Here is a 141,209-nt window from a genome sequence, read left to right as displayed (position 1 = left end):
CTCATCCAGGGAAAAAAAAAAAAAAAAAATCTGCTAGCTAATCTCTAAGGGATAGATCTTGCTCATGGAGAGGCTCCCACACAATTACACGTGGGTTGGAGGACTAATAGAGAGAAGAGCCAAGCTGCAAATGGAGGAAGCTGCTTTGCCTTGAGCAAACATGTGGGGGCTTTGGAATGCCCTAGCCCTCTCACACATTATCCTCCGATTTGGGGAAATTAATTGCCTTATAGAATCACTTCTCTAAATAAATTTCTTTCCACTACAGTTAGATTTTTTGCTTGCAATTATTAATCATGTAATTTCCTTTACTTGAAGAAAGCTTCAAATTACCATACTGAAAAACAAGCAAATTAAAAAAAAAAAAATCTTCAATATTTTTATTTTTTTAATATTTTTCTATTATTTATAGCACTATAATAAATATAGGCTTTAACAATACTTTTTTAATATTATTTTATGTTAAAGTAATAAATAATATCAAATAATATATTTTGACTTCAAGATAACATATAATATAATAAATAATATATACAACATCATATATAATAGTGCTATAAATTAACATAAAAATGTTATTAAAAACTTTAATTTACGGGATTTATGGATGTCATTATATGCTTGCTAATAATTCTTATTAACAATATATTTTAAATTTTTAACAACATATATAACATGCTATTAAAACTTAAATTTATTGTAGTCTAATATGCTTGTGTCTCTACCGGCCATTTTATATACTTATATTGAGTTGCTGTGTAAAATTTCAGAACTAAAATTGAATTCCCACTATTTTTATATGAAATAATAAAGAGAAAATCCGTAAATTTTTAATTGCAACAGAAAAAAAAAAGAGAAAAGCCAGAACATGCTTTAATTACTAAACCTTAAAAAACATAAATAAATAAAATGCTATATATGTTTATTGAGCAAAAGAGTCATCATGAATCAGTTGCTAGTAATTAAGGAAAGAAAGCAAGAAAATTGATATAAAATTTTGGATACTTTTTCCTTTTTTCACTCTTATTTTTTTTATATAACGTTTAAAAACTTTGCAACAACTCCATTATGCAATTCTAAAGAAAATTGGGTTCTGCGTTTGAAACAAAATAGCACCTTTAATTACTAACACTGGTTTATGAAAATTGAAATCTCCTCAACACCCAATAAAATCATGTATTGAAATTAATCTTAAAGGAAAATTCAATACCCAGCAGTTGGTCTTTAGAGTAAAGTGAGAAACAATCTTTAATTATAAAACAAATTAAGGTTGATGAATAGGAAGAACTCAAAACTTTTACAAGATTTGTCTCTGCACCTACTACTATGATCTCCCAAATCTAATCCATCATATCAACATATAAAACTATAACTAAAGATTGAACATCAGTGTAAATATATAAAAAAGAATCAAGAGTAAAATAAACAATTAATAATCCAGTCTAAATGGGGGAAACACTAGATGAAGAAATTAATAATAATTAAACTGGAAGTTGGGACAAATTAAGAAAGCAGAAATCATACTTTTATTGCAAACAGATGAGAGAAAAGAGAAAAGGTAAAATCAAGTTTTAATATACATTCACAACCATGATTTCTCTTCTTCAGAACTCTATCTTCTACTATTTTTCTTTCTAATAATTTTTTATCTCTACCTTTGAGTACAACACAATAGAAGGAGCCTGAAAATCTCTTATTCTCTCTATCTCCTCTATTTAACAAGGCGGCCTCGCATGAGCCCAAGCATAGGCATCGTGCCCTAACTGACCTCCATTGGGAATTAGATTCGGCGGTAGATTATAAAACGGCATCGCAGAGGGATCTGGCAGCCCAGCTTGTCCTCCACTGCTTCCAATAGGTGGAGGTGAATTACTAGACCCACCCTGGATCTGTCCCTGCGCACCATTAACAGCTTCCTCATCATCCTCTAATGGCAATCTTTCATAAGTGGCATTAGCAAATGTTGCTGCAATGACCATCACAGGCCCCGCCGCTATCAGTGAACCCACCACGCTTCCTCCGACGACTTGCCCTTGTCCGCCAGCCAGGTACACTGTCAGCCCGGTGGAACCAGGTGGGGCAGGTCCAGGCAAAAAGGCCCCTGTTAAGGACAAGATCTCAAACCTTCCATGAAGTGCCACTACGGCACCTGGTGCTGCAGGCTGTCTTAGGGTTACGTTGGCCACTGAGCCACTGCCGCTGAGCACACAAACGCCGCGTTGACGCCTCCGGGCAAACTGTGCTACGCTCTCAGCTACATCAGCTCCACCAACAACTTCCATGACATGGCTGCGGAGGGCATTAGGGCTGTCCCGGGTGACAAAAATGGGTGGTTTTGGTTTGTTTTTGGATCCGGGAGGGCGGCCACGGGGTCTACGAGTACCAACTTCAACAGCACCCTCTTTAGGTTCATCGCCAGTGTCTCTATCTTCGTCATCATCGCCTCTGCTGCCACTCCTGTTGCTGGTTTCATTGATGGAGAGTTCTCGATTAGCCTTGTTGAGGGAAGGTAAATTGGATGAAGGGTCGAGGCCTGCCAGGCCAATTTGACCGGTCCACCAAGGATTAGCCAGGGTTGCAAATTGAGAGAAAACAATTGAAGAAGAAGAGGAGGTGAGGCTTAATTGAGGTTATTGCAATTTTTGAATTTTGTATTGTTGTTTTGTTCCTTCTGGGAAGGTTTCAGATTACAGAGTCCAATCAAGGAATAGCAAAAATCCAAGAATAGTTTTCCGCTCAATAGGGTTCTTGCGTAGGCTACTAACTACTATGCTCTGAGTCTTTAACATATTTTGATGAGGAAGAGAAAGATCAGAGGTTGTGACGAGAGAGAATTAGATGCAATTTCTAATATGGAATCAAGTAAAGAGAACAAAAGAGAAGAGGCCTTTCACAGACTAAGATTAGTCCGAAAGATCAACGACTCAGAAGAGATCTCAATAAAAGAACAAAGAACAGATGCAAATCCCATAATAGAATCAATTGAGCACACACACACACAGAGAGAGAGAGAGAGAGAGAGAGAGAGAGAGAGAGAGAGAGAGAGAGAGAGAGAGAGAATAATAAACAAAAGCACAGAGAGAAATGAAAAGTTGATGAAAGCATAAAAAGAAAAAAATAAAAAAAAACCCTCTCTCACTCTCAAAACAACAATTGATCAAATGTCTAATTTTCTAAGTAACTTTCGTTGAATATTGGCTCTTGTTTTGTTGCGTATGTGTTGTGTTCTGATATAAGGATTTTTCTTTTTTTTTTAATTTTTACCTACTAGGCACTACTTAGCCATAACAACATAAGCTCTTCTTTTAGAGGTCATTGAAATTAGGGTTTCGTGGGGTCAGGTGCGCATGGGCAGTGGGGAGCACGTCGTTTTCTCGCGTCCCAACTCAACATTTCAACTGAGAAGAGCGGGCTAATTATTAGATACATTTAGAGTATTAAAAGATAGTATCCTCTCTTTTACATAAAAGTTGATCATTTTTATAATATAGAGAGTGTTCTCTTACACAGAAAAGTAGGTCATTTCTACAATATAGAGAGTGTGTACCACATGATTATGAGAGATGGTGCATATGCACCGGATGTACTTAATAATTTCTTGAGAAAGAGACCTATTCGGTGGATGGACCCTTAGGCCCTTCAGCATTGCCATTGTAGCTTCTTCTAACCTTTCCATGCCTCTTCCTTTCTCTTTATTTGTCTTACTAATTTTCATTTTTTTAAGCACTTTTACTTCATAATCTTCTCGACCTTTATCTTTAATTCAAAGCCTTTAATTTACTTAGTTTTTTTTTTTATTAATCTAAGTTCGTAAGATATTTATTGATGATGTTTCAAACCCTAGCTAACTATAAATCAAAACAAAAGGGGTCATTTTTTACTTGTCCTAAAAGAAAATTAATGCAGCAATTTCTTTTCCATAATGTGATGAATTAAGGGAATATAATTTCTTTATGAAATCATTTTTATTATAAAAAAATAATTTTACATAATAGAATTAGTTTAATTCAATTGATAAAGAGAAGAATTACAGTATTTACCAATTAGAATTTGATTTTGCTAGAATATTTTCAACTATTGAAGTGAATGAGTTTACCATTAAAAAATAATTAAAAAAAACACTTAATTTTAATACGTATCAAGAAAAATACTTAATTTCAATATGTATAAGTCAATTAAAAAATATCATAAAATTAAATAAAAAAAAAATTTTGTAACCTATCTAATTTAGGGGTAGAGCTGTGAACGGTTCTTGGTGTCCAGAACAGAATCGAATCAAAGAATTATATTGAACCGATATTATTTTTATACTTTGATTCAATTCTGATTTTTATTAAGAACTAAATTAAAATCGTACCAAAACTGAATCAGAATTACGCCAAATCGAAATTAAACCGAGAACCGAATTTTTACATATGTTTTTCATACTTTTAATATAATTATATATATATATATATATAATTTTAAACTAAATATAACCTATTATTATATTTTATTTCTCAATATTTTCTTAATAATTTTAATTATAAATTTATTAAATTATCTTCTAATTTTTAGTTATATATATATATGTGTTAATTTATAATTATATTTGCATCTTATAATTAAATATTACATAATTAATAAATAATTAAAATGTATATTATATAATGTACTTATATTACTATATTATATAATATACTTAATCCTAAATTATATGTACACTTTATAGTAAAAAATTATATAATTCAGAAGTAGATAAATAATATATTATATGATATATTATTTATTAATAATCTAATTTAAAAATTAAATGATAATTCAAATATAATTTTTTAAGAAAATAATTACATAAAATTATTTTTAAATGGAGAACTGAACTGAAATGAATTGAAATTGGAGAATCGAAAATCATATTGAACCAAAATCGAAACAATAGAGAACTGAACCAAAATTTTACTGAAATTTCAATTCAATTCTAATTTTTAAGCAGACCTCAAACTGAATTGAAACCACAAATCGCTATTTAGAGATATGCAAGTGCTCTTACATTTTTCACCATATATAGTTTTCGGCTGACCAGGCAAATCAAGAGTAAATCCACAATCTAATCCATTTAACTTTAATTTAGCCAAAATTAAAAAGAAAAAAAAAAGTGGAAATTAGTCAGATTGGATCAACGAATAAAATCAAAATTATGAAAATTACATTATTTTGATTTAAAAGGTTATAAAAAAAATATGAGACTCAATTTAAATGATTTCTTATTTATACTATTTCATTTTAATTTTTAATATTTTAAAATAAATTTTATTTTTTAATTTGAAAATAAAATGAAAATTACAATACTATGATTCAATTTGTCATCGAATCTGGTTAAAATTATTTTTAAAGGTATAATATTTTAAGTTAAAATCTTAATTAGAGCCAACTAAATCAAGTAATTGAATCTCTTTTCCCTGTTCCATTTTCTTGTCCGACACTAGATAGAAATCTCAATTACAAACTTTAATTAAAGGCTGAAAAAATTTACTTATAAATCACAAATTAAAATGTATTGAAATCAAGAGAAACACGAATTAGAGGGGTGTAATTGTTTTGTTTGAACTTTCATATATATTCTCTATTTTAAAGTGAAATAACTAATTACACTAAATATAATTATTTAAAATTTATTTTTCTACTATAATTAAGTGATATATAACATATCTTATTTTTTTAAAAAAATATATTAAAAGAATATAATATTATTAAAAAAAAAAAAAAATCTCTGTCCAATTGTTACCTTATCAGCAGTTTCCTATGGGGATATGAGGTTATGGCTTAGTCGCTAAATGCATACGTCGCTGTCTTAGCTTTGCACCAAAAATTAATTTGCAGTTTAGATTTTTATTTCAATTAATTTGACACTTAAAAATTTATATCAATTGAAAATAAATTTGCTCAATTAGCACAATAGTGTGTGATATCTTTAGGAGACAAAATGATGTTTTGTTTAAATTGAAGTTGCAAATTAATTAGTTCAAACTGAAATTGAGGAAACAAAATGACATTTTATGCAAAATTCAGAGATCAACGAATGCATATAGCTTACAACTTTATAAAATCTTATGACGATTTTATTGGAGTTTAATCCCTACAGCTTTTAAATAAGTGACTATATATATATAACTTATATCAAATTTTCATACGTTTCTTTTTCTATTTTCTTTTTGTTATAAATTAAGATATGTAAATTTATAAATATATCCTCGTTGTTTATGAAAAATAATATATTTTATATATTGATATACAATTTACATTTGAATTTAATTAAATTTTAGATTTTATACTCTACGCTATTTTCATATGTAACTTGTTGATTATGCAACACTTTCAGCCTCAAATTTAACCTTTTTCAACATTAGATATGTTTATATAATTGATAAGCTAATTGAACAAATAAAAATCAATAAATTTTGCAAACGTATCAAGAATTCTTCAACTTCTTTTATTCGCCAGACCAGAGGATTAGTTAAGTGTCTTTGTAAATTGCTGGCTTTGAGCTTACATATAACTCAATTTCCCCTTTTCTTTTTATATTATTTTGAGCGTAATTATAAAATTACATTATCAATCAGAATAAAAAATAAAAAATAAAAATAAAAAACTGCACGGCTACCACCTTTTCTCAGTTTTATGCCTGCCCTCATGCATGATCACTTAATATGTAAAATCCAGACAGTCCATAATATTTTATTTCATATTTTTGTCCTGGATCCAACTATGTATGGAAAACTTCCGTTAGTTCTTGTTGTGTGTTATGTTGATCTTAGAACAATAAGGAGTAAACTATGCATCTCATTTATCATTTTTTTGGCAAGCGTTCACCCAACCCAATTTTCTTTATCAGCCCTGCAATACCTGCCAGCTACAACAAAATAAAGAAAGCACATACTGACCATCTTTTGTTTGCTAGGCTCATACTTGTGGTCCACAAGCAATAGCTAATAGCACGCAGTATCATGATATGAGTGAAAAATATGAAATTCCATTGTCAATTTTCTATCAATGAATATTAATATAAAGACTTGCTAACCTATAAATTAATGCAGCATAAACATACTAGCACACACTGGCATTCTGTCTATCTTTTCTATACACAGTTCCTGTTTGTGCAGTTTGTAGAAGCAATTCAGGCTCTTCCCAGAACAAGTTAACCAAAACAAAACCCAACTCCATAATTAACCAATTATGAGAAAATAGGATAAACTGACTGGGGATTGGCGAATGAAAGGTAAGGTTATTCAATATGTGAAGCAGAAGCAGTAACGGTTTATGAACAAATAAAGATATCCATGCCTTTGCGGACCCAACATTGCATCAAAAGGTTCAAGGACCTTGAAAGGCACTTTCCAAGATTTTGTAGGCTAGCTCCTCCTAAAGCTCAGTAAGAAAGGGGAATCTAATGGAAATCAGACAACGATGTTACAGGGGGCGTAATATCACGCAATAATGGGAGATTGCTGAGAGGCTTCATCGAGATGGTATGTGCTCCTCTGTTAGAGGGCTACATGGCCGGAGCTATCGAGCCCTAAAAGCTGTAAAGCTTTTGAAGATGGAGCTGGTTTTTTCCTTCTTTCATCATCCTCCACCTCGTTTGGATGGACCATAAGAGAAGTACAGGGATTTGCTATCTCCTTTCCTGGCTGATAGCCCGTTTTGTAAACTCAAAAAGAAAAGAACACTGATTCGCACTGGTACAAGTTTACAATCTGCCTATGCAAGTTTGAGAATTTCCCAATATGGATTAGTTCCTATCTGCCCATTACGCATCCGTGACCTTGATGAACACTTCGAAGGACAGAAATTCCGTTTCTAAACGTAGGTTATTTCAAGAATTGGGAACTTGTGTTAAATGTACGGATCTGAGGTGGCTATAACTACGCATGAGGTGGAACTAAATCCAGAATACTGCCACAGAATGAATTTTAATCCATGATTTGATTACATACTAAAAATACCCCATTTTTAATTCTTTTTTTTTTTCAGCATCTCCATGCACAAGAATACCAAAAAAATGCATTGGCCAACGGGCGCCTTCACATGGTATTTTTCAAAAAGTCTACAATTGATTACATCATGTCATCATCCAACCGTGTTAACTCGTTAAAGATTCGCCAATGTAAGGGTCCAGCCCACCTTCATTCACAGGTCATCCCGCAGCATATATGCAATGAAGCACTCTCCTATTATCAACACCACGATCAAGACATCTTTAGCACCCTTGATTACTTGACTGCAAACTGTGTATGGGAAGACTTTAAGGGGCGAGGTTCCCACAAGTCTACTTTAAGAATGCGCGTATCTAAGGATCCTGCAGAATAAGATCAAAATCAGAGAATTAAGCCAACCATCAGCTGAGCAAGTAATTTCCTCTTTTCCTATACTGGTTTGGTTTCCTACACAAAGTGTATGCCACAATGTAGTGAACTTACAAGCGACTTGAAACAAACCACTATATTGAAACTCCATACAATTTCAGGTAAAGTATAAATCTCATCGGAGACCAGCAACTTAGCATCAATCGCTTGCTTTTCAATTATTTGTAGTATATAAACATTCTTACTATTATCATGTTAAACAATAGAATTCCGTAAGAAATGAAGCAAAATCACTTGTATCCACAACCATAAGGGGATCAAATACCTAATAAGGTAATATATAATAACAAATGAAACAACAAAAACCCCAGCAAGTATGCATGTTCTCCGACCTGATTTCTTCTCAAATACCTACATAACAAATAATTGATATTACACAGCCTTTTCCAAGCAGCTTGCAAATAAATCAAGATAAACACAAAGGTGAAAAAAAAATGGATCTAGTTCATATACCATCTTGAATCTATCCATGGTTCCTGACATTATGCCCCTTGATATGTCCATTTTGTTGCCCTGATCTTACAATACTGTCTAATCAAAACAAAGAACCAAAAGATTGTTTTCGAGACTGTTAGATAAAGAAAATACATGCAGCATACCATTCGATCAAGCAAACGATTATGACTCTCCACTTCCTCGTGTATGTCCCCTGTTAACTGGACATAAGAATAAACGTCACGAGTTACTTCAAAATGATAATAGGCATTTATGAACCAGATTACCAGAAAATAAAGGCCAAACTTTCCTACACTTTTTTTAAATATTTTTTATTTCCACTCAGCAAAACATTTATAATGCCTCAAACATAAACCAATTTAGTTTCTGATAGATTTAGCAATATCACTTCTAGTTTCATGAAAATGCATGTAATAATCAATCAGAAAGCATGTCTCATATGCAGGAATAATCACAAAATGAGATTTTGAGACAACTTAAGAGAATTGGAGTATGTATGTATGGAATCTAGATGGAGAAGCAACTAGAGAGAGAAGGCATGTGCATGAAACAATTAAAAGTTGTCTTAGGGTCACTTATAACTGTTGAATGCACCAGTTCATGAAAGAATTTAATCTGTACTATTTGGTACCTGAGAATTCTGAAAATTCACTACATGCTTGAGAGCATGAACATACTAACCACAGTTTTCAAAAACTCTAATAGACATGAACTTTTCTAAACATAGAGCAGTGCTTATTGCAGAAAGCAACCTCAAACAGAGGTTTAAGGATTTCAAAAAAAAAAAAAAAAGTTTGATGCTTAGAATTGGGACTTCCCAATTGAGGTCCCAGCTTTCAATACCAATCAGATGACAATGAGGGTATTTGGAGATGGATAGTGCTACCCCCCATTGTGACTGGCCACGGGCCCTCAATGGCATCATATGTGCAAATTAAATAACCATGCATATCAGTTATCACCACTATGAATTTTAGTCATACCCATCACTGCCAAACATGTGAAGATGCATCTGCTATTGCTCTAAATATGATGATCACATTGTACTACATACTACACATCCTCAGTTTACAATACTCAATATACAATGGCAACAAAATTTTAAAAATACGTCCACAAAAGTATTGCACATATCATCTCAGCTGAAAGCATATTGTCCCTTGTGACCGCAAACTAGATAAATGCTAATTAAAATTTAAATTTAAAGCAAAGGACGTTCAAGTTTCAAACTTACTCTCTTCAAGAAAATAACTCTGTCTTGCAAACTGTTAATAGCTTTGTCATTGTCGTGCTCATTAATATTATGGGGATATGAAGAAGAGGCCCTAAGGCCGCCTTCTTCAAGGGCATCATCAAATACAGCTGACCTTGAATTGCGGTTATCCCTGCCACGATTTTGAAAGATGGATTAACAAACTATAAAAATGCCCATTAATTATTTATCAGGCTTGACACTCCACAAAACTTAACCAGAAAGGGGAAAAAAATCTGTTTCAGCTTTTGAAATAGATTCGAGAGAGAAAAAAAAATTGAAGGGTCAGACCTTTCTAAGCATCAAAAACTACTCAATATACTATTCGCTGAAAAAAAAATCATAATAACTTAAAATCAAAATCAGCTACTTTCCCATGTAAATAAATAAATAAAAATCAGCACCATGAGATCAACCAAAAAATGAGAATGAGGCTGATGAAAGATCTAAATAACGCATTTTAACACAAATCATATAATAACCCTAGAAAACGAGTAAACTACGACAGAGAGGGATATAAATAATTTGAACTAATAAAACAGAATTTGATATAAATGATATGATTGCCAAAGAGGGAAACTTCTACGATGCAGAATTGAAAACAGAATGCGGCTTTTAGAAATGTGCTTTAACTAACCTTCTGTAACTCATTGTTTGCGAGAATCACCAAAGTTGGTTCCTGGTTCTGCAAGAGAAGTTTTGATGTGGCTGTTTGTTTAGCGAGAAAGCGTAGGAAAAGCGAGTGCGACAGCGGTTTTCTGAATGGGACCTGGGAGACATAGCGCTGGGCTTAGGAAGATGTAGTGGGCCATTCTTAAGTCAAAGCCGAGTAAGGCCCAATACATTTCTACAGAAGCTTATAAAGAGTTTGAAAATTAATTAAAAAATAAAATCAATTCGGAAGATTATAAAACATTTCTGGTGCATATAAAGTTAGTATTCTCTCTCATAGAAAAATGAACATTTTTTATAATATAAAAAATAAGTCTCACATAATTATAAAAAATTATATCTGTACAACAGATACCACCTAATAATCCCTCACACTTTTTCTTGTTTGGTTTTCAGTATTCATTATTAAATAAAGTTTTCAAGAAGTTCCTTCAACCATTCGCTGAGTCTAAAAGACAGCTGAAAGCTTGCCAATTCCACGCAAGTGCTTTTAATTGATCGGACCAAGCCATTTATTGGGGAGATAGTTGCCTCTTTTCTGAAGGGCTTTATTGAACAACAAAGCAAAAAATTAATGGAAGAACTCTGAAGTTGAGCTTGATCATGTGATCCTATTTATGATTGGAGTGAATTGAAAGAGGGGATTCTTTAATACCATTACAATGCAGCAACTCATGAGGGGTTTAATATACATATATATAATGTGCATGTGTAATTTATATGTATCCAACCACACAGGGGGTCCAAGAAGCTCTTTTATGATCACACTCAATGCTCTCTTCTACCAACTGTAACCTGTTTAATGCCACTTGATGGCACCCACGCACAATATCCACAGTTATAAAATTTTAAACTGGTATAATGTTAATCAAACTGAATTCAACTAAAATTTTTAATAATTTTTAATTAAATTGAGCTGAAATTAAAAATGTTCATCAATTAATAATATATCATTTATATTATTAATTAATAAAAATATATTTATAATCATTTAAAACTGTTTCAGGAAGCAACAAAGAATTAAGACAGACCAGACAACTGCTTCTATCGGAACACAACAATGTACGGATCATTTGCCATGTACAGGTAGAGACGCATTTTATCCAATATATCCATCCACAAGTAGGCCCTAGAGATATTTACCATCATGATGCCTTAAGTAACATAATGTCAAGAGCATAGATTATGCAGATATTGAACCATAAATTGAAAACAGGAATCAATTATGTTTTAATTACACCATGGATTTCAAAATACAACTGGTAGAAGACAGATTATGTGAACATGTAAAGAATGGTCTCCTGGGTTTATATTTCTATTCACGGGTTTGTGATTGATTGCAATGTATTTGGATGTTAGTTCTTCAAAATGAAATGACAACATAAGCTGTTCCTTCTAAATCAGGCAACAAAAAGTAAAGCATTACAATGATATTTCAGATCAGAGACTTTAGTGACATAATCAAACTGTATTGCACATGAAATGCCTATTATGCAATGGCTGCTTGTAGAAAGAGGCCAACTGAAGAAGAAAACATGATATCATGCATTTTCTTACATTGATTCATCTGTTTTCATGTAGTCTCCCACTTCTAGTCCCATTTTCTCTTCATGCTGCACAACAAGCTCTAGAATGTTTTGTTATTAGGGCAATGTAATGGGGAAAGAGAGAGAGAGAGAGAGAGAGCAGTCCGGTTAATATTAGATCTACGTATAGAAGTCGGCCTAATCGAGAAAATGGCGGTTCTAATGTGGTACAGTGAGAGAACTACAAGACGGTTCAGTTCAGATAGAAATTCAGAATTCTAAATAGACATCCATGATAAAATACAACAAAATGCACAAGCAACAGGTGTGTACTTGCCAGTGCAATTGCAGCACTGACGACGTGTCAGATTCCCTATAGCTGGTGTCCAAAAACATTTTTTATCAGACATCCACTCAACGATTCAGACATGAATTTACTGTGCCTTTAGTCAAACCAACTATTAGGAATGGATTTATCAGCAAAGGAATATTGATGAAGAATGAAATTCAGGAGTGCTCAAACCCAATGATGGCAGTCCAATGCATGCTTTCTACAGAGAAAAAAGGAAATAATTACAAATCTTCACATGCTTATGTGACAGCATGCTTATGAAATGCTGCTTCCTAAAATACACTGCTTAGGATTTGACAGGAAGTTTTCCCAAGTCATTTAGCACACATTGCACTAAACGTATAAATTAATGAGCACAAATTCCTCTCATTCTAGGTATTAAGTACATGAAGGAGTTTTTAAACCAACAAAAATTTTAAGCAGGACCAGATCATAATAACGCTTCAAAATCAGGAAATGCAAAATGCTAATTGTTAAAAAAAGGAACTTTTACAGGCAAGAACTGAAAATTGTACACAAAAATATGCACAAAATGGTAGCTTCCTTTCCATAAAAAAATTGAATTTATGTACTTCAAACGTCAAAACTTTCCAATACCTGGCGGAAAAGTACATTAATCAACCTGTGTCTTCAGCAATACAAGTCATCAGCGTGCAAAGCTAAGATAGTCATCCAGTTGAACTGTCATTTCTATCTTCATACAAGTATCAGGAGTCAACAACTACGCTTTACAAACTTCTTCAAGTATCTAAATTCAGATATTAAGTTATTCGACAAAAGCAGCTCGGCACTGCATTTGCCAATGCATGCAGTCTTCAAAATCAAAGCTACTTGCACAGTCCAATAGAGCATTTTGCTGATGTTCATAACGACATATGTAATTCAACCCAACAAGAAGCTCACAAATGGCTGCTTCTGCCTTTCCCCTCTCAGCAAAATACAATGTCTGAAGCAGCAGAACATTTGTCCGCTTGACAATTTGATGCTGCTCAAAGTTACGCTCACTTTGCCACCTGATCATGTTATGTGCCAGTGGAGCAAGCCACCTTAAAATCCCATCAAGAGTTTCTTTCCAAACATGAGCGAGCGGAGCATCATATATAGCCAGGTTCTTGACATAAGACTTGAGATTAGTCCTCAGGGACATTCTTAAGCTCGTTGGTAACATCTGATACAAATCGTCCCTGGCTTCCTCACCAACTAAATGGGGATAGCGAAGCAGCTTCTCTATAACTATGACAACATTTGCATAACGCAAGGCAAGAGCAGATCCTCCCACAGTGGAAGGTGAAGCATGCACTGTTAACCTACTTTTGGGGCCAAACCGGGCATCCATCACACCACACCTAGCTTGTCTATTATGATCTCCACTGAAAGAGACACCACTTGGGATCCGATTAGAACTGCCTGAAATGTTTGGATGCTCTCTCTTTGTGCCACCATTAACAACGCTACAGCAACCAGAAATTTGGCTGCCTTTGTCTTCATTCTCAATAACATCATCCTCATCGTTATCCAATTTAGAAGCTGAACTACTCAAACTTAGGCAATCCATGAATAGCCTTCCAGGACTGGTCCCACATGGAAAAATGATTTCTTCAGCTCGAAACAATCCTTCTTCACCTCTCCGTGAATCAATCCTGGACTTAACACTTGTCTCCTTTTTCACCACCACTGGTTTCTCAATCGGTCCAGATTGGAAACCATTACTGCTTCTCCTGCTAATAGCCCGTTTCAGATATCCTGAAATCATTATCTGACCTGAAAGCTCCCCGCATTCATCCTTCATAGGAGGCGAAGAACCAATCTCTCCATTAGGCCCAAAGCTCTCCCTCCTAAACACAGATTCCCCAAACACCACACAAATCCTAGCATAAATAGTACAAACTTTCCTAGCTAACAACTCTACAACCTTATCATAAGTCTGGTTCCAAAGTGAAATCTCCTTAAGATGCCTAACATCCTGCTTCTGCCAAATAAGTTTCTGCTCAAAAGCTCTGCGACTCTCCTCGTGCTGGTTCTGCTGGAACTTCTTGGTAGCCTGCTCCAGTTCATTCAATACCTCCATTTCAGCATATAAATTAGAGGTTGCGTTGACATACCTCTCCATTTTCCTAACCATCCTCTCCGTATCCTTAACTAAAAATCCCAACTGCTTCACATCAATGACCCCACTCACTATATCCCCATAAACATGCTCAAAACCCTGCAAAGCAGGCTCAGTACACTTCTTGCCGAGCCTAGAAACAACACTAGCTATCCGACTAAGGTCATCGAGTTTCTCAGCCAAAGCAAGCTGGAGAAGGTAATTTTCATCGGTGGAAACCAAGTTGTGAACTCCCTCAGATTTCAAGATCTCGGCTTTAAGCTTGTAGACCTCAGAATCGGTGAGAGATTTATGGAGATGCACAGTTTTAGACATGACATTAGCAACCTCAAAAGAAAGGATGCCAATAGTTTCTCTTTCTTTGGTGTCTGATCTTTTTGGGTTCTTCTTCTTGTAAAGTTCGAGAAGGAGTGCGTGCTTAAGATTGCTACTTACCTGGTTACCCATCTTCAGTATCCAAGCTTCAGCCACCATTTCCGCTCTGATTTGCCCAATGAATGCCTCAAGATCTGAAATGCCTACGGTTTTCAAATTCTACCGCCCAATTCAAAGAAAAGGACAAATAGAAATACAAAGCAGAAACTAGTGGCATTCATTAACAAGAGATGCAAGAAATGGTTTTCCCAAGTAGAGAAGAACAAGAGAGTGATGAAATTGGAAGGCAGAGAGAGGAAGACAGGTGAAGGATGCGCAAGGGGAACAAAGTAGAAGGGGCGTGGCTGTGCAGTTGATTATGGAACAGAGAAACAGAGAGAGATGAGAGAGTGAGAGAAATTGTTTTTCGAAACGAAAGAGAGCAGTGGGGGTTTTTTCTGTCAAAAGAGAAGCTTGGATCGGTGTGGTGAGATCTGCCATGAATTTCAATATTTGTAACCTGACTAAGTTTTTTCCTTTTTTTATTACTGGTCCCCCTCCATCTCCATCTCTATATATATTTTTTTATAAATTACTTTTAATTTATTGGTTATTTAAAATTTCTATCTCCTCCCATGATGGCGAGGTTAGTTTTGAGTCAAAATAGGAGAAACTACCCAAAAAAGAACGAGCACTTTGACTTGGAATTTCATATATCAGGCTCTGAAATATTTCAACTCCGGAAATAGTAACAGCCTTATTAGGAAATGATTTTCATCATCTAGGCTTTCTCGATTGTTATTTAAGATAAGATATATAATAAGGTTTATTTATTAATTATATATTTTTATATATTTATTTTTTTAATTTAAGATAAAAATTTTCTATAGAAAAATAGTTCAATTTTTAATTTGATAATTTGTTAATCATTTTGTCATATCTTATTATTCAAAGATTGTAGCATCATTAAAAATTTAAATTATTAATAAAATTATAATTCCAAGTTTTTATAATTTTGAAATTCAAGTGCTATATACTAAAAGGATCTAAATAAAATAAAGAATCAATAAACTATCTCCAGTGGTTTATAAGTGCAAAGTTTTCTTGCAAGTATCGTATTTAACTTCAATTATTTGAGTATTCTGCCCTTTAGATGTCACCTGCTCCTATACTTATTCATCTAAAACTCTCAATCACATGCACACTCCGTGAATACGATATTCCACTAACTAAACAATTATCTATAAATTATCTAATGTCTCTTTCATTTGAAATGTAATTGTTCGATTGATTTTACTATACCCTGAACTAAGAACTAGTTTTATAACTGAATTTTGATTAAAGAAAGGTAGAGTTTGTCAAAAGTTAAACAATACTTGGAGTTGGTGAATTCTTTTTATTAAGACATCTTATTTTAAAAAAAAAAATGAAAGCATTAAGATATAGCTTAATCAAGAGTGTAGAGTAGGCACATGGACAATTTTGGCTACATAAGAAATTCAGAAACAGCCACATGATGACAAGAAGGAAGAAATAACCAACCCATCTCATAAGAGTAGTGAGATTGCTTGGGGTGTTGCTTATTCTAAACATTTTATGAAATATGAGCAAGAATTAATGTATATTATTGAATTAAGACAATTATAGAATCTAAATATTGAGAATCGGGGCAAAAGTGCACAAAGGAAGGATCACTTTCACTTTGCCTATCAATTATCATTTAATTTTGGTCCATCCTCTTTTTCTTTTTCCACTTGCACAACAACAGCCACGATCATACTATTGAGAACCCTTTAATTAGTTTCTAACTTTTTTTGGATAATATATAGATCATGAAGAAGAAAGAAATGCAACCTGGTGATATATTAACTCGATTGCCGCATCGTAATGAAATAAATTTTTAGTTGGTTACGTTGAATGAAAGATGCTCCATAAGCAGTTTTGGTTCAACTAAAACACCCATTGCATTTAGGAGTTTGAGGATGATGAAGATGACCAATTGGCATCTAGTGTATGTGGTAATCAGTTAATCACGTTGGGGCACTTCATCAAGCCACCCACTTCAAAGAATACTATACGTAATTCTAATGTGGGGTGGGGGCCTAACTCCTAAAGAAAGAAATTAAAAGAAAAGAAAAGAAAAAGAGAAAAAGGAAGAAAAGGATCGGTTGATGCTAACAAATTCCCGCCACATTGCACGTAGGTTTGCGTTTGGACTCGCTTTTGAGTGGAGAATATAAATATAAATATTAAGACAAGTCCTTTTCAAAGAGGGGAAGGGGTTGGATCATTGGGTTTCCAGGATTTACACAGTTTATGGGCTCATGAGTTGATCAATAATGATTGATTATGAACAAGGCTATCAATTATTTATTTGTTAATAAATCAACATTTCTTTTTGCAGTTGTTGTTTCTTCTAAGTTACAAGCTTCAGGCGTAGAGTTTTGCATACACGAGATCGGACGCGCACTTTCTTGAATTGATGAATGGTTTTTCTATTATAATTTGTTCTAAACTTCACTAAAGTTGGTGGAAATGGGGAATTTCAAGCGGCCCATGTAGCCCAATTTATGCCATTAATTGGGCCTTCAGTGGAGTATTGACGTTTAGAAATAATTTGAAACTTCTACACTTGAGAAATCCGTGTGAATAATTTGACTCGAAGAGGTTGATTTCATTATTGATAAAACTTGGTAATGATTTATTTAAACCGGGTGATTCTAGACGCGCCAGTCAGAAAAATCAGAAATTCGTTCCATATGTAGGCTGCAGCTGCTTTTCATACTGGGTGCTAACCTTTATTTTCAGCGTGCGAATGATCAAACCACTAGAAACATCTGTTTCTAGAATTCAATCCTGGAGATGAAATAAACAAACTGTGAGTGATCCAACTGGGAAAAAGCGACAAGAGAAAATGGGAAAACGCAGTATACTAGTAAAAGAGAAAATCCAACTGTGAGAGATCTGGAAACGATGGAAACAGTATCACTCCTCAGAATCATAATCCTTTCCTTTGAATATCTATCTGATCTCTCTCATCTTTCGTTTACACCATAAACTGCTCTTCCTCTTCTCTTATGTTTTATTTTATTTCTCACTGGACTCAGCCTCAGCGACTGAGGACCACTCATTTCTTTCTTGTTAGATAAATAAAATATAAAAAGGGAGAAAAGGTATATATATATATATATATATATATATATATATATATATATGTATATATATATATATATGGGGTTTATATTTTGTGTGAAAACAATTATTTATTATTTTGGATTCATGCTTTTGGGTGTATGACCAGTCAAATAAGATGAGATGGAAGCCATTGATAGAAGTTGCCGGTGTATTCAAGCATTTGATTTCGTAACAGACCAATTATATTTTATTATTATTATTAATTGTAATCAGGTAATCTGTTATTATGGCTTTTGGTCAAATATATCAATTATTACAATCAGTATTTCTGTTGACTACCAATTGCAAATTGATCGGCAATGTTTAGGTGGTCTGCCCATTTACGCAAAAACAATTATAGTATTAGTTTAATGAGTTCTCTTTACAATAATCATTAGGATGATGATTTCGATTTCACACCAAATAATTCTTTAAATCATTTCCTTTTTCATTTAGGGTGTGTTTAGATAAGAGTAAAGTAGAGTAAATAAAAATAAAAAGAAATAAATAAATTATATATTTATTTATAAAAATTAAATTAATAATAATTAAATAATATAAGCTTTACTCTATTTTACCTTTCAAATCTCGTTTCTTTTATTTAAATCTCTTCTAATTTCTCTATTTAAGCTGATGAATACCAGGTAGTTTTCCCATTCAAACTTTTTATAATTAAAAAAAATGCAGAAACTTGAATTTTTCAATGCACAAAGGAAAAAAAAAAAATTCTAAACACAGATAAAATTTATTTTATTTTTAGTTTCAGAGTTTCAAGTCATTCTAATTTCATTGAAATTGATGTTAAACAAAAACTCAAACAAAATTAGTAGGAAAATAAGAGGATTAAGGAAAAAAAAAATGATTAGCATTAATCGTATGAACACAAAATCCAAGCTTTGTATACAATTACTAGATGAAGATCTATAAAACCCCTAAATTTTAAACGCTCCTTTCCTTCCCATATCTATACAGGCACAAAAAACTTAGGGGCAAAAGAGGGCGGCTCGCAACAGAAAGGAGCTGCCAGGTGCTGCCACTTCTTGAACACTGCAACCTTCTCCGGCTCCGATCTCTGATTTCGACGCTGAGACGGCTGCTGGTGATCCTCTCGCGATTTCATTTCTGCCATCCGATCAATCGCGACAGGTGAAGTAGCAAGAGGAGACAGAAGAGGGATGGCTGCGTTCCAGCAGGAGGAAGAGGGGGGATTGATCTGCAAGGACGCCGGTCGCCGGCTCTGAAGACGGCTGGGCTGCGATGTAGAAGGGACAGAGGCGGAGGTTCTGTTCCTGGAGACGTCCGCCATATAAGGAAGATGAATAGAGCAGCAGAGATTAAAAGAACAGATAGGAGAGTTAAAAATGATGGTTTGTGAAGAGAAAGGGCGATGGTTAGACAGTGAGGAAGGCGAGAGATATATAAACGAGGGAGGGCAGAAAATAAACAGTAAAAAATTAATAAAAAAAATTCACACGGCTCGGCTCGGCTCGGCTAATGCGATATTTTTTTAGTATATTTGTATCAACATCTGTGATTAATTTTTTTTTTTTAATAAAAAGATTCAACTGCTTTCTCATTCAGAAAAATGTGTCATTAAATTTTTTTTATAAAAAAGTATAATTGTCTTTTTATTTATAAAAATATATTTATTATTTTTAAAAAAATTAAACAATTAAATTTATAATAAATTAATTTAAAAATATATATATATATAAGAGTAATTTAAAAAAAAATCAATTACCTGTAAATGCATCCGTCACGGATGACAATGCATGCATTTTGAATAAATAAAATTATTTTTATTTTTCATGAGGCTAATATTTAGTTTAATTTTTGTATTGCTAAAAATAATTTATTGCCTAATCTTAATACTAAAGAAAATTATAATCACATATATATAAATAAATTTGACGTAGAAATTTTTAATTTTATAATAAAATATTTTAAAAAAATTATTGATGAAAAGTTTTGTATATATAAGATTAAAGAAAAGAAAAAGGGAGCATAAAAAATATATTAGAAAAGGTAAATATTTAATTAGTTAAATGGAAAGGTTAAATATTTAATCCAAAGACGAAATCACGGTGGAATATTGTGCAAAAGTTGTCTGTTTTTTACGTTGAAGCCAAGCTGGATTGGAAGGCATGGGGTGTCAGAGTCTGAGTTGGCTTTCTGACTCTTCAAACTCATTACAGCTGCTTTCACTTCCCCTTTAACCGACCAAACTAACTTGAAAAAGCCCAACTCCCGGCTCTACTCCTCCGGTTTTTGACTACAATTTTGCTTCATTTAAACGTTTAATCTGACAATGAAATCATCTGCTCTCAACCAATCATCCTATCACAAATCCAATGGCTTGCATCATGTCTTCGTGGTTTATTCCAAGCCTTTATTTACTTGGCTCACATTTCTTGCCTTCCCTGTTGGGCTTGCTCTCCTTTGAATTTTTTCTTTTTTAAGCTTAATGTAAAATAATTTGGCATCATCTTGTGGCGTTTTTTCAATTCTAGTACTCATTTTGAATAAGGGAAATACTTGTCAGTTGCATTATAATACGAGTCGAGGCCACGAGGGAGAGAGGATAATTACTATTACCCCCCTTTAGTAGAAAATATGCCTTTGATTTACAAAATTGGGCTTTGCAAGGCCATATATATATATAGCAAAAAACTTCCATTTTGGTCTAAAATAAACCTTCAAGTCAAAATCATGTAATGGGTACTAATTTATCTGAAGAGCATTTTGAGTTCTTCAATCCTAGCTGACCGAACTTCCTCATCGGTAAGGGCACCAGCAATCATCCGCTGCTTTTTCGCCTGAACTTGTTGCAACCGTTCCTCCACCGTGTCCTGTCACATTATTATTAAATGTTATGGACCTATTTGTTAAACGAACTAATGGCCACGTCAAACCAAATGAAGGGAAGCAACTCCTTCAAATTAAAAAAAAAATATATATATATATATATATACACGCGCGCGCGCAGGGAATAAGTTGCTTTTGAGCCTGTCAATTTGGCTTAGTCTAACCCTGTTATTCAACTAAGTCAGGCTTAATGTGTCTAATTTTCAATTAGGGTCCCAGTAGTAAAGCTGTTTCTGGTTGGTGATTATCGGCCTAGGCCGTTTTCCTGATGTTTGAAAAACTAAACATGGACAAAGGAATCTCAATCGATTCTTCCAACACATCAAAAGAAAAAGGAATCTCAATCGGGCATATATGAAATCAATTTAGAGAACCCGAGTCGCAAAGTATTTGGTCAAAAAATTTGACATATTCAGCGTATAAGTCTTAGATATATTTAAATTATTTCTGTAAGTTGAAAACAAAAAGGCATAATCTCACCTTCACAATGAATCTTCTAACAGTAACTGTTCGCTTTTGTCCTATGCGATGAATTCGCATTATTGCTTGCTCCTCCACTGCAGGATTCCACCATGGATCCTGCAATACTTAACATTAGGGGAAGGAAATATTTTATACTTTGAATAGAGGAAAAGCATGGGATGTAAAAATGTTACCATTAAGAAGACATTGGAGGCAGCTGTTAGATTCAGGCCAACACCACCAGCTTTCAAGGACATCAACAATACCTGATTATATATCAAAAGCAGGTTGTTAAAATAGCTATTTAACCAGGGAGCAGAGAGAAAAATACTTATGCACTAGTAATATGCGTCACCGTTTTTTCTTCGGTTTCATTGAACTCCTTCAAGACCCTCTCCCTTTGCTTCTGCACTAGTTTTCCATCAAACCTTAAGAACCCAATTCTTCTCCTTCTCAATGGAATCTCTAGGAGGTCCAAAAAAGAAGTCCACTGGCTGAACACAATGCTCTTCTCACCAGAACTTGATCTGCGAATCCGTTCCAAGCATTCCAAGAGCTTTGAAACCTTTGAAGACTCCTTCCAGTTCTTCTCCACATCAACTCGGAATTTGTCCTCTGTTGGGCATGTTATGAGTTCGGTTTTCTTCAGCAAAGTTCTGCAAATTGGGCATAGCCCAGTTGTAGGGGCTCGCCAGCTTGACAGGATACACTCCCTGCACATCCTATGTGCGCATGGTGTGAGCACAGGATCATCTGCATACTCCATGCATATGGGACACTCAGTATTTTCACCCTGCCGGATGCCCTTAACAACCTCTTCAATGTATGCTCGGGTGGGGCCTGTCTGTCCTGGAGGAGCAGAATTGGCATTTGTTTCCAGGAACCTTCTTGTAAGCTTGCTCAAGTCCGCGTACTGTTGCGAATCAGCTCGACTGCATATTTTTTAAAAAATCAGGAACAAAGAAATGGAAATAGCAGGATTGCTTTTGGTTAATGATATCTGCAACTGCACTCCCACCTCATAACAAGAAATGGGTGGTTGCAACACTGCCTCAATCGAAGTAATAGCTCAAGAATAGATGCATAGTTGTGGAGAACCTTCCCTTGCGCCACAAACTGGTCAAACTGGACCTGTTTATTTTGCACAAACAATCATATTCTGTGTATAGAATTGAATATATATCAAAGCAATTACAAGTAACGAAATTTTTTGCCCCAGATGGTAATAACCAGCGAACTTATATTCTAAAACATTAGGCACCTTTGATCTTCTGAAAAGGGCATCATAGAAATCATGTTCGGCTTCAGAGTGTTCACATTCAATGATTTGAATATCAGTTGGTGGGAGAACAAGTATGGGCCTGAAATTACGTGACCAAAAATCAAAATGCTGACAAAGGATTTTGCTTTAAAAACAAGAGAAAGAAGTTAAAAGAAGGTTCAAAGAACCTAGAATTATCACCTTCCTGCTTTATCCTTCGTATCCTTGGTTCTTCTCAACATTAGTGGCCTCAAAATAGCCTTGATCAACTTCAGCCCTCTTGGATCACCGTTCTCATAAGGCCTCTGAATCAACTTGTTCCACCTAAAGGAAATTATGCTTATGTTATGTAGCACTATTCCAACGATTGTATAGCAGCTTAGTTGAACTTTGAACTGCTACTTTTTTTTTTTCGACATCATAACAATAATGAACATGTATATCATACCACGCCCAGTTGCACCAAGGTTCAACATGCAAGAAGCACAGAAGGCTATACAGATCTTCCAAGTTATTCTGCAGCAATTGATAACAGTTCCATAATTAATTAAAATTTCAGACTGAAACAACCACAAGTTGTTGAGAAAGAAATAGCGGTGCCAGTGAAATAGCTACTTCAAAATGATAATATTAAGCAACAGGGATGACTTCACATTATTCATGTATCTTGTATACTCAAGCAGTTACATAAGGGCAAGCAAGCACACCTGAAGAGGTGTCCCTGTGAGACACCACCGGCAGTGCGAGGATAATGCAAAAGCAGCTTGAGCAGCTATTGTTTTCCAGGATTTAATGGTATGAGCTTCATCTAGCACCACCCTATACCACTCTACCCTATGGAAAATGCTGTTCTCCAAATCCTATATCAGATATCATGAAATTCAAATTTACAAAAAGAAAAAAGGCTGAAACTGAAAGTAAAAAATGTGTTAACAAGATAAAAGAAACTGAAAAAAGAGAGGTAAAGACATTAATTCAAATCAATTAACATGCAAAAGAAATTAGCGCCAATGAAAGTTCTCATGTCCTTACAGATTTATATGATGCCGTCAGGACACCATAAGTTGTCAAGACTACATCATATCCAGAGATAACCCTGGAATCCTTCGTTCTGTCACCACCATAGTGAACAAAAATGGAAATACTTTCTGTTTCTGCATGGGTTTCAAGCTCATCCTGAGATTTTAAGTGTTCATAATAAGATACCAGACAAAGTAATAGCAGTATTTTACAGTCCATTGTCCAAAGCACCAGTTTATTAATTGAACCATCATGAGCATTTTTCTATGGCACCATAATTTAGTATATCTTAATTTGCAAATGGAGTAAGAAGAGGCAAAACTAAGTATTCTGTATTCTTCAACAGAAGAGAAAAATTCACCTTCCATTGACCTAGCAAAGCCATGGGACACACAACAAGAGTGCCACCCTTTGCCTTAGGCCAGGTTTTTTCTTTCTTATTACTTGTGCTTTCTTGGCTCTCAGTACTTCCCTTGCCAGTTCTTGCAAGTATTAGAGCAATTGTCATCACAGTCTTTCCAAGACCCATTGCATCCGCAAGAATCTGAAAGGGAACTTATCAAGTCAAATGAGATAAAACATCCCCACACCCCATCCCCAAGGGCAAAACACACAAACAAACTAGAAAACTGTAATCTCAATGCAATAAATCTATATTAAATTGGGAATGAAATGGGCAATACAAAAACTCACTCCTCCTCTGGCCATTTGTGTTGCAGTTGGAAATTGTGTGGTTGCCTCTCCAGAGAAGATGTTCAAATAGATTGAGGAAGCCCTCCTGCTTCAAAGCATGCTTGGTTAAGTATCATGTTATTAAATTTACTGTGATAAAATCCAAGTTGCAACATAGCAAAATTGGTGCATGCTTGTCTCTGTTTTCCTAGAAGTTACGTACTCATCGCATATACGATATGCTGCCCAGCATGGATGAAGAGTTTTTGCTGCTTTCTCAGCATCAAGTCCCCTCTCTGCTTCCGACATCCAGTAGAGTGCTTGTTTCTGGTAAGGCTTTAACTTGCAAATTAGTGAGCTTGGGGGTTCCATCTCCTGCAAAATTAAGGAAACATAAGAGCTTCTCCTCCCAGAAGATATCTTTAGAGAGGAGTTAGACTTGATTTATTTTATTAATATGGTATCAAAACCAACTCTAATCTCAATATTGGACAACCTCAGATGTTAGAGTGTGTTAAGTCCATATAATTAAAAGATCTCATTTGCACCCACTGCCCGGCATGCTTAATCTGGTGGTAGGTGCACTTCTCAATTGGATAAGGTTACAAGTTCTGATTCCCCCTCCCCCTCCTTTGTAACTACTACTACTACTACTACTAATAATAATAATAATAATAATAGATTTCATGTAAAGTGTTGTACCTCCAAGTTATATATATCCGCAGCACCAACAAGCTTATTCAGAGATGACTCTGAAATAGCTTGTTCATCTTTGTTTTGCTCTGGATACTGCTGGCAAACCTTTCGCCTCTTTGTCAAAGATAACATTGCTGCGGCTTCTTCCTCACCCTGTTTTGACCAAGAGGCTTAAATTTTCATTGTAACATTCATGTGCTCTTATAAATTATCCGTATGCTTGAAATTGCTCACATGCCAACGACAGTATAAAAAAAAAAAATCCTTGTATTCGTTGCATTATGCTACATTATGGGCCACAAAACATTGTAAATGTTCATTGAAAAACGCTAAAACAAGTTCATTCAAAACATTTTCGATTCTTTTCACACCACTGAATCAATCAAGTAATTTGTATCAAGTAATTTGTGGCTCTAATGGGATTCATATCTCTATGTATTCAAGCAATTGGGATATCCAAATCAATGACAAAAAAGTAGAGGAGAGCACAACTCAACATACTTCAAGATTCAGTGAGCGCTTTCGAGAATTAAGCTCCCCGGGTGTGAATTCCGCCTGATTGAAATGAAAAATACAATTGAGAAACATACCAAAATAATTCAGTTTAGTCATGATCGTTGAGACTACATAGACATTATTGTCAACAGGGAAGAAAGAAAAAGTACCTTCTGATATGGTTTTATTTTCAACAATTTGAACAGTGTAAGAAGAGGATAAACTGTAGAATCTATATTTGAAGTAGTTTCTAGCCTCCATGTTGACTTATCCAGCTCCGTGAAAATTGAGTTGTGTATATAAAAGCTGCCAAATAGACAAATAGTAAGAATTAGCTAAATAAGTAATTATCACCACACACTGTGTATAATTTCCCAAAACAGCTATAAGAACTTTACCCACATGCAACATTAAAGAATTTAGCTAGCAAAATATAAGAATTTTACCTCACATACAGCATTATCTCTTGCATGATGTGAAGGCTTGGTGGCGCAGCTATACACCGTCCAAGAACTTTGACCTTGGTAGAATTAACGAGTGGAACAACACATTTTCCCCACTCCATTGGAAGCCGACCAATCTAAATGTTACGAGTCACAATTAGGGAAGAATTTATTAAGTATTAATGTGATAAAATGTCAGCGTTTGACACAAAATGGTAAGTAAATTGTGTTTAGAAAAATATACAAGTATGATTATATTTAAAAACAAATGCAATGTAGTTATAAATTTGCATGACACACCCATGTAGCCATATATACAGGTTATACGTACATGGCTACATGTAATAACCAATTTATTATGTAATTTCTCCAATTAGACGGTATGGAACAGACACCCACAACAAACAGTCAACATATGTCAAATGTAAATTTAAATAAAGAACAGAATGAAACCATAATTTGGAGCTAACCTCTCCATATCGTTTGGTAGAGAAACGAACAATCCACTGCGAGTTAAATCTCAAATTTGTATTGGGAAAGACAAAATGGACTATTTCATTGTCCACCAATTTCCTGCCTTTGCTGGTCGAGAGGCCAGTAACCATAGTCCTTCCTACCAAGTACCAATCTGCCTCTTCTGGGAAATCCCCATCCTCCACATTAATACCATTAATCCTTGTGTCTTCAACCATTTCTCTCGTCACATTCATAGGCTTTTGCCGCCTGCTATAACTAGCAAATAGCTCAGTCGGCTTCTCCATAACTACTATATCAGGTTCTTCTTTTACTCTAACATTTTGTGTACACCCATTAGATTTCCTTTCGGTGATTTCGCAGTACTCTTTAAATGTCATGCCCCTAATATTCTTTTGAAATACACGTGGTTGATTACTCTCTGATTTAACTTCTCCTTCGCAGACATCAGACTCCTCTTTAAATGTGATCCTTAAATCTTTGGGTTGCTCCTTCACTTCTTTCACTACTCCATTTACCTTGAACCCATCAGATTTGCCTTCATTGAATTCACAGTGCTCTGGAAATAAAGGTAACTTACTTTCTGACTTCCCTTCTTGCTTATAGGTATCAGGCTCCTCTACCGTGATCTCTTTTCCAGCCTCCTCCTTCACTCTAATCTCCAATTCCTTAGGCTTCTCCGCTCCGATGATCTGGGTATTGAGACATTCCTTCACCCGAACGACCCTAGTATTAGTTGCCTGCAAAAACTCATAAAAGGACATTCTAGAATTTACCTCCTTACCCTCCGCAACATCCAAACTCATATCGTCTTTCAAGCTCTCCTTACCCTCAAATCCTAAATCCGGTTCCTCTTTCACCCGTGTCTCCGGTTTCAAGGCAGATGCTTCCGGTTCCTGAGACCCTTCCTGCTTCATTTCGATGGAAACCCGTACGCCGGTGGTGGTAACCGCACGTTTGACAGCGGTAGCGCTATTGAGGATGTCAGAATCGAGAGAGGTTATCGTACTGACTTTCCCTTCTTTTTCTGTGAGTGGAATCTCCAACTCCATGTTTTGAATTAGAAACAGATAATTGATTAACAAAAGGAGAAATGGAAGTTCAAGAACGAAAGATTTCTCTGTTTCGAAAACAGCAAGAGACAGAGAGAGAGAGAGAGAGAGAGAGAGAGGAATAGCGAAGATGCTTTGGGTGATTGGTTTTGCAGTGAGACTAATAATTTTGGCGCGAAATTTTTTTCCCCTTCCCGTTGTGAAGATTGGCGGTAATTTCTGTACGGATCAGATTTTGAGGTTTTGGCTCGAAAAGAGGCGGGTGAAAACTGAGAAGGGCAATTGTTAAAGCATTTCATTTTTCGCCGCTTCGCAAGGCAAGGCAATCTCTATCAAGCGAAACGGGTTGCCGTTTATGGATGTCGCTAAAATTAAAATGACCTTTTTACCCTTTTTCTGTTTTTACCTTGTTAGGCATCCTCGCATTACGGTGTGTTTGCCGGAAGCTGACATTTACGCAACTAGTAAAATTTGTATGTGCATGGCACGTGATTTTCATTTTTATTTTTGTATATGCTATTCATAATAATTTATGAAGTATAAATTAAAAAAAAATACTTTTAGTAATTATTATTTTTAATATTTTTTAATTAATATATTTAAAAATATATTTTTCTCAATAATAATATCAAATAAATTCATAAAACTCTTAAAAAAATAAATAATAATATCAAGCACTTGTATATATATATTCACATAGTAATTTAATATAAAATAATAAATATAATTGTTGGACATATAAAATATAAATATATTTATAATTATCATTGTATATAAAAATAAAAATTTACAGCATATATGGAAATTAATTTAAAACAGTAATTTAATAATAAAAAATTAATAATAAATGTAAAAAAATAATATTTATAATTTATAATATATATAAATGTACGAATAAGGAAGTGAATTTATTAACCGATTAAAATACCCTTATTTATTAAATAATTAATTTAGATAATTATTAATTTTAATTGAGATATAGAGTCCTATTAATTATTATTTTATTTTGAGATATGAAATCTTTTTAAAGAGTTTTAAGTAAATAGATAGGGTTTTCTTTTAATTAATAATCCATTTATTACGTGAAAACTTAAGCAAAAGTAAGTTAAATATAATTTTATAAGAAAGCATATATATATTAAGCAGAGTTAAAGATGAGAAAAAAAATAGATAAATACAAAATAAAAAATCTTAATGAATATTTTTTATAATAATTAATATTTTCTTATTTAATATTATTATGAAATATAATATTTAATGGTCATTTTTATTTTCATAAAAATATAATATTTTTGTTTATAGGAGGAATAATAGAAATTATTTAAAAATTATGTATATTAATATTTCTTGCTTAAAGAGAGGGGAAAATTAATATTATCGTACACTTATCCATTGCCCGTGAAATTAACCGGGAATTTGTGATTTACTTTGAATAATATATTGCCCAAAATTCAATATATCAGAAAAATAAAATTTATTTCCAATTTTAATTTTCATATATAATTTAAAAAGATATATATATATATATATATATATATATATATATGAACACATTCTATAACTTTCGATTAATGAAGAGATGGAATTTAGATTAATCAATCTATAATTACTATTTTTATTTTGTCATTTTGCTAATATTATGAATAAATTTTATCCTACCAAAAAAATGATAAGTAAATTTTAGATTGAATAATACATATATCGATAAAAAAAAGTAAATGAATAAAAAATACATGATTATATTATTTATTAACAAATAATTATTTATTTAATATAAAATTTTAATGGTATGATAATTCACAAATATTCCATAAGCATACGTTTTTTCTTACTGTTATTTTATTCCATAAGCATACGTTTTTTCTTACTGTTATTTTTTCCTTTTTTAATTTTTTCCTTTTTTAATAAATATATTTCATTTAATTAATAACTTTAGGATTTTAATTTAAATTTGTCTCTATCTTTATTTTTCATATAAGACTTTTCAAATCAATCACATAATCACAAGTATCACTTTTATGACGATAATAACACGTGAATATGATTAATAGAATCTTATTTTGTTTCTATTTTTTTTAATGTTGAGTTTCTAAGGCTAAAACTATATATCAAATGAAATCAAAGTGGTTACAAATCCAATAATATTATATAAGTTAATATTGATTTTTTTTTCATGCTTAATATATTAATATTGATGCATTTAATAATAATTAGGACAAATTTTTTATTTTAAATATTAATGTTACAATAGTTGATAAAGAATTTCATTTGATAATTAATGAAAATATTTTGCGAAAATTATTGCAAAATATTTATATTTTAATTCAAACTTTGAATATAAAAAAACTATCTATAATCTATAATTATAATTTATTATTTGTTAATCTATAATTCTATAATATATATATATATATATATATATATATATATATATATATATATATAATCCATATAAATATATGATGGGTTATATTTGCATTGTCCAACATGTCCTTTATGATTTATATTCTACTAAAATTAATGTATTTTTAATTTTTATTATTTAAAGTAACTTAAAGTTTATATAAATTAAAAATTCTTAGTCAATAAATCCTATTATAAATAGAATTAAGCTAATAACTAAAAAAAAAATAAAAGCCAACGTTAAAGCAAAGGAATATATATATCCTTAATTAACTAATTAAGTGAAATTTTCGTTTCTTTAGAGTCACATCTATTATATAAGAATTCTAGAACACATATAACAATGCGCCAAAACTTTCACAGTTCGTGCATCAGAAAGCAGGGAACAAGACAATGGACCTAAAGCATAATAAACCTAAGACAAGCACATGTTAAATAAACTACCAAGTACGTCGACAGGTGATTACTAATAAAAGACTCAATTATCTAAGTATAAATTACAATCTTTGCTCAGCACATGTTAAATAAAGACTAACCCATAATAGTGTAGACATTGGTCTTGGCTACTGAGCAATGCTACCGAGTGCAAAGCAATATTTTTTTTATTAGAATGTGTTATTCCATTAAGACAAGGTGACTTTGTTTGAGAATGTGACTTTCAATCCTAATCTTCGTATAGAATATATATATTAATGGAAGGAGAAAATAATGGAATGGATCAAAAAGGGCATGATTAAATTTCATAATAACAAATTGGTTAAAAATAGTATATGAATTTATTATTATTTAAAATTCTTTAATTTGATTGATTAAATTAGCTTCTTATTTAAATCTAAATTGTATTATATTAAAGAATATTGTCTAGGCTAAAAAGAATAGAAATAGCATCTTTAGTAAGCAATAAATATATGAAGTCATTCCTAATAATATAGCTTAACCGAAAAAAAAATTGTCGCTAATCCATATAAATTTATCGTTAATAACTTTTAGCAACGCTTAAACTGTCACTAATATTTTTAAGCATCAAGAGTTTATGCAACAAACTAAATCCACAAATAAATTGAATTTATTAATTTATTATAATTAATATAAAATAAAATTTTAATATTATCTTGATAGTAATTCCACTTATATAAAAAATCTCACTATAATTTCTAATTTAAAAAATTAGTATTTTAAAAACTAAATAAAAATTATGTGTATTATCAATTTTTAATTTAATGTTTATAAAATAATTAAGAAATAAAAATAATTGTATGTGCTTCAAAAATTAGTCTATAATATAAATTATAATTATATAATTTATATTTATAATACTTTATAAATTATAATCTATTTATAATTTATAATATATATAAAAGTGAGAAGAGTGGGGAATAATAAGATGAATAAAAAGGACATAATTATTTTGTATTATGACAATAAATTATTAAATTTAATTGACTATTGAAAATTAATATATTTTAAGTAAAATAAGAATAAAACATTATTAGTTTTAAGATTATTATTGCATTAGGATAAAGTCACGTGATAAAACATATATTTTTTACTTTACAATCTCTATTCTAATCCTTTCTTTAGATAAAATGTAGAAGGTGAAGGAAAATAAGCCCTTTGTTTGAATGTTTGTAAAATAGAGGGGAGAAAAATAAATAATGATTAATATTTTTCTTTTTTTGGAAAATAAGAGAAAGTAAAGGATGATGGAAAATAATCTTTGTTTTTCTTTATTATTTTCTCTTTAATTTAAAGAGAAAATAACATAAGTATGAGAGAAAAGTATACTTATATTTAAAAATTACAAAATTTCCTATTTTTAAAGTTTTTTTTTAAATACATAAAATAAAATTGTCAATTTATATTATTTTTCTTTCTTCTCTTTATTTTCCCCTCACTATTTAAACAAAAACAAAGAAAATAATGAAAAAAAATATCATTTATTTTTCATTATTTATTTTCCTTTTCCCTTGAAATATTTCCCAAATACAGTGTAAAAAAAGAAATTCTTTTTTTTTCCTCTTTTATTTTCTCCTTATATTTAAATAAGTAGAAAACAAATTTAGATATTTTATATTTTCAAAGAATCTTATAGTGGACTATACACTTTCTAACCAAGAGATAATATTAGATATTTTCTCTTTCTTCCTTATTTTCCTCAGCTTAACCCAACAAGCTTATCCCAACAAGTTAAAGTTGGTGTCCTTCTTTATTTTCCCCATAGTATTTTCCTTTCTCTACATTTCCATCAATCCAAATAAGTTGTAAAATAGATTATAATAATTTTATTAAAATATTTAAAATTTGAAATTATTTTTACAATAACTTTGTTAAATAATAAATTCTAAGTATAAAATCAAAATATTCAAACTCCATACCATAATTATGATATTGTATTTATAATATTTTAATTAATTAAAGTAATATATTATAAATTATATTTTATATGTTTTATTTATAATATTCTAATTGATTAAAGTATTATAACTTATTAATTTTATTTTCTTAAAAAGCCAACTTTAGTCAGAAGTGAAATATAGTCATACTAATTGGTATTGTGGCAATAAATAATTAAATTTAATTGACTATTAAAAATAATATATTATGATAATATTATGTAATATACAGAAAATTAAAAGAAATTTATATAAAGAAATCTAAATCGCAAGTTTTTAAAAAATGAAGTTGCAACAATGGTAAGATGCATAACCAACTGATTTCTTAATATATAAAGGATAGCGCTAGCAAAGTTTATGTCTTGACCCAACTCTATGAGGTGAACTAGCACTAGGATTTGAGCTAGCATAAAAGCTTTACTACTTCTGAACCCACGAACAGACTCAATTTCAAGGGCTAACATGCAAAACAAAATGAATTAAAGTATTATAAATTAATTTGGGCTAACTCAACCTAATAACTTTCAGAAATCCACAACTAGGAAAACCTATCTCAATACTGATACTCAACATGCATAGACCATTTAATATCATCAATTTTCATTAATTAATACAATACTTTTATACACTAGTGTCACAAGGAGTTTGATTAAATAAATAGATAAATAAATAAATAATCGTAATAAAAACTATTGACTAATAAACACTACAATTTGCAGAGAAAAATGTAGGTTATATCCAAAAATAAATTTGCTTCTCTTGCATCCTGGAAAAGAATATTTGAAAAGAAGTGAGCATTCAATTAGAGAGTTTAAATATTGATTATGGACACAATTTCTACAACTACCTAAATCTAATGCAATTCTACCATGAAATGCACATCCAACACATATAACAAACAATTTACTCAATATTTGCATAAGAAGATAATTTGGAGCTACTCACCCACCTAGTGTATCACATCAATTGTAACACCTATAATTTTTAAATTTATTATTTTATGGGTAAATATTAAATTTTATTTTATTTAAATTTTAGAAAATTATTTGAAATTTTTGAATTTTAGAAATCGGGTTTGATTTTTTTTAAAATGTAAAACTTTGATGATTTTTAAAAATTAATTTAAAGATCACGTGGTAAAACTAAAAATATATTTAGACTCTACGAATTTTTTTGAGTTTTCTGAAAATTTTTCGAAATTTTTGGGCCTCGTTTTCAATCACATAGCAGAGTAAAAATTTAATTTTAGGTATCTTGAATCGGATCAATTGAATCGAACTAGATCGGGTCAGACCAATCGAATCGGATTAGCATTTATCTTTTCTTCTTCTCCTTCCCCTCGCGCGCTCGACTCCCTCTTTTCCCTCACCATTTTCTCTCTCCTCTCTCCTCCCCTTGCCACCCCACTGCCGCCCCTCCCTCCCCAGCTCGCCGGCACGCATCCAGGGACCCTCCCCGCCGCCGGCCTACGCCCCAGCTGGCCGAAAAATCGCGCCAAACTCCCTCCCTTCGCGCAAGCAATGTTTTGCCTTCTCGGGCTGATTTCGACTAATCTGGCCATCAATTGGACCGGGTCTTGTCCCAAAACCCATATACATCTCGAGAGCTTTCCATAGACATAAAGAATACCAAAATCCATTGAGCGATTTGTCAAATTTTTGTCTGGGAAGTTTTAGCCCATTTCGATTTTTATGCTAGATTTCTCGTAAACCTTGAACTCCATGAAAAATCCGAGAGTACTGGAGTGCTCCCCTTGGCGAGAGCTTCGCGGCAATACCCATTTCAAATTTTTCCGACACCGTTTTTCGGTGGGTCCCATGAAAATTCATAGTGTTTTTCTAAGCACTAAATGAGCTTAATAAATTTCGTAAAAATTATATACTAACCCTCTTGTTATGGGCTTCGTGTAAGTACCTTCAATTTATAGAAATTCAACGGTTGCTCAGGTTTGTAATTTCAGATCGGGCAAGTAGACTATCAAAAAAGTTTTAGAATTGGGTAGAAATTATAGGCTATCCTACCATTTTTAGACGTTCCGGACACGTTCCCAAAGTCAGAATTGGCATAGGTAAACCTGAACCTTACTTTTTCTTAATTATCTAGTACTTGATTACGATTAAAAATCTATAAAATATTCGTGGTAGGTTAAAATATTATAATTTCTTTTGCATTAGTTTAATAATATTGCTAAGGACCGCAGGGCAAAATTTTAGAATTTTTAGAGCTCATTTGAGTAGTTTTTGCAAAATGGTTAATTGTAGGAACTAAATTGTAATTTTCAAATTGTAGCTGTTAACTGTTTGGATGGGCCCAGGAGGGGCCATGTGATGTGTTTGAGTTGTGGATGTATGACTTGTAGATATAGAAGTGTATTTTGAACCCTTTTGCAGTTTGGGTAGGTCCTAGATATAGGGGAGACTCTGTCAGATTTTTGGCACGACTTATGATGTCTTTGGTCATTTCTAAACTTATATTGAGTCAAATATATTAAATAATTACAATGAAATTGTCAGGTGAGCTGGGACAATCTTCCTTCTCCGTCCAATCGCCGCAGTGACCTCGGTTCAAGTCTCTGAGTAAAATATTAATTTTAATTATAATTTTAATATTATTATATGTTCAGGCATATCTATGCATTACTTATAAATATGTATCTATGTAGTTAAATACTAGGCATATTTTTATATTGCATTCTTAATTGATGAAGTATCATGGATATTGTTTATGATAATTTGGAGCAGTGTGCGTGTGTTGTGTGGTATTGGATATGAATAGGACGGGTAGATACAACTTGAGAGACACTCGTTGGGACCCGACCTTTATGGATAAGTCGAGGTAGGCACGGCTCGAGATGATCTCGCTGGCCCCCGCATTTGATTTATCAAGCAAAAGTCCGGCTTTAGAGACACTCGCTGGCAGAAGTTGGATTAAGAGAGCTGTATAGGGGATTAGCTCTCATATATATACTGTTTGAACATTATTAAGTGTGTGAGTGCTCCAAATTGCCTTTTTGCTGTTATGATGTGATGTGTATGAAAATTTCGATGGTGTTGCATTCCACTCCTTAGGATGCATTAGCTCTAGGTAGTTATAGAAGTTGTAGTTAAAATTGGTATTTTACTCTCTGAGTCGAACGCTCACTCCTGTTCACCTTATTTTTTCAGGCTACAAGAGGATTACTTTTTGTAACTAACTTGCTCCTTTTTCTCGCAGGTCAATTAGTAATATCTAATGTATTTTATATAATTTAGCTAAAATTTTAGACTCTGCATGTGTTAGGAGTATTTTAATCAATTTGGGACTGTAATATAATATTACGATGAATTTGTAAGAACATTAAATGCATGTATGTGTGAGTGTGATTGGATTGGATGAGAGAGCTGAACTCCCATTTGATTTATGACGTGATGAGTATGTGGAGGGTGAGCTGAGCTCTCCAAATTGTTATATATTGTGTTTACATGTCGGGCGAGTCAAAAACTCCTTGTTGTATGGTTCATATTATGGTCAGACTCTATCAGGTTGAATTCTTGAAATTTGGCTTAAAATGGGCCTTAGGATTGGGTTAAAGAATAGTTAGGCTTACTATTAGCCTCGGGGGCTTTAGGCTGACCCAGGTCCTAGTGCCGGTTCGGCCCATAGGTTGGGTCGTGACAAATGTGGTATCAGAACTTAGGCTCCAGATTCATAGGAAATATATGTCTAAAGTTTTGGGAAAAGTCTAATAGGTGTCACATACGGAGAATAGGGTCCACATTTATCCTTACATTGTCATCTTTGCTTCTAGTTTCTGCTTCATATAATTGTGTGTAAATATGAGTCTATAGAGCTGTATAACATGCCGTTTTGAATTTTGGGGGCTAATGCTGTTGAATTTTAGGAAAATACATAGAAGCAGAAGAGCTGCAACTGCAACAGAGCGGGATGTGCCAAACGAGGTGTCGACACATGATGAGGCGCCTGCCTCGAGGAGGCGAGGCAAGAGACTTAGAGCTGCTCAAGTAGAAGAGCAACCGCCACCAGTATAGGAACAGTCTTTTGTGGCCCAGGGTCCTATGGACCAATGGCAGCTACCCTAGCCAGATTGTAGAGAACCATCGATATGATGACACAATATATGGTTCACCCTCCACAACAGCAGTAGCCCACTGCACCAAGAGGGGAACCTTACAAACAAAAAATAAATTTTAAGAAGTTGGTGCCTGGTATCTATGATGTAACTGATGATGCTTACCAGTTTTTGGACTCCTGCAAACAGGCAGAGGTGAAACTGCAATTAATTGACAGGAGATTGGCAGAGTGTGTGCAGCATGTATTGGGGCCAGTACCAAGGTAGTGGATGACAGACTACGTACTACCTCATATTGAGAGATTATCTTGGACTCAGTTTGTGAAATTTTTCGTCAACAGGTTTGTGCTAGAAAGCTTCAGAGACCAAAAGTAGTGAGCCTTTGAGGCCTTAAGGCAAAATGACAAATCCGTAGATGAATATGCTATAGAATTTTTGAAACTGAGTAGGTATGCCCCCACAGCAGTAGCTACAGAAAGTATGAAGGTAGGTTCCTAAAGGAGCTGGATAGGAAGTATGCAAACCTGGCTATGATGTCTGATCAGTCTTTCGATGTGGTAGTTGATCGAGCCCGACAGATTGAAATTAGCTATACAGGAGATGATAGTGGAAGGGCAAAAAAGAATAGAGTAGAGGGTTCTTCAGGTGTTCCCTACATGGGTACCACAGATAGTGGAGGCCAAAGTCATTACAGAGGAAGAAGTAGAAATAACAATAAGGGTGGTCTTAAACACAAATCTCAAGGATTTAGGCCAAGGTATAGATCTAGCAGTGGTCATAGTTCTAGTTATAAATAGTTATGGGTCTAGTTCAAAATCCTCCTTGGCACCCTACACGCAGTGTGGGAGAGGGCATTCAGGACTTTGTATGATGGGTTCAAGAGTATGTTTCCGGTGTGACCAGTAGGGTCACTTTGCTATAGAATGTCCCATATTCAATGAGCCACAGATGGGGTCACAAGGTTCTATTGTAAATGTTCCTAGTCAATTGTATCCTGGTACTTCCAGCATGGCAGGCAATAAATTCAGTGGCCAACAGGGCAGAGGACAAGGAGGACGTGGATTTGGAGGCAGGTTAAGAGGTGGAAGTCAACTTCAGGGTTCTGCAATGTAAGGTAGGGGTCAAGCTCGGGTTTTCACCTTGACCCACCAGGATGCTCAGGCTTCCAATGCAGTTGTGGCAGGTATTCTTCTAGTCTGTTCCTATAAGGCTCTTGTTTTGATAGATCTAGGTGCTACACACTCATTTGTCTCCCCTATTTTTGCCATAAGATTGGGTAGGAACCCTACAACTTTAGAATACCCCTTGTATGTAGCTACCCCTCTTAGTGACAACATAGATGTGGATATAGTTTTTTCGGATAGCCCAGTGGTGGTGGATGGAAGAATCCTCCCAGTAAACTTGGTTCCTTTACGGGTAATGGATTTTGATGTAATTTTGGGAATGGATTGGCTGGCAACTCATTATGCCACTTTAGACTGCAGGGACAAAAAAGTGTATTTTCATATACCTGATGTGGAATAGTTTAGCTATGATGGTGACAGGAGCATGACTCTATATAACTTGATGTCAGTAATTAGTGCTAGAAAGATGTTGAGGCGTGGGTGTCAAGGGTATTTGGCATTAGTGAGAGATACATCTATAAAAGGTGTTGACATTGAGAATGTTCCTGTTGTTAGAGAATTTATGGATATCTTTCCTGAGGAGCTTCCAAGGTTACCACTAGGAAGGGAAATAGAGTTCTACATTGACATTGTGTCAGGTACAAACCCCATATCAATGCAGCCTTACAGAATGGCCCCAGCAGAATTGAAGGAACTGAAGGAGCAACTATAAGAGCTTCTGGACAAGGGTTTTATCCGTGCAAGTACCTCCCCTTGGGGCGCTCCTGTTCTATTTGTGAGGAAGAAAAATGTGTCCTTAAGGTTATGAATTGATTATAGACAGTTGAACATGGTAACTGTGAAGAACAAATACCCACTTCCTTCGATCGATGATCTGTTTGATCAGTTCTAAGGGGCTAGATTCTTTTCCAAAATAGATCTATAGTCAAGCTATCATCAATTGAGAATCAGGAATGAGGATGTGCCCAAGACAGCGTTCAGGATAAGATGAAGGAGCGAAAGCATGAAAAACACAAATTTATATCATTGAATTCAAAAATTTTCACATAGGGTCACATGTATCATGCAAGATTTATTTTTAACTATTTGATTTTAATGATAAATAACATATTAAAACTCTTTTAATATATTTTGGATCTGTATTTACCATTTAAGATTTTAGAATTAATTATATTAATTTTAGAACCTTATATTAAATCAAGAACAAATACACTAACCTCTTGATGCACAGCAGCGGATTTGTACCTTTGGGATGCGTCTTTAGGACACCAGATATTGTCTCTCTAGTTTGTCCACACCAAGATCACCTATGGCAGCCCTTGAACAGCTTCTAAAGCTTTTTCTATGAATTAGAAAATCAAGTTTTGCCTTTTAAAAGATTAAAGATGTAAACAGGATACTAGAAACAATTTCTAGTATTTTTAATTCAAGAGATTGTTGGGAAATCTCTTTGAATTCATGAGAAATGAAGAAGATAAAAGGGAGAGGTGCTTTGGGGCGGCACCAATGAAACAAATAGCAGCTATGTATTTTTCTTTTCATATTTTCCCTTATATAGCTAGGTCACCATTTAAAACTCTTGCCATATGTCATCTTCTGATTGGCTCTAGGTTTAATTGACCCAATCACATTGTGCCAAGTGTCAAACCTATATTTAATCTTAATTTTAATCATCTTACATGATTAAAAGACATTTGGCAAGCTTATGTATAGTGCCATGTGTTACCATCTCATAGTGCCACATGTCACCATCTCATGGTGCCACATGTCACCCTGTGAAATTACCAAAATGCCCCTGTGTCTTAATTTTGAGTTCTCAACCCAAAATAATTATTTTTCTTATTCTAATCAATTTATATCAAATATAAATCAATTAATTAATCTTTATTAATTAATTTCTCATTAATTAGATTTATATTTAAACACTTTAAATATAAATTTAACTTATACTATACATCCAATAATCTAGATTTTGTTTCAAGTTATGCTAGGAACTTTACAATCTAATTGCAAACCAAACCTATTTAATTAATCAATTAAACTAATTAATTAATTAATTAAATAGTTTAATTGATTAATTAAATATAAATCATGTTTAATTTGGTGATTACTTGTGTATGTGTGTGACTTACTAGGCTCATCACTAATTGGCAATGAGATATGATATCAACTCTTAATATCATCAAAACTCTTTCTTACCATAAATGATTTCTCTAAACCATTTTATGCACCTCATAGACCATGGTTAACACCTAGTATAGCATGCCATGGCCACCCAATCAGTAATAAGGTTTACCTTAAATAAACCTATAATCATATGTTACCATACACTAGAATCTCTCTGTTATAAAATCCCAATTCAAGCTGGAGTCATGGTTTATGTCAAACCCCATTTGCTATGAATATTATATTCTCTTTTAATTCTAGTTCTTGATTAAAAGATTTTCTCATCAGAAACTCTTTTCTGATTAAATTTATCTGTCCTGGCTAGGAACTTGAAACATCAAGAACAATTAAATAAACATAGGATTTTATCCCTATTTACTTAGAGGAACAGATTCCATCTTGATCAATACCTACCTCCATATATAACTAATAGGAGCCAACACATGCCCATATACCCATACACAGTGCAAGTATGAAAACAGTATCAAACTCAAACTACCTATATAAAAGATAACTGTGCTATCTTAGGTCTAAAGATTATATGCACTGATATGATTTATGACAATATAATGACAAGAGTAAACTCCATGTGCTTGTCATAAGTGTCACTGGTTCGACCTACTTATCATGTATAAGTGCCTATCATGTTTGTTATATGGCATGAGACTCACCATTCAATCTTATTTATATCTCATATAAATAACTTGGGAACAAATATGAATACAATCTTTCTGGATAAGTCATGTCCTTATTATGAAGTATCCTCGATTGTGAATCTATTTATGATACTTTGTACTAGAAATACTATCACTTATATTCTTAACAACTTAAGAATAGAATTTCTAACAAAATATCAATGGATCTTTTATATTACACATAAATATATTATGTAAACGAAAAAGTGAAAATGCCTTTTATTAATAAAAGATGTACAAGATGCATACTAAATGATATGCTTTAGGGCATACTACTAACATAAGATATGGTCAATATGAGTTCTTGGTGATGTCTTTTGGACTCACTAATGCACCAGCGGCCTTCATGGACTTGATGAATAGAGTGTTCAGGCCATTCCTGGACCGTTTTGTCATCGTATTCATAGATGACATTTTGGTATACTCTTAGACTGAGGAAGAACATGTGTGGCATTTGAAGATGGTGTTGCAGACTTTGAGGGAGCACCAACTATATGTCAAATTTTCAAAATGTGAATTTTGGCTAGAAAGCATCTCATTCTTAGGACACATAGTTTCTACTGAAGGCATTCAAGTGAATCCCAAGAAAATTGAGGTGGTAACTAATTGGCTTAGGCCTACAACAGTCACTGAGGTGCAAAGTTTTCTAGGCCTAGCTAGCTATTATAGGCATTTTGTACAGAATTTCTTCAGGATAGTAGCTCCCCTAACTAAGTTAATTCGGAAGAATGTTCCGTTCATTTGGATAGATGATTGTGAGGAGAGCTTCCAGAAGCTTAAGGAATGTCTAACTACAGCTCCTGTGTTGACATTACCGATGAGTGGTGAAGGATATACCGTGTACTGTGATGCCTCCAGAGTTTATTTGGGGTGTATTTTGATGCAGAATGTGAAAGTAGTGGCTTATGCTTCAAGGCAGCAAAAGAGGCATGAGCAGAACTACCCCACCCATGACTTAGAAATGGCGGCTATAGTCTTTGCATTAAAGATCTGGAGATACTACCTGTATGGTGAAGTGTATGAGATATACACTGACCACAAGAGTTTAAAGTACATCTTCTAATAGAGGAATTTAAACTTGAGGTAGAGGAGATGGATGAAACTTTTGAAGGACTATGATTGTACCATCCAGTATCATCCTGAGAAAGCCAATGTAGTAGCAAATGCTCTGAGTAGAAAATCTTCTAACAGCTTGGCACACATATCAGCGGTGAGGAGACCGTTAATTCAGGAAGTACACGAGTTGATGGATCAAGGTTTGATCTTGGATATTTTAGATGAGGGGGTATTATTGGCCCATTTTTCAGTAAGACTAGAACTGCGAGATATCAGAGTTTCTCAGCACAGGGACCGGCAATTAATGAAGATTATAGAAAGAGTACAGCAAAGTGAAGGTTGTGAATTTGGATTTGCTAATGATGACGCTCTTATGCAAGGTTCCAGGATATGTGTGCCCGATGTGGACAACCTCAGGAATGAGTTCATGCAAGAGGCACACTATACACCCTACAGTGTCCACCCAGGCTCCACCAAGATGTACCTTGATATGAAAGATAGCTACTGGTAGAATGGAATGAAGAGGGACATAACAGACTTTGTGTATAAGTGCTTGACTTGTCAGAAGGTGAAGTTTGAACACTAGAGGCCGTCAGAGAAGCTGCAAGAGCTCCCTATCCCGGAATGAAAGTGGGAAATGATCACGATGGATTTTGTAACTGGGTTGCCTCGTACTACATAGGGATATAATTTTATATGGATAATTGTAGATCGTCTGACTAAATCAGCTCATTTCATGCCTGTAAGAACCACCTATTTTGTTGCACAATATGCCAAGCTCTGTGTTTGAGAAATAGTCAGATTGCATGGAGTTTCTGCTTCTATAATATTTGACAGAGGGCCCCAATTCACTTTTCGATTTGGAGAAAGCTGCAAGAGGCACTTGGCACATAGTTAAACTTTAGTATCGCCTTCCACCCTCAGATAGACGGGTAGTCTAAAAGGACAATTCAGATACTAGAAGATATGCTTCGTATGTGTGTCCTATATTTTGGAGGTCAATGAGATGATTAACTACCCTTCGTGGAATTTGCCTACAAAAACAGTTATTATTCCAATATTGGGATGGCACCCTATGAGGCGCTGTATGGCTGAAAGTGTAGGTATCCTCTGTGTTTGACGGAAATGGGAGAAGCAAAGGTGCATGATGTAGACCTAGTGCAATATACTTCTGAGATGGATCCTTTAATTAGGAAATGATTGAATACAGCTTTTAGCAAGTAGAAGAGTTATGCAGATCCCAGATGGAGGAATGTAAAGTTTGCAGTAGGCAATTACGTATTCCTGAAGGTTTCTCTGATGAAGGAGTTATGAGATTTGAAAAGAAGGGCAAGTTGACACCTCGATATATTAGACCTTTTGAGGTTACTAATAGAGTTTGAGCAGTTGCCTATCGGTTGGAGTTATCACCTACCCTTTTTTATGTTCACCCTGTGTTTCACATCTTGTGATATCCTCACTTTAAATAGTCCGTATATTCTATTGTTTTGGTGACCAATGTCTATTCGGACAGCCAGAATATCTGAAATATATTTAAACTAAAGTAAGGAGTTATAAATAACTTAAATAATGACAAAAAAATTAAGAAAAAATTTTAGAAAATGAAATGCAAGAAGGTTAAATGAGCCGAATCTACGGCGATGGTTGATCTAATGGGAAGCGATTGTAAAGATAGTTAGCAATCCTAGACCCATGGGAAAACCCTGTGAAATAATTTTTGGGACTCCACTGAAGAGTTATTGAGACTTAGATGGCAATAGAACGCCAAAAAAATGCTAAACAAATTTTCTAAATCGTACAGATAATTTTAGCTCATTAAGCAAAACGAAGGGCATTTTGATCATTTCACCTTCAGAGATGATTTTTTATCAACTTGTCCATTCAAGTAAGTGAGGATTATAACATAAAATGTGAATAAATATTGATGAAAATTTAATTAAAAATGAGTAGAGAAAAGAAGAAAACATAAATAAAATTAAATTGAATTATTACATAAGAATGAGGTGAACATGATGCAATTAAAAAAATGATGGGAGTTATTAATTTAATAAAGTTAGATTAGTTTAATTAATTGAGATTATGAAAATTAAATATAATTATTGAAAAGTCAAATTATAATTATTAGAAACTTCAAAATAATTACAAAATTGCCATTCTCTATATTTACAAAATTGCCATTGGGTATTAAATTAATATATATATATATATGAATTATTGAGATGAAATTTTTAGCTTTTCTCATCCTCATTCCCATCCATCCTTGTTCCCTCTCTATTTCTTACATTTTCCTCTATTAACACACCAAATTGAGCTTGAAATCCTAGGTTTCTCACATGATTTCTTTAGGAAATCAATAGAAATCACTAAACTTAGCCTTGAATTGAAGAAAGCACTCAAAAAAAACCAAAAGAAATTGAGAGTTTATAAAGCAAGAATTTTAGCCAAGGAGGGTTCCATAAGGGAGAGTGAAGTTTGGTTGGATTGAAGGTTGTTTGAAGCTAAGGAGAGCTTGAAGACAAGGTTAGTGCTATCAAATCCCTTGGATTTTGAAGTTGTACCAAATTGATTTAGGATTTATTAAATTTGAAAATTTTAATTGTTGTGTTCTAAATGATGTAATTATGCCTAAATTAAGTCAATTTGACACCCAATTGTTGATATGAATTGATGAGATGACAAAACTATTGAGTGGGTGTGATGTTGTGTTTTGAGGCAGAATCTGGACCCTTGAGTCCAGCAGGTTTTGATGGCTATAAGTAGAGCTAAATAGCTTCAATTAGTGTGAGGCTAATTAGAGGTGAAACTTAGGACATAAAATCATATTTTTTATGAAGAGACCCTACCCAGAAAACTAACTTAGAGTGACCTAAAAATTGCCTAAATTCGGGTAACCAAAATCTGGACCTGGAAAACTGATCATATGAACAGTATTTGTTCAAATGGTCATAACTTTGCGTATAAAGGTCAAAATGACCTGATTCTTAAACCCATGGAAAGCTTAGACAATGTATAACAACTTTCATGAAGGACAGAAACCCAAATTATGACCATAACCAATTCAAATTGCTAGCCAAACTTAAGACACCAAAACTACCCAGAAATTCTAGGAATAGACCAATCCGGCCAGTTATGGTAATTTGCCTATAACATGAGTTACAAAACTCCAAATATAGTAATTCAAAAAGAGAATTAAAGAAGACACATTAAGGAACAACTTTGATGAATAAATGTTAGCCAAAATCCTACTGTAGATTAGTCATGTTAGCCAAAATCCTACTGTAGTTTAATCCAATGGAACAGTAAACTTAGGTGACCAAAACTGAAAATATAGAAATACATCTAGGGAACTTTGAATTGTAATTGGCAACTAATGCCAATAAATTTAGAACCTAAAATGTGGTATTATAGTGTGATTAGGACTTGCATATTTATTATATATGAAAAAGTTAACATTTTTATATGAATAGTAATCACTAAATTATGTGAAATAGTATAATAAACTAGAAAAGCCATTGTAAATATTAAATATAGGATGTGATTAGTAACTTATGATTTTTGAATTTGAATAACTCTAAAACCTAGAAGAATAATTTATATGAAGAAACTTAGGCTAACATGCAACTGTAACATGTCCAAATGATTGGATAAAGTTGGGATTCCAGAATCTGCCTAGTTTTGGAATTAGAGGGAGACAATGAACCAGTTATGGTTATTTGACCATAATTGGAGTTCTAAAACTTTAATTGACATAATTCAAAATAATATGAATAACTAAGATGAAGAACTAGGATTCTATTGTAAGAACCTAAAATCAATTATGAGCCTAAGTGCTTGGAATTATATGACAAAGGAGATAGAAATTTTTGAAATTTATAGACTGTCTAGGGTCATTAATCAATTAATTATGGTTAGAATTATACTATTTTAAGGTGAATGATTTAAAAGGAAAGATTTAAATTGACACGTAAGCAATAACTTCCATGAAGGAAGTATGGCCAATGGACTATGCATATTGGCCAAATTGTTAGAGGGAAATTAAGGCCAAAAATTTGAAATTCATAAAATGTTCATTAATTACTTGAAATATAAATGGTAATTCACTTAAACTGTGTGAATAGGTAGTTAGGGCTTATATGCCCATCACTAATAGAATTCATAATATATTAGTAATTCAACTTAAAGTATGAAATTGTAATTAATGTAAGTAGATTATCAAATGTATAAATGAGATGAAGTCATCATGAAGATTTGTGTTTCATTGTAGTTAGAATAATAATAATAATATCCTAACCAATAAATGGTACATGAGTGAAAATAAGGTAAATCATAAATAATTAGTAAGTAAAAATATTTCTTGAATAACAAATGATAATTCATATAAATTTTGTAATGAATAAATGAATCATATAAAAGTATGAATGTGACATTAGTTCTCATTATTGGAGAAATGGAGAATGTTTTGAGTACATTGGTACGTGAAACAATTGATGTGAATTGTGATTAATATAAATAATATAATAAATGTATAAATTACATAGTAATGTGAGTTGGAAGTTATACTTCCATCATAATTAGAATTTAAAATGCTATAAAATATAAATAAAAAAATGTATAATGAAATAATAAAACATAAGAACATTAAATAGTACTAATTTGACCATATATTGTCTAGACACGTATGTAAGATTTGATAGATTAGTATGCCAATAGGGTATTATTTGAGTAGTACTGCATAAGGCTTTATGTCCGTATTTATGGCTTTATGTCCTTCTTCATGGCTTATATGTCCGATTATCTGTTACCATGACTTTTTAACCATATTGATTGCGTATGTGATTGACATTTCGTATTTCACTTCTCATGGTATAACGGCCTGACACTATGGTGTCCAGTGCCCAATGACCTGCTTATCCAGCTTAGTCAGCCTGCCATATGTTACTTGGGCAGTGAAATAAATTACGAATATTAGAAATTAAAAATATTATAAATTAAATAAATGAGTTAGAAAGACTTGAAAAGAATTAGTTAGAATTAAGAATATTAGTTATTATGAAATGATCCAAACCACATAAAATTTGTTAAGTAAAGTGATGAAAAATTAGCAAAAGTAGATATAACTTAAATAAATATTACAAATGTACCTTCTATAATCATATGAAAATAAACTTAGTATTTTTATTAATTTTGTATATTGTATATTATTACTGTAAAATTAGGAACTAAACTACTCCAAAGAAAAACAAATTAGAATAAAAAATAGTTAATACTAGAAATATCATATTAAATTAAATTAAATTTCTGAGTATCCAAATGATGCTTCATTTCTTTCTTTATTTGAATATATTATTTTCTTGTTATATTATTACACCACTAAGCAGCAATGCTTAGCACGATGGATTTGTTTCTTTCGCGCAGGTACTGAAGCTAAAACCTAGTGGATATTAGACTGAGATTTTTTTTAGAGTCCAAATTTATAGAAGTGTCAGAAGTGTTAAAGGTTGTCACCTCCTCAGCAATGCATGTAGATATGGCTTACAAAAGTCATATTATCTAGTTTGTATATTATAATTAATAATTATGTTGTAATGCAAATTATGGAATTATAATTAATATGTATGTAATGTAAATTAATAAATTAGCTCTTTTATATGTAATTAATTTGTATATCATGTAAACTATGAATTTATATAATTAGTGTGTAAATCATGTATCTTAATGAAGTTTACAAATTTTCATATATAAATTAGGCATGAATGGATTTGTACAAATTAGTATGGAAATTGAATTTCATAATGATGTTTGAATGATGAGATGATTATGGTGAATATGAATTGAAATATTGTTAAAATTTTTAAACAGGTAAATAGCGAGACACGCCAAACGATAATAAAATAGAGGAAACTCCGTCAGTTTCTCCTTAGAACATAAATGATTTTAAAATATAATGAGTTTAAAATTTTTAAAAGGATAAAGTAAGATAAGATAGAGTGCTCTGGCACCGAGTATGACATGCCTTGCTTGATTACACTATAGACGAGTGAGGAGTGTTACACATCTCCATGCTCAGAAAATACATACCTGATCCTTCTCATATGCTACATCTGGATACAATAGAGTTGAAAGAAGACTTGACGTTTGATGAGCAGCTAGTAGCCATAGTGGACTACCAAGTGAGGCAACTAATATCAAAATAGATCCATATAGTTAAGGTTTTGTGGAGGAGCCAGTCAGTGGAAGAATGCACCTGAGAGTCACAGCGGGATATGCGTAACAAGTACCCTTATTTGTTCAATGTGTAATTCTGTTCTTTTATTCTGCCTAGTATAAAAATTTGAGGACGAATGTTCTGTAAGGGGGAAGAATATAACACCCGTAATTTTTAAATTTATTATTTTATGGGTAAATATTAAATTTTATTTTATTTAAATTTTAGAAAATTATTTGAAATTTTTTGAATTTTAGAAATCCGATTTGATTTTCCAAAAATGTAAAACTTTGATATTTTTAAAAATTAATTTAAAGACCACATGACAAAACTAAAAATATATTTAGACTCTACAAAATTTTCTGAGTTTTCTGAATTTTTTTTTTTAAAATTTGGATCTCGTTTTTGGTCCCAAGATAGAGTAAAAATCCAATTTCGAGTATCCTAAATCAGACCGATCAAATCGAACCAAATCGGATAGGACCAATTGAATCGGACCGACCCTTTTCTTTTCTTCTTCTCCTTCCCCGAGCACACCCGACTCCCTCTCTTCCCTCACCATTTTCTCTCTCCTCTCTCCTCCCCTTGCCGCCCCACCACCGCCCCTCCCTCCCCAGCTCGTCGGTGCGCCTCCAGCAGGGACCCTCCCCGCCGTCGGCTGATGCCCCAGCTGGCCGAAAAATCACACCAAACTTCCTCCCTTTGTGCGCGCTATGTTTTGGTTCCCGGGCCGATTCATGTCGATCTGGCCACCGATTGGACCATATCTTGTCCCAAAACCTATCTACACCTCGATAGCTTTCCATAGACATCAAGAACACCAAAATCCTTTGAGCGACCTGTCCAATTTTTGTCCGGAAAGTTTTAGCCCATTTCGATTTTTGGGCTAGATTTTTTGTAAACCGTGAACTCCATAAAAAATCTAAGAGTACTAGAGTGCTCTCCTCGATGAGAGCTCCGCGGCAATACTCATTTCGAATTTTTTTGACACCGTTTTTCGATGGGTCCCATGGAACTTCGTAGCATTTTTTCAAGCACTAAATGAGCTTAATAAATTTTATAAAAATTATGTACTAACCCTCGTGTTGTGGGCTTCGCGTAGGTACCTTCAATTTATGGAAATTCAACAGTTGCTCGGGTCTGTAATTTCGGGTCAGACAAGCAGACTACAGAAAATTTTTCAGAATTAGGTCAAAATTATAAGTTACCCCACTATTTTCAGACGTTCTGGATGCGTCCCCAAGGTCGGAATTGGCATAGGTAAACCTAAACCTTACTTTTTCTTAATTATCTAGTGTTTGATTATGATTAAAAATCTATAAAATATTAATGGTAGGTTAAAAAATTATAATTCCTTTTGCATTAACTTAATAATATTGCTAAAGACCGCAGGGTAAAATTTTAGAATTTTTAGAGCTCATTTGAGTAGTTTTTGTAAAAGGGTTCATTGTTGGGACTAAATTATAATTGTTCAAATTGTGGCTGTTGACTGTTTAGATAGGCTCAGGAGGGGCTATGTAATGTGATTGAGTTGTGGATATGTGACTTGTGGATATAGAAGTGTATTTGGAACCCTTTTACAAGTTAGGTAGGTCCTAGGTATAAGGAAGACATTGTCGGATTTTCGGTACGACTTATGGCGTCTTTGATTATTTCTAAACTTGTATTGAGTCAAATATATTAAATAATTGCAATGAAATTGTCTGGTGAGCTGGGACAGCCTTCTTTCTCTGTCCAGCCACTACAGTTACCTCAGTTTGAGTCTGTGAGTAAAATATTAATTTTAATTATAATTTCAATATTATTATATGTTCAGGCATGCCCATGCATCACTTATAAATATGTATCTATGTAATTAAACACTAGGCATGTTTTATATTGCATTCTTAATTGATGAAGTGAATAGATCTTTTTTATGGTAATTTAGAGCAGTGTGCGTGCGTTGGCGTGCATGTGGTGTGTGGTATTGGATATAGATAGGATAGGTAGACACAGCATGAGAGACACTCGCTGGGACTCGGTCCTTTATGGAAAAGTTAGGGTAGGCACAGCTTGAGATGATCTTGCTGGCCCTCGCATTTGATTTATCAAGCGAAAGTCCGACTTGAGAGACACTCGCTGGCAGAGGTTGGATTAAGAGAGCTGTATAGGAGATTATCTCTCATATATATACTGTTTGAACATTATTGGGTGTGTGAGTGTTCCAAATTGCCTTTTTGCTATTATAATGTGATGTGTATGAAAATTTTGATAGTGTTGCATTCCACTCCTTAGGATGCATTAGCTCTAGGTAGCTATAGAAATTATAGTTAAAATTGGTATTTTACTCTCTGAGTCGAACACTCACTCCTGTTCATTTTATTTTTTCAGGCTACAGGAGGATTACTTGTTGTGACTAACCTGCTCCCTTTTCCTCACAAGTCAATTAGTAATATCTAATGTATTTTATACAATTTAGCCAAAATTTTAGACTCCGCATGTATTAGGAGTATTTTAATCAATTTGAGACTATAATATAATATTATGTTGAATTTGTAAGAATATTAAATGCATGTATGTATAAGTGTGATTGGATTGGATGAGGGAGTTGAGCTCCCATTTGATTTCTGACATGATGAGTATGTAGAAGGTGAGCTGAGCTCTCCAAATTGTTATATATTGTGTTTACAGATCAGGCGAGTCAAAAACTCCCCATTATATAGTCTATATTATGGCCGAACTCTGTCCGGTTGAATTCTTGAAATTAGGCTTAAAATGGGCCTTAGGATTGGGTTAAGGAATAGTTAGGCTTACTATGGGTCTCAGGGGCTTTAGGCTGGCCCAAGTCCTAGTGCTGGTTCAGCCCATAGGTTGGGTCGTGACATCAATGCATAAATATGGGAGTTGATTCCCTATACAGTTCTCCCGATTCAAATCCTGCCAGCGAGCTCAACTTATGCTGGATTTTTGTTTAAATCCACATGCGGGGACCAGTGAGATCAATTCAAAGTCGTGCCTCATCCTGACTTTCCATATCCATAAGGACTAGGTTCCAACGAGACTAACTCAAGCCCCGACTACTCATTCAATCCATATTCATCATATATATATATACACAACTTCAAATTATTCACAGGGTGGTAAACATAAGTAATTATCAACAAAAAAATATGTAGCAATAAAAATGCTCATAATTTATTTAACTAAGCATGAAAACATATTTATAAGATGCATGAGTATGCCAAATATATACAAATAATATTGAAATTATAAAATATAAATAATATCTAACTTACAGACTGGTCGACCCGATTGCAATTAGTCTGACTGAAAAAAAAGAAAGATTAACTACAATACATAGAGCCTTAGGCCCACAACAATAATTACAATACCTATTCAGGGCCTATAAGAAATCTAATATAAATCCAAATGTCCAAACTTCAGCTCGGATCTCTAACTCCTTTACAATATAAAATAATTATTTTCAGTGCTTCAAAAATTATAAAAATATTCACAGAGGTCATTTACGTTATCCTTATATTGATTAAACTCATTTTACTTAATTGTACTAAACTAATTTTTTTTTTATAAATTTAACCAGTTAGCTTAATTAAGACACAAAGTACACAATTTAAATTAGAGATTATCTTTACAAATTTTATTATATGAAACGAGTTCGAAATGTTTGAAAATGCTGAAAACAACTATAAACACGATTACCTTTTGGAACAGCTAGCTGGTTGCCTGGACTAGCATGAAAACTCAATCTTGAATATCAATGAGCTATCATCGATCCGATCACAATGAAACTTATAAATTATTAAGAATTATCATATAATTATTTTTAATTTTTAAAAATCGAAAAGGTTCTAAAATCTAACTGGACCATTCCACGATCACTTTTTTTTTTTAATTGTGTTTGTTCAGAGCGAGATTAATCTCATCTCGAAAATTTTGCTGTGCTGAGTTCAATGGTGATTTCGGATCACCAATGCGACTGTCGAAATCTGATCGAAAAGCTCTAAATCTACCGATTTTCTCTCTCCTTGGTTCTTTCTCCTCCGACCACCATTTCAGGCGAGGTTGGTCAGAAAAGAAAGCTAATGGTGAGGGAAAGCCGTTGCCACTGGAATCACGTCCATCTAATGCCGAATGGCATCGGAATGAGCACCTGAAGTTGGCTGTTATGCGCACGTCTCTCTGTCTTTCTTTCTCTCCTTTCAATTTTCTTTTTGCTGCTGCTGCATCGTTGATCGCCTTCCACAGCTGCTGGAAGGTCGCCAATTGCCATGTGTATGGTCTAGGTGGCTTGCCGACAGTGATGATAGTCGGCCAGAGCAAAAACGGTGAGGGGGGGAGAGTTAACGAGGGAGATAAAAAGAAAGAAAGGAGTGCCGGTACACATTTCAATTTTTTTTTCCTTTCCTCTTTTTGCACACTTGTCACACCTTTTCTATCACCATCAATCCATGTACCCTTTCAATAATAATAATAATAATATAAAATAATATTCATTTAAAAAAATATCATTACAAAGAATATTAATTTAATAATAAATAAAATAATAATAAATTAATAATTTAATTAAAAATATTTTATTTTAAAAAAATTAGGTTGCTACATTTTATTTTCTAAGGAATAGGAAATCAAGATTCTAATTTCGAAGTTAACTAGAATTTCATTTTGATTAGAATTTCATTTTGATTAGTACATTAATAATTAATTTTTTTATCAACATGTAATTTGTTATGTTATTTTTAATTAATATAAAATTATAGATTTACCAAAATTTTTATTTAATCACATTACTTTTAATTGATTGCAAAACACTATCGGGTTTGATCATACTTTAAATTATAAACATAAATATGATGATTAATTATTAAATATATCAGGTACACTAAAAAATAGTACTCTTTATCACAGAAAAGTAAAATTTTCTTATAATATAAAAAATAAATCTCATGTTATTATGAGAGATGATATATATACCGAATGCATCTAATAATTTTTCGAATATGATATAATTGATGATTCTTTCTCTTTTTAATTTAAAAATTTTTTAAAATAATTATTAAATATATTAATTTAAATAATAATTAGAATATATTAGTTATACAAATTTTTTATTTTAATTAAGATAAGATTAATTAAAAAATTTAGGAAATGGTATAAATTATTTTAAGAATAATAAGAAATAGTATTGTTACAAAAATAAAAATAAAATTTTTATTATATCTCAAATTATTAAGAACATAATCTAAACACGCGTAATAAAGACCTGATTACAATTATCATAATTTCATCAGCGGTGAATTCCTGTTTTTATCAGCGTGCGAGTGTCTTTAAAACAAAATTATTAAGAATGAGTTTTATGCAACATGGAAGGGCCCGACTGAGTACTCTTTCACATTTTGGACAAAGCAACGAATTTTCCTATTTAAGTTGTACTTCACACTTTCACACGCGCACCAAAAGGACGTTGGCTTCTTATCTTAACCTTCGACAATGTGCACGTTAGAGAAGCGAGGCAGTTTATTCATTTTGACATTCATCGGTGACGGGGAGCATAGGCTGAGCCCTACTCTCATCGATTCGGTGCTATCGGCTCTCTGCGAAGTCAAATCCAAGGCCACTCGCGGCTCAGTTCTTATCACCACATCCCAAGGCAAGTTCTTCTCCAATGGCTTCGATCTTGCCTGGGCCAAAGCCGCTGGATCCAGTTCTAAAGCCATGGAACGCCTCCACCACATGGTCGTCTCCTTCAAGCCGGTCGTCGCTGAGTTGATATCCCTCCCTATGCCCACGGTGGCAGCCATCCAGGGCCATGCCGCGGCCGCTGGATTCTTATTGGCTTTAAGCCACGACTACATCCTCATGAGGAGTGATAAAGGCGTGTTGTATATGAGTGAGGTTGACTTAGGGCTTCGGTTGCCGGATTATTTCGCGGCTGTTTTTCGAGCTAAACTCCACGCGATTTCTGCTCGGCGGGATGTCCTCCTGGGAGGTGCCAAGGTGAAAGGGGAGCAAGCGGTGAGGATGGGAATCGTAGATGCGGCGTACGACAGTGAAGGAAGCTTGGCTGAGGCTGCGACGCGCCTGGGGGAGGAGTTGGCATCAAGGAAATGGAACGGCGACGTCTACAAAGAAATAAGGACGAGCCTATACCCAGACCTATGTGGCGTGCTGGGATTGGGTGAAGGGAAATTTCTAGCTAAACTTTAACCAAAAGAAATTGTCGTTGGAGTGCTTGGTACGGTTCTCTCTCTCTCTCTCTCAGAGATGTTTGTTGTTTCGATAAAGAAACTTGGAGCAAATTTTAGATCTTTTTTCTGTTTAGAAATAAAAGTGATCAATAAAGAATCTCCGAGCCCATTTTAATCCATTTTTCTGTTTAGAAATAATAGTTAGAGGGTCGGCCAAGCAAGCCAACCCTTTACGATCCTACAAATCATGTCGGCCGTATGTCTTGATTGACATACGGTACTCAACGTACGCGGGCGAATGTGGCACAATTACAAGCTTTTAATTTTTAAGGGCTCAAGCAAACCAAGCATGTATGAAACACCTTGCTGTTTTCGCTTGCTGTTTTTCGACGACATTTATATTTGCAGCTCCACATGGTGCACCCCTTTGCATGGATAAAAGAAGTAAAAACTACAGCTAATCAAAGCAGATGCAATGGCCATTCTTCCTTCTTATTTAGACTATGAGAATCATAATCACTTTCTTGGTTTTTGCCCCCTAAGAAAAAAGCTTAAAAGCTTCTATTCAAGTTTCTTATCAATTGCTCCAGTTGACAAAAATTTGTTCAACATGAGTATCTCTTAATATTTATTATATTTTCAATGTTTTGGTTCTCAAGTGCGCAACCAATACTATGCAAAATCAATATTTCACCTTCATGGCCTACAATCTCTGTTCATGTCTGATAAGTTCCTGCTCTGCGTCAAACCTTGACACTGAGGATTATGGTCAGAAAATGTTGACTTATTTTCAATTATCAAAATCATCTTACAGTTTAACAGCGATACACATACATTTGTCACAAACTATTCATAAAGTAAGGCCAAATATTTTGTTGAAGTTCACATCCAGGTTCCAAAGCTGTGGCACACAGGTAGGGGAAAAAAAATCAGGAAATGGAAGCTTATTTAGCCCTACAAACTACAAATGATTAGACAAACTGTATACAAGCTTGACAAATTTGATGGTATCTTTTGCAATTAGGATCAATTAAGCTCAGAAATTCAGCCTTCTACAACAAGAATATGGACAGAACCTGCCATTTAGCAGCTGCACAAATAAAAAGCCAAACAGTTCTTCATCTCCCCAAGTATAATATGCATGCCTCTTCAATCTTAAGGAAAGAATGCAAAACTACTTATGCTGTACAAGGTAAAATGCCATAGCTGTAGATGATGCCAATGGAAAAGCACATGTTTGGGCATGCCACTGGTGGAATATTAACACACTTTCACCTGTTCAAAAGAAACATAGAGCCTTCCAAATGATAGTTTATGCTTCCCCCAGAAAAGTAGTCAACAATCAGCTTTTATAAATTTTAAGGCTTCAGTTAGAATTAGACTTTGCCTTACCCAGAAAGTTGCTAATTCTAAATCAAAGCATTAATTCCCGTCTCCTTTAAGAATTTTTATAACACTTTGCTTGTGCTTGAAGATGGTAAGAATCCTTGTATTTTCTACCCCTCCCAATGTGAATCCCATTACGAATCCAGTCCTCCCTTTGTATCCAAGCATCCCGACCAAAATCGAGAATTCCAAGGATCTGGCATCAATAACACAAGTGGCATGAAATGCATGTCAATCCATCAACTAACGGTAGGCTGTCATCAGAATCAATCACCCAATTGAACCATATGAAGATTCTAAAATACAGACTAAAGCAACAATGCCCAGTTGACCCAAGAATATAATGCCAGAAAATTAGTGCATTGTGGTACAATGTAATGGAATGTCACGAAGTATATCCTCAATAGAACTCTGAACGACAAATTAAGCTCTTTTGAGACCTACCATATATGCACTTCACTTATAAAATACATCACAATAAAAATACAAAAAAAAAAAAAGCAATTCCATACATATAGCTCCAGGGAATAGCTGATGAACATCGCAAACTAACTGAACTTGTCTATGATATAAAATAAAGAAGATATAATAAATCACATGCACAAATATTGAGATTTCTTCTTCGCCTTCTCTCAAGTAGAACACTCTTCACATAAAAATATTTATATCATGAAGGCCAAACATGCATAAGAAACTAGTCAACAATATAAATGAAAGATGTAAACACAAAGGTAGTGAGTGCTAGACTTACAGCTCCACCTTTCCAGGACACAAGGGTTTGTTTTGTTCTCGATGCAGAACCAATTATGCGCTACATAAATTAAATCATTTATCAGTATTTTTGTAATAACTACACGTGGTCAGGGCAAAGGTGCTTTATTTTCTTTGCAAGTATAACCTTGTAGTTTATATGAGGAAATCAAAGACAAACATATATTGTAAACTAACCTCAACTGTATCAATTGCTTCATTAGAGGGGATTTCATGTAAAACTCTGCAATAATAAAGTAAAACATGAATATGGGCAAAGCCAGTTATTGAGGCGTATCTCATGAGAACTGAATAACTAATTCAATGGCCTAAGCTATTCATTCAGAAAAGTATAATACAGATGACGCTCACAAAATGGGTTTTCTTTCCTTTCTTTTTGGGGTTTGGTGGGTGCGGGGACACTCGATAAGTAGAGTTTTCCTAATGATCAAGCCAGAATGCCAGATGTATGAGTGCCTGATGTAATGTTTTTCCCCTTATTGGACTTATTTTGGCAGTCCTGAAACATGTCATTCTTGGCAAACAGATGCAAGCTTCATGACAACAGCAGCACTCAGACAATTACATGCTCTATTTCTAAAATCAAAATGGAACCAACCTCTTCTCCACTGCAGGACTCAGACCAGGTGTCAAAGCCATTCCATTGATCTAAAACACAAACCTATGTCATATTCCAGTCTAAAAGAAATTTAAGAATGTATAATCTCATGCAAACAATCTTGCAACCAAAAAATACCAATTGTATGCTACAAAACAATTTTCTCTTGAGGTCTATATGACCTGTCAACAGAAAAAACCAGAGCACATTAAGTATCAAACAGTTCAAGGTAAGACAGTAGAAGAATTACATGTGAATCTTACCTGTTGAAAGAATGCTACTGGTGATAGCCTCTGCAAGACCAACAGTCTCTTCTGTCTTAGGCTTAGAAGGGAAAACTGGATAGCTATCCCGCATGGACAATCCAACATAAATGCCGGGAAATAGACAATCTGATATCTCAGGTCTTCTAGGGTATTCTATATGCCATGTGTCTTCCAGCATATCCTCGTAGTCATGGAACCTGGCAACATGTAGTATCAAGTGCAGTAATTACTAATTACTAGTAACTATTGTTTCACTAGTAAAACAAAGAAAGCTCACACAGAGCAAGAAAATAACATTCCTACTAGGTACAAGGTGGTAGAGGATACACATCTGGAACCAAAATCATTGGGTAGAACAGACCCATAGGTGGTAATTGTTAGAAAGAACAGTCAATAATGCATTTCTTCTCTGCTAAACATCCTTTAAGAAGAGAATGATGTACACAATTTTCGTCATAATAGACATATATTAAGAGCAGTTAGCCAAGTCTTATGAGATCCAACCAACACACCGTCCTCGTAGTAGTGAACTACAGCTACAGCATCAACCTCTCCCCGCTGTACACAAGTAAATTACAGAATAAATGAGACACAGTTCAAGGAGTTCCTATCAGTAACACAACCCATTGGAGGGGTCATTATCCAATGCAATAGTAAAGGTCTTGAATCATCATTATCAATGTGCAGAAATGGGTTTTGGGAGAGGTCCTAACCATTTCAGTGCAGATACATCATGCTTTTAGGAAGAGAAGTTTTTGTTTTATTCATATCTGTCATGCAGCTTAACTTGTAGAAAATTTTTGAGCCTACTTCTCTTATGAAAAATAAGCTCCTAGTCCATACATAAAAAACCTGTTAATGCGGTTGATTTGTGCTTCCGAACATTTTATATTTTTCAAATAAGCTTCTGACCCATGTTTATCTTTGAAGTTGACATAATGTGTTTCACTTTGCATTACTTTTTTTTTATCCTATGGAATCATGAGAAATGTAAAATTTCAAATTGACAATTGCTACCTTTGTATCATGGTTAAGTATTTAGTTGAGCATCTATGTCCAATATACCAAACATGATGTTACTTATTAGTCTGCACAGAGGAATAGGGAGAGAGGTATAGAAATAGATGAGAAAAGAATAGAAGTAGATGAGAAAATAGAAGAGAGTAGATGAGAAGAAAAAGAGAATATTTCAGAGATGAGAGATATCTTTGATTATTAATGATCTTAGATAGTCTTCTCTTTATAATTAAGTTCCTATTTATACTTCTTTGGATCCTATAACTGCTCTCTACAATTACAATTGACTGGAGAGTAATTACAATATACTAGTACAATAGAATCTTCCTATTTAACTACTGGACTAACCTCCTAACTGCTCTACTCCTTACTCATAACATTCCCTACTCCTTGACATCATTCTTGTCCTCAAGAATGAAGAAAATGCTGGAAATTGAAATGAATTTTAGGTGCTGCCTTCTCATCAGCTGACAGAATGTGAGAATCCCACATAGTTTCTTTTGCTGGCCAGTTAATTCCCTGAATTTTAGAATACCAAATGTTAACTTCCATCATGTGCTTTAGCTGAAATGCCTCATAGAATTGGCTAAAAGTTGCAGGTGATAGCATGAACTGTTAATCAACAAAAAATTATTTTTTTTTCTTTTTCTTCTCCAAATTTTCCATGCTTGCTCCTGGAAGATCATAATACCATTTGATGGCTGAACTTTCTTCCTTTCCCTTCTTGATATTTCCCATTCATCTTCTATGAGACTTATAGGATTACAACAGCTGAACTCACTATCTTGGCTCCTAAAATTCTACCACTTGCTTACCATAACCACATTTTTTGTTGCTTCTTTATCTTTCTTGTTTTCAGGAACATCCCCAAAAGTTTGTGCAGCAAAAATTTCAGGCTTAGCTTGTGCATTTTCCATTGTCAACTCTAGTTTCCTATCATCACCATCTTTATCCTTCTCCTCCTCATATTCCTCTATTGCACTAGACAAATAAAAAGAAAAAAATCCTGATCTTGCTCCATCTCAATACACTTGTCTTTCTTATTGGAAGTTTCATCAAAGACATCTTGTTCTTCACTTGAATTTTCAAGAAGTGGATCCTCATTATTAAAGACTGCAACATTCTCCTTTCCCACTTGAATTGCTTCCACCACTTTGTCAATTTTCTCTTGAAATGACTTCTCATATTTCTCTAATTTTTGTCATAACAATTCTTCCTGCCTTTTTAATCCACTTTCAACAACTTACATAATCCTATCAAGTAATTTCTGTTCCCAATGATGGTCTTCCATGATCATCTTGTAGAAGGCAGAGTAGAATGTTGGAAAATTTTCTTTCTTAGAGAAGAAAAATTATAGGGACTGGGGAAGAAAAGTTGATACAGAAATAAGGATTTCAAGAATTTCAAGAAAGAATAAAGAGAAGAAATTAGGGAAAAGGTGGAAGAAGAAACAGGTTTCTAGAAATTCCAAGAATTTCAAGAAACAGGTTTCTTGAAATGCGGAAAGTGAAAAATTAAAGAAAAGAAACAGAAGAAAGAACCAAAAATTGATAGAAGAGACAAATTTGATTCAAGAATTCAAGAAAGAAGGAAGAATAGAAGAGAAATCTGAATAGAGGAAAGGGAAGAGAAATAGAAGAAAGGAGAACAAAAGAGGAAGAGGACAGATCAGAAAAGTAAGAACAGAAGAAGAAGAGGAAGAAGAAGAAGAAGAATAGAGGGAAAGAAGGAAGGAATTTCAGAGAAGAAGAATTAGAGGGAAGAAGAGAAGAAGAGAGAAGAATAGAAGAAACCTGGTATTTTGATAAGAGTAATCTGCCATAGATGCAACTCCCATAAAAAAATTTTCAGTAGTTGCCCAACAATCTAACAGCTCTGATACTAATTTGTTAAATATTAGTCTGCACACTTACTAAAACAGAGGAATAGGGAGAGTGAGATAGAAATAGATGAGAAAAGAATAGAAGTAGATGAGAAAATAGAAAAGAGTAGATGAGAAGAGAAAGAGAATATTTCAGAGATGAGAGATATTTTTTATTATTAATGATCTTGGATAGTCTCCTCTTTACAATTAGGTTCCTATTTATACTTATTTGTATCCTATAACTGCTCTCTACAATTACAATTGACTGGAGAGTAATTACAATATACTAATATAATAGAATCTTCCTATTTAACTACTGGACTAACCTCCTAACTGCTCTAGTCCTTACTCATAACACATGGCTTTTCCATATAATCATTGCATCCCGTAACTTTAGGTAACCAATATCATCCTTTTTCATAATCACAATCACTTAACATCATGATTCTTGATAGCCATAAGTCCAACCATGGACTAACTTTTTCATTTACCTCTTTTTGCTAAAGTTATTTACTGAAACTTCTTTCAGTATTACATCATAAACCATATACTTTTTATCAAAATTCTGAGCATGGTGATTGTACTTAGTTCTGAGCATGGTGATTGCACTTAATTCTGGGTCGTTGCTGATACTTATTCCAATTGTAATTAGAATGCTAAAATATCATAGTGAACACATTCTCAAAGTTTAATTCTGCATGACTAATAAAACTTTCCACATTGCCATGAGTAATTTAGAATGTGGTAAAGCAATTTATTCCACACGTTATTTCATGCCATAGTTCTCAACCAAAGGGTCCATTTTATATTTTACTACACATTTTATAAAAAAAAAAAGGAAAAAAAAAATATTGACAGTATGTAAATTGCATTAATATAATGCTTGACTTTGAGGAAAACATAAAAACATCCATTAAGGCTACAGATGAATTCAAGTTACAGAAATTTCCTTGCATAATGAAGCTTAGGAACAGGTTTATTGGTTCAGTAATGATTGAAAGATGGAAACAGAATCCAAACCTCTCCACCAAAGGGCGAAGTCTTTTCTGTATTAGTTAGAGCTACTCCATCCTGAACACCAAAGTGGAAATTAGATAATTCTCATAAGAGTTGCTTTGACATCTGTAATTTAAGCATTGTCATGTTCTTATTATGACACTAATAGCTATAATGAGAGCATCAGGAAAAGTCCGGATGGTTTACAGAAGTCAAAATTTACTACACAACTGCACTTACCTTAACACAAATGACAGATGTCACCTGAGGACCAATTTTTACAACACACGCTGTTGATAAACCATTCCCAAAAACTGCAGCAAGGTCTTCCTGCGACAATCATTTCAGAAAATGATCATCATATAACAAGAGCATATATGACAAAACTAAACGGATCAATAAGAAGACTACCTACAGCAGTGAATGGGAAAAATTAATATTGCATCATTTTCATCTCACATGAGATATTTATTGGTGTTTCTGTTCTTACTCTCAAAATAAGGATGAAACAAACTGAGACTGGAAAACAACAAAAGACACATAAACACAAGCAAAAACAATTATATGCATGAGCATAGATATGGTATGGATTAAAGTGAAAAGTTAAATAACAGAAAATTAAAATATATATAAAATTTACAACATATATTCAGAGGGAAAATCAGACTTTAGATGATGAGAACCGGTAGGCTGCTTTTAGGGGGGGAAAAAGAGAATTAGTTTCTTGTTTTCCACAAAGGAGGCATTTCTATTTGCAAAAATTTCATTTAAAATTAGTTATTTTTCAACAAAATTAATAAGCAAATAAATTTTCAAAGAAATTTAGTGGTATCTTTTTCTAATTATGGTGGATAAATGGCATATTCTGTTGTTCACAGACTAACAATAATTTAAAGAATTTAGATGGAAGCCATTAAAATGCAAGAGATTGGGGCAATAAATAAAAAACCTCAAAATATGGAGGGATTTCAAAACAAAAAGAAAATTGATAACTACAGAACGTCTTCATTTTCAGAGAAGTACAAACTAATTTTAATATGCAAGAGGGGGAAAGTAAAATAAAAAGACCCCATCGATTATACTTGCATTGTTCTAGACGCAAAGGTAGTACGAGAAATATGCATGTGATATTAAAAACCATTTGATGCTTAGCTAAATCAAACTTTTTTCACCATTGTCGCAAGGGTTTTTCCAGTCGCCTGGACGAAGCTTTCACCGAAGTGGGAAAAGTGAGGAGTCGCCACTTTAATTTTGAGGGTAATTAAAGAAAACCATTTGTAAAGGTAAATTAAGAAGAAACCACTTCGAAAACAGAGATTTTAGGTTCGGGGTCCGTATACGGGTGGGAAAGGTGTTAGGCACCCCACCTCGTCCCTCAACGAGGGTAAGCGGATTTAACATTATGCTCTTTATAAATTATAATTGATAATTTTGGGGGATGGAGTAGCGATATTAATCCGTCATAAGGATAAAAGTAATATTTGATATTTCACTATTCAGGACTGTCTAAGGACATGAGTACATGAGATGACCCTTAGTGAGTAAGTATTGGGTAGCAGATTTTTGTTTAGGGGTTACTTAGTGTGTTGAAGTTGTGGTATTTAATTCGGGTTTTAGTTAAGAGAATTCAGATAAGGATTTTCTCCCGATCCCTTGATGTATTAATTTAAATAGGAAATTTCGGATAAGAACTCTCCTCTGATCTCCACATATTTTTTAAGGTTTTGACTGAGAATCGAGTAAGAACTCTCCCCCGATCTCTTAAAGTATTCTGTTTAAAGTTTTAAGCGAGGGATCTCGGATAAGAATTCTCCACCGATCTCCACATATTTTTTTAAGGTTTTGGCTGAGAATAGGGTAAGAACTCTCCCCCGATCTCTTAAAGTATTCTGTTTAAAGTTTTAAGCAAGGGATCTCGGATAAGAACTCTCCCCCGATCTCTTAAAGTATTCTGTTTAAAGTTTTTAAACGAAGGATCTCGGATAAGAACTTTCCTCTGATTTCTATATATTTTATTGAAATTTTGGACGAGAATCAAGTAAGAACTCTCCCCCGATCTTTTATAATATTCCATTTAAAGTTTAACCGAAGGATCTCGGATAAGAACTCTCCTCCGATCTCCATATATTTTATTGACATTTTGGACGAGAATCGAGTAAGAACTCTCTCCCGATCTCTTATAGTATTCTATTTAAAGTTTTAAATGAGATTTCGGATAAGAACTCTCCTCCGATCTCTTTAATATATTATGTTTAAGAATTAAGCTGAGATCGGGTAAGAACTCTCTCTCGAACTCTTATTGTTTGCTAGAATGGCATTTTGTAAGGACTTTGAGACTAAGAATTCAAGTAAAGGATCTCTCTTGACCCCACGTTTTTAGGGGGTGGGGTACCAAAGACACAGGAAGTCCGGGTAAAGCTTTTCCTAGCCTACGGGACCCTATAACTAGATAGAGGATGAAAGACTGAACTCTTTGCCGATCTTCCGTCTGATCATTTTATTAGAACTCTTCGATTAGCAATATCCAATCTCTATTGTCGCTAGCCTGGGGTCCGATCTCATCTTAATTCCCGATCTATAGTACTTTTTCCTACTTTTGTTCTGAGACCTGATCTCATAACTTGTTTATTTGACCTATTCTTATTTCTGATTCATTCGACCTTTTGCTACGCCTATCTTTTGTCATTTTTATTCATTCAGGCCTGAAGCTCTCATGTTAAGATACTTCTACCAATATCTTTTAGATTATCTACAAGTTGTCCGCGACCTGAACACCTATCACGAAGGAAATAAAAACTAAGAGGAGATAAATAGAGTTCACGAATGAATAGAAAAAGAAGACTCGGGAAATAACTATTGGCCTGGATAATCCATTTTGGGATTTCAGTGCGATTGAATATAAAAGAAATTTTAACAATAAAAAAGGAGAAAATGAAGCACGAATATTCGAAGAAAGGACGGCCTAGACACTTACCTGTGAGAAGTTGAGGAGACTAATGAGCTAACTCCGATGTCCAAAAATCTTGTAGAGGTGAAAGCTGACGGCCAAAAGACTAATACTTACCCGAAGTAGCGAGAACCAAGTCAGAATGAAGTTGAACTTTGGAGCGTAATGTACTGATATTAGGGCGGTGAGAATGAAATTGAACAAAGAAAATGGTCTTACAGAGCAATGAACAGGCACTGAAAATGCAAATTTCAAGGTTCAGAACTCCTTCGATGAAGATACTTAAGAAAACTGGTTTCTGAAGTTTCTCGAAAGCTCAGAATAGCAAAGTAGCAAGACTGAATCAAATTTAAGAGTCTTTCCACTATAATCACCACCACCTTTTTGTCCCTTCCTTCTACAGTATTGCATGCAGGTATTTATAGGGAACGGGTGCTCATCATGGAGGGTTAGGATCTCATCAGGGGAGACGAAGGGTTTAGATTCAAAAGAACACAATCCGATGCCTGAGAATTAAAGAGAATCAAAATGGAGGGTTGGGATTTTATTCAGAATATCTGTCCTTTCTGCTTTTAATCAAACAGCTCAGGGTCTTGCCTTACAAGATAGATCCGAAGGCTGGGAATAAAAAGCGCCGAACCTGTCGTCTGCTTTTTGATCCAAGGGCTCTGGGTCCATCCTTACAATTGTGATCATCGATGGAGATCAAAATGTATAGAACTGCCAAAACTGTTTTGGCATCTATCAGCTAGGTTTCTGCAAATAAGGCGTGCAGTGAAGATTTGATCACGCCTGCAACGCTTTAACTAACTCGGCTTTGATTATGAAGAGAGTCATTTGAAAGCTATTCAATCTCTCCGATCTCTATTTCTTCTGATCTCCCTATTATGACTCTCTCCTTTTCCGATCTCTCTAGTATCAAGTCCCTTCTCATTTCGTGATCTCTCCCATTCTAGATCTTTCTTCCTTATCTAACTTGCCTTGGTCAACGCAATTAATTCTTCTGTTACCGATGCATCCGCTTCGGTTTCTGTATGCAATAAATGCCCAGCCCCTATATATATGCACCAACTGAAAAATCCCCTTCACACTTCACTTTTCTCCTTCAGTTTTTTTCAATACTCTTTTTCTCCAATTCAAGCTTCTCCGGTAAAAAAATTTCTGATTATGGCTGCTTTTGATCTTTTCCCGACTGTTTTCTTCTCCCTTCGCCTGAAAGTTTATGTCCCTGGCGATCGGAGAACCATAAGGACATTATCTGATGACAGTGATGGAACCGCACTAATTTACCGATCAAGATCCAAAGTGACGAACGTGCCGACCTCGAATCGGTCTACCGATGTAATGGGTGGACCGATCTCGGACAATAGGACTGCTAATTTCAATCTTAATGTCGGTGACCGCCACTTGAAGTTCATTTAGCCCCTCACCACATCGGGCGTCCCGACTGCAACTCGGTTCTGGTCGATGACATCGATGATGACTTCGCTCACTATCATGAGAGTCATAGTCACCCTATCTGAGCTGCACATCTATCCAATTCCTGTGGCTGGCTTTCTGATCAAACACATCTTTTGATTCAGTCACAAGACTAGGCTTTGACATAGGTCATTACTAGGCAAGATGTAGTGTTGATCTTTAGAGATCGCCCAAATGATGTAATCCATTCTTTAAAGATTCCCCCAATGATGTAATCCGATCTCTTGAGATCGCCCAAATGATGTAATCCGATCTTTTGGAAATGAAATGAAATTTTATTTGAAGTTTTTTATTTTATTATTGCATTAGTTATTTTTTCGATCTCTGATATGCGTGTTCGATCTGATCCCTGAACGAATCGCCACTGGCCGATCCACAGTTTCTGAGGTTTGTTCGATCCGAAGACCTCGGCTAACCGATCTCATTTATTCGATTTTTATCATGTTTTTGGAACCTTCTTGCAACGTGTCAAGGAAGCGGCCGGTTCCGCTAATCGATGCGTTGCTTAGGATTAGCAAGCATTTAATACTCAGACGGGTATAAATAGGGGTGAGGAGCGTCAGTCATTTCCTTATGTCATTTTCGGAACCTCTCTAGCAATCCCAGCGTTTTCTCTCGTTTCTTCAATTTTTTTCGGCACCGATCACATTCCGGTAAAGATTTTGATTCTTTTCTTGGTTAACTTCTTTTGTTTTCCTGAAAATGAACAGCGCTGAGGGTCAGAGAGCTGCGAGCCCGCCTTCTGTCCATGTTTTGTGGATCTCGGAAGAGGGCGATGTGATTAGATCAGGCAGTCAAACCAACACGGCTATCGTTCGTTCTTGGTTGTTTGCCGGCATCGAGGCGAGGCGTCTTCGTAAGAAAACACGCCGATGGATGAGTTGCCTTTGGTCCTAAGAGAAACTGATCTTCAATCTATAAGCCAAGAGCACAACCTGCGGATCAACTCCTTCGAACTGATCAAGTGCCATGGCGACCATCGGGCCGATCACTTCTTTAATGAAGGCGATCTCCTCATAGTATACGAAAAACAGCTGAAGGCCAGACTCTGTTTTCCTTTGGACGAGTTTTACAAGGCCGTCCTAAAGTTTCACCACGTCTCGGTAGCTCAAGTGCATCCGAACTCCTGGCCGACTCTAATAGCTTTCTGGGGCCTCTGCCGAGCTAAGGGACTGGAACCCACGGCTATGGTCTTTGCCGAGCTATATAGGCTTGCCCGAAGGAAGGATGACGAGTTCTGATTCTTTTAGGCTAAGCCGAACTGCTCCCTCTTTACCGATCTCCCTTCTTCATTGAAGAATTGGAAGGACCGCTTTTTTATATTGAGGAGCAAGATTCCGAATGGTTTTGAGGGTATCCCACGGAGTTGGCAACACTTGGTTGCTTTGATCCCAAAGAAGATCACCTTAAATAAGGATGAAGACGCCATGGTGAAAGAGTTAAAGTTTCAGGCGTCCACTCAGAAATTCTCATGCTTAGACGCGCTTATGGCCGAACTAAAGTATTGGATGATGCGGCTACGAGCTTCAACTCTCTGACCTCGGCCCTAATACTATTCATATCTCTGGCCTATGAATCTTAGCGAACTCACTGACCTATGAATCTTAGCGAACTCACTGACTTCCTCTCTGTGCAGGTATGGCGGGCGACGACGCTTCCAAGGAGAGCCGCAAGCGAAAGAGGGAGGTCTCCCGAAAAGTGCGGGCGATGAAGGGGGCCACCGTAGCTGATGCTCAGACCCCTCGTTGTGAATTAGTAGAGGTGCCGAGCTCTCCTCCCCGACCTCAGGAGCAACCGATCCCTGAGGTAGAGGTCGTCGCTCCTGCTCCTCAGCAAATCGAGCTTCCGCTTCTCCCACCTTTTCCGATCTCTTCCAATGTGGAAGGGGAGGCCTCGGGTCCTACGGTTAGGACACTTTCCCGGGGGGCTCAACTCCTGATCCAATCGCTGGAAAGGAACCGCTCTACAAGAGAGAATTCCGGCCTGGCCAAAGTCATGGGAGCTTCCATCTGCTTTCAAGAAGATCAAAACAGGTTGGCAGAGGAGAGCATCGATGATATTTTAGCTCAGACAATGAGCTTGGGCTTGGAGGCCATCGCAAATAAGCACGTAATCAGAGAGAAAGCCCACGCCTTAAGGAAGGAGATCCTTAAGGCGGTCCAGGACGCCTTAGCTGCGCAAGCTCAACTCTCCTCTGCTAATGACTACATCGCCGGAATGGAAAATCGGATGAAACATTATGAGGAGAGGATAGCGGAGGTGAAGCGGGAACTTGAAGACTCCCGAGTTGGTCGGTCTGCCGATCTCGCTCGTTTTGTTGAAGACCTTCGGGCGAAGGAGGAAGATCTCCGAGCCAAAGAGGAGGAGCTCCGAGCCAAGGATGAGGAGCTCCAAGCTAAGGAAGAGGAGAGCACCACAAAAGAAGCTGGGGCTTATGTGAATGCCCATAATGACCTTCTGGCCGAGTTGAGGAAGCAGTATCCTGAAGAAAACTTCTCTTGAATGAATGAGTTCGCCCCAGAGGCCGAAGATGAGAGCGACGAGGAGCCAGAGAGAGAGAGAGAGAATGAGAGAAATGATGATGTACCTGGAGAGCAGGCTGGGGGAGACCCTCCAGCCGAATGACTTGTAAATTTTTACTTTGAAATGAATTGAAGTCCTCTTTTTGTTCAATTTCTTGATGAGATCGGAAAGCGTCCAAATTGTATGAGTACTTAATTGTTTGAACGTATTAGAATATTAAACTTGAAAGCAACCATTAACCTAAGCATAAAAGATCGGAAAAACATTACACGTAAGCATGAGATCGGACTAAGCCATAACCAAACATCGGGTAAAACTTTAGAACATTAGAATTGGAAAGACTTGATTTGAATTCTTAAGATCGGGATCGTCATTAGATTGGACAGAAACCTTAACTTTATTTTAAGGAATATCTGGGACATTCAAGTGAGAAGCCCGATCTTAACATTAGCTAAATGAAGTTCCACAATATTTGTAAAGAGAGATCGGAGGCAAGACTGGATGGTCCGGAGACCCAACATTGATTCGAATCCATCTGATAAGAGATCGGAAAGCAATTAACTAAGTATGGGATCGGTTTATTCCATGGTCGAGCAATCGATGAGTTCGGAAAAGTCATTTGTGATTGAAGGACATCGGCTGAGAGCAGCTTATAAAGTTGATTTCAAAGTCCCTTGACTTCGGAGGTCGGCCAAAATATGGTGTCGACAACCATATACACCACATTCACATGAAAAGAATTAAAAATAAGCTGCTGAGCTAAGGAAAGAAAAAGGAAGAAGTTTCTAACCTGGTGTACTACTGCTGAGCTAAAGTGCAAATCTCGTAGTACTATAGATATCATTTCTTTTATTTCTACTCATGACAAGTAACAAAAGAAAAATAACAAGAATCACAAAATTATTGCAAGGCTAATTATTTTCCTCAAGTATATGAAGATGGGACTTTATAACCAGAACCAAGAAGGCATAAGAATAAGATCCTTAAACATTTTATACAGCAACAAGATAACCAAATACAGATATTTTACCAAACAAGCACAGAAGCATTGATGGATTTGAATATGCAAGGAAAAAGACAAATAAAAGATAAAACAATTTTACATTCATGCTTGGCCCTATTCACAATAAAATAAAATAAAATAAAATAAAAAACTTTAAAAAGTATGTCCGGTGCATCAACCACAATACCATATTAATTTATATGCAACAACCATTAACAAAAATTAGACATAAATTTATTTTTATGTTTCTGCCTTTTTTATTTATTTTTCTTTTCGTACCCCCCCCCCCCCCCCCCCCTCCCTTTTTTTGTGCAGGAAAGTCTTGAACTCGGATTAAAGATGCAGCTTCAATATATTTCAATGCGCTGCCATCAAAGGCTTAAGGGTCACGGCACATACAATCATGTTTGGAAATTTTAACACATTCCTTGAGTGCTTTGCTTTTCCCCCATTTCCAAAAGGAAAATAACAAACTAGATTTCACCACCTGAAGATATCAGGATTTATATAGACAAAACTATCAGCATATAATTACCCCGATTGTCAAATGTTTCTGGCAAAACAAGTATGGCAGCATACATGTTTCTTTCAGAGTGAGGAATATGCAGTTTCTCTACCAAAATCCAATCCCAAGTAGCATGAAGGTCTTCAAGCACCTAAGAAATTAATTATACATAATCAGAAAATGGAGTCTCATTACATGTGTCTGCTAAAACTTTAGAACATAACAGAATCAATTTTATGCCTGACCCATATCAGAATAATTGAAGCAATTCCTAATAAGATATCTGTTAAATTTCGAGAGAGTATTCATCAAATTACAATTTAATTCATTTTAATTCGCGCTTATATAATTAATTAGGAGCCCGTTTAATTTGCATATTGGAATCGAAATCAGTATTGGAATCGAAATCAGTATTGGAATCAGAATCGAGTGAAATCGAAAACAGAATGGTAACTTTTCATTTATGTTTGATTCACTTCGGAATCTGAGTCAGATTCCTTTTCAAGGTTTTTGATTTGCATATATAAATTATAGAATCAAAATCAAACTTATTTTATACTTAATGAAAATTAACTTAAAATTATTTTTTTTATATTTTTATATTTTTATTCTTTAATTTTAATTATTATAAGAGAATATAAAAATAATAGTTTTTGTATTTTTTAATTTGAATTAGTTATAATTATAATTTTTTAATTTTATTTAATTATAAGTAAAAATAAAAATAATATATTTTATCCTTTTACTTTAGATAATTAAAGTTAATTATATTAAAAAATTTGTATTTAAATCGATTATATAAAAATATAAAATAGTAGTTTTATATTTTAATTATTAAGATTATTTTAATTATATAATTTTTATAATTATAATTACAAGTTTTCATTAATTATTTGAAATATAAAAATATTTTAATTACTATAATTATATTAATTATTATAATTGTAATTATAATTTTTTATTTTTAATTAATAATATAAAAATATAAATTGAAATGTCCTAATAAATACATGGGCAAAATCGAGCATTTAGCCTTTAACAAGCTAATTATTTCCATTCGTGGCTTTAATTCCTAGGTTAAAAGGGGAATAGTGATTCCCTTAGTTGTGTGAATCGAATTCCCTAGTTTGTGGGAATGAGAATGAAAAAAACGAGTTTCTAAACACCCACAAAGGGAATCATTCCGTTTCCTGGGTCAATTTTTGGTGAATCAAACAAGACCTAGATTGTTTTACACATCAAAATGACTAACCAAGTCAATGTCACACTCTAACTACTTATATTTACCCTTTCATTTTTGTACTTTTCTAATATGGGATTTATAATCCTAACACTTCTCTCTCTAGTGCAACAACATAATTGTCACTTGACAATTATTTTATATTTTAATCCAATATGGGTTCAATTATACAGTCGTATAGGCGATTGAAACTCACAACTCAAACCGGACTCTGATACCACATTAAATTTTGAGAGAGTATTCATCAAATTACAATTTAATTCATTTTAATTCAGGCTTATACAAATATTGCTTTACACATCGAAATTACTAGCCAAGTCAATGTTGCAATCTAACCACTTATATTTACCCTTTCATTTTATACTTTTCTAATGTAAGATTTATAATCCCAAACAAAAAAATTTCAGAGTCAAAACAAATGCAGCAACACTATACGCCAGCATATGGTAAACTAAGAGGAGAACTGGTATACCTTTCTTCTCCTAGTGAAAAGATACACATAAATGAAATTATTGATGATCAGTGGCGCAATATATGCATAAGGAAGTTAATTAACACAAGGACCACACCTGCTGCATAGGATGATGTTGTCAAAGGTTCAAGTGTCACCTGCGAATAGGGTGGCGTGAGCAATATATGGCTCTGTGGGGGGTATTCTTAGTGCTTCCTCACCACAAATGAAACCTCTGTATTTAAGCTCATTTGTACTAGGCTCCTTGGCATCTGTACTTTCATGCTTCTCCAAGGACTCATCAATCTGGCTGTCATTTGTTGGTCTTTCAGCATAAGTAATATGCATCAGTTAGGGATACAACAATAAATCCAAAGTAAAATCCGTAACTGGAAATATCAAAGCATCAGTTCACTAAATATCTAGCAGAGCGAAATGACTGCATTCTGGGGAAAAAAAGCATTAAAAAAAAAAATGAAGAAGTACAATCTCCAAATCGAAAGAATGTACTTTAATGGAAACACTATCACAATCACAGAAGATCTCTCTTTTTAAGGGATGTTATTATATATTCAGCTTAGCTCTGTTTCACCCTGTCAGGCAATCTGAATAGCCCCTAGTTTGCTCAAAGCATGAAATATGGACCCCAAGTTTGATCACATCCAGGCCATCAATTGATGCCAGCTACATTGTACACTAAACTAGCTAAAGCTAGTCTGCCTACTCATCAAGAATGCCCATCAGTAAGTGCAGCATCCTGCACTGCACTTGCATAAATTACCCACATTACAAATCTTGCAATGAGTATGGAAAATATTAACAAATATTTTCAGTTTTCCCTCAACTAGATATTCAAACCCTAATCTAGGCATTGCTTTCCATGATATGGCCCCACCATTGCAACACATTAATGCAATTCCTAGCTGATTAAGCATTAAGTACCAATTACAAAAGCTATCACCAACATGAATTCAGGACATTTAGATCACAACAAAATTAACTAGGAAATAACACTAGATGAAAACATGATTGATTACAAACTTTGAAGGAAATAGAAAGGGTATATCCTTACCAGCTTGAATAAGGTGCCACTAAAAGAGTGGCATAGGGTTTCAAGATGGATATATCTTAACCCATATAAACTAAAAGCCAGCTTGAAGTAACAACCAACTACAATAGAAAGATTAAAAACTGTCTTGTTACCTGATGCCAAAGAAGAGTGAGTTTCCTACTCATATACATTAGCCCATGTAAAAGCCACATCTTTCCTGCCACTCTGTGTATTATATCCGTCAGTACGTCCTACCTGTGGAATAACCTCAATGGTTTTATTATTATCAGCAATTACAAATCAGTAACCAAGCTGCATGTATGCACTCCCTTGTCCCTTTTACTAGTAGCTACTAAAAAGTTGCTCTACGATGTTGACTACAAAAACATGTTTTAGCCTTTTAGGCAAAAGTGTATGCTAAAATAAAAGGGTGGAAATGAATGAAATCAACTAATGATTAAAAGGACCATGGATACTTTCTATACTAAGGAGCTCTCTTATGGACCAAGAAGCAGACAGAAAGAAATTGGAGTAAAAAGAGTAAACTGTAAACGTCAGTGCCAGGCACTGTTAATTGCTTTCCATTCTATATCCATTTCAGGATTTGATAATCAATTTAAAAATGCAGTTCACAAAAGAATGAGGCATCATTAAGAAAAGTAGAGTTTAGCAACCAATCAGGAAAGCAAAGAAAATTATACTTTAGGAGGATACGGTGTTGAAGCACCAAGCATACGTCCAAAAACAGTACATCAACAGTTGCTTGCTGGCCATGGATAGGGGTTCTCACCAAGACAGCAAATCCAACGTAAGTGACAAACAAAGAATTGCTCACAAATTTCAATAATTCATTAAGCACACAAGTTGAAAGCGTTCATGCTATAATTACAATAATAAACAAGAAGCTATGTTTCTAATCCTACCCAGTGCCATAAGAAAAATCTAAATTTGCATGAAAGGAAATGCAGAAGTAATCATTTTGGCATACCTTGCGTGGAAAAGAATTGTTCGCAACCTCTTCACCCAGAAAAGCGATCTTCAGTAATGAAGCAATCTTCAAGACAACGGAAAAAAAAAATTCATAAGAAATCAAACATTTATGGTACAATATAGTTTTCAACAAACATCTAGATAATAAAAAAAAATGCAAATTATATGACCCACAATATCATATGCCTTCTCACGATCAATGTGCTAAGCTGTTGTGACCTGAGAATCCAGCATCTGGAGGGAGAGGGGGTTGAGGGAAGTAATATCTAAGACAATTTTGGAAAATATTAAAATTTTATTTAAAAGAAAAAGAAAGATGTTAAACCTGATCTTTAACATTAAGTTTGGGTAATTGATTGGTATAGCGAGAAATGCAGTGAGGGATATTAGAGGGAGTGTCCTGCTGTGCGAGGCCTATTCTGACATTTGCAGACTCTGAGCATCACCACCTAAATAGAAAAATCCAATTTCATTCTTTTGGCTCCCAAAATTCTAATGGATGAATAGCAACTAAATTCTAATTGGCAAATTAAACGAGCTAGGATATAAAACAAAGTAGTAGAGCTACTAGTGACAGCAATAGTACCAGGGTTAATGACAACCAGATTGGAGCCTCGCTCTGTGACAAGTTTTGAAGGCACCACCGTCTTCGAGTAATCCCGCCGGAATTTTTTTTTTTTTAAGAAAAAAAGAGAAGTTACTCAATTGAACGGAGAAAGAGAGGAAATGTCGTTGAGGAGGTGGTAGTGTTGATAGGTCCTATATACCATGACGATGAAGCAGAGCTCCGAGCGGAAGTCGCTATGGTCACTGAGAATTACGGTTTCCTTCCCGCTCCTGTTTTCTTCGACTTCTCGTTTGTTTGCTGGTCTGCATAATTTGTTGAAGTATAATAAAACGACGTCGTAGCATTCTTCCTGAACAACACCGTGGGCTTGTAGGGAAAATTTCAGCAAAATATTTAATTTCGCACCTATAATTATTAAGGAAATTCAATTTAATATATTTTTAAATTTTTATTTAAATTAATCTATAAATTTTAATTTAAATTCAATTCATATCAAAAATTAAAATTGTAAACTAAATTTATTAATTTTTAAATTTAAATAAAAAATAAGAAATATGCTAAATTTTTTTATTTAAACTAAAAAAATTAAGAAAGCTCAATTTTTTATGTTTTATTTATTTTTTAATTAAATGTAAATTTAAATTTAAATTTTTTTATAAAAAATTAAATATAAATCAAATTAACTTTCACAATAAATATAAGAGTTAAATTCAACTTTAAGCTTAAAATTTTCAAGTCTTTCCCATTATCAAAATCAAGAGTTTTGCTTTTTACCAAGTTATCGTATTAATATAATTAATTATTTTTCTTAAATGGTGATACTTATAATTTTTCTCATCGATGTTTACTCTTTATTTGTACTTATATTTCACATTTATTGTCTTATAAATTAAATTCATAAAAGGCAATAGACTTTTTTAAATTATTGAGAAATAAGCCAATAGTTGATCAAATCAAATGAGTCACTTAAATTTTTAAACTTTTTAAAATAGTCATTCAACCCTTTAAATTTTTAAAAACAACTAAAAAAAATTTGAGAGTTTAATTCTTCAGTGTTCATTAAGAAATTAAAAAAATTAAATATTTAATCTCTCAAAAATAATTTAATAAATTTAAACCCATTAAACAAATAAATTTAATTTTAATATTTTAGTAAATAAATTTAGAAATAAATTATGCTAATTTATGTTGTTAAAAATAAATAAAATAATTTACAAATTTGTAAAATAAATAAAATATTTTTAAAATTTTATAAATAATTAAATTAAAATGTATTAAAGAATATTTAAAAAGTCCTTTAACTTCATTTTTTTTTTCATTTTCTCATCAACCAAATACTAAATTTTAACCTCAAAAACTCTTTAATAAAATTTTAAATTATAATTAAAAAAATACGAATATTATTCTATATGTAAGATAAATAATAAAAGCTATAATATTATTCTATATCCTTTTGTTATTTATCTTATATATGGAATATTATTTATATTTTTTTAATTATACTTCAAAAATTTTTAAAGGAGATTTAAGGGTTAAGTTTATTGTTTCGTTGATGAAAAGAAAAAGAAAATTCTTTTTAGTGTTTGGTGGAAGTAAAGAATTTTTTAATATTTTTTAATAAATTCTAAGTTAATTATTTATAAATTTTTAACAATATTTTATTTATTTCATAGATTTTATACAATTATTTTATTTATTTATTAACAATATAAATTAATATAATTTATTTATAAATTTAATTATGAAAATTTTAATATTAAATTTATTTATTTAATGGGCCTTAAATGATTATGGGATTAATTTTTAGGGTTTAAATTTTTAATTTTTTTAATTTTTTAACTGAGACTTAATGAAATTGAATTTTTAAATTTTTTGAACTATTTTTACAATTTTAAGAGTTTAAGTGACTTTTTAAAGAAATTTAAGGACTTAGTAAATTATTTAAGCAATAATTTACTTACTTACTTATCAACGACTTATGAGAGCCTTCATTACAAAAACATCATTACCTGCCTGTATCTCTTTAAGTATTTAAATAATTTACTCCTTTTCAATATTTAATTAATATATGAAAACAATGACGTTGAAACTTAACATAAATTAAAACATATACAAGTTCATCCCTCTTCCCTCCCCTTCCCATTTTTCTGTTTAAGAGCACTCGGTAACACCACCAAAAGTGTCCAACAGAATAGATAAAAACAAAAACGAAATGGCAAGGACAACTTCTGCAATTTCCGGTTTTAGTGCCAGGAGCTTTGCAATTGGTCCTTCCAACCTGCAATGGTTTCGGTATCTGTACTATCTTCATATTCTTCCAGGTCCTACAACAATCACTATGCCATTGCCTCTTCTGCTACTTCCACAGCACATATCGAATTCTGCACTATTAGTAGACTCATTTAGTCCAGGCTCCAGGGGACATCAAAATCAAAGAGTCCATAATCCACTGGCCTGGTTCTTTTTTCATTTTATAACCACCATCAGACTTCACTGCCCTAAGGGTATTAAAATACACATCATGTGACATCATGCAGCTGGGCACAGGAAAATATAATCCATGATCCATTACATAGCTCCGTAACACTAAGGACTGAGGAGTCAAACAAGAATATCCACAAATATTATGAAATCATAAAATTCTAGCTCAAACGGATTCTATTAAACACAATGAAACGTATACTGTGCCCGTTCAGGCTGTGAAATGATAATATAGGGACCATCAGTCTAACCACCCCAATCAAGAAGAACTACAAATTTGGCTTGTTACATAAATTGCTTGAAAGATATCAATAAATATCATATGTACAGCTAGTTGACACCCAGAAAATTTCAGCACCTGCAAGAATAATGCATTCTCTAATTTGCTTCTTCACACACTTTAACCCACTTTTGCCTTAGGGGAATTCTTCTTGATTTGTCTCCTTGGAATCAAGTTTTTCATCCCTATGAAGAAAAGCAATGCACCAAAAAGTGCAACACTCTGCCAAAAGATCATAAAAACAAATTACGAGATTTCCATATGCAAATGCCCCCAAAAAAATGGAATAAAAAAAATTAAACTAAACAACTCCCACAGGCACAAGTTCAAAAAAAACCTGCAAGAATTCGCTCAAGAGAATCAAGTACTCATTCTCATCTGGACCATAATTGTAGGAGTCGTATATGAGTGGAGAGGTAACCGCCAAGTGGAGAGGCAAAAGCACTAAATAATATTACTTCAATAATGGCTATATGAATAAAAAGTAGCTGGTAGGTGAAAGTTAGGGTTAACTTCTTAACATTCTAAGGGTAAATCAAATTAAGTGCCAAAAGAAAGGAAATCCTAACCAGGAGATAAGCACCAAATGGGGTGCCAAATATAGAGAGAAAACCTCCAGGACCCTATAGTACAATAATGCTCGCAACAAGATTTCTAGGCTGTATAAAATTACAACCGAGTTAGGAAACAAACATACAGATCATAAGATCAAGATGGAATACTAGAAATAAATAAATCTCACATCAATATCTGACAACACTACTCCCAATTAGGAAAGGTGTTTGTTGAAAGTAGCAAGCTTGGGTATTAACTCCTTTGTGGCAGGGCCGCCATCCTCTCCAAATGTAAAAGTAAGATGAAAGATCAACACAAATGATAAGCTGCATTTTTTAAATAATTTGAGGGGTACCAAACAGGAAGAAGGACATCCATGTTTCACATAAAACCTGCATCAACATTTAGTTGAGAAAATACTGCATATTCCCATCCAAAACTGAAGCATAACAGAAAATAATGCAAGCCATCAGAGGCTGCTGAGCTTTGGTGCTCAAGCACAGTACTATAAGATAAACCGTCATTGCACACCATTTTGCTCAACTTAGGACACATCAACAAAACCAGTGTTTGTAGAAGAATCTGACTTCAAGTTACAAAAAGGCAACTAAGAGCATTTATTACCTTTTCACCATTGGGAAAAGTATTAGCAACAGTAACATTGCGAATTTCTTCCAACAAATTGCTCATATATGTTATTACACCCCTTCTTTTTGTCTTATCATAGGACTGTTTAAACTAATTCACATTAAAATAAACATTATCTTAGGCAATTCATTCAATTGTGTGATTCAATTTCAAATCAAGAGTTAACCATGTAATCTCTCTGTCTTTCTCTCTCTCTCTCTCTCTCTCTCACACACACACACACACACACACAGACACACACACACACACAGAGGGACAATAATTTGCCATATCAAAACACAAACAACACAATCCACTGGGTGGATCAAGACAACAAACCCACCCCCCCTCCCCCCCTCTTTCTCTCCTTAAAAAAAATAGCATATGCACAGTGCATAAACTAGGAAATCAGAAACTATGGCCGAGGGTGCCCTTTACTAGTTAAATCTTATTCCACTCAATAACAACGGCGCAAATATCTAGAACCAGAATCAAATATATTCTAGCAAGAGGAACACAGTGTAACCTGATACACAATAATATCATGAGCAAACCTAACCTATCATCAAATATCTCACAACTTTTATCCAAAAAAACAAAATCAAACGAGCGAAGACAACATACAGTTAACAGTTTGCACTTGCACGGATCTAAAAACAAAGCATGCTAGAAAAACTCATGAACCCTTATTGCTAAATAAGAATAAGGAAATAAACCAAGATTGAACATACATGTAGAACCAGACATAAAAAGATAAAAACAGAAGGCAAGTTGCAAAATACATTTGCCAAGCGAAGAGGACCCTGCCGAGGAAAGAGAAGAACCCCATTGGTGGCTTCTGAGGTGGGTCTTAGGTCTCCTCTGGTAGCTCTCTCTCCTTTCTCAGAACGAAGGCCCGACTCACTCGCTTAATTGCAAAGGCTCGAGACTGGAGAGCAGAAGCGAGGGAGTGGTTGGTCCGGTCGTGGAGTCTTTATCAGTCAATACACTAGCTTGTAAGGGCAGAAGGGGATTATTGTAGGACACTAGGATTAGTTGGGCACGCAAATGAAATTTAACTTTACTTTGACAATGTCGTATTTAATTTAAAATAAAATAAAAATATTTTATTATAAAAAATAAAATAATTTAATAAAATTTTATAATTTATCATGTTAAATTTTCATAAAGTATTTTTTTTTCTATAAAATAGTCAATAACAAAAAAAATTTATTAACTTAACAAAAAAAATAATTTTTTTTCAATATTTTAAATATTATTTTTTTCGCAACATCTTCAATTTTAATTAAAATAATAATTATAAAATTAAAATACCAAATAAGTTTTTCTTATTTAATTTTATTTATAATAATTTTTAACATTATTAAAAAATATTATATATATTATTTTATGTGAAAAAATTATTTTTTTCATTAAATTAATAAATTTTTTATAATTAATCATTTTATAAAAAAATCATTTTACAAAAATAATTAATGAGATGATCAGTGTGAATGCAAGATTATACATTGAAGTGGTCAAAAATTAAATACTTATAGATTTATTATTATTAATAAAAATTTCCAAATTGTACCTTTTTTTCAGTAACCTAAACTTAATATGAAAATGATTCCAGCATCATTTAACTGAAACTCATAGTGGTTCTAAATTGCATTTTTATCAAACGATATTCAATATTTATTTTTTTTTTAAAATTATATATTTTATTAATTTTAAACAATTAGGGATAAAAACTTAATAAAAAAAATTCCTTAATACATTATCATTAACATACTCACTTATACACCCAACATAAAATCTAAAATGTTAAGTAAAACAATTTAATATAAACATATCAGAATATAAAATAGAAAATAATAAAATTTGTCTAAAAATATTTATAAAATTAACGGTAAAATATAGTCTAACATTTAAAATTATTCTAAAAGAACTCAATATTAAAAATTTTCCTTCCTCAATGCTTTAATAATAATAATAATAATTTTCAAATAAAAAATAACAATTTATATTTTAATTTTTGATGCTTTTTAATTAAAAAATATAGCAATTTTAACAAAGTAAATAATATTCATTCATTAAAATTTTAAAAAATGAAAAATAATGAAATAATGAAAAATAAATAAAAGACCGTTGATTTAAAAGTTGAGTTTAATTACATATTTTTTTTTTTGTAAATATTATTTAGTTTACTACTTTTACTTTTAGAAAGTTAAATAAGTTTTTAATTTGATAAAAATATCCATATATATATATATATATATATATATTTCTTTCATAATTCGTCTCTTTTTAATTTGTGAAACATAAATTTATACGGATAATTTACAATATCATAATTATTAAAATTTTTGAAATTAATAATAATTTATCAATTTAAAGATATAATATTTTTAAATTATATCTTGACTCAGTCATCACGTCCAATAGCTTGATTTAGTGAATGCCACAAAGTTTAATTTGGGTGTAGAACAAACCTAGCTCTTCCGATTTATGTTTTAACTTAATTTAAATGAGTAATTTCCTAATATCTATTTGTTGTGTTTTGATTATTATGGAGCTGAGGTGCATGTGAATGATTGGTTCTTAAATCTCTCTTCTCGTATTCAAAGCCTCAACAATGGCTACAAGTCGATTAGTATAGAAACCAAAACAAGCACTCATGCAAGTCCAAGAGTATTAATTAATTCTTAAACATACTTTAAGTCTTAAACTTGGACTGCCATCTGAACAGCAACGTAACAATCTATAACTAGAACAAAACAGGTTCTTCTGTTTATTTTCCTGCCATATTGTTGATGAGGAGGAGCATCTGATCTCTCGGTTTATTTCAATTTTTAGTTGAGTTGTTATAGTCACGTGGGAACCCATTACCCTTCTTGATGAGTTATGGCTTCCACCAACGTTGCATTTTTCTTTCTTTTATTGGGGACAAAAAAACAAAACAATTGGAGTCATCACTCATCAGCTTTGCCTCTGAAGAGCAGCCTGTATTGAATATATTATTTATAAGATCCAACGGGAAAATGCAGAGCACTCCACTGCCATCTCACACACACACACATATATATATTTGATCGATAATTAAAAATGGTTTTTGAAATTAGGCCGAGATCTGTGAGTGTAAATAGAATCGTCCGGAGCGCAGGTGATCGTGCTAAAGAAGGAAGGTGCTGATTCTACGCCAAACCTTTTCTTTAAAGACAGCACAATTTTATTTTTAATTGATTTGTACGTAATTGTTGACAACTTGACAGGTTCCTACTTCCCACCATGACCGTTGATCCTAAAGTTCACATTGTCATTTCTTTTTCAGCAGATCGAAAATTAAAAATTAAAACTATTATTACATACTCAATTACGTGACTTTATTTTAAATTTTTTTAAGTTAATATAATTATTAAAATTAATTAAAAAATTATATAATAATTATATTTTTATGAGATTAACTTGCATATAATTACTATTACAAATAGTATGCAGGCTATTATAACATTTTATTTATCTATTTTAAAAAATTAAAAAAAAAGAAAAAAATTAAGTTTTGAAGGGTCCCTATTGCATGGACTCTTTGCTATTGCTATTAAATTACTATTGAAAGAATTATTTTTTTAAATATATTAATTAAAAAATTTTAAAAAATAATTTAAAATTAAATTTAATTAATTTTAATTATAAAATTATTAAAATAATAAAATAATTTTTTTAATTATTTTTTTTAATAATATTTAAAATAATATTTTTATTCAGAAAAATAATTTTAGGTTTAAAATTCAATAACAACTAAGGTTTTATTTGATATTAATGTTGAAATTATTATTAAAAAAATTATTTTAAATATATTAATTAAAAATAATTAAAAAATAATTAAAAATTAAATTTAATTAATTTTAATTATAAAAATATTAAAATAATAAAATTATTTTTTTTAATAATATTAAAAATAATACTTTTATTAAAAAAAATAATTCCAATAACAAACAGGCTTCAAGTGCGGGAAAACCACGGGTCTAAGTCCAAAGCGAGGACCATTCAAAGGTCTTTACCCCCTTTGAACAATCGAAGATGAGAAAAGAAAAAGACACTGACTACACGCTCAGATGTATTCAAATAAAAATACTCGCGTCCTTGTATTACCACGTTATCATATTAAACAATCTGATTGGCCGTCTACGTGTTTTGTCTGAATTTAAAGTCGTGCGCTTTTAGCAGCGAGTTAGATTGGCTTACATACTCGCACGATTACGCCTGCTTCCGCCAGAACTTTTTGAAAAATTTTCACTCCTTTTATATGTCGTGGCTCTCTCGCTGGTAAATTTTAAAGCGCCGTCCATCGTTTTCTCCTTTTATACGTCGCCGGTGTGTCGGTTCATACAGATTTTACAGATAAGATTTGAAGTTAGGTGTTAAGACCAGAAGCGTCTGTGACTCCGTACGCACAGTAATGGCATTCGTTTCTTTCGTTGGTAGAGTTCTCTTCGCCTCTGTTTTCATCCTCTCTGCTTGGCAAGAGTAAGCCCATCGCAGATCTGCTCCCTCTTTTTCTTTTATAGTTTTAGTCCTTTTGAGTTTCATGCTCTTTTGAATAGTTTGTTTGAGTTAGGCTTTGTTTGTTCACTGAGAAAAGCGAGAGAAAGCCGATCAGAAAAGGAAGGAGGGTTGATTATTTTTATTATTTTTATTTTAATCTTTCTTTATTTATATTTATATATAGGTTAATTTAATGCAGTGGAATTGCATTTCTTCTTTAAATTTTTGAGAGATGTTTTTAGATCGGGATTATCAGTTTTTGCTTCTCTGTCTTGTGAATGAGACAAATGAAGTGGCAGTGAATACTGCGCGTAGTAAAACTTGTCTGGTTGATGTGATGTTGTTTATCGGGGACCCTTTAGATTTTATTTACTATTCCGTACGGTCAATGTCTTTGAATGTTGATTTTCTATTTCCCGTTCATCGGTGCCTGTTCTTTTGTAGTGTAGTAGTTTGTGCTTTATTGACAGCGTCTCTAAACTGTTTCACAACTCCTTTTTTTGAGGCTTTGGATCTGATATTTTCATTTTTCTCCAATTTTTTTCCTTTGGTTAAATTTTAGATTTGTCAATTCTTTTACCTGCCTGCTGAAGGCGTATCTACAGTAACTGATTCTTAATCTCAAACTGTTGAGCTCTGTCATAAAGATTTTTTTTTTTTAACCTTTCAACTCTGCTTGAAACCACTCAAGACGTATCTAACTGGTTGTTTATATATGTAATAAGAATTTGATATATATGAATATTGTTTGAATGTATGAAATAAAAGGGCTCTGAATTAGTCAACCACTCAAACACTTGAGTTAACCTCGAGTTTATTTTTTTTTTAATTTTTAATTTTTATTTTTCAATGTTTTTTATTTGTTATATGTTGAATTTTGGTTGATAGCATTGAAGCGTGCGTAATTAGTTAATTCACGTTCTTCATTGATGTGTACCTGTTTTCTGTTGCTTATGGGAATGAGTAAAGGTGTTGATGGAAGAGATCTTGGTTAGATTAGATTTGTTGTTCTTGTATAACTGTAATTGTTAAATGGTTGCATTTTCTTCTTAATGAAGTTCCGCTGGGTAATTTTCAAATTATACGAATTGACAATGATATTCAATGAGTAATTTTTCTACTTCCATTGCAGAATACAAGTGAAACAAGTACTTACCAAATTTAACAGGAAAATGCTGAAAGTATTGCATGCTGCAAGCGACTTGCTGCTGCTTCTTCTTCTTCCTCCTTTTCTTTTTTTTTTTTTTTTTTTTTTTCAGAAAGTGTCTGATTTAATTTCATGTGCACTCTATTAGACACATGGTCTCACTTCCTGGGCACTTTATTTATTTCAACATTTTCCTTGCATAGCTGATTTTGTAGACTTATTAGGTTTTAAATTTGGACCAGTTCTATACTGTCCTTTCCTCTTTCATATTACCTTGCCATTGTCATTTAATACCGATTTTTATAATTCTTTATGGCATCTGAATGGTAATGTGTGCTGATCATTCTGCTTTGCATGTCTTTTGATCTCATCCTTCATGTTCACCAAATGCTTCTCATGCACAAAGATGTTAAAAGATGTGTTATAGTTGTAACTGTCTGCTTATTATCCTGGCTGTTAATTTCATTGTGGATCATCATTGTTATTCTTGTTTATAGATTCAATGAGTTTGGTACTGATGGAGGGCCAGCAGCAAAATCTTTTGCACCAAAATTCAAAGTTTTCTCAGGGCACGTGTCAGCTCATACTGGGTTTCAAGTGCTACCTGTTGAAGTGGGTGATGCTTTACTTTTGTACTAGCATTTTTTTCTTATTAGTTTTTGTTTGAATATTGTAACTGTTGTTGTTATTTACAGATGAAGCACGCAGTTGCTGCTGCGATAGCCGTGAAGGGTGTTGGAAGCCTTCTTTTCATCTTTGGCAGTTCGCTTGGTGCTCATCTTCTGGTGTGTTTATCATAGTCTACCTGTTTTTATTTTGAACTGGCAGTTCACCTTACTCAACCAAATTAAGAGTTTTTTCTTCTTGTGCAGCTTCTGCACCAAGCAATTGTTACTCCAATATTGTATGACTTTTACAACTATGATGCTGACAAGAAAGAATTTAATCAGCTTTTCATGAAGTTCACACAGGTTAGCAATTTTAAATAATTGTGGTGGAGTTCTTATCTAAATCTGTTATTTATTTTCTTAACTCTATAAAGAGTTCTTCCCTAATATCTCACTCAATCTTGTTTCTAACTGATTTAAAAAAAAAAAGGATGAATTCTGAATGAATCATTATATCTTTTTTGCAGAACTTGGCACTGTTTGGGGCATTGCTTTTCTTCATTGGCATGAAGAACTCAATTCCAAGGAGACAACTCAAGAAAAAGCCGCTGAAATCAAAGACAATGTGAGAAAGGAACTATTGAAGTTATGGAGATTTAGCTTTAGACAGCTTCTTGATGTTGATTTTGCCGGAGATTAGTTTAGTATGGTTGTATCAGATTTTCCTCTGAAAAATGGAGAAAAAAGGGGAGGTGTTTTAATTGTTGACATTGTGCTGTTGTCATGTACTTTGCCATTTGTGGCCACAATTGAGGTTTTAGATGCAAATTGCGATCTTTTGATAGTCCTCTTTTAAATTTGCTGGTATGTCCAATTCGATTACAAGGCTCTAATTTGAAGCGTTGTCTATTCACTCTTGCTGGGGTAAAATAGGGAATCTGATGTTGAAAGCAGTTATCAGTTGAGCTTTTGCTCTGCGGATTCTTTAGTTTTGGTGTAATGGTTTTAGGAACCGTGCGTTATTGCTGTTTACCATTTGCTGTAGTCACTTGGTGGGCCCATTAGTAGCTCTCAATCTTGCTGCTCCGTTTTCACAGCTCATCTCTAGCTACTATATTTACAAGCTGAACTGCAATCTCCAATGAATTGCAAGTAATTCTGGCTGGTCAGTTTGTTAATCTGTTGTTCTCTATAACTAATTTGCCGCCTTCCTCTGTAGTTGTTCAGCCCATTTAATTCATTCAAGCCACCAACTATTTTAATGTTCTAAGAGAAGTCGAATGCCAAAGTCTCGCTGCATATGGGTTCGCATAAAGTGGCGCAGGTACTGCTGCTGATGTGGGAAATCCAGCGAATTGACTAGACATTCCATCCTACTTTACTCTGTTTCAATAGAGAAAGATGGACTCCGAATTTCACCCTGATTACTGCCGAACAGGTGAATTAAAAGCTTTTGATGATACAAAAGCTGGCGTCAAAGGACTTGTTGATGCTGAAAGTACTCAAGTCCCACGCATTCTCTATCAGCCACCCAACTCTATCAGCCACCCAACGGCTTCGACAGAATTTGGTTACAGCTGATGCAAAGTTTACTTTTCCTGTCATAGACATTGGAGGTGCCGAGATTGTTGGCGAAATACAGGACGCGTCAGGGACTTGGGGATTTTTTCCAAGTGGTCAATCATGGGAATCCTGCGAGTGTTGCTGGATGGGGCACGTAGGTTTCAAAAAGGATTTCTTCTGTCGGGATTTTACCGGAGAGATTGTGTACAATAGCAATTTTGATTTGTGTAGTGCACCAGCAGCTAATTGGAGCGATTCCATTTCTTTTGTCATGGCCCTGATCCTCCCAAACTAGAAGAGTTTCCAGCTGCTGGTAAGCTGCAGTTAGTAAGATACTCAACTGCTGCAATTGGTCTGTTTAATTTCCTAACTTTCTCAATTAGGATTTCCTTAACTTGATAAATTATCATGTAGAGATATAGTAATGTGGTATCCAAAGAAGTAAAAAAAATTGGGACATCTTTTGTTTGATTTGTTTGAGGATCTTGATGTGAAATCGAAGTTCCAAATCACTTGAAAGAGATGTGCTATGAGGGGCTTGTTGTTCTATTCCTTTAATCCTTGCTTTGTTAAAGAAGGTTCTCATAGATTGGACACCACATTTAATTTAAAATTTTATAAAACTTTAAGATAATAGATTTATGAGTTATTTTCATTTATATATTTTTACTCATCTCACTTTTTTTCGATGTAAGAATTTTACATTTCTATATTCTCAGTATTTAGTTTTTAGCATAAAGTGCCGGCAAAGAGTATAAGATCTCCAGTGTCTGTGGCATGCTTTTTAAGCACATTTTTTCTCCCAAAGTCAAGACTCTATGGACCTATTAAACAGTTGTTATCTGAAGAGAAGCCTCCAAAATACAGAGAAACATCGGAGACTATTGTGTCCATTATAAACTTTTATGCAAGTGAACATTACGTCAGTTGAACTTCTTGTCTTGACTTCAACTTTGATCCAGATGACAAGAGCAAGTGCCTAAACCCAATCCATTGCGGTCCAGCCCTTCAGCCCACTTATCCTGTTAGCTGATAAAACATGGGTCATCCAAGTAAACACAATTTTTGTCATAAATGATGTGAATTATAAAAAAAAGGGAAAAAAAAGAGAAGGAAATAAATTGAGAGGTGCTGAATGTCTTATCTTGCTTTGCCATTGTGTGAACAGTATTAGACTGGATGACTGAACAAAGAAAAATGTACTCCACATTAGACCCTGCTTATTGCCGGAAAGTTGAGTTGAAAGCTTTTGATGACACAAAAGCTGGCGTTAAAGGACTTGTTGATGCTGGAATTACCCAAGTTCCTCGCATTTTCCATCATCCATCTGATGAACTTAAAAAAATTTCACATGATGCTGCTGATGACAAATTCACTTTTCCTATAATAGACCTTGAAGGCATCAATCAAGGTTCAGCTTTGCGCAAGGAGATCGTTGACAAAGTACGAAATGCTTCAGAGACTTGGGGATTTTTTGAAGTGATCAATCATGGGATTCCTGTGACTGTCCTGGAGGAGATGAAGGATGGGGCTCATACGTTTTACCAGCAAGATATTGAGGTGAAACAGGAGTTTTACTCTCGTGATCTCACGAAAAAGATGGTGTACAATAGCAACTTTGATCTGTACAATTCCCCATCAGCTAATTGGAGAGATACTATTGTTTTTCAAATGGCACCTGATCCTCCCAAGCCAGAAGAGCTGCCAACTGCATGCAGGTAAGCATCAAAACTATCTAATTTCTGTCAAATTTTAATATGTGACCTGCTCACTTTCGGACAGTTATTCTTTTCTGAGATTCTATCATGTTTTGGGCTTGGAGATGAAATCAAAATAAAATCTTGGAAATATTATGTTTAATTTCCTTCTTCTAATTTATAAAAAGAATTTTCTAAACAAAATTTATTGTGCAGAGATATAGTAGTTAAGTACTCCAAGGAAGTTATAAAATTGGGAAATTTACTATTCCAGTTATTATCAGAGGCTCTTGGTCTGAATCCAAACCACTTGAAAGACATGGATTGCGCTGAGGGGCTTATGGTTCTGTGTCATTACTATCCAGCATGCCCCCAGCCAGAATTAACGATGGGCACAAGCAAGCATTCAGATAATGACTTCCTAACCGTGCTTCTTCAAGACCATATTGGTGGCCTCCAAGTTCTCCATCAGAATCAGTGGATTGATGTTCCTCCCACACCAGGGGCTCTGGTGGTTAACATTGGAGATCTTCTGCAGGCAAGCCTTCAAACTTTATTTTGATAAAGAAAGTGTTTACAACCCTATTTACAAATATCATTAAGTTTGCTGCTAAACAACACTTTATGGCTAAGATGGTACTACCTGCTGATTTTTCAGCTCATATCAAACGATAATTTCGTAAGCGTTGAGCATCGGGTGCTGGCAAACAATATAGGACCAAGAGTGTCTGTGGCGTGCTTTTTTAGCACTGCTCTAATGTCAAAATCAAGAATCTATGGACCTATCAAAGAGTTGTTATCAGAAGAGAATCGTCCAAAGTACAGAGAAACCACAGTGAAAGAATACGTTGCTCACTTCAATGCAAAAGGCCTTGATGGGACTTCTGCTCTGCTGCATTTCAAGCTCTGAAGTCCAGCAATGACAAATATATGGGCATGTAGTCTAATTAGCACTTCTCATGGAATTGATAAAGATGATTGTGGACATTTTTTATGGAATTTGGTAAAGATGATTACGAATATTTTAATGGAATTGATCATAATGCAAATGAACCTTTGTCTATAGGCTTGAACCTAAGCAAGCTGTTGCAGCATCCTTTGGCACCTAATCTAAAGCCTTCTTCCTCTTTACCGGGAGGCATTGAGAACATGGAGGAATTTCAAAATCAACAAATCAACCCCAAAGTTGTCACCAATAACATGGCAGTTACCCCCAGAGAATGCAGCTTTTGGGTAAATTGACCAATGACAGCTTGTAAATTAATTAACGACATGTCGCAGAAGGGGAGAATATTGTTTGTTTGATAACGTATGGTCGTAAAATTGATAAAATTTTGCTTCCTCTGGTAATCTGTCTCTGCAAACTTTCTTGGAACTGTATTGAGCCTCGTTTGCGAAGTTGCCAGGGTTCGCACACCAATGTGTATGAGAACCGCCATTTTCTATATTGTTTCAACGAGGAATGACTCTTTTGGGCTAAGCTCTACAGTTATGAAACCCACCAGTTTCTTCTTTTGAAGATGTGTGAAATTATTGATGGAACCAGTCTTGATGATAGCTGATAATAGAGTGTTATTTGGACTCGTTTGCTGAACATTCAACTGTAAACTAACACAAAAATCATCTCCTATTGAGATACTACTTTAACTACTAATACGATAATCCTTACAAGATTATCTCATAAGAGTTCTTATTGAAATTAGTTGGTTTTTTTACTAAAGGGGGGAAATAAAAAAATAAAAAATAAAAAAGGGTAGGTTTAAATTTAATTATTAAAAGGGGGTGAATTTTGTTAAGTTAAAAGATATGAGAGTGGAACGCTAATTATAATAGTGTTTTAATGGTCCGGACGCTATTATAAATAACATTCAAATTTTAAAAATTGAAAGAAAAGCTGGACGCTGCTTATAGTAACATCCCGCTTTCATTTTAATTTTTAATTATTTTATTTTATATTTTAAATAAAATATAAATATTATTTTAATAAATAATATTATAATATTTTTATTATAAAAAATTATTTTTTAATTTAAAATTAAATTAAATAAAAATTAAAATATAAAATTTATTAAAATAAAATAATTAAAAAAATAGACGTTACTATTTAGTTTTAATTTTAAATTTTTTAATTATTTTATTTTATATTTTAAATAAAATATAAATATTATTTTAATAAAAATATAATAATAATTAATATTGTAAACTATAATATTTTTATTATAAAAATTATTTTTATAATAATTAATATTATATATTATAATATTTTTATTACAAGAAATTATTTTTTAATTTAAAATTAACGTCCAGCTTTTATTTTATAATATATTTTTTTATTTAATTAAAATTTAATTTTTAATTAAAAAATAATTTTTTATGATAAAAATATTATAATTTATAATATTAATTATTATAATATTTTTATTAAAATAATAAGAAAATCAGACGTTACTTATATTTTAATAAAAATATTATAATAATTAATATTATATATTATAATATTTTTATTAAAAAATTATTTTTTGACTTAAAATTTAATTAAATAAAAATAAATAAAAATTAAAATATAAAAATTTATTAAAATAAAATAATTAAAAAATTAAAATAAAAATGAGACGCTATTTATAGTCTTAGTTTTAATTTTTTTATTTTATTTTATATTTTAAATAATATAAATATTATTTTAATAAAAATATTATAATAATTAATATTATATATTATAATATTTTTATTAAAAAAATTATTTTTTAACTTAAAATCAATTTAAATAAAAATAAATAAAAATTAAAATATAAAAATTTATTAAAATAAAATAATTAAAAAATTAAAAAAATGGAAGCTGCTCAGTCTTAATTTTAATTTTTTAATTATTTTATTTTATATTTTAAATAAAATATAAATATTATTTTAATAAAAATATTATAAATTATAATATTTTTATTATAAAAAACTATTTTTTAATTTAAAATTAAATTAAATTTTAATTAAATAAAAAATTAAAATATAAAATGAAACTAGCTTTCATTTTAATTTTTTAATTATTTTATTTTGTGCTTTAATTTTTATTTAATTATTTTATTTTAATTATTCTTTCAATTTTTTAATTATTTTATTTTAATAAATTTTTATATTTTAATTTTTATAATTTGATTTTAAATTAAAAAAATAATTTTTTTATAATAAAATTATTATAATATTATTTTTATTGCTATGTCTAAATACAATTTTGTTAATGTTGTTTTGGTTTCTGACACGATGAGTGGCTAGATTTTTTTTAGCTGGGGATTTGATGTAGCTTGACTTGAATTAATCTCTACATTTTGATCTAATTTTCTTTACTTTGCTAATAGTTGTTATTTTTGAGTTTAGTGCTTTTAAATATCTTAACCAAGTACTTGAATGATGCTAGATTTATAATCCATGTTTGGAAAACATGTGATAAACAACTATCATAGATTTCAATTAAGAGTGAAAATTAAAATTGGGTCTATGGGATTTTGTTAAAATAATTTTTTCTCTTAGTGCTCTAATTAATTGAGTAATTATCTATTTAGAAGGTTTGATGATGTCTGGAAGGGATTATTAAATGTTTTTTATTATTTACCATTGTAAGAGTATTTAAAATTGATTATTAAATAAAATTGATTGAGATTGATTATTGGGTCAAGCGAAGTTAATATCCTAGCCATTTTTATTTGAATTTAAACACAAAGTTTTCATTATTTTTATTAGTTAATTTCTAATTTTAGTTAATTTTATTTTTAGCTTAATATTAATTTCTTAAGTTTAATTCAATTTGATAGTCTAGATATTAATAAAATTAACACAGATTTTGATAATTAAAGACAATTCTCGTAAAAATGATACTTTACTCTTAATTGTATTAGTATTTTGTATACTTGCCAATTAGTATCAATTACAGATACTCTCTCCCAGCTAGCTAAAGATTGGATTCTGCACATCCTTTGTCATCAAAAGCTATGATAATAGATTAGATATTTTCAGGTATCTATTTATAAAAAATTTTATTAAGATGGATTCAAATAATATATGATTAAATTTAAGACAAGATTTCTTTAATGTCCTCATCTTTCATCAACATTTTTCCTTCTTTATCCAATCAAGTTAGGTGCATTAAGGATAAAGAAGGGAAAAATGTTAGTGAAATATGAGGATATTAAAGAAAGATGGAGAAATTATTTTGATTATCTCTTTAATAATAGTCAAAATGGTAATAGCGTGAATATAGACTACAAAACAATAGAAAAAAATGTGAATTATACTAGAAGGATTAGATCTTTAGAAGTAAAGTAATCACTTAAGAGAATGAAAGTGAGTAAAGCCTGTGGACCCGATGGAATACCAATTGAAGTGTGAAAGTGTTTAGGAGATATGTATCAGAGCTACTCGCGTGTCCTCTTGGGCGATGGTGGGGCAAACCTCAGAGAGGACTCTGAGTTCCGAAAGGGGGGGAGAAAGGTCCCTTAGGCAAATCCCACATCTGCAAAGCACAGAGATGGTCTTGGGTTCAAAAAGTAATGATATATAAAATGGGAGAACTAATCACTAGAGGCGCCTTTTGGTGGAATGGCCTGGAGAGTTGGAAGAACTCCAGGGTTAAGCGTGCTCGCTTGAGAGAAATCCTAGGATGGGTGACCTCCTGGAAAGTTCTCCATTCCACCTATGGGACAAAACCGTGAGGCTTAAGGCCAAAGCGGACAATTCCTCTAGTGGTGGAAGCCCGATCGTTACAATATGGGAGTGGCATAGTTAACTAAATTATTTAATAAGATTCTAAACTCAAAGAAAATGCCTGATGAATGGAGGAGGAGTATTTTAGTACCTATTTTTAAAAATAAGGAAAACATACAGAGTTGCTCAAACTGTAGGGGAATTAAACTCACGAGCCATACTATGAAGTTGTGGGAGAGAGTTGTGGAGCATCGACTACGTCATGACACTTTTATCTCTCTCAATCAATTTAGCTTCATGTCTGATCGTTCAACTATGGAAGCAATCTTTCTCATTAGAAGCTTGATAAAGAAATATAGAGATGTGAAGAAAAATCTGCACATGATTTTTATCGATTTGGAGAAGGTTTATGATAGTGTTCCAAGAGATGTCTTATGAAGAGTGTTAGAACAAAAAAGGGTATCTATTAGGTACATACAAGTGTTGAAAGATATGTATGAAGGAGCAACTACTATTGTGCGCACAGTGGGAGGGGACACATGGATTACACCAAGGTTCAGCTATAAGTACTTACCTTTTTACATTAGTATTAGATGAATTGACGAAACATATACAATAGAGTATCTCTTGGTACATGATGCTTGTGGATGATATAGTTGATGAAATGCAAGAAGGGGTCAGTAGAAAGCTAGAGCATTAGAAAAGTACTTTAGAGTCAAAGGGCTTTAAATTAAGTAGAATAAAGACAAAATACATGCATTGCAATTTCAGTGAAAGCCGAACTGGTGATAGGGAAGAAGTTAGTTTGGATGGAGTAGTACTATCCCAAAGTAATCACTTTAAATATCTTGTCTCAATTCTTCAAGTAGATGGGGGATGTGAGGAGGATGTTAGTCATAAGATTAAAGCCGGATGGTTGAAGTGGAAACTTGCCACAAGAGTTTTACTTGATTGTAAGATTCCTAATAAGTTGAAATAAAAATTTTACCGAACAGCTATACAATCGCTCATGTTTTATGAAAGTGAGTCTTGAGCACTGAAGGAGTCCTATATGTCTAAGATAAAAGTTGAGAAAATGTAAATGTTAAGGTAGATGAGTGGCTATATTAGACTATATAAAGTCCGTAATGAGAGTATTAGATAAAAGTTGGGAGTGGTGCTAATTGAGGATAAGTTGAGAGAAGAGAGATTGAGGTGGTTTGGTCATATGAAGTGTAAACATACAGAGGCTCCAGTTAGACAAGTAGACCACATTAGGTTAGATGATAGAAACAAAAGAAGAGGTAGATCTAAACTGACTTGGAGGAGAGTAGTACAACATGACCTAGAAGTATTACACATTTCTGAGGATTTAACCTAAAATCGTTTAGAGTGAAGAAAGAGAATCCATATAGCCGACTCTAAATTTTTGGGATAAAAGTTTAGTTAAGTTGAGTTGAGTTTATATAAAAGTAGTTTTTTCTAATAATAATTATAAATTTTTATATACTATATTTTAAATAAATAAAATTTAAATATTTCATAAAATTATTAAATTTTTTAATATTTATATTTTATATAAATTATTATTTAAAAATATAAAAAGTTAAATAGATTTAATATCATATTAGTAATTATAATAAATTTGAAATAATTTGAAATAATTTATAATAAATTTTAATCCAATTCAAATATTAAAAATATTAATTGATTTGGTAGATTGCTTTTCGCGGATATCTTAACTCTACACTCATCATTAATTTTTTTTTTTCCTTCTCCTTGCTTGAAATGTAGCTTAAAAAGATTACATGTACTTTTCACCTCTTTAATTTTGTAATTTACTCGGAATTGGACATAAACAGTATTAACCAAGTACGTATCATCCAAAAGATCTGATTTTCCTTCGTAATTTGGATTGGAGTAGGAAACTTCCCAGTCACGTCTTCACAATGCCTTCCCAATTGCTCGTCTCCTGCCAGAAACAGAATGAACAACAATCCATTTAATTTCAGAGACGAAGCTAAGCTGCAGAGGACAATTTTGCCAACAGGGTTTATAGTGACATGACATTTAGAAGGTATAGGCAGGAATTTGCTGGGAAATTTCCCAGCTGAAGAGTACTTTAAATGCAATGTGAACCTGCTTCCACCAGTAACTCTTGCTGAGCAGTTTCAGGAAGGTCAATCGCAGTGGAGGTAGGTGTATCGAGCCTGTTAGTGAGAGTTCTAAACTTAGCTCCTAAACTGACACAAACCAGGTTCTTCTTTTCATGTTGCAACTTTGATATCTCTTTAAGTCATTTACTTTTGGTGTAAATTGATCTTTGCTTAAATCATTTATTATGGTGTAATCATGAGGTCGATTCTTTTCTTTTTGTTATTTTCTCGTTGCCGAAATTTAAAGCTGCTATGCATAAAAGTAAATGATCAATTGCAGAATTCATCATTTTCAGTCATTTGCAGGTCTCCAAAGACTCTTAATGGCGTCGAATGGTGCAAAACAGCCCTTGATGTCTGGATTAGTGAATCCTAAACTTCAAACAAATAATGCACGTGCTCCTAACAGAAGAAAATTTCTCAATTTTAAAAGTGATCCTCTGGCAAAGTTTGTTTCTTCAGAATTTGGCGGCAAACTTCCAAGTGCTGAATCCATTTTTGGGAAACTGCACACCAGTTTCACGGAAGTGGCTGTGTTCTTGGCGGTCTATTTGGGTGTTGGCACCTTATGCTTTTACTTTGTCGTGGATGACCTCAAGGGGAAGAAAACAAGTCCAATTCTTGATGCCTTATATTTCTGTGTTGTGACAATGACCACTGTTGGATATGGAGACCTAACGCCTGATACTACCCTTGTAAAGATACTTGTCTGTGTTTTTGTCTTCACAGGGATGGCAGTTGTGGGATTAATAATGAACAAAGTTGCAGATTACTTGGCAGAGAAGCAGGAAATGATGCTGGAGAAAGCTCTAAATAAGCATAAAAAAAATGATCCATCTAAAATCAAAGAGGAGACAGAATTCAACAAACCGATGTTCAAGTGCCTTATGGCCATGGCCGTTCTTTCAGTGCTTATGATGATTGGAACCATATTCTTATTTGCAGTTGAGGATTTGAACATCATTGATGCCTTATTTTGTGTCTGTTCAACTGTCTCGACCCTAGGCTTTGGAGATAAGAGCTTCTCAACTGCAGGTGGGCGTGCTTTTGGTATATTTTGGATACTGAGCAGTACTCTTGGTATGGGCCAGTTTTATCTCTACGTTGCCGAGCTATTCACTGAAAGCAGACAAAAGGCACTGGTTAATTGGATTCTTACCTGGAGGATGACCAATCTTGATCTGGAGACTGACAAAATTGACAATGACAGAGTGTATGTTAATTTTTCTGCTGTTGCGCTGCAAATTGTGGCTTCCTTGAGATATCTTTTTTGTTCTTGATTCATGTTCATTTGCTTCTTATATTATCAAATATATAGATGGCCAGCTCTATCACTGATTCTCTGTTTTCTTCTTGACAGGTCTGCTGAGTTCATCATATCGAAGCTTAAAGAGAAGGGGAAGATTGGGCAAGGAGATATCTCTGTTGCAATGAAAGAATTTGAAGTTCTTGACGTTGGTAAAACTGGAATGTTATCAGTATCTGATTTAGTGCGTGCTAAAACAACTCAGAAGAAGTTGTGATCTGAGGCATCAAGAAGTGGTTATTGGCTTTGCACAATATTTATATAAAATTTATGTGGCGTAATGTAGCATAGTAGGGCTATTTTCTCAGTCTGTGTTCACCAAGTGATAAAGAGTAGTGTTGTCAATCCCTTATCAGGGGCTGCAGTGCTTTTCTATAAGCAACCTTGCTTATTTTGCCCTTTTGTTTTTAAATATATATATATATATATATATATATATAATTCGCTCATACTCCAACTCCAAATCTCAAAGCCGTAAAGAAGATTTTTATTAATACTCAGATTAACGCTATTATTTTTATGTTGGGGTTTTTATTGGGTTGGCCTGGAAGATTGTTGAACCAACGGCCCTTTATGCCTTAATTTCAGATATTTTTATCCAAAAACATACTTTGTTACCATGAAATATTTATTATTTTTGTAAAATATCAGTAGAGTAAAATTTGAGAAGTAGTAAAAAAAAAAACTTCCTTTTTGTTTTGCATGTCCTCTTAATTGCAATTTTTTTAGAATAATGTTAATTGCAACTTTATTTAACCATTATTTGAGTCAAATTTAAAATCTCACCCTCTACCACATGATTAATCTTTAATATTGATAGAAAATTTTTATTTAAATTCATCTATTGTGGATTTAAAATATATTATATATAGAATAAATTCACATGTAAAATAATTAAGACTCACATATTTATATGATGAATTGAATGTAAATAATTTTTTCTTATTATAGAGATGTATTTTTGGTCACTACTGCACATTTAGCTGCAAACTTTTTTTTTTGTTCACTGTATTATAGGGATTATAAGCCCACCAGCGTTGTGACCACATGTATAAATTTGTCGTAAATGTAATTAGTGACAAAAACATGAAGTGTTCATTAACATTTAGCCATTATCATGCACATAGCCACATAGGGATTGTAAACATCATATTTTGGCCGACCTCTGAAGTAAGGAACTTTTAAAATCGAGACTTTATTATTCGCTCGCAATCGATGTCATTTGATCACAAATGGCTTTTCCGGACTCACCGATTGCTCATCCCTGGAACAAACCGATCTCACGCTTAAGTTAATTGTTTTCTGACCTCATGGCCTTTGTTAGATGAGTTCAAGACAATATCAGATCTCCGGACCATCCAATCTTGTCTACCAATGTTTCCCCATCTCTCTGTACAAATATTGCAGAACTTCATTTGGTTAATGTTTTGATAGGGCCTCTTGCTTGAATGCCTCGGATATTCCTTAAAATCAAATTAAGGTTTCTATCTGGTCTAAGACTAGTTCCGATCTTAAAAGTTCAAGTCACTGTCAAACCTTTGTAATTCTAATATTTTAAAGTCTCGCCCGGCATTTGGTCATGACTTAGTCCGATATCATGTTCACGTGTAATGTTTTTCCGATCTCTTACACTCTGATTAATAGTTGCTTTCAAGTTTAATGTTTAATAACGTTCAATCAATTAAGTACTCAGACAATTTGGATGCTTTCTGATCTCATCAAAAAATTGAACGTAAAAAAAAAAAAAGAGGACTTCAATTCATTTCAAAGTAAAAATTTACAAGTCATTCGGCTGGAGGGTCTCCCCCAGCCTGCTCTCCAGGTACATCATCATTTCTCTCATTCTCTCTCTCTCTCTCGGGCTCCTCCTCGCTCCCCTCTTCATCTCTAGGAGCAAGATCCAGCATCCAGGAGAAGTCTTCCTCAGGATAACGCCTTTCGAGCTCAGCCAGAAGATCGCCATGTGCATTCACATAAGCACCAGCTTCCCTCATCACGGCCTCTTCTTCTTTCACTCTGATCTCTTCAGTAAGGCGAGTGACATCGGCAGTTCAGAGGGCCTGAGCTTCTTCTAGTTCCCTCTCCAGTTCGATTATCCTATCCTCGTAAGATTTCATCCGACCCTCAATCTCAGTGATATAGTCCTGAGCGGACGAAAGTTGGGATTGGGCAAAAACAGCGTCCTGGACCACCTTCAGAATTTCCTGCCTCGAGAGGTGAGCCTTTTCTCTGATTATGTGTTGATTCACCAGGCTCTCTACGCTCAAGCTCATCGTCTGAGCCAAGAGATTATCAATACTATCAGGGGTCAGCCTGTTCCGATCATCCTGGAGGCCTATGGTGGCACCCAAAACTTTGGCTAAGCCTGGATTCTCCCGAATTGATCGGTTCTTCTCAAGAGAGTGAATGACGACCTGTGCGCCACGAGAAAGGGTCCTTACGGCAGGTTGGGAAGACCCTCCCTCCGCACTTGAAGAAACGGGTGGAGGTGGCTGTTCTTCACGTCGAGGAGGGGAAGGAGCAATCTCTACTTCTAGGGTCGGCTGTCCCGAAGGTCGAGACGAAGAACCCGGCACTCTCGCCGAATTTAGCCCTGGCGTCTAGGATACTGCAGAAATCTTCATTTCCCACACCTTCTGAGCGACCTCTCTCTTTCGCTTGCGGCTTTCCTTCGCGCCTTCACCTCTAGCCATACTTGCACGCAAAATAAGTTAGTGAGATCACCTAAATTAGGAGGCTAAATATTCAGGTTATATTGATCCCGGATCCAAGGTCAGAGAGTTGCAGTTCATAATCTTCATTGGCGATCATTTGCATTAACCACCACTTCAGTTCGGACATCACGACATCTAAACAAGAATACTTGTGAGTGGGCGCTTGATCCTTTAATTCCTTTACCATAGCGTCCTTGTCGCTATTTAGGGCGGTCTTCTTTAGAACCGAAGGGACTAGGTATTGCCAACTGCGTGGGAAACCCTCGAAGCCATTCGAAATCTTGCTCCTCAATATAAAGAATCGGTTCTTCCAATTCTTCAGCGAAGAGGAGAGGTCGGTAAAAAGCCCACAGTGCGGCTTGGCTTGGAAGAATCGGTACTCGTCGTCCTTTCGACGAGTGAGCCAATGCAACTCAGCAAAAACCTTTATTGTAGGCTTGAGCTTTTTAGCTCGGCATAACCCTCTAAAAGCCACCAGGATCCTCCATGAGTTCGGATGCACTTGGGCTATGCTTACATGATGAAGCTTCAGAACGGCCTTAAAGAAATCGTCCAAGGGAAACCGAAGTTCGACCTTCAATTGTTCCTCATACACCATGATCACGTCATTTTCTTCGAAGAAGTGATCGGCTCGGAGATCGCCATGGCATCGGATAAGCTCGAAAGAGTCGGTCCGAAGGTTATACTCTTGGCTAATGGACTGCAGATCGGTTTCTTGAAGGACCGACGACAACTCATCCACGGGAAGATTTTCTTTCCCTAAAGTAGAGGCCTATTTGGATTGGGTCCCCCGACTGCGGGCTGGGACAGAGGTTGCAAAAAGTTCAGGTCTTCCACTCAGCCTGACCACCTCAACTTCGTCCGACGTCCATGAGATATGGATGGAAGGCGGGCTAGCAGCTCTCTGACCCTTGGCACCACCCATTTTCGGAAAAACAAAAAGAAATTAACCGAGAAAAGAATCAAAACCCTTACCGGAGTGTAATCGGTGCCTAAAAACTTGAGAAAACGAGAGAAAATGCTGAGGTTGCTAGGGAAGTTTTGAAAATGATATAAGAAAACAACTGACTCACCTCTTCCCTATTTATACCCTTCTGAGCATTAAATGCTCACAAAGTCCCAAGCGACGCATCGGTTAGCGAAAACGGCCGCTTCCTTGACACATCGCAAGAAGGTTCCAGAAACATAATAAAAATCTAATAAATGAGATCGGTTAGCCAAGGTTTTTAGATTGAACAAACTTCCAAAACCACGGATCGGCTAATGGTGATTTGTTTAGGGATTAGATAGGATACACATATCAGAGATCAGAAAATAACTAATGCAATAATAAAACAAAAACATTTAAATAAAAAGTTTTATTTCATTTCCAAAAGATCGGATTACATCATTTGGGCAATCTCAGAAGATCGGATTACACCATTGGGGCGATCTCTAAAGATCGGATTAACATCATTTAGGTGATCTCTAAAGATCAGCATTACATTCTACCTAGTTTAGGCCTACTCCGGATGCTGGCCTATGTCAAAGCCTAGTCTTGTGGCTGAATTAAAAGATGTGTTTGATCAGAAAACCAGCCACAAGTATTGGATAGATATGCAACTCAGATAGGGTGACTATGACTCTCATGATATTGAGCGGAGTCATCGCCGATGTCATCGACCAGAACCGAGCTACAGTCGAGACGCTTGATGAGGTCGAAAGCCAAATGAACTTCAAGAGGCGGTCACCAACATTAAGATTGAAATTAGCAGTCCTCTTGCCCAAGATTGATCTACCGATTGAACCGGTAGACCGATTCGAGATCGGCACGGTCATTATTTTTGATCTTGATCGGTAGATTAGTCCGGTTGCCTCACTGTCATTAGATGACGTTCTCATAGCTCTCCGATCGCTGGGATCATGAATTTTCAAGCAAGGAACAAAGGAAACAGCCAGAATAAGATCAAAAGGGCCTTCATAATTAAAATTCTCACTGGAAAAGCTAGAATTGGGGAAGGGGAGCATTAAAAATAAACTAAGAAAGGAAAAGTGAGGTGTGAAGATAATTTCCTATCGCTGCATATATATAGGGCCTTGGCATTTATTGCTTACAAAACCCGAAGCGGACGCATTAGTAACTGAAGAATTTATTGTGTTGACCAATGCAAGTCAGATAATAAGGAAGATCAGAAAAGAAGAGGGTCATAATGGAGAGATCGGAAGAAACAGGGGACGACCTATAGAGATCGAAAAACGTAGAAGGATTAAATAACTTTCAATTAACTCTTTTCATCGTCAGATTCGAGTTAGTTAAAGCATTACAGGCGTGATCAGATCCTCACCACACACCTTATCTGCAGAAATGCCCGCCAAGCCGCTAGATGCCAAAACAGTTAAGGCAATCCTGTACATCTCAATCTCCACCGTTGATCATAATGGTAAGGATGGACTCGGAGCCCTCGGATCAAAAAGCAGATGACAGGTTCAGCGCTTTTTATTCCCAGCCTTTAGATCCATCTTGTAAGGCAAGACCTGAGCCGTTGGATTAAGAGAAGAAGGACGAATATTCTGAACGGAATCCCGACCCTCCATTTCAATTTTCTTTAATTCTCAGACATTAAATTATGTCCTTTTGCATCTAAGCCCTCCGTCTCCCCCTGGTGAGATCCTGACCCTTCATTATGGGCACCCATTCCCTATAAATACCTGTATGCAAAACTGTAGGGGGGACAGACAAAAAAAGGTGGTGGTGATTATAGTGGAAAGACTCTGAAATTTGATTCAGTATTGCTGCTTACCATTCTGAGCTTTCGTAGCGTTGAGAAACTTTAGAAACCAATTTTCTTAAGTATCTTCATTAAAGGAGCTCTGAACCCTGAAATTTTCATTTTCAGTGCCTGTTCATTACTTTGTAAAACCATTTTCGTTCAGTTTCATTCTCACCCCCTAGCATCAGTATATTACTCTCCGAACTCAACTTCGTTCCGACCCCATTCTCATTATGTTGGGCAAGTTCGAATCCTTCTACTGTCAACTTTCACCTCTGCAGGACTTGTGGATACTAGAGTTAACTCGTTTGTCTCCTCAACTTCCTACAGGTAAGCATTAAAATTGTTATTTTGTCAAATATCCTCGTTTTGTTTTCTTCAGCTTTCTTTTAAAATCTCTTTTATATCCAGTCGTACTACATCTCAAGATAGATTACCTAGGCTAATAGTTATTTCCATCATCTTCTTTTATTTCATTCGTAAATTCCATTTATCTTCATTTAGTTTTCATTTTTGTCAAGGGTAGATGTTCGAGTCCTCAACGGCTCGTAAATACGCTAAAGAGCATAGGTGAGAATATCTTAACAAGAGTTTTTGGGACTAAATAAATAAAAAATGATAAAGGAAAATAGGTATAGCAAAAGGGCTTAATAGGATGGGGAACAGAATTACGTTAAACGAATAAGTCAAGAGGTCGGGCCACGAAATGAGCCCAAGCGATGATACAATAGACCAGGAATCAAAATAAGCTCGGATCCCGAGCGAGCAACTAAAAGAGATCAAACCAAAGAGTTCGGATAAAGCGATCATGTGGAAGATCGGTAAGGAGTTCGGTTTTTCGTCCACTATCTAGTTATAAGGTCTTGTAGGTTTGGAAAAATTGTACACGGGTCTCTTGTGTCTTCGGTATCTCGTTCCCACAAAAGGGGTCATGAAGGACCCTTTACCAAAATCCTTGGTTCCAAGTTCTTACAAAACTCCATCCTAATGAATATATTAAGAGTTCGGGGGAGAGTTCTTACCCGAATTCTTGGCTAAAATTTTAATAAAATATGTGAAGATCGGAGGAGAGTTCTTATCCGAAATCTCCCGCTTAAAATTTTAAGTAAAATACACTATGAGATTGGGGGAGAGTTCTTACCCGAATTCTCGACAAAAAATCTTAATAAAATACGTGGAGATCGGAGGAGAGTTCTTATCCAAAATCTCTCGCTTAACTTCTGAACTTAATACACTAAGAGATCGAAAGAGAGTTCTTACTCGAATTCTCGACTAAAATCTTAATAAATTGCGTGGAGATCGGATGAGAGTTCTTATCCGACATCTCCCGCTTAAATTAATACATCGAGAGATCGGAAGAAAGTTCTTACCCGACTTCTCTTAGCATTAATCCAAACTAAAAAATCACAACCTCAATATCCGAATTAACCCCAACAAAGACCCATTACACAATACCTATTCACTGAAGAGCCATCTCATGAACTCCTGTTCTTGGGCAACCCAAAATAAGTGAAATATCAAATATTCCTTTTATTCGCACAAAGGATTAACACCATCCCTATTCCAACCTTTTAATTATCTATTTTTATTTATGAAGAGCATAACATTAAATCTGCTTACCCTCATTGAGAGACGAGGTGGGGTACCTAACACCTTCCCCACCCGTATCTGAACCCCGAACCTAGAATCTCTGTTTTCAAAGTGGTTTTCTTATTTTTACAAATGGTTTTCTTTAATTTCCCTCAAAATTAAAGTGGCAACTCCTCACTTTTCCTACTTCGATGAATACTCATCCAGGCGGCTGCAAAAACCCTTGCGACAGCTTGGCGACTTCACTTGGGACTGTATCCCATCAACCCTTGTTTAGAGGTCCAAAAGCATATTTAATTTTATGCTCACGTACATTAAAACTATAATTAGGGGGTTTAACTTACAAATTTGAAAGTCTTAATGTTAATTTTTTTTGTTATCTCTTTCTAACTATTTTGCTTACTTTGATTGTCTTATTTATTACAGCAATCTTCGCCTAAAAAAATCCCATGCAGGGAAGAGGTAAATGTGTCCCTTCACACACTGAGTACTTGCACAATGTCCTCACACACTTCAGCCCTATACCCGGGCTTTCTTACCCTTTTAGGAAATAGGAGGGAGTCATGTAGCGGTACCCGTAGGTTTTACCCCGTTAGTATCCATGAAGGCTTCTGCTCAGATTGAAACTTGTTCCATCTACTATGATACTTGTGGAATTCTCCCATTAGTATCATGGTGATGGAATGGGGCTTTACTGTTTACACAGGGACAATTTGGGAACCAGTGGCTTTAGAAAATTAGACATTGAGCTAAACTATCATAGTAGCTGAAAGCCATAGCAAGCTACCTCGTAAGATAGAACTATCCAATTAGATAGTACTTACCCGGTATCAGAACTCTCCCTATTTTAGGACAAAAAGGACATACTTGCTTTTACCTTACTCTATTTGTATTTTTAAATTTTTTAAATAACATAAGGGTGATTTTGAATCATACTGTTAGAATGATCTAAACACCTTCCTACTTTGATAGGTGTATAGATATTACCACGCCAGTAGTATAATTCAAAATTACCTGAATTTATTCTGCTAACAAATTTTCTCCACAGGAGTTGTGAATTGGAGTCTGTACAGGGTAAAACGGAAACTTTAATATGGCATCCTCGAGTCAGTCAACAGAAAGAGTTCCAAGGCAGGAACAGAATGCTAGAAATGGTCCAAACTACTTCATAGTTCAGAGTCCCCACAGATTGATGGCGTAGGGGCAGACATTGGCCTATTACCTCTATTGGACCCAAGCAAGGTTGAGGTTAGAATGTCTTGAAGATCTATGCAGCAGTTGGAAATCACTTCCCGATCATGTTAAGGCAAAGTTTGAGGGAAAGTACTGGAGGATTGCAACTTTGATACTGGTCAAAGTGCAGATTCTGGCATTAAAAGCCATGCTATCAACTTGGAATCCCAAGTATGGGGTGTTCTCCTTCAATGATATTGATACAACTGATGTTGTAATCCGCAAGTGCACGGGTCACAGTAGTATAGTTTTAAAAAAAATGATATCGATCCCACAAGGAATTGTGCTTAAATTGGAAATAAAAGGATAAGCTAATTAGAATGACAAAATTTAAAGATATTAAAAATGAAATTTGAAATTAAAATTTGTATTTGAGGAATTTAAACTAAATCAAACAATTAACTAAATTAATTAAACTAGATTACCAAAATTTAATTTGAAATTTCTATTTATGAAATTTGGAGGAATTAAATCTAAATTCAATGAAAATTAAAGTGATTCTAGAGATTGGATTTTCCATATTGTTTGCATGTGATTTATCCCCAATTTAGCCAAACACATGTGAATTGCAATTTTGAGGGAAATCAATTCTTAAATTTTTGAAACCTTTTTCAAGCATCTCAAAGTTGGTTTTCATTAAATCAAACCCTGTTTTCACGGTATTTCAAACCTAACAAAAACCCAATTAATGCTCTAATTGATTTTGGAAAGTCCCCTTAATTCTCTTAGCTTATCTCTAACACCAAGAAAACCAAGTTTATTGCAAGATTATCTATCCCAAATATTCACTTTTCAGTCCATCTATTAAGGATTAAAGCTTAACTTAATGAGGGCCCATTCATCAAGCAAGGCAACAAGCTCACAAGCAATAAATCAAAATATAACAACCCTCATTTAAATGACTAAATCAGTTCAAAACCACAATACAAATCAATACTTACAAACCCATCTCTAGAATCTCAAATAACTACTCACTAATCATAGTTTCAAGACAAACCCAAATGTATAAATGAAGAAATAATGGAAATCTAAGTTAAGGAATAGAAAAACCCAGAAGAATGGTGCAGAAGTTGCTGCTGGAAAGTGCAGAAAGAGCCTCCCCTGCTGCTGCTGCAGAAACGCTTCACGTGCTCCCTCTTTCTCTCTTTCTTTTCTTGCCAAAAATGCCTCTCTTCCTCCTTATGGAAAGAAAATGATAAAGGAGACTTTATATGGGTTAGGGGTCTGCCCTAGAATGGGTAAAAAGGTGGAAGATTCCAGAGAAAGTGAGGTATAAAATCAGAGTAACGGAAATGCCACGTCAGCCATTTCCAGTAAAAACGACATAAGCTGAATCGGTTGTGTCGCGGGTTGTGTCGCAGGTTGTGTAACAATCTGCCTGAATATCTGACGATCGACACAACCTGCGACATAAGCTAAATTGGTTGTGTCGCAGGTTGTGTAGCTCTCGGCCATTTTTACTCAACTTTAAAAATTTATGCAATTCAACTCTAATCTCCTCCAAATGGCTACTCTGATCAAAATATATCAAATTTCTCCAAATTTAACCTACAAAACAAATAAATTCCAAAAATTAAACTAAGAAGTGTGAAAATTGTAAAATTGACTAAATATATACTAATATCTATAATAATAGCTATGAACAAGGGTAAATTATGTGCAAAAAATTACACCTAAATGATGATCTAAAATGCATGCATCAACAACTCCCACTATATAAGAATATCAGGCGCTGCTAAAAATCCCTTATATGGTGCAGAATCGAATTTACCTACACCTCGAGCATAGACAGACTTGGAAACGGCTCGCGCATATACTTGGAATCTTTGTAGAGGAAGCAAAGGCAAAGGAAACCGTCAAGGGAAGCACACATGGATGGTATTAGACCTACATCAAGAAGTATTTGGATCTGCACATTCAAAACAAGCAATGGGAACAGGCATCGTTGACACTGGCTTTGGGAATTTACGACCTGATCTTGTTTCCCGGGCCTTTGGGAGTTATAACTCACGGCGTCACAAAAATCTTTTGGACAGTAGAGAAGCAAAATGTCAACCCAATACCTGCAATCCTTGCAGAGATCTTTTTGACTCTGACCTATTGCCGACAACAAGGTAAGGGAACCATCAAAGGCTGTGCCCAATTGCTACATCTTTGGATACTCAATCACATTTATCCTTTGGAAACTAAGGGATTAACCTGGTATTTTGACCAGCCGCTCATCGAAAAAATGGCTAAATTGACAGTAAGTCCAAAGAATGAACTACAATGGCAAAAGCAGATTCTAAGCTTCAATAGTCACAACTACTGCTGGAGGAAGTTATGGACTATGGGTCAACCTATTTTGTTTAGTACAGGGGACAATCATTTGGTACCTTTGATCGGATTGACTGGATACACGAGTTACACCCTAGTTTTGGTAATGAGGCAATTCAGCTCAACCCAGTTTGCACCCAATGTTGAAAGACTTCATCAAGCTCATTTCTACCATGAACTTGGCGGAGAGGAAGAACTAAAATCATTTCGCAAGTCCTGGGAAAAGGTCATCATGATTGAACGGTCACCTAAAGGGCCAAGCACCACAGAAGATTACCTCAGATGGAGGGCAAGCAGAGATCAGGGATACCTAATTTCTGAACCAGCAGAACCTAAGGGTAGCACGCCTCATTGAGAAGTGCTTTCAGAAGAAGTTAGCGGCGAGTTGGTCAGCTCTCTACAGAGTTTGAACGCCGAGAACCTGCAACTACAGGAACGGATAAGGCAATTGAAAGACCAACAACAAATCCTGAAAAAGGAGGTAAAAAGGCTCAGGGAAGAAGCGATGACAGAAAAGGCAGAATTTGAAGAACAAAAAACACGATGGGAGAAAGAAAAAACCTCACTTCAAGGTGCAATAAGAGAGGCAGGAGTTCGGAATAGCAAATTGCAAGAGAAATTGGAATATAGAAGAGTATAAACAAGAAAGCAAAAAGAAGAAGCTTGAACTAAAGGAGCAGGCACAGCTTATTAATGACATTTTGAAATAGTCTGCTAAAGAAAGGAAAGAAAAAGAAAGGCAAGCAACCCTTCACCAAGAGCTGAGAGAAAATGTTGACCAGTTAGAAAGAATGATAGCACAAGGTAAACAAGAGCTCCTACCGGAATCTGAGTATACCTTGGAGACATTCAACCCTTCCAGACAAGAAGAAAGACTCTATGAGTACCTTAAAAGATGTCATTGTATTTTAAAGAGTCTCCCTAAGCCTATTCAATTGTAAAGGATGCTATGCATGAACTGTTTGATTAATGAATCACTTTAGACCATTGTTTAGCTAAATATGAATGAATAGTGTAACTCCCGTAGGAACTATTCTCGCTAGGGTTGTACGAAAAGATGAATGCATCATATGGACAAGTATCATAGACACACATTCGATCCTGTCATTCACTGTTGGACTATCAAGCGATGCCGTGATAAAGTTGATACAATTATCCTTCTGCAGACTCCATTTTTGGAGGTTATATGCCACTATATCCTTCGCCTAGTTAGGATCTTTAACTTTAATGGAATTTCAAACTAATTTAACAATTTTTCCTATAGAAATCAACATTGCTCCAAGCAAAGCAAACTCGATTGAGCAAGCAGTTTAACCAAAACGAGTGTACTTAACAAGGTCTCGAGCAAAGAAGATAATGGAAGACCAAGAACAAGTGCAGAACCTACAGGGACAAGTTTTAGAATTAAGAGACCAAGTCTTAGAACTGATGAAACTGATAAAGGAAATGTCCCAAAATAGACCTACATAAGAATCAAATTTGCCACTACCTCCCCCACTCCCTACAATGGTTGATTCTCATCAAGCTTCAACCTCTTTCACCTTTCAACCTCCTATCCCGGATCCAACAATCACTGTCAATCCGACCCTCCCAAATAATGACTTACCTTTCCCTTATTATCCGGGTGTCTCAAATGCCGAATTGCACCCTTCCATACCAATCCCTCCAGTTCACCCGGTCCCTTATTTCCCAACTGGGGTAATAGCTCATGTAGTAGGAGAAGAAAATAGAGTAAAAGAAAATGAGAAGTTATCTGCTCTGGAGGAAAGATTAAGAGCAATAGAGGGTCTAAATATGTATGGCTCAGTAGATGTATCGTCACTGAGATTAGTACCAGATGTGGTGGTACCACCCAAGTTCAAAGTTCCAGACTTCGACAAGTATATCGGAAATTTAGATCCTCGCATCCATCTGGCCACTTACATAGCCAAGATGTCTTCCCTCACTGAAGATGACAGGCTTCTGGTCCATTTCTTTCACGAAAGTCTCTCCGGGGCCGCTTTGCAATGGTGCATACAGTGGATAGGAGCAAACTACGCTCCTGGAAAGATTTGGTCGATACTTTCCTGAAATAATACAAGTTTAACTGCGATGTTGCCCCCATAAGGAGAGACCTCCAAAATCTGATGCAAAGAGAGAGGGAAAGCTTTAAAGAGTATGCCCAGAGATGGAGAGAGAAAGTAGCAGAGGTATATCCTCCAGTTACTGACAATGAACTCTGCTCTTTGTTCATTGAGACATTGAAGGTTCCGTACTTCAATCTGATGATTAGAAACACCTCCAACAGCTTTTTAGATATCATTCAAGCTGGCGAAAGAATTGAAACTAACCTCAGGTTAGGGAGACTGTAGGAGTTGACTGAGAACTCTACAAAGAATACCGCCATTTTTGGCAAAAAGAAGGAAGGTGATGTGCACTCCATCACCCGACAAACCCAACCTCCATTCTCTCAGAATAATTTTTGATCGTACCCTCCTACTTAAGGCCCGACAATAACAAACATTCCACCTCCTTTCCCAAATTATCCTCACCCTCGCCCACAAAATCCACCTCAAGCAGTTTACAAGACCGCTCGCCCAATCGAATCAATCAAGACCACCTCCTCCCCAAACCAACCCGAGACCACAAAGGAACCCTGATCCACCTCTCCCCCTTCCACTCAGTGAAATATATCGACACCTACTTGGTATAAATCAAATAGTGCCAATCCCCCTTGACCCAATTCAGCCACCATATCCTAGGTGGTATGACGCCAATGCCTAATGTGAATATCATGGCAGAGCACTAGGGCACTCAACTGACAACTGTGGAGCTCTTCGGGGCAAAGTACAGGCCCTAATCAGAAATGGGCGGTTAAAAATTGAGGAAAATGGCTCTCTTCCCAATGTCACGTCAAACCCATTACCCAATCATGATACGGGCAATGGCATGAATATGATAGAGCCTTTGGACGAAAGGTCGATTATGGAGGTAGATCAGCTAATTCCTCATTTTGAGGAGATTTTTGCTATGACAGTAAGAGAGGGATATCTATGCCCTCAGACATCCGGGTCGAAAAGTGATATAGGATGCCCCTACCACGGAGGAGCGGTTGACCATGAGCTCCAAAACTGTGATGAATTTCGACAGGAAGTTTGAAGAATGCTGTCACTCAAAACTTTGAGATGCCAGCGGAGGCCAAGAATGGAGGGCGAAGTGAATACAGCCAGGTTCACCAGAGATGCCTCCACGCCCAACCCAAGGTTAATATTTTCTGCTCCCAGCACACTAACACCAACACCACCAATAACAATCATCTGAACCTCGCCTCAACTCCCAGTCACCAACACCCATGCAGTACCTAGGAATTACAATCTCCAAGTGTTTACTCAAGGCTCATCCAGCAGCATTCCAACTCCTACCCTTAACCATACCCATGCTCAACCCATCACTCCTCTCAAACCATGCTTTGCTCCTCATGAACATTTTAAAATGACCTACACTGAACCCTCCAAAGATACTTCTCCCCAACCAAACCCAAAAACAACTTGTAACTCCCTCCCACAAGACTAGGAAGTAGAATTTATAACCTGGAATGGGAGATGTTACGGCAATGATGAGGCCAAAAAGAAGAAGAGGAAAGTAAAAATGGGAGAGCCACTAGAAATTACGGAGGAAAGGGCTGTAAGGGTTGAGAAGGAGGAACCTGCTGAACAAAAAGAAGAGGAGGAACTGCTATTACAAATAATGAAACAGAGTGAATATGATGTCATTGAGCAACTGAGAAAGATGCCTGCTCGAATTTCCTTGCTGTCACTAATTCTAAGCTCGAATGTGCATCGCTATGCCTTACAGAAAGTTCTGGACCAGGCCTTTGTAAACCCCGATATCACACTGGGGCAATTTGAGAAAATAGTTGGGCAAATTCATGCGTCCAGTTTTGTCACTTTCTCTAAAGATGAGATAGATCTGGCTGGCTTGAAGCACACTAAGGCTTTGCATGTGACAGTCAAGTGCAAAGGGTGCATAGTTGCCAAAGTCTTGATTGACAATGGATCTGCCCTCAATGTCTTGCCTAATGCTACCTTGATAAGACTACCTATCGATCCATCAAACATACGCTAAAGTGTCATGGTGGTAAGAGCCTTTGACGGTACAAAGAGAGAGGTATTTGGGGACATCGATTTGCCGCTGCAGATTGGGACATGCACTTTCAATGTCACTTTCCAAGTGATGGATATCGAGCCGGCATACACCATGTTGTTGGGGAGACCCTAGATCCATTTGACAAACGCCGTGCCTTCAACTCTGCATCAGAGGATTAAGTACATCATGGGCGACAAAATCATCACAGTAAGAGGGGAGGAAGCCATGCTAGTCATCAAGCCCCAATCGGTTCCTTATGTGGAAACAACTAAAAGGTCCTTGGAAAGTTCTTTCCAAGCACTGGAGTTATAAGGAACTACCCTGAGGGATGAAGGGGTTACGACTATGGTTGTGAAGGTGGTATTTAAAAGTGGCTATGAGAAGGGCAAGGGATTAGGCACCGCATTACAAGGAATCGTTGAACCAATACTGGCTATTCAGAAAATCGACCGTTTCAGTTTGGGATATGAGGAAGATGCTCTCATGGATAGGAGATTCTGGATGAGGAACATGCTCCGGGATCAAAGGTTTGATCGGAGAGTTGGGAAAACGAAAGTTTTCCCAAAAATCACCGATGTTTTCACCAAGCCAATCATTCAAAATCCAAAAGAAGGTGAAGAATTTACTGAAGAACCATCCGTTGATCTCATACAACTTGACTCCCTGTCCGAGGCATTGATCTCGCCAATCACTGAGGGGCAAGAGCTGGATAATTGGGAAGCAGAAGACATTCCTGTCCTTAATCTCGAGTAAAGTATATTTTGTTATCAACACTTGATCATTTTGTCCATGGTGACAAGTGTAATGCTGTAAATGGACCCTTTTCTTATGATTAAAGTGTTAATGAATTAATAAGCGCATTTTGTGTTCAATTCTCTTTTCCTTTCGCCATTGAAAGCCATTTTTTTAATATACTCCACTTTCATTTCTTCAGGGCCATTGACCAATTCACACCTAATAATTCAATTGACTCAGAAGTTCCTTATGTTAACTTTAAAACTCCCATAACTGCCATTGCTTCAAGTGATTCTGAAGAAGAACCTATAGAAGAAAGGGGTGAAAAAGACAAACCCTCCTTGGTGCCTTGTGGGGATGAAACGCACACCATAAATCTATGGACTGAGGAAATAAAGAGGGAACTTAAAGTCGTAAATAATGGGGAATTTGAGAGTATGGTCACCTTGCTCAAGGAATTCATTGATGTATTCTCATGGAGCTATGATGATATGCCCGGATTGGATCCTCAGATAGTAACGCATAAAAATCCCCCTGATTCCTGGGACAATTCCAGTAAAACAGAAGTTGAGAAGAATGAACCCCGACACACTTCTCAAAGTTAGGGATGAAGTCAAAAAGCAATATGATGCGGGGTTCCTGGAAGTGGTCAAATACTCTCAGTGGATAGCTAATGTTGTCTCGGTAATGAAGAAGGATGGAAGAGTCAGGGTATGTGTTGATTACATGGATCTCAATAAGGCAAGCTTGAAGGATGATTTTCCCCTCCCACATATAGACGTGCTGGTAGACAATGTCGCAAGACTAGGGAGATGTTCATGAATTTGAGAGTATGGTCACCTTACCATTCTGAGCTTTCGTAGCGTTGAGAAACTTTAGAAACTAGTTTTCTTAAGTATCTTCATCAAAGAAGCTCTGAACCCTAAAATTTTCATTTTCAGTGCCTGTTCATTACTCTGTAAAACCATTTTCGTTCAGTTTCATTCTCACCGCTCTAGCATCAGTATATTACTCTCCGAACTCAACTTCGTTCCGACCCCATTCTCATTACGTCGGGCAAGTTCGAATCCTTCTACTGTCAACTTTCACCTCTGCAGGACTTGTGGATACCGGAGTTAACTCGTTTGTCTCCTCAACTTCCTACCAGTAAGCATCAAAACTGTTATTTTGTCAAATATCCTTGTTTTGTTTTCTCTAGCTTTCTTTTAAAATTTCTTTCATATCCAGTCGTACTACATCTCAAGATAGATTACCTAGGCCAATAGTTATTTCCAGCGTTTTCTTTTATTTCATTCGTAAATTCCATTTATCTTCATTTAGTTTCATTTTCGTCAAGGGTAGATGTTCGAGTCCTTAGCGGCTCATAAATACGATGAAGAGCATAGGTGAGAATATCTTAACAAGAGTTTTTGGGACTGAATAAATAAAAAATGATAAAGGAAAATAGGTATAGCAAAAGGGCTGAATAGGATTGGGAACAGAATTATGTTAAATGAATAAGTCAAGAGGTCGGGCCACGGAACGAGCCCAAGCGATGATATAATAGACCGGGAATCAAAATAAGCTTGGATCCCGAGCGAGCAACTAAAAGAGATCGGACCAAAGAGTTCGGATAAAGCGACCATGCGGAAGATCGGCAAGGAGTTCGGTTTTCTGTCCACTATCTAGTTATAAGGTCTTGTAGGTTTAGAAAAATTGTACATGGGTCTCTTGTGCCTTCGGTATCTCGTTCCCACAAAAGGGGTCATGAAGGACCCTTTACCAAAATCCTTAGTTCCAAGTTCTTACAAAACTCCATCCTAATGAATATATTAAGAGTTCGGGGGAGAGTTCTTACCCGAATTCTCAGCTAAAATTTTAATAAAATATGCAGAGATCGGAGGAGAGCTCTTATCCGAAATCTCCTGCTTAAAATTTTAAGTAAAATACACTACGAGATCGGGGGAGAGTTCTTACCCGAATTCTCGGCCAAAATCTTAATAAAATACGTAGAGATCATATGAGAGTTCTTATCTGAAATCTCTCACTTAACTTCTGAACTTAATACACTAAGAGATCAGGGAAGAGTTCTTACCCGAATTCTCTGCTAAAATCTTAATAAAATGCGTTGAGATCGGATGAGAGTTCTTATCCGACATCTCCCGCTTAAATTAATACATCGAGAGATCGGGAGAGAGTTCTTACCTTACTTCTTTTAGCATTAATCCAAATTAAAAAATCACAACCTCAATATCCGAATTAACCCCAACAAAGACCCATTACACAACACCTATTCACTGAAGGGCCATCTCATAAACTCGTGTTCTTGGGTAACCCAAAATAAGTGAAATATCAAATATTCCTTTGATTCGCACAAAAGATTAACACCATCACTATTCCAACCCTCTAATTATTTATTTTTATTTATGAAGAGCATAACATTAAATCTGCTTACCCTCTTTGAGGGATGAGGTGGGGTGCCTAACACCTTCCCCACCCTTATCCGGACCCCGAACCTAAAATTTCTGTTTTCAAAGTGGTTTTCTTATTTTTACAAATGGTTTTTTTTAATTTCCCTCAAAATTAAAGTGGCAACTCCTCACTTTTCTCACTTCGGTGAGTACTCGTCCAGGCGACCGCAAAAACCCTTGGGACAGGGATAAGAACAAAGAAGCCTTATATTTATTTAAAAAAAAAAAAAAAGAAGGCACATATTAATATCTTCCAATGGCAGCAGAGACAAGAACAAGAAGTGACTGGTTGGCGGTTGCTAACCACTTGTCTAACAAAGGCTAAGTATGTTTCTCTCTCATTTCTTCTTAAGCGAATGTTGATGCAGTTAACACTCAAATGGTGGTCACAAACTCAAGCGAAAATCAAATGGAAATGGACTCCAATTATGATAGGAAAAGCGAGTTAAAAGCCTTTGATGATACAAAAGCCGGTGTGAAAGGACTTGTAGATGCTGGGTTAACAAAGATTCCTCGTATATTCAACAGCCAACAGTTTATCTGCAATCACAACTCAACAAGTAGATCTGATCAGCTCGATATTCCTGTCATAGACCTTAAAGGTAACCTTGAAGATTCAAGTTTAGACGCAAAGATCATCGACAAAGTTCGAAGCGCATGCGAAAAGTGGGGTTTCTTTCGGCTGATCAATCATGGAGTTCCTAATAATATCTTGGATGAGACACTCGATGGAGTCCGGAGATTTCACGAGCAAGGCACTGAAGCTAAGAAAGAATTCTATACACGCGATTTCTCAAAAAAGGTGCTTTACATGTCAAATTTTGATCTGTATCAAGCAGGTGCGACCAATTGGAGGGATTCATTTGTTACTTTCATGGCTCCTGATCCTCCCAGCCCTCAAGAATTGCCTGATGTGTGCAGGTATGGTGAATATTTAATTTACTACCATATATAGTTTATTTGATGTCGCTTATGTACTTGATCATTAAGTGGAATTGCAGAGACATAGTGATTGAATACACAAACCAAGTAATGAAATTGGGAAATACCCTATTTCAGTTGCTATCACAGGCTCTCGGGCTTAATCCCTATCACCTCAAGGACATGGGTTGTGCCAAGGGCCTCTTATTTTTAGGTCACTATTATCCACCATGTCCTGAGCCAGAGTTAACCATGGGCACTACCCAACATACAGATGGTAACTTTATCACCATACTTGTGCAAGACCAAATAGAAGGTCTCCAAGTTCTTCATCAGGATCAATGGGTGGATGTGTCTCCCTTGCACGGATCTCTAGTAGTAAATATCGGAGATCTTCTTCAGGTAAATAAAATTCTGTTTGGCATTAAGGGTGATGACAGAAATGGAAAAGATAAATGATTTTAAAGATTTGTCATGCCTTTGTCTTGTGCAGCTCATCTCCAATGACAAGTTTATTAGTGTTAATCACAGAGTGCTAGCAAAGAAAGTTGGGCCAAGAATTTCAGTGGCATGTTTCTATAGGCCACAAATTCAGACAGGAAGTAGCTCAGAAATTTATGGACCAATTAAGGAATTGTTGTCAGAAGAAAATCCTCCAATTTACAGAGAAACAGATGTAAAGGACTACATGAGAATCTACTTCTCCAAAGGTCTTGATGGCACATCTCCACTTGTACATTTCAAGCTCTAAAACTTTATTAGGGCGTTAGGCTTCTAAGAATTTTAGGAACTTCGAACGAAGACTCCAAATTTTGTGAAGCCTTGGTTGCGGTAATAGATGATAATTGATATGTTTTGCAAATAATTTGCATAATAAACATGCCCATATTTATGTTTTAATTTGTTTATATGTGCGAATTATCTTAATGACTAAAAAAATAATATCGAAAGGAGAGATAATTTTGATCTGCATGATGCACCAATCAAATCTTGGTGAAAATATAAGAATCAAAATAAAATGTGAATGGCTGCATTGAATTGCTGTGAGAGGGGCTTAATCCCAGCTACCTAAAAGATATCGTTTACGCGGAGGGACTACTCTTTCTGGGTCACTACTCTTTCTGGGTCACTACTACCCAGCTTGCCCTGAACCTAGACCCGAACCATAGGTTGGTTTAGAATCAGAACGGGTCAAACTTTTTGGGCTTGGGTCAGAGTTTTCTGCAAAATTTTTCAAGGAAGACAGTTCATATTTCTGAGTTTTGGGAGCTTGTTTGCCGTTGGATTAAGCTCAAATTTGGTCTGCAGCATCTTCACATCTGGTTCTTCATTGTGAATGGTGGAGATCTTGTTTGAAGTTCTGCTTCTACTTTTTTTTTTTTACTTGAAAGGCTGCTATTTTTCATTGATTTTTAGTACGGACCAGTTTCATTATTTTTAGCAGTCGAAAGGTCTTTTATGATTTGATTGAGCTGAATTTTGGTGAGCACGATGAGGACATATTGTTCTTTAATCTGAATGGTAGAGATCATTGACAACCGAAAGGTGGTTAATTTAGATGGACAACAACTGTATTTTGGTGAATTCTCTCTAAAACCTTGTTACCTCTTATTAATTTATTTGAATTGTCTTTAAATTTTTTGTTGAGAATTGTTTATAGTGTTTGTAATTGCTATAAGCCTTTATTGTGATAATGGAGCTATTTTAATTGAATTAAGAGAGGTTTCGTGATTTTTATCATTCACTTTAAAGAAGTTTTTCACATAAAAATTTACAGTGTTCTTGTACATTTTGAATAGTCTAAAATTGTGTTTGTTCGCTGCATATATATCCAATTATTGTTCTTCATAGATTCACGCAAATAGGAAGGATTTATTGGTTTTAAATTATTGTTCTATTTACTTCATATTAATACTTGTGTTTGTCTCAGATGATGAATGAGTAAGATCGAAATTGAATTGGTACTGTTCGGTTTGATTTTAAATTAAATTGGACCTTTTACTTAAAAAGTAAAAAAAAAATTATTGAATTTAAACCGAATCAGATCAAATCAAAATCTAAATCTAAATCGAAACTTTGACGGGCTCCAAACCAATTCAAAGCAAAATGACTCAGTGGGCAGGTCCACCTGAGCCAGACTTGGCAATGGGCACCACTAGCCCTTATCTAATTGTAGCTTCCTCCTCACTGTGCTTATGCAAGACCAAATGGGTGGGCTACAAGTGCTATGTGGAAAATCAATGGGTTGATGTCAGACCAACTAAGGAGCACTGGTAATAAACTTGGGAGATTTTTTTTAGGAGAAAACCTGGGAGATTTGTTTCAGGTGAATTGACCAACACAGACAGCATCTACGAGGTTTGAAAGAATATTATAATTTTGGATGATTTAAAAGGTAAGTTATTATGTGCATTTGGCGTATACGTAAATTTATTAATAAAATAATAAAATTTATTTTTTATTTTTATTATATAATTATTTTTATATGAATATATAATATATTCTTTTTTAATATATAAAGTATATTCTATAATTTATCGGTTTAAAAATATTTATGATAATAAGACAGCGTACACACAACAGGATTTTCATTTTCCCGTTATTGAAATAAACGAATTTCAACAGAATATAAAAGGTATGTTTTTTATTTAGTAAAATTAATGTGTAAATTTATTGTAATTATTTATTACAGTGACCAACTGTTATGATAAAACTTAATGGGGTTTGGAAAAGGTCAAAATTTGAAGGTTTTTATTTTATTTTTCTTAAGAAAACTCAATTTAACTATTATATTTTTTTTACGATGTTCGATTTGAACTCAATGACAAAGTAAGAAACATGCATCAAATAAATAAATATTTAATTATTTTTTATTTTCAATAATAAAATATAATTTTTATGTTTTCATGCATTTAATTTAATTAAAATAATTATAATAATAAAGAACGGAATAACCCTGGCAACTCGCTCCAATCACAACTCATGACCCAATTGAAGTGGGTGTTCTTCAACAAATCCGAACACAATCCACGAGCATTTTTTTTCCGTGAAATATGTTGAAAAGAAGAAGAAGATAAAATTTTTTTAAAAAACTCATAATACGAGAGTAATAATAAGCCAATATATTATAGAAAAATATTGTTCATAGAGTTTCCAATCAAAATCAAGCAAAGAAAAAAAAAATAAAGAAAAAAAAAAAAAACCTATTAGATATCGAAAACGAGAGAGAACCCGGCCAGAGCTGTACTATCGATGTTGCCGCAAGCAACACCGCGTCCTAACCATTGATTCATCTAAACGCGTTAATGGAGTCTCGTCCAACACCCACTGTCAGTCATCATGACCTTAAGCTCCTCAAGACTACTAGTTTTACTACTAGTATGAGCAGCGCTGCAGCGGTGACGACTTGACAGTGAATATTGACATTTCAATTACTTAAAGGATATTATTATTATTATTATTATTTTGTAGACCAAGACTAATGGTATTCCATAACATACGGATATAGGCATTGAAGTACTGTTATTAATTAATTTCTTTATGTTGTGTTTCAATGAAATAATTAATAAATAAGATATTTGAAACAATTATTTCAGAAAAATAGAATATATATATATATAATTAATTAATTAATGTATGAATTTTATTCAATTGAGTAGAATTTATAAATATAAAAAAAATTAAAATACAGATTTAAATCATAATTCTGTGATTATTCTGTTTTTAATAATTATCATTAAATAATTAATAATAATTTCTTTAATAATAAAAATAATAGTGTAAATAGAGTGAATAAAAAATAAAATAAATATAAGTCAACGGATTTTAAAATATTACTATATAAAATTGTGGCATTAAATTCACTTCAACTTAAATGAATGGTCAATCAGGTTATAAATTTAATATTCATTAATGCATTGACTAAATTGCAATGACTAAAATCTAGTCAATGCATTATCTAGTAACGCTTCATGATGAATGGTCAATCACGTTATAAATTAATTATTAAATTTAATAATCTCACTAGAAGATTTTGAAGTAATTTTTTTAATAAATAATTGAATAATTATAATTCTTTTGATATATTGTTGATAAGTTTTTGGTTATATAGATTAGAAGAAAAAAATTTTCAATGGAACATTAAATAAAATTTAGTGGGGCATTAAGAAAAAAAATATTTATACAAAATCTTTGAAAAAACCATTGAAGCTTTAGAAATTTCAGCGGCCAATTAACCCACTAGTGGAGCCTTGGCTTCGCCCCTGCTTATGAGCTATGGCACCACTAAACTATTGGTTTTACTGAGCAGTTTCCAGTTGTACTTGTTTGAACAACTGAATTACAGGTGCCGGCAAATTGCCTCTACCTTGCACATCTTAATCCAGCTGACGAAAAGAATTGTTCAGCTTTCTTGTCCTTTTGTGTTTTGTCTGTGTATTGCCTAAAGAAATCTACTTATTTATATAGCACTACTCATCCTCCATTAACAGTCATCTACAAGCTCCAATTCAGAAAGAAAGATGGCTATTAGCTTAGACAATTTTGAAGCAGAAATTGAATCCAATTATGACAGGAAAAGTGAATTAAAGTCATTTGATGACTCAAAAATTGGTGTAAAGGGTCTTGTAGATGCTGGAGTTGCAAAGATCCCTAGGATATTCATCCACGATCACTCCAAGATTAGTGACAAGCCATGTGCTCGCAACAACAAGCATAGCATACCAATTATAGACTTGGGAGGTGTCCATACTGATGCCAGCCGGCGCAGACAGACAATAGATCAACTTGGAGAAGCCTGCCAGAAATGGGGTTTCTTTCAATTGATCAGTCATGGAATCCCTGCACATGTTTTGGATGGAATGGTTGACGGGATACTTCAATTTCATGAGCAAGACATTGAGGTCAAAAAACAGTTCTTTTCACGGGATGAAAAGAGAAAGGTCAGCTATAATTCCAACTTTGATCTCTACCAAACTAAGGCAGCTAGTTGGAGGGATTCGTTATATTGTGCCATGTCTCCTAATCCACCCAGTCCTGAAGAATTGCCCGCAGTTTGTAGGTATGTCGTATATGCACCACCTCTTATTTTTCAGTACAATTAACACAATTTAGTTAAACTTTGATTAATTTATTAATTGTGTGCAGAGATATCACGATCCATTACTTGAAAAAAGCAACGAATTTGGGGTTGACATTATTCGAATTAGTATCGGAAGCTCTTGGACTTGATCCCAACCACCTGAAAAATTTGGGATGTGCAGAGGGGATATTTTTCGTCGGCCATTACTACCCTGCATGCCCTGAACCAGGCATGACTTTGGGCATTAGCAAGCATAGTGATAGTGGCTTCCTTACGATTCTTTTGCAAGATCGATTGGGTGGCCTTCAAGTCCTCCATGAAGATCAATGGGTTGATGTTACCCCTGTTCCTGGAGCTCTAGTAGTAAATCTGGGAGATCTACTACAGGCAAGTCTTTATCACCGTCTAGCCTTTTCATTATATCATCACTCATTTACTGTTATAAAGATTTTGTTTTAATTATACATGAACGAAAAAGATCCGTCTTATTATCTTTCGTGTGTTTTTGAGCAGATAATGAGCAATGATAAGTTTAAAAGCGTATATCACAGGGTGATAGCAAAAAATGTTGGACCAAGAATATCAGTTGCTTGTTTCTTCGGAACCCACTTCGAGCAAGGGACATCGTCATCGTCCAGACTCTATGGGCCGATCAAGCAGTTGCTGTCAAAAGATAATCCTCCAATATACAAAGAAACTACTGTAAGAGACTATGTTGCTCAAGTCTACACAAAAGGGCTTGATGGGATCACTGGACTGGAATATTTCAAATTGTGAATTTAGCTAGTGCTGTGTATTAGTGTGCTTCTCCAAGTTAATCTCCCCGCTGCACTATACATGTAATTGTGCTCTAGTTTTAAAATGAACTGCAGCAATAATAAACAAAGACTTGTAATTTTCAAAATAAATAATAAATAAAAAAAGACGTGAATGTTCATGTCCAACTTTATCTTTGTAACACTTGTATATTTTTTTAATGAGAAATTAGTGAATTAAAGAAAAGAGATTACCAAACCAGGGCTTGAAATTCTGATCTATTGCACTATAAGACAATCATTCAACCACTAAATTCTTTGAAACACCATGCGAAACATGCCACTGCAATATATACTACTAGGTCAGTGACTAATTTTCTGATCTTATTTCACTATACATGTGTGGATTAGTTATTCATTTTTCAGGATGAGTCACAAGCACATGACATAACATTATATTTAGTGATTTTGATTGTTATTTTACTTTCAACGTGACTCGCATGTAAAACTTTTTACATTTATTTGAATTTTTTTTCTTCTCTTGTAGATTTCTCTTTAAGCTACAAAACTCATCTCAAATTTCACCTCTGTTCAATCAACTCACTTCTCTAGCAAAAATTGTGAAATAGAAAATGAGTATGACAGGCTCAAGAATTTTGTTGGCTGTGTACAAACTGATTCAGGTGTAGTGAAAGATGTTAAGGGTATTCGATCTGAAGTGGTTAAAATTTTCAAACTCTTATACAGTGAATCCCAGTGTTGTCGTCCCACTCTCTTGCTAGATAATCTTAAAAGGTTGTCTGCTGCGGCATCTGAATCTTTGGAATCTCCTTTTCTTTTTGAAGAAGTAAAGGTTGCTGTTTGGTCTTGCGGTAGTGACAAAGCTCCAGATCCTGATGGATACAATTTCCATTTCATCAAATCATGTTGGGATATTCTTTCAAAGGACATTATGTGTATGGTGGATAACTTTTACAGATCTGGTACTCTACCTCGCGTTGTCAATTCCTCATTTATCTCTCTGATTACAAAGGTAATTGGCTCATCTCTGCTTACTGACTTCAGACCTATTAGCATTATTGGGTGTCTTTATAAAATCACAGCAAAGATTCTCACTAGCCGAATTAAGAGTGTAATTGGAGATGTAATTGATATGCAACAATCTGCCTTTATCAAAGGAAGACAGATTTTGGATGGGATTCTTATTGCTAATGAGGTGATTCATTCTCCTAAGAAGAAAAATAGTAGTGGAATCTTGTTCAAGATTGATTTTCGCAAAACATTTGATTTAGTGAATTGGGTTTCCTTGATGTCCATAATGGAACAGCTGGGTTTTGGATCAAAATGGAGAGGATGGATTTGGGAATGCTTGTCAACTACCAAAGTCTCAGTTCTTGTTAATGTTTTGGATGAGATTTCTTTGGCAAGAGGATTATGATAAGGGGATCGTGTAACGTCTCTGCTCCAACCAATAGAGGAATTGTCCACTTTGGCCCACCCCATCCTGAGCCTCGCGGTTTTATCCTATAGATAGATGGAGAACTTTCTAGGAGGTCACCTATCCTAGGATTTCTCTCAAGCAAGCGCGCTTAACCCCGAAGTTCTTCCAACTCTCCAGTCCATTCCACCAAAAGGCATCTCTAGTGATTAGTTTTTTCCATTTCAATGTATGATTCGGTTCATTCCTGCTCACTATTTGGTCAAGGTATTAAGCGAGGCCCCTCCTCCAGCCATAGATTATTTCCTCTTACCGCACGGGATGTTACAAGCCCACCAGCTTCTGCCTGGTTCATCCCCCAACCACACATCTACTAGAGGGGGTCCGGCTCTGATACCATCTATAACACCTCTACTCCAACCATTAGAGGAATTGTCTGCTTTGGCCCACTCGATCCTGAGCCTCACAATTTTGTCCCACAGGTGGAATGGAGAACTTCCCAGGAGATCACCAATACTAGGATTTCTCTCAAGCGAGCACGTTTAACCCCAGAGTTCTTCCAACTTTCCAGGCTATTCCACCAAAAGGCACCTCTAGTGATTAGTTTTCCCTATTTTAATGTATGATTCGGTTCATCCTTGCCCCCATTGGGTCAAGGCCTCAAGCGAGGCCCCGCCTCTAGATGTAGATTATTTTCTTTTGCCGCACGGGATGTTACAAATCCTCTCTCCCCATTTCTATTCATCATGTTGGCAGAAGCTCTCTCTTGCATGATTAGAAAGATAAAGAGATCAAACTTATTTCCAGGGTTCCTCTCTCCAAACAAGGAGACTATTTGACTCATCTACAATATGTTGAAGATGCTTTAATCCATTGTAATGCGGAGGAATCTAAGGTTATTTCAATTAAAAGAATCCATCATTGTTTTGCTATAACATCTGGTTTATGTGTAAATTTTCACAAAAGCACGATGATCATGATTAATGTGGACACTTCTTGGATTCATTCATTGTCAACAAAGCTGAAATGCAAGTGCCAAGACTTGCCCTTCTCCTATTTAGGTATACCTCTTAGTATTAGCCTGAGGTATTCTACTCAACTTAACTAGTCTTTATCCTAAAAATTTGAGGTCAACTAAGCCTGAGGTCTTCTATGTTTTGGAAACTTGTGATGAGTCAACTTGAGAAAAAGCTCTCTAATTGGAAATGCAAATACCTTTCTCTTGAAGGCAGACTTACTTTAATTAAGTCTTCTTTGGCAAACTTAACAGTTTATTACTTTTCACTCTTCAAGATTCCATCCAAGGTGGCTAAGAAAATAACCTCTATTCAAAGACATTTTTTTTCTACTATTGGATTTTGGATAAGAAGAAACTGATGACGGTAAATTGGAACTTAATTCACGCACACAAAAAACATGGTGGTTTAGGTGTGGGTTCATTGTTAGTTAAAAACAAAGCTTTCTTATTTAAATGGATTTAGCGCTGAGCATTAGAAAAAGAAACTCTTTGGTCCAAAATGATTTGTCAAAAATACAAGGTTAACAATGACAATTATTGAGAATCAGTGACCTTTCAAGGTTGTTCCAGAATTTGGAAAGACATTATAGATCTCAGAGTTGTATTTCCTTTTAATGAAGGCGTCAGATTCAAATTAGGTAATGGAGAAAGATGCAGATTTTGGAAACATAAAATGGCTTGGGAATGATTCCTTAGAAAAATGTTTCCCAATCTATTATCCATTTCAATTGATCAAAAGGTAGTAGTCAATAGCATGGGTTTATGGGATGGCGCCCAGAGGCATTGGTGTATGCGTTGGAGAAGAAATCTACAAGAATGGGAGCTCACTCAAAGAGACAACTTGTTCAATCTTATTAGGGGAATTGTTATTTGTCCCTTTCATTGTGATAAAATGATTTAGAGATTTTATGATAAAGGCATTTACAGTGTGAAGTATGCATGTTCTGTCATGTATCGGCCCCAATTAACTTCATCTCATAGTTTTGTAACAAGTGTATGGAAAAGTTTAGCTTCACCCAAGATTGAGGTTTTCTCTTGGTTAGCTTTATTAGGAAGGCTAAACACCAAGGATCTTCTTTTGCATAAAGGTGTTATCCAAGATGTTGACTCTTCTTGCCCTTTTTGCAACTCTGTAACTGAATCTGTTGACCACTTGTTGGTGCTGTGTCATTTTTCTTCGGCATTTGGTGTCATCTGACAAGTTGGTGGGGATTGTTTTGGTGCGCACCAAAAAATTTAAGACAACTTTTCTTGCGATGGGAAGGTCTTGTATCTGGCTGTTTGCAAAAACAAGTTTGGAGGACTCTATTTTATTTGGTTATCTAATCTATTTGGTTATGTAGAAATAAGGTGATTTTTAAAGGAGCTTGCTATGACAAGAGGGAATTAGTTTTCACAATCTTTAGTGGAGCTTCCTTATGGTTGAATTCTTCCCATGTTAATTTTTCTAATCTTCACCAAGATCTTATTCTTGTAGTTAATGGGATTAAACGAGCTAAGGATCCAAATCCTATTTGGCCTTCCTTTTTATGGCAACCTCCTGCACTCAATGTTGTAAAGTGGAATGTGGACGCTTCTGTCATCGGAAAGCCTGGACCAAGTGGAATTGGTGGGGTATTTAGGAATTCATTTGGTTACTTCATGAGCATCTTTTCTGGATCATGTGGGGTGTGTGATTCAAACAATGCTGAGGTGATGGCTATTAGGAGAGCCCTTCAGCTGTCTACAAATTTTCCTAATGGCCTGCCATGTGGTATCATCATTGAATCTGATTCCTTTAATGCAGTGTCTTGGGTCAATTGCTCAAATAATGATTTTAAACCATGGAAATTGTAGCAAATTTTTAATGAAATTGACAATTTACAAGCTATTCTCCTTATCATTTGTACTCAACATGTATTGCGTAAATGCAATAATGTGGCAGACTCTCTTGCTAAGTAAGGTGTCACAAGAGTGAATGAACTTACTACTTGGTTCTAGTTTCATAGATGTGATGGCTAGTTTTTTAGAGAGATGGTATCAGATGGACATGCTAGTTGTAGTTGCTGGTCATGAGAGATGATGGTGTTGGTATGGGCTTCCTATTTACTTTATTGTGGCTGCATCTTTGGAAGATTTAAAACTCTCGAACTGCTGGATCCTTATATTTGCTACTTTATACATAATTACATTTTAGGTTAAGTAAGAAGGGACATATTTTGTGTATTCAACTTGTGTTGCGAGGACAACTTCATGAGTTTGTATCTCTGTTTTGGTTTGGGAGCAATTATGCTAATTTGTTCATTTTGGGAACACGTAAGTAGAATGTTTGTCTACATTGTGGTAAGGTCATGTACATGTGGTGCTTGGTTGGTCCATTTTGGTTTGTGTTTTTTATATTTTGGTCTAGGTTTTTTCATGTTATTTTTGTGGCTTGAATTTTGGATATATTTTTTTATGGACTCGAATTGTGACCCGACTCGAAAGTTTTGCGCTACGACCCGATTGAGATAAAAAGTGAGATTTGTGGTGATAGCGGAGGGCACGGGCCAATAGGCCCGAGCCCGAAGCCCACCACTGATCTCCTTGGGATAGAGTTGTGAGATATTCGAGAAACACACTGGGATTACGATTTGAGAGTTCTGATTGATTGTATCTTGCTCTTTTTATTATAGTAAAACTTTTTTTCTCTTGTCTTACCTGTGGACGTAGACCTTATGGTTGAATCACGTTAAATTCTATGTTATTCTTTTTCTCTTTTCAATACTGTATGATTGTGCGATTTGTGTGTGTGCCTTAGATTTACGTGCTTATTATAACAAACTAGTATCAGAGCTTTGTGCGCAAAATCTAGGGTTTACAGATGGCGTCGTCTTCAATGAAGTATGAGATAGAGAAGTTTGATGGTGGATCAAGTTTCAGTCTATGGAAGATTAAAATTAAATATTTCTTGATCTTACAAGGTCTATGGAAGGCAATCAGGGATAACTTTCCAAAATGTATGAAAGAGGCAGAGAAGGCTAATCTAAAAGAGAGAGCCTTGAGTGCGATTTTCATGAGCGTAACTGATAATGTCTTACCCGAGATTGCTGGTGAAAGCTCAGCATCTGCGGCATGGAAGAAATTAGAGGAGTTATACTCTGCTAAATCGCTGATCAACTGCCTGTATCTGAAGAAAAGACTTTACAATCTAAGAATGAGCAAAGGTATGCTGATTAAAGAACATCTAGATGAATTCAACTCAATCATTATGGATCTGAAAAATATTGATAGTGAGATTGATAGTGAGCATCAGGCCCTTATTGTGTTATGTTCTTTGCCACCGTCCTATGAAACTTTTGTTGATACTCTGTTGTATGAGAAATATAGTATTTCACTAGACGATATTAGTAATTCTCTAAAATTGAAGGAGTTGAAAAAGAAATTTCCAGATAATAGAGAAAGATTTGAGGTGGAAGGTTTAGTGAGCAGGGGAAGAACACATTCAAGGGAGGGTTCTTCCAGCAGGAAGAAATCTAAGGCTAGATCTAAGTCAAGAATGAAAAAGGCCAACTATTTTGAGTGCAGAGAGTAAGGTCACTACAGGAGAGACTGTTCCAAGTTGAAAAATAAAAAGAGAAAACAACTAGAAAGTTCTGCGAATGTGGTTGATAGTTTTATTGATTCTGATGGTGATGACAGTGCTGGAGAAATTTTATCTGTGAGTTCAGATCATGGACAAAATTCCTGGATTCTTGATACTGGTGCTACTTATAACATGTGTCCACACAGAAACTGGTTTGTCACTTATAAATAGATGAGTGGCAAGGTGTTTCTGGGCAATGATCGTGCATTATTTGTTGAAGGAATTGGTAACATCAAATTGAGGATGTTTGATGGCGTTGTCAGAACTATAGAATGTTGGCATGTTCCAGGACTAAAGAGGAACCTGATTTCTCTTGGGACACTTGACTCTCATGGCTTCAGATACCATGCAGAGAATGGAGTTCTCAAAGTGTGCAAGGGTTCTATGGTACTCATGAAGAGCAGTTTGGTTTCAAGATTGTATTTTCTTCAGGGCAGTACAGTTTCAGGGGAAGCTGCAGTAGCATTCGGAAGCAATAATTAAAATTAGACTCAATTATGGCATATGCGTCTTGGTCATATGAGTGAAAGAGGATTATCTGTGTTAAGCAAGCCGGATTTGTTGGACGGGTAGAAAACAGAATCTATGAACTTTTGTGAACATTGTGTGTTTGGCAAACAGACCAGGGTGAAGTTCAACAAAAAGGTAGTGCGCAAGACCAGAGGAACGGTGGATTATATTCACTCAGATCTATGGGGTCCTAACAGAATCCCTTCCATGAGTGGTGCTAGGAACTTCATGACTTTGATTGATGATTACTTTCGGATGGTGTAGGTGTATTTTCTGAAAACAAAAGATGAGGCATTTTTAACCTTTGTAAAGTGGAAGACGATGATTGAGAAGCAGACAATAAAAAAGGTCAAGCGTCGTCTTAGAACTGATAACGGGTTAGAATTTTGCAATCGTGAGTTCGATGCATTCTACAGCAATGAAGGTATAGTGAGACATCGTACTTGTACAAGTACACCACAACAGAATGGTATTGTAGAACGCATGAACAGAATGCTTTGTGACAAAGCACGAAGCATGCTCTTACATTCAAGTTTGGGAAAGGATTTCTAGGCTGAAGCAATTAATACAGTCTGTTTCTTGGTTAATAGATCTTCATCTACAGCTATTGAGTGCAAAACTCCTTTTGAGATCTGGTTCGGTTCACCTATTGATTACTCTCAGCTGAGAGTATTTGGTTGTCCTACTTATGCTCATGTGAGAGATGGTAAGCTTCAGCCGAGGGCAAGAAAATGCATATTTCTAGGGTATGCATTTAGAGTGAAAGGCTATAGGTTGTAGTGTAATGATCCAAAGTCTCCAAGATTAATTATCAACAGGGATGTGATATTTAATGAGTCTGCTTCATTGGATAGTCAGAGGGAGAAGTCAATAGCAGAATCAGATAATAGCTTTAATCGTAGTTCATATGACAGTTGTGTGTATCATAAGAAACTTTCAGACAATTCCTTTGTTTATTTGCTGTTGTATGTGAATGATATGCTTATTGCTACTAAAAGCATGTCATAAATTAACATTCTGAAAAAGCAGTTGAGTGACGAGTTTGAGATGAAAGATTTGGGTGACATGATAAATGCTGTACGAAAATTTAATGAGCAGGATTTTGATGTCAAGAAAGAGTTATATTCACGCGATGTGAGCAGAAGAGTGAGATTCAACAGCAGCCATGATCTTTTTCAATCTCAAACAGCTGACTGGAGAGACACAATTTCTGTTTCCATGCTTATTGACCCGGAGGAGTTGCCTGCCGTATGCAGGTTAGTAAATATACAAGCATTAAAATTTTAAATTTTTAAGTCGTGCATTTATTATTTCTTATTGCGTTTGCATTTACAGAGATGAAACTGTTGAGTTCATAGATCAAATTGGAAAAATTGGTGACGCACTCTTCGAATTACTGTCAGAAGCTCTTGGTCTGAAACCTGACCACCTGAAATCTATAGAGTGTAACAAGGGTCGAACTCTTGTATGTCACTACTATCCAGCATGTCCTGAACCAGAATTGGCCATGGGAGTAACCAAGCATACTGATAACACATTCCTGACAGTTCTTGTAGAAGATGAGACAGGTGGTCTTCAAGTGCTTCACGATAATCAATGGGTTGGTGTTCAACCTATTCCAGGAGGCCTAGTAGCAAACATTGGTGATCTTCTCCAAGTACATGTTTCTATCCTTTGCTTTTAACTACTTACACCAATAATTATTAGACTATTACTTTTGGATCTGATTAATGATACCTTAATTTTGAATTAGATTGTATCAAATGACAAGTTCAAGAGCAATGTTCACAGAGTGGTTCCTAGCCGTGTTCCAAGAATTTCAGTGATAGGATTTTTTGCAGGACGTGTTGCTCCACCAGCAAGGCTCTATGGTCCAATCAAAGAATTGCTGTCGGAAGAAAATCCACCCAAATGTAAAGAGGTCCTAGTCAGTGAATATGTTGCAAGGTTCTTCAATAAAAAAACTCCAAGATAAGCCCAGCCTTGAAGATTATAGACTCTGAAGCTACCGATAATGGTAGGGTTAAAAACTCTACAGTGACACCAAGAACGCCCTGCATTCGTCTATTATTTCATGCTGTATCCACATGGACACATGAAATGTTGCAATTAATTAATAAAAAGTCGAATTTGTGATTATTGGGCCTTTTTTAAAAAAAAATAAAAAGCGATTTTGCATTTCTACTGTTAATTTGGTACTTAAAAAAACAATCTCAAAGGAAGAGATTGTCGAATTTCTGAACTTCTATACCATAAAACAGACATATCAATGCTAGACTACTACTAATAAAGATAAGCTCCGATCCCAAATTCAATCATATTTGATGCGATTCCTATCAAGAAAGATTAGTCATTTAAGGGAGAAAGCACAACAAATGGTGGGTTTGGGGGGCACCTGTTTGACAGGAACCTACCAGCAGTAGATGCTTTATATTGAGCAAAAGAAGTTGGTGCGTAAAGAGAAAGGAATTTGGATAAAATCCCCTTTGCTGGTAAGCAATGAGGATCATTGTGAGACGACAAATTTAGATTATCCATCACTTTCACAAATAATCATAAATGATGTTTTTCGCATTTTTCAACTCTAATTCATTTCTAGGTTGTTGTCAAAACATTTCTTTTTTTTCTGTGAGATAACGGACCCATACGCCATCCATTGAATCTTTGCCCTTTTTCTACCCAGTTTTCAGCGTCTCAACGTCAGCTCAAATTGAAGGAAACAAATTCGGTGTTATTAGACTCCTTTAAGCTACAAATTTTAGAAAATTTATATTTTAATGGGCAAATTCATTCAATTATTTTTAATACAGAGAATTTAATAATGGAATAACTTTTTTTTTTCAATCCCTTAGTTTTAAATGTTTTTGCTATGAAATCCTTCAAAAATTATTATTTCTGATTAAGCACTTCAATTTAAATTTTTATGCACATTAAACTCGTTTTTAATAAATTAAAAATAAAATATGCGAAGAATAAATTTTTGTAATAAACAATAGAAGAATAGATAAAAAGTATTTAATCACAATTAAAATAGGGTTTAATGTGAATAAAAATGTGAAAGAACTTACTCAGAAATAATAATTTTCAAAGGGTTTAATAACGAAAAGAAAAAAGAAAAATATAGGGCTCAAAAAGTTTTCCTTTATTAATAATTATTGCTTGTTTTATTGTTATAATCAATATGTAATTAAATATATTAAATTAAAAATCAAATAAATTAGCAATTAAAAAATTTTAATTTTTTAGGTTCACCCATTATATTTTTTTAATCTTAAATTTTAAAAGAGATTATATTTCATGGCAAAAATCGATTTTAATCACTTATTTAAATAAATATTTATTGTAATTATTAGATGATTAGTGTTAATTATTTAATAAAGAAATACAAATTATTAGCAATAAAAAAAATGGAGATTAACATTACGGAAACATTTTGGCAATATTGCTCCCATTAAATTAGAAGTAATGGTATGAATATCGATTAAATTTTAGCCATATTGTTATTCTCAAAAAAAAAATTCGATGATAAAATAAGGAAATTACTAAATTAAGGCAGAAGAGAGGCATGAGTTTGGAACTGACAAAAAAATGATGTCTAAAACAGATTATACGAAATATGCCTTAACTCTTCCATGGAATGTATGGCCGATCCGCTCAAGCAAGCCGACTCAACTGTTGATACTTCACTGGATATTGCGTGTCGTTGTTTCATAATCAATTTTTTTTTTTTTTTCATTTTAATTTTATATTATGCGTTCAATGTCTCTTAACAGTTTGCTTTGTTTACCTGTCCCCATTTTTATAATCATCTCTTCCTGCAGCCTTTTTCATGTCCTCTCTCTCCCTCTCTCTCTCTCTCTCCCTCTCTTGCCATCTTTTGCCTTGCTCACAGTTTTCTACTTGCCCAGATACAATTTATTTTCCCCTCGTTTGTTAAATTTTTCTGGGTATCTCTTTTTTATTCCTTCTTCTGGATTTTTTTTTTTTTTTTTTTTTTTTTTTTTTTGCATTCAATCTCAGTGAAGATTGGTGATTCGAGTTGAAAGGTCTTTGCTTTTCTGTTTCTGGTTGATTTTTGGGAGATGGGTATTTTCATTGATAAACTAAGAGGCTGAAATTTACTGGGTTTGGTGGAGGCCTCAAAAGAAACAGAAAAAAAAAAATGAAGGATTTTGCTGGGACTCCGGGAACATTGACTGCTCTCGCTTTGAGGATTTCGCAGTGTATTTTTGCTGTGGGCTCAATTACTGCCATGGCCACCACTTCCAACTTCTTCAATTTCACTGCTTTCTGGTATTATCTAGGCTTTTATATAGCTTTATGAATATTTCCTCTGCAATGTTTTGAGCTGCTTTGGAATTTATCTGTACTCCATTAATTACGGATCATCTAGATCGAACTTTACCATTTCAAACTTAAAAAATCTAATCCTAAATTTAAAAAAATAATAATAATAAATTAGAAGAAATTGATTCAAGCAATCTGCAACAGAATTATGAATCGACTGTTAACTGGAACTTTTACTAGTGACTCTGATTTATATGACTTCTGCTAGTGACCAGATCATTTACTATTTATCTCATTTACCATAATACCATTACAAACATGAATGGATCGGTTACCACTGTGCTTTCCTAATTTGTTTGTCTTGGTGAATACCTGAGTCCTTCAAATGGAAGATTTTAGAAGCCAGTAGTGTGTTTGTATGTGTATTAGTATTAGATTGATGGTAGCAGGGCCTGAATATGATTAATATCTTATTAAAATTGTTTGAGCTTCCAAATTCTTTGGCATTGTACTTGGGACTGTTTCTATGGTGTATATGGATGTAATTCTCCTAATGAAAAGAAAAACAGAGAGAAGAAAGACACGACTTGTTTACTTGTAGTAACAATGCCCATGTTGATGTTGGTTAATGGGTGTGCAGGTCCCATCTAGCGTTTGTGTGACCTTGTAGGTTTGAAATTTTTCTCTAGGTAGAACAAACTAATGGCAATATTCTTCCATGTTGTTTTGTGATCCGTTCAGTGAACTACTAAAAAAATTTAACATGAAATTTCTACAGACTAGACTAGGACATCATGTGTAGGCATTTTATGTTTTGTGACCACAATACTTTCTATCAAACATATATGTTTTTGCAAACTGAAGCCTTTAAATCTTGATATGATACATATCTGAGCTACCTCGGCATGCTTATGTCTTGAACCTAATTTTAATGATTCACTAAGTCCAAAAGAATAAAAAAAGGATGTCAAAACTCTAAAGCCAATATAGCAAATAATGTTCCTCAAGGAGGAATATGACTAAAAGTTTTCATGACAAATTTAACTTAATGAGCACAGAACTAAATGGTTTATTAACATGAACTTTTGTACTTAACAATGTCAGCTCCACACAGTTGAAATTCTATTGGAGTTGCACTCTTTGTGAAGGGAGTCTTTTGTGACTGCATGTTTTCTAGTTGACTCTTATTGGAAGCTTTTTGACTTTTCATGGAATTTCAAAGTTCCTTCATTTCCTTTCTAGTTATGTCATTGTAATGCTTTGAACTTTTCTCTTGGCTTCTTCTTTCCGTTCTGTCTTGTCTGTAATGCATTGAATTTTATTTCATGGTGGTGGTCTTCATCTTATCTTGTTAACCGTTGGTAGTAATCTTGAGCATGACCTGCAAATTGCTGAATTATATTTGGGCTAGGGCCATTCTGCAGTGGAAAAGAATTGAAGTTAAACAGTATGTCATAATTCTGCATTACTGCACAAATGAGCATCTTCGGCAAGAAAAGTGTTAAAACATAGATGATAAGGTTATCAGATTAACTCAATCAGTACTCTATCATTACTCAACTTATTACCAGTTATACCATTCTTGTTCTTGTTTTTCATACTTGTCATAACTCATAGAATTCAAAGCCCTACGGTAGGATAATTATTTATTTATTTATTTATTGCAGCTATCTTATAGCTTCAATGGGTTTGCAAGTCATATGGAGCTTTGGGCTTGCATTATTAGATGCATATGCCTTGGTCCGGAAGAAGGTTCTCCACAATTCTATTTTAGTCAGCCTTTTCGTAGTGGGAGATTGGGTCAGCCTCCGTAAAACCTTCTACTGTTCTCAAATCATTTTTGAGTCACTAATCGGAAAGAGTTGTGTGTTAATATTATTATCATTTTAACAGGTAACAGCAACGTTGTCTCTAGCAGCAGCTTCTGCCTCGGCAGGCATCACAGTGCTCCTGTTTCATGATGTTGGACACTGTAGTTATTTGAGGGAATGCGAAAAGTACCAAATGTCAGTTGCATTGGCCTTTTTGAGCTGGGTAACTATTGCAATATCATCTCTAATTATGCTATGGCTACTGGCTGCATGTTAGACGATTTCTTTATGGGCTAATGGCCGTGTCATAGAAATTTTCATCATTCTACAGTGTCAATACAAAAGAAAAGAAGAACAGCATAACCATATTCGAATTTTGCTTCCATTTGGATTATTCTTTTTCTACTTTCTGAAAAGGGAAAGCTAATTATATCCAATTGATGACACCCACAACATTGTAATATGCGTCTAGAATTGTGGATATGCTTAAATGAAAACTATTGTTATGCAAGAGTTGTTTTGCCGTCCTGTCATGGGTTGGCAAGACGTGCCTGGAATTTTGCCAATTCAAACAAGAATATATGTTCACTAGAGGGATGGGGTGTTTTGAGCCATGTTTACTCCAATAGCTAAATGTCTTTGTAGTCACTTAATTTCAGTACCAGTGTTCAACTTAAAAAAATTTTTTTCTTGAAATTTTCTCAATTTCAATATATGTATTATCACTCATTCTGACTAGATTAACTTGGGTTAATTTTCATTCATTGTCACTCAATTTTAGGATCATTTGCAACCAAGAAATGTTATCTTCCTTGTCACTTTTCACGTTCCCAAGAAGGAACTGGTTGGTAGTATGATTCCGTTATCCATAAATTAATTGGAAAACCTCGCAATTGGAAGCTAATCACGATCTAGGAAGGGCATCAGATTCTCATTCTATAGGAAGAAATTAATACCAGCACCAGCAACTGCTAACAATTGACAAGAAATTCAGAAAAATTAGCTCAAGTTCTCACGATATACCAAATTTAAAAAAAAAAATACTGTAGACAAATGATTAATATATTATATAAAAATATATGTAATGATAATTATTTTTTTATGTATTTTAAATGGCTATAACTTTTTATCACAATCATCACTTATAAGTATTAGGTGTCACCACTTTTAGCCATTATTGATACTACCACCAACACCTACCATCTGCTATTGTCACAAACATGTTCAATTCATGTAAGTATATTTTACCTGTAAGAAAAATGGACGTTTATTAAAATTATGACAATTTTAATAGAATTCTTATTTCTGTATAAGCATAATTTCTTATGCTTGGACTTCTTTAACTCTCCATTCTAATTTTAAAAATGTTGATGGCATTATCAGTGTACTTGTGGACCACAAAGCGATGAATAAGAATTCTTTTAGCTGAAGGTATAAAGAATATACTGCGTAGGCAATTCACGTAGATAACATTAATGTTGTTTTAAAAAATACTTTTGGAAAATAACAAAAGCATAATATGCCTTATAAATATTTGCTATAACATTTTAATAAAATAATCAACCCCGCTGTTGAACTATAAATGGTCATTTATGTATTATAATTAATATAGAATTTCCAAAAATATAAATGGTCAAGTTTTTCCCCTTTTTTTTAATTCTTTCAAGCTTCAAAAATCAAGTAATTCTTCCCAGCTTTTTAATTATTTTTGCTTATAAAAAAATATAGTGGCTGATGGAGCAACCATTTAAGAGAATGTTTTCTTCTACCCAAACATCAAGTCTTGGAATTATCGGTATATCAAAGGGAATTTGACCTAGAACATGATACTGACAACAACATACCACAAGAATGAAAAACCAACTCATCCATTTTCTTCTATATCAATGTGCAGCTTGTGCTCCTTTCTCCAATGTGAAAGCATTGAAAGCATTCACTTCTGGGGACCTTTACAGGAGGTTCAAGCCACATCTGCTCATGGTTCTTGCACAGATTGGCTATACTTTTCTCTACTTCATCACTGAAGCTTCCTTCGAACATGGGATGAATCCTCATGTCTACATAACTTATCGACACATCGTCGCTGGTGTAGTGATGCTCCCTTTTGCCTATTTTCTCGAAAGGTAATAATTAATTCCATTCCGTACGATATTGCTGATGCTAGCTGTGTTCTATTTTCACCTCTTATAATTTTTGTTCTTCTCAAAGTTCTACATGTAAATGCCCGTATGATCTCTTCGTCCTGCAGAAAACAAAGACCAAAGCTGACGATAGCTCTTTTTGTGGAGATATTCATTCTCTCTGTACTGGGGTAAACAATGACACACACACACTCACATATATATATCACCTAGATAATTAAGAAGAGTAATTTATAGTGTGTTTCAATGATGACAGGGTGGGTTTGACCCTCAACATGTATTTTGCAAGCTTGAGATACACCTCTCCAACTTTTCTTGCATCAATGGTTAATACCATAGCTTCTTTGACCATCATAATCGCAGTTGCATTAAGGTTAATTAACATCTATACTTTAACTCATAATAGGTGAAAGTACATATATATGCTTTCAACTACAATTAATTAATTTATATGCATGCAGGTTGGAGGATCTTGATCTTGGAAATCCTCGTGTAATAGCAAAAGTTGTCGGGACCTTGGTTTCCTTGGCTGGTGTAATGACTATGACATTATACAAGGGTCCTATCATGGTTATACAGGGGTCCTATCATGGAAAATCTTTGGCACCCTCTTATCCATATTCATCGAAAGACTGCTAACTACCATGAGAGCTGGTTAGAGGGTTCGATATCTACTGTTGCAAGCTGCATATCATGGTCCATATGGTATATTATGCAGGTTGAACTCTAGACTGCACCCATAAATTTGGTTTTAATTATCATCATCTGCTTCAACTAAGCAGAAAGAATAAAATCATGGAATTTCCTATTAACAGTTGATTACAATGAACATTATGCTGATATGTTGCTAATTCTTCCTAAACATTCAGGCATTCACCCTGAAAAGGTACCCTGCTCAACTATCACCGACTACATGGATGAGCTTTGTGGGGGCTGCACAATCAGCTTTCTTTACAGTGATTGCAGAACATAGAAAAAGTGCTTGGACTATCGGATTCAATATTGATTTCTGGTCCACTGTATATGGAGTAAGTGGGGGTTAACAACTGTTTTTATGTTGGATTCTTGAGAATATTAATTCTCAAACTTTTAACTGGAATCATAAATGGCAGGGAGTGGTTGTCTCTGGTTTAATAGTTTTCATTCAGCTATGGTGCACAGAAGTAAAAGGACCAGTTTTTGTCACCATGTTCAATCCCCCTTTCAACAATATTAGTGGCAATTTTGGCATACTTCGTTCTGGGCAAAAAACTATACCTGGGCAGGTAATTTAAAATTAACATCCTTGAATGCCCTTGCAAGCTCATGAACATGAAAAACTAAATTGTTCAAATTGTTTGTACTTATGGCTTATGCAGCATACTGGGGGCTGCTGTTGTAATCATCGGCTTATACTTGCAGTTGTGGGGCAAAGAAGATGATCAACCAACTCAATCCAGATCACAAGATCAATCTCATTCCAGTTATGAAGAGCAAAAGGAGACCAAGATACAGAGTTCACTTAACAGTAAAACAACACCAGGCGATCCTTGATGTCAAATCATTTCTCAGATAAAGGGATCAATATTCAATAACATGTACATTCCATCGAATTATAGGGTAATAATACCCAACTGGTTAACATCTATCATATTGACAATTCCAGATGGCTGTATTCAGAGATCTGCCACAGAAGGTATCATCTTGAAAAATTCCATATTTTAGAAATGTGAATTTCTTCAAGATCAACAATCAACGGCAGAACAATTCATTTAAGAAAATAATTGCCATCTAACTACATTTCTTGTTAATCTCCGACAACGCATTAGCCAATTGTCAAATGTCTAAACCAGTTGGTAAAAAAGCAGTTATATTTACAATTGAACTGACAAAAATTGTTGGACAACTCTAGAAGAAAGCATCTAATTGTAGACAGAAAATTAATTGGACAGGAACAGAGTCAGAGAGAGAACAAAAGAAAAAAAATTATGCAGCAGGGGGCCAGTACTCATGGTCACGTGATGTATCACGGGAAGCTGGAGGTAATTGCCACATTGGTATCAGACCATAGCTTGGAAAAACTGCCATCTTGTTCACTCCAGCATGATAAGCTGCAGGATGGGCTGGCATGAATCCAGAAGGTGGAACAGCCATAACCTTTAATTGTTGCTCCATCCTTTCTTTATCTGCCTTCAGTGTGAGTTTCTCTTCACGAAGTTCATTCTTCTCAGCCTGTTGCAAGGCCACAAAATTTAGAAAGCTGCTACTCATAACAATGAAGAATGAGCTACATGAGTATAATCTCATCCAAGGCAACCACTCCAAAGCATACAGAGTCAAATTGGTATTAGTTTATCATGTTTTCGTACAGAAAAAAAAAAAAAAAAGGCTTCAAAAAGTAGCTACCATTGCACTTCAATATGCTTTGGAAATAACTACCTTCAAAGTTTTTATTTCTTCCCGTAGCTTTTCATTTGTTTCTTTGAGCTCCTGAGCTTCAGTTTTCAATTGATTTAGAACTCTAACAGCATCGTCAAGAATGGCCGGTTTGTCAGTTCTGGCAGGTCTCCCAGGCTCCAAAACAGAGCTCAAATCCTGAAACCTGCAAGCATGGTAAATCCAACCTGTCAAAAGATACCCATTAACTTATGTCTACGAGGAAAGAGGCAAAATTGATGTCAAAACACCAATAATAGCAGCACATCAGTAGTATGCTACAAATTTGCAAATATGAAAGTATTTATACCTTATCAAAAACTAACCCACTCTAGATTTCTGATGTAAACTACGTTTTCAGTATTAATTGCATTCAATTGTATACTTAAGCAAAGAAAACCATCATATAAAGAAAGAATCTAATCCAACAAGAAGCATGCCTGTCATTTAATCTCTCCCTCCGCAACTTCTCACGGCAAGCTTTGGTCCTTGGCTTGCTGCAAGAATCACTGTGTCCCCTGTGTATTATCAACAGAAAAATTATTATGAAAACCTTATAAAAAAATGATGTGAAGGGAACATCTCATTAATAGCAAAGGAAAAAATGGGGAAAATTATTGCCAGCTCATTTGCTAACTAAAAAACCCAAATGTAAGTGCTGCATTAGATACTTTGAACTTTAACATTCCCAGGATTATTGGAAGCAATATTACTGGATGAACAAACCAAAATTCATAAATTGAATACTCTACTGGATTTAAGAGAAAACACGTGAGAAACCACAGATTGGCACAGCTACTAGTGACTGCTTTTTTTCTCTTCCCTTATTCTTTTTGCAAGAAACTAGGAACAAATTTTTAACAAGTCCTATTTGCAACATTTCAATAGTGTGAGTCAGTTGTGAGGCAATCTTATAAAAGTTTATTGCCAAAGACAGCAAATTAATAATAGACGTCACACACTAGAAGGAGCCTTGTGATTTTACAACACCTGAATTAAGCAGCCCCTAAATTCCTACACATATACTGTTGCTAAAAAAAAACAGGACGAGGAGTTCTAAAATTAAAATACAAAATTAACAGCCTAAATGTGCTCCGTAAAAATATTTCAGTAACTGAAACATGAAATATAGGAATATGGAAATGCAAAATAATACCTCTTTCTTGTGCACTGTTTTTCTTGCGCCACAGCACCACCAGATGAAAAATCAATATCCACGCCACCACTGCAAATATCGATGATCAAATAAATTATATTATTATATATATATATATAAAATCCACAATCACCCGGTTAATACTTCAAAAGCACAAGAGGGAAAATCTCATATATCTTTGGACAAGCTTATCACATACAAAAAATTTCTCAACTTTTTTATGCTTCTGCTTTTTCTTCTTCAATTATGTGAAATGAAGACCTGAATTGAATCTCGTAAATGAAAATTATCGCGCGAAAACCATTAGGATTGACTAATTTATATGGAGCAAAAATTAATGATTAACGAAATCGTATATGCTAATCCATGATTGAGGTTTAAAAAAAAGCCCTAAATGAAAAGTTGAAAATAAAAATTAAAGGAATTGAAAGCATTGAATCAACGACTAGAAACATAAAATACCTGTGATTATTAGGCCATAAGAAATCAGAAGAAGTCGTGGTTTCCTCGATGAAGTTATAATCAAGAAAATCCCAACAACAATCGTCCTCTAATGAATCCATGTCTTATGGGAGGAATTCTGGATTTTGTATAAAGTAAATAGATCAATTCGGACTAGGGTTTTTTCCCCCCTTCAAAACAAAGATAAGAAGAAATTATGAGCTTTTTTTAGGAAATTAAACTGAATTAAATTTTGGGGCTGACATAAAGGGGACGCATGGGAAAAGAAGGGCCAATAAGTTTAGAACACGTAAAAAGAATCAATCAAGATTGGGCAGCGCGCCGCCGCGTCGCTTTTCAAGGAACGAATTTGCTGATTTATTAACCAGTACCAGCCCAATTACGTCTTGGCTTGAACCTCCAGCCTCTAGGGTCATCCTGGGCTGCTCCCACCAGCCCACAATCACAGACTTTTTATTTTTTCTTTCTTTTTATTATTTGATTTTGATGGAATATTTCAAAAATTACATCAGCTTAAAACAACCGTAGCGTCGTGCATCTGTAATCCCCTTTTGAAAACATTTTTTTTTTTTCTTACAAAAAGAAAACTGTTATTGAATCATTGATATCACATGGCAGGAGACTGTTCAACTAGCAGATTTTTTTGACCCAGTGGCTCACATATGTGTAATTTGCTCCCCTAAATTAATAATCAACCACTTTGTTCCATCTCACTCCAACTTTATTCAACTAAATTTAATTTGTTCAACTTTGCGTCAAAAGAAATTATTTTCGCTCAGCTGGGAAGCTAGCATACAATGCTAATTGTTGTTTAGAAACATTGACTAATTAGCACAGGTAATTTCAATTAAAAATTAGTTAAATAACTCAATAATCAATTGACATGAGGTTCATTGTTAAGCTTGTCAATCAATTCATCCACTGAAGAAACAATCACCCCAGCTTTTCTCTTGGGAGACTCCGACTAATATGCTGTGCCAACATAGACAACCTAACTAAATAGTTTAATGACAAGAACATGATGGAAGAACAGAGGTGAGGGCTCACCCCACCTACAAATATCAGGGCTGTGCTCTCTTGTTGCTGCAAGACGGGCATTTGTATTGTTTAATGTGCTCAACCTTGATCAGAGTGATCTTCACACATTTATTGTTTGATTTGAAATTTATTTTGGTGGGTGGTTTTCCTATTAAATATGAAATGTTTTACTATAATTGATTATCATTAAAACTCTTAATTATAATATTGTTGATTATTTTACTATAGTTGAATTATCATTGTAAATATAATTTTTTATTTTAAAATATATCTATTTTATTTATTAAGTTATATATGATAGAATCATGATAGAAAAGGATTTTCAATAAATTAATTTTTTAATAGTCAATTAATTTTAGATTATATAAAAAAATTTAATTAAGTGAAAATTAAATACAAATAAGATTAGAAATTTTAAATTTATATAAATTATAAAATTAATTTAAATAATAAAAAACATAATTATAAATGATATAAATAATAAAATTTATTTTTATCAAATCTAATATCCCTTTATCAATTCTAATATCCCTTTATCAAGTTATATAATATTTTACAGTTTGACTGTTATTTTAATGACTAAATTATTAAACACTTTATAATTAATTATAATCATTGATTATAAATAGTTGAGAGACTGTTAACTGTTCACAGCCGAGTTAATCACTACTGTTAAATTAAATAGAGTCTAAATTAAACTCTTAAAATATTATGCAAAAAAAAAATGAAAACTTTCATAATAACTCTTTAATCTAAGCCCGTTAAAAACACAACCTTGTGCTTATGAAGAAGAATTCATTGGATTCATTGAAAAGATGGGCTTGCCCATAGTCCCATACATAGAAGCACATGGCTTAACAAAGTTTTACGTCATAGATTCAACAAGGGGAGGCACTGTTATTCTAACATTTTATTTTCTCTGATCATCACAACAAATGAATAAAAACAATGTTATGTCAGAACATGAAACTGAAGGCATGGGTAATGTAGTTATACTGTCAAAGGGATCAACAACCAATGTGCGGACTGCATGCACATGTATATTTCTGCAACCAGGAAGACATTAATCCCTTTTTTTTTTTTTTGTCAATAGAGTTTTGATGCCTTGAAGTGGTTGCATTTTGCATCTTCTTCGTTGTCCCTGAGTTGGAGTGTTGGACCCTCCATAATTTTCAATATCATGCTATTCTTTGGGAATAATTTCACAGGGACAATCTCTATGTAGAATACGTGATAATTTGGTTGCTGGATTAGTACATGGTGCCTACAGCCTGGATGAATACTTTGTTGTTATGGGACAACACAGGAACCATTACCAACCATGAACAAACGATAGACCTTTCTCCTTCACCAACATTT

General features: G+C 34.5%; 16 protein-coding genes and 2 pseudogenes across 32 annotated transcripts; 10 read left to right on the top strand and 8 right to left on the bottom strand.

The window, feature by feature from the left end:
* Positions 1-1,503: 1,503 nt before the first annotated feature.
* On the bottom strand, positions 1,504-2,630 carry LOC110638512 (AT-hook motif nuclear-localized protein 20-like; the record flags this gene model as incomplete). The annotated part of the gene is made up of 1 exon (XM_021789096.2): positions 1,504-2,630. A coding segment is annotated over one exon (915 nt), but the record flags the coding sequence as incomplete, so codon positions are not given.
* Positions 2,631-7,913: 5,283 nt separating this feature from the next.
* Positions 7,914-10,907, bottom strand: LOC110638508 (bet1-like SNARE 1-2). 2 transcript variants are annotated; one of them, XM_021789090.2, is made up of 6 exons: positions 10,748-10,907; positions 10,093-10,243; positions 9,002-9,058; positions 8,856-8,915; positions 8,735-8,753; positions 7,914-8,335 (listed from the first exon to the last, which is right to left on the bottom strand). In XM_021789090.2, the coding sequence occupies exons 1-6, from the start codon at positions 10,759-10,761 to the stop codon at positions 8,250-8,252; spliced, it is 387 nt and encodes a 128-aa protein (XP_021644782.1). In that variant the 5' UTR covers positions 10,762-10,907; the 3' UTR covers positions 7,914-8,249. The 2 variants fall into 2 exon arrangements, with proteins under 2 accessions (XP_021644782.1, XP_021644780.2); XM_021789088.2 differs by having other exon boundaries at positions 7,914-8,753.
* A 1,658-nt stretch (positions 10,908-12,565) lies between these two features.
* Positions 12,566-15,686, bottom strand: LOC110638507 (protein PSK SIMULATOR 3-like). The gene is made up of 2 exons (XM_021789087.2): positions 13,258-15,686; positions 12,566-12,859 (listed from the first exon to the last, which is right to left on the bottom strand). The coding sequence occupies exon 1, from the start codon at positions 15,239-15,241 to the stop codon at positions 13,427-13,429; it is 1,815 nt and encodes a 604-aa protein (XP_021644779.2). The 5' UTR covers positions 15,242-15,686; the 3' UTR covers positions 12,566-12,859; positions 13,258-13,426.
* A 3,452-nt stretch (positions 15,687-19,138) lies between these two features.
* LOC110638515 (uncharacterized protein At4g14450, chloroplastic) lies at positions 19,139-19,815 on the bottom strand. The gene has a single exon (XM_021789099.2). The coding sequence runs from the start codon at positions 19,599-19,601 to the stop codon at positions 19,260-19,262; it is 342 nt and encodes a 113-aa protein (XP_021644791.2). The 5' UTR covers positions 19,602-19,815; the 3' UTR covers positions 19,139-19,259.
* Positions 19,816-20,818: 1,003 nt separating this feature from the next.
* Positions 20,819-27,948, bottom strand: LOC110638516 (DNA repair protein RAD5B). The gene is made up of 18 exons (XM_021789100.2): positions 26,680-27,948; positions 26,213-26,346; positions 25,937-26,072; positions 25,773-25,826; positions 25,278-25,424; positions 24,799-24,950; positions 24,597-24,681; positions 24,265-24,447; positions 23,916-24,059; positions 23,591-23,743; positions 23,332-23,399; positions 23,085-23,207; positions 22,884-22,983; positions 22,641-22,753; positions 21,978-22,554; positions 21,817-21,888; positions 21,641-21,739; positions 20,819-21,144 (listed from the first exon to the last, which is right to left on the bottom strand). The coding sequence occupies exons 1-18, from the start codon at positions 27,733-27,735 to the stop codon at positions 21,022-21,024; spliced, it is 3,519 nt and encodes a 1,172-aa protein (XP_021644792.2). The 5' UTR covers positions 27,736-27,948; the 3' UTR covers positions 20,819-21,021.
* Positions 27,949-53,049: 25,101 nt separating this feature from the next.
* Positions 53,050-69,472, top strand: LOC110638522 (enoyl-CoA delta isomerase 2, peroxisomal). Its single transcript, XM_021789104.2, has 2 exons — positions 53,050-54,078; positions 69,197-69,472. Exon 1 carries the CDS (start codon positions 53,334-53,336, stop codon positions 54,048-54,050), a length of 717 nt encoding a protein of 238 aa, XP_021644796.1. The 5' UTR covers positions 53,050-53,333; the 3' UTR covers positions 54,051-54,078; positions 69,197-69,472.
* On the bottom strand, positions 54,795-74,024 carry LOC110638523 (actin-related protein 9). Of its 15 annotated transcripts, XM_058135868.1 has the most exons (16): positions 73,886-74,024; positions 73,705-73,765; positions 73,444-73,567; positions 73,293-73,352; positions 73,117-73,182; positions 72,281-72,383; positions 71,196-71,402; positions 69,417-69,537; positions 61,170-61,259; positions 60,954-61,004; positions 57,050-57,249; positions 56,925-56,968; positions 56,787-56,836; positions 56,366-56,411; positions 56,169-56,228; positions 54,795-55,613 (listed from the first exon to the last, which is right to left on the bottom strand). In XM_058135868.1, exons 11-16 carry the CDS (start codon positions 57,228-57,230, stop codon positions 55,470-55,472), a joined length of 525 nt encoding a protein of 174 aa, XP_057991851.1. In that variant the 5' UTR covers positions 57,231-57,249; positions 60,954-61,004; positions 61,170-61,259; positions 69,417-69,537; positions 71,196-71,402; positions 72,281-72,383; positions 73,117-73,182; positions 73,293-73,352; positions 73,444-73,567; positions 73,705-73,765; positions 73,886-74,024; the 3' UTR covers positions 54,795-55,469. The 15 variants fall into 15 exon arrangements, with proteins under 15 accessions (XP_057991851.1, XP_057991854.1, XP_021644797.2 ...); XM_058135871.1 differs by lacking the exon at positions 72,281-72,383 and adding an exon at positions 72,843-72,894 and having other exon boundaries at positions 73,705-73,996; XM_021789105.2 differs by having other exon boundaries at positions 73,705-73,996.
* LOC131174125 (uncharacterized) lies at positions 67,063-71,206 on the top strand. The gene is made up of 2 exons (XM_058137197.1): positions 67,063-67,742; positions 71,005-71,206. Exons 1-2 carry the CDS (start codon positions 67,063-67,065, stop codon positions 71,204-71,206), a joined length of 882 nt encoding a protein of 293 aa, XP_057993180.1.
* Positions 74,025-76,226: 2,202 nt separating the features above from the next.
* Positions 76,227-77,692, bottom strand: LOC110638527 (uncharacterized). Its single transcript, XM_058137196.1, has 4 exons — positions 77,627-77,692; positions 77,017-77,101; positions 76,785-76,891; positions 76,227-76,669 (listed from the first exon to the last, which is right to left on the bottom strand). The coding sequence occupies exons 1-4, from the start codon at positions 77,690-77,692 to the stop codon at positions 76,568-76,570; spliced, it is 360 nt and encodes a 119-aa protein (XP_057993179.1). The 3' UTR covers positions 76,227-76,567.
* Positions 77,693-81,875: 4,183 nt separating this feature from the next.
* Positions 81,876-84,824, top strand: LOC110669190 (uncharacterized). The gene is made up of 5 exons (XM_058137221.1): positions 81,876-82,138; positions 83,801-83,915; positions 83,999-84,088; positions 84,176-84,274; positions 84,439-84,824. Exons 1-5 carry the CDS (start codon positions 82,071-82,073, stop codon positions 84,538-84,540), a joined length of 474 nt encoding a protein of 157 aa, XP_057993204.1. The 5' UTR covers positions 81,876-82,070; the 3' UTR covers positions 84,541-84,824.
* Positions 84,825-84,975: 151 nt separating this feature from the next.
* LOC110669191 (1-aminocyclopropane-1-carboxylate oxidase homolog) lies at positions 84,976-85,945 on the top strand (annotated as a pseudogene).
* Positions 85,946-86,225: 280 nt separating this feature from the next.
* On the top strand, positions 86,226-88,204 carry LOC110669174 (1-aminocyclopropane-1-carboxylate oxidase homolog 1-like). The gene is made up of 3 exons (XM_058137220.1): positions 86,226-87,192; positions 87,388-87,709; positions 87,830-88,204. Exons 1-3 carry the CDS (start codon positions 86,654-86,656, stop codon positions 88,079-88,081), a joined length of 1,113 nt encoding a protein of 370 aa, XP_057993203.1. The 5' UTR covers positions 86,226-86,653; the 3' UTR covers positions 88,082-88,204.
* A 5,684-nt stretch (positions 88,205-93,888) lies between these two features.
* Positions 93,889-95,679, top strand: LOC110669189 (two-pore potassium channel 1). 2 transcript variants are annotated; one of them, XM_021830703.2, is made up of 3 exons: positions 93,889-94,034; positions 94,302-95,208; positions 95,356-95,679. In XM_021830703.2, exons 2-3 carry the CDS (start codon positions 94,319-94,321, stop codon positions 95,516-95,518), a joined length of 1,053 nt encoding a protein of 350 aa, XP_021686395.2. In that variant the 5' UTR covers positions 93,889-94,034; positions 94,302-94,318; the 3' UTR covers positions 95,519-95,679. The 2 variants fall into 2 exon arrangements, with proteins under 2 accessions (XP_021686395.2, XP_021686396.2); XM_021830704.2 differs by having other exon boundaries at positions 93,952-94,096.
* Positions 95,680-113,476: 17,797 nt separating this feature from the next.
* LOC110669187 (1-aminocyclopropane-1-carboxylate oxidase homolog 1) lies at positions 113,477-115,035 on the top strand. Its single transcript, XM_021830700.2, has 3 exons — positions 113,477-114,135; positions 114,216-114,537; positions 114,629-115,035. The coding sequence occupies exons 1-3, from the start codon at positions 113,594-113,596 to the stop codon at positions 114,884-114,886; spliced, it is 1,122 nt and encodes a 373-aa protein (XP_021686392.2). The 5' UTR covers positions 113,477-113,593; the 3' UTR covers positions 114,887-115,035.
* Positions 115,036-118,363: 3,328 nt separating this feature from the next.
* Positions 118,364-128,679, top strand: LOC110669149 (uncharacterized). Its single transcript, XM_058137195.1, has 7 exons — positions 118,364-119,194; positions 119,281-119,602; positions 119,729-119,988; positions 120,616-121,003; positions 127,570-127,796; positions 127,876-128,197; positions 128,294-128,679. The coding sequence occupies exons 1-7, from the start codon at positions 118,656-118,658 to the stop codon at positions 128,513-128,515; spliced, it is 2,280 nt and encodes a 759-aa protein (XP_057993178.1). The 5' UTR covers positions 118,364-118,655; the 3' UTR covers positions 128,516-128,679.
* A 1,431-nt stretch (positions 128,680-130,110) lies between these two features.
* On the top strand, positions 130,111-133,149 carry LOC110637302 (CASP-like protein 5B3). The gene is made up of 3 exons (XM_021787336.2): positions 130,111-130,833; positions 132,495-132,627; positions 132,721-133,149. Exons 1-3 carry the CDS (start codon positions 130,703-130,705, stop codon positions 132,913-132,915), a joined length of 459 nt encoding a protein of 152 aa, XP_021643028.1. The 5' UTR covers positions 130,111-130,702; the 3' UTR covers positions 132,916-133,149.
* A 951-nt stretch (positions 133,150-134,100) lies between these two features.
* LOC110637299 (WAT1-related protein At4g08300-like) lies at positions 134,101-136,497 on the top strand (annotated as a pseudogene).
* A 32-nt stretch (positions 136,498-136,529) lies between these two features.
* On the bottom strand, positions 136,530-139,090 carry LOC110669180 (transcription factor bHLH104). The gene is made up of 5 exons (XM_021830691.2): positions 138,813-139,090; positions 138,351-138,419; positions 137,635-137,712; positions 137,198-137,360; positions 136,530-136,990 (listed from the first exon to the last, which is right to left on the bottom strand). Exons 1-5 carry the CDS (start codon positions 138,911-138,913, stop codon positions 136,745-136,747), a joined length of 657 nt encoding a protein of 218 aa, XP_021686383.1. The 5' UTR covers positions 138,914-139,090; the 3' UTR covers positions 136,530-136,744.
* Between the last annotated feature and the right edge of the window lie 2,119 nt (positions 139,091-141,209).

This window comes from Hevea brasiliensis, chromosome 15 (genome assembly GCF_030052815.1).
Source record: "Hevea brasiliensis isolate MT/VB/25A 57/8 chromosome 15, ASM3005281v1, whole genome shotgun sequence".
NCBI lineage: Eukaryota > Viridiplantae > Streptophyta > Magnoliopsida > Malpighiales > Euphorbiaceae > Hevea > Hevea brasiliensis.
Note: the sequence above shows the minus strand (reverse complement) of the source record. Positions and strands in the feature narration are given on the sequence as shown.

What these genes read in the sequence shown, in the direction of transcription:
- LOC110637302 (XM_021787336.2), top strand. Translation starts at nt 130,703, where the DNA reads ATGAAGGATTTTGCTGGGACTCCGGGAACATTGACTGCTCTCGCTTTG. An exon ending in TTCAATTTCACTGCTTTCTG is followed by an intron (nt 130,834 to 132,494) that starts GTATTATCTAGG and finishes TATTTATTGCAG; the next exon opens with CTATCTTATAGCTTCAATGG. An exon ending in TTTTCGTAGTGGGAGATTGG is followed by an intron (nt 132,628 to 132,720) that starts GTCAGCCTCCGT and finishes TCATTTTAACAG; the next exon opens with GTAACAGCAACGTTGTCTCT.
- LOC110669180 (XM_021830691.2), bottom strand. Translation starts at nt 138,913, where the DNA reads ATGGATTCATTAGAGGACGATTGTTGTTGGGATTTTCTTGATTATAAC. An exon ending in AGGGAGAGATTAAATGACAG is followed by an intron (nt 137,361 to 137,634) that starts GCATGCTTCTTG and finishes CCATGCTTGCAG; the next exon opens with GTTTCAGGATTTGAGCTCTG. An exon ending in AAGAAATAAAAACTTTGAAG is followed by an intron (nt 136,991 to 137,197) that starts GTAGTTATTTCC and finishes GCCTTGCAACAG; the next exon opens with GCTGAGAAGAATGAACTTCG.
- LOC131174125 (XM_058137197.1), top strand. Translation starts at nt 67,063, where the DNA reads ATGAAGGGGGCCACCGTAGCTGATGCTCAGACCCCTCGTTGTGAATTA. An exon ending in CTCCGAGCCAAGGATGAGGA is followed by an intron (nt 67,743 to 71,004) that starts GCTCCAAGCTAA and finishes TTCTAATGTAAG; the next exon opens with ATTTATAATCCCAAACAAAA.
- LOC110638507 (XM_021789087.2), bottom strand. Translation starts at nt 15,241, where the DNA reads ATGGTGGCTGAAGCTTGGATACTGAAGATGGGTAACCAGGTAAGTAGC.
- LOC110638523 (XM_058135868.1), bottom strand. Translation starts at nt 57,230, where the DNA reads ATGCTGGAAGACACATGGCATATAGAATACCCTAGAAGACCTGAGATA. An exon ending in CAGTAGCATTCTTTCAACAG is followed by an intron (nt 56,969 to 57,049) that starts GTAAGATTCACA and finishes TTCTGTTGACAG; the next exon opens with GTCATATAGACCTCAAGAGA. An exon ending in AAGCAATTGATACAGTTGAG is followed by an intron (nt 56,229 to 56,365) that starts GTTAGTTTACAA and finishes TAATTTATGTAG; the next exon opens with CGCATAATTGGTTCTGCATC.
- LOC110638508 (XM_021789088.2), bottom strand. An exon ending in ATCGTTTGCTTGATCGAATG is followed by an intron (nt 8,916 to 9,001) that starts GTATGCTGCATG and finishes TTGTAAGATCAG; the next exon opens with GGCAACAAAATGGACATATC. An exon ending in CCATGGATAGATTCAAGATG is followed by an intron (nt 8,754 to 8,855) that starts GTATATGAACTA and finishes TTTGTTATGTAG; the next exon opens with GTATTTGAGAAGAAATCAGG.
- LOC110669174 (XM_058137220.1), top strand. Translation starts at nt 86,654, where the DNA reads ATGACTGAACAAAGAAAAATGTACTCCACATTAGACCCTGCTTATTGC. An exon ending in GAGCTGCCAACTGCATGCAG is followed by an intron (nt 87,193 to 87,387) that starts GTAAGCATCAAA and finishes TTTATTGTGCAG; the next exon opens with AGATATAGTAGTTAAGTACT. An exon ending in ACATTGGAGATCTTCTGCAG is followed by an intron (nt 87,710 to 87,829) that starts GCAAGCCTTCAA and finishes CTGATTTTTCAG; the next exon opens with CTCATATCAAACGATAATTT.
- LOC110669190 (XM_058137221.1), top strand. Translation starts at nt 82,071, where the DNA reads ATGGCATTCGTTTCTTTCGTTGGTAGAGTTCTCTTCGCCTCTGTTTTC. An exon ending in TTCAAGTGCTACCTGTTGAA is followed by an intron (nt 83,916 to 83,998) that starts GTGGGTGATGCT and finishes TGTTATTTACAG; the next exon opens with ATGAAGCACGCAGTTGCTGC. An exon ending in TTTTCATGAAGTTCACACAG is followed by an intron (nt 84,275 to 84,438) that starts GTTAGCAATTTT and finishes TCTTTTTTGCAG; the next exon opens with AACTTGGCACTGTTTGGGGC.
- LOC110669149 (XM_058137195.1), top strand. Translation starts at nt 118,656, where the DNA reads ATGGCTATTAGCTTAGACAATTTTGAAGCAGAAATTGAATCCAATTAT. An exon ending in GAATTGCCCGCAGTTTGTAG is followed by an intron (nt 119,195 to 119,280) that starts GTATGTCGTATA and finishes AATTGTGTGCAG; the next exon opens with AGATATCACGATCCATTACT. An exon ending in GGACTGGAATATTTCAAATT is followed by an intron (nt 119,989 to 120,615) that starts GTGAATTTAGCT and finishes TGAGTATGACAG; the next exon opens with GCTCAAGAATTTTGTTGGCT.
- LOC110638522 (XM_021789104.2), top strand. Translation starts at nt 53,334, where the DNA reads ATGTGCACGTTAGAGAAGCGAGGCAGTTTATTCATTTTGACATTCATC.
- LOC110638515 (XM_021789099.2), bottom strand. Translation starts at nt 19,601, where the DNA reads ATGGCGGACGTCTCCAGGAACAGAACCTCCGCCTCTGTCCCTTCTACA.
- LOC110638527 (XM_058137196.1), bottom strand. Translation starts at nt 77,692, where the DNA reads ATGAGCAATTTGTTGGAAGAAATTCGCAATGTTACTGTTGCTAATACT. An exon ending in CATTTGGTGCTTATCTCCTG is followed by an intron (nt 76,892 to 77,016) that starts GTTAGGATTTCC and finishes AATATTATTTAG; the next exon opens with TGCTTTTGCCTCTCCACTTG. An exon ending in TCTTGAGCGAATTCTTGCAG is followed by an intron (nt 76,670 to 76,784) that starts GTTTTTTTTGAA and finishes ATCTTTTGGCAG; the next exon opens with AGTGTTGCACTTTTTGGTGC.
- LOC110669189 (XM_021830703.2), top strand. Translation starts at nt 94,319, where the DNA reads ATGGCGTCGAATGGTGCAAAACAGCCCTTGATGTCTGGATTAGTGAAT. An exon ending in AAAATTGACAATGACAGAGT is followed by an intron (nt 95,209 to 95,355) that starts GTATGTTAATTT and finishes TCTTCTTGACAG; the next exon opens with GTCTGCTGAGTTCATCATAT.
- LOC110669187 (XM_021830700.2), top strand. Translation starts at nt 113,594, where the DNA reads ATGGTGGTCACAAACTCAAGCGAAAATCAAATGGAAATGGACTCCAAT. An exon ending in GAATTGCCTGATGTGTGCAG is followed by an intron (nt 114,136 to 114,215) that starts GTATGGTGAATA and finishes GTGGAATTGCAG; the next exon opens with AGACATAGTGATTGAATACA. An exon ending in ATATCGGAGATCTTCTTCAG is followed by an intron (nt 114,538 to 114,628) that starts GTAAATAAAATT and finishes TGTCTTGTGCAG; the next exon opens with CTCATCTCCAATGACAAGTT.
- LOC110638516 (XM_021789100.2), bottom strand. Translation starts at nt 27,735, where the DNA reads ATGGAGTTGGAGATTCCACTCACAGAAAAAGAAGGGAAAGTCAGTACG. An exon ending in CTACCAAACGATATGGAGAG is followed by an intron (nt 26,347 to 26,679) that starts GTTAGCTCCAAA and finishes CGTAACATTTAG; the next exon opens with ATTGGTCGGCTTCCAATGGA. An exon ending in TTAGAAGATTCATTGTGAAG is followed by an intron (nt 21,145 to 21,640) that starts GTGAGATTATGC and finishes ATAATGTGACAG; the next exon opens with GACACGGTGGAGGAACGGTT.